The sequence below is a fragment of the Heteronotia binoei genome, chromosome 16 (genome assembly GCF_032191835.1).
Source record: "Heteronotia binoei isolate CCM8104 ecotype False Entrance Well chromosome 16, APGP_CSIRO_Hbin_v1, whole genome shotgun sequence".
Taxonomy (NCBI): domain Eukaryota; kingdom Metazoa; phylum Chordata; class Lepidosauria; order Squamata; family Gekkonidae; genus Heteronotia; species Heteronotia binoei.
In genome coordinates, this window is record NC_083238.1 from 53,741,623 (window position 1) to 53,885,405 (window position 143,783).

At 46.6% G+C, this 143,783-nt stretch overlaps 2 protein-coding genes across 2 annotated transcripts; both read left to right on the forward strand.

The window, feature by feature from the left end:
- Positions 1–10,130: 10,130 nt before the first annotated feature.
- On the forward strand, positions 10,131–35,809 carry LOC132585249 (uncharacterized). The gene is made up of 4 exons (XM_060257052.1): positions 10,131–10,476; positions 10,858–10,971; positions 11,334–11,408; positions 35,514–35,809. Exons 1-4 carry the CDS (start codon positions 10,131–10,133, stop codon positions 35,807–35,809), a joined length of 831 nt encoding a protein of 276 aa, XP_060113035.1.
- A 3,216-nt stretch (positions 35,810–39,025) lies between these two features.
- On the forward strand, positions 39,026–82,569 carry WDR75 (WD repeat domain 75). Its single transcript, XM_060257244.1, has 21 exons — positions 39,026–39,164; positions 41,661–41,790; positions 43,375–43,440; positions 45,078–45,177; positions 47,415–47,539; positions 48,291–48,361; positions 51,309–51,425; positions 54,358–54,446; positions 56,257–56,415; positions 58,788–58,847; positions 58,953–59,068; positions 61,969–62,144; positions 64,266–64,429; positions 65,577–65,757; positions 70,553–70,647; positions 72,096–72,191; positions 73,230–73,399; positions 75,156–75,215; positions 75,789–75,929; positions 77,882–77,973; positions 82,196–82,569. Exons 1-21 carry the CDS (start codon positions 39,079–39,081, stop codon positions 82,407–82,409), a joined length of 2,508 nt encoding a protein of 835 aa, XP_060113227.1. The 5' UTR covers positions 39,026–39,078; the 3' UTR covers positions 82,410–82,569.
- Positions 82,570–143,783: the final 61,214 nt, after the last annotated feature.

A 143,783-nucleotide genomic window follows, 5' to 3' on the forward strand; every position in this document is an offset into this window, starting at 1 on the left:
TAAGAATGTATCCGGGGATTACTTATGAAGCCAAAAAAGTCATATGCTTAAAGGCTAACAATGTGTGTTCAATCATTTATAGTAATTCCTGTAATCTCTATGTGTGAACGTTCAGTTACTGCCTGGGGCTCTTTGGCAAGAGCAAAAAGTAAAAGAGACATCAGCCATCCTTGTCTAGTTGCCCTATGCTGACGAATAATTTCAATTAAAAAACAAAAACTTGAGTGTGGGATCAATATACGTACCTAACTTTTATAGCATTCTGGGATACTGTCAAAGGCTTTTTATAAATCTACTGTTAGTAAATGGATTCCAATTTCTTTTTTTTCAAAAAAGAATTGTTTTGCACACTTATTTCAGTGTAAAATGTGCACAGGCAGCACACTAAATATATACATACATTTTCTAGGTACTGTGTGCAGCATTTATATCAATCCACAAACAAGAGGGATCAGAGTGTGTTCTGTGGCATGGCGGACTGCATTTTAACAGTATAATTCATAAAATTAAAACCCATTTAGGTCCTAGGACAATTTCAAGTAAAAATACAGGTAGGGAAGACCAACATTACGAATATTGGTGATCCTTCAAAGTTCAACTTACAGCTGCATTCAACAATATATTTTCTCATTCCATAAATATCTACTTCCTTCATCACAGGTCCTTATAAATGCAATGTTTGTAAAAAAAAAATCCACTATAATCCCCACAATGCTCATTTTTGGCTTGACACCGTATGTGCTTATTAAATCCACCGTACTCTTCTTTCTGGCATTTCCTACATTTTGTTTTACTGTCAAGAGTTGTGGCATCAAGTTTCACAAGGCAGAGTGAGATTTAAATATTCTGCTTAGGAGTTCTGTCAGAGGCAGAGGGAAGACTCCTGGTTATAAGAAAGATCACAAAACACACTCTCGTGAGAGGGACAAAAGGTTCTTGTGCCTGTGTGAAGATCACAGAAGACAGAGATCCTAGCATTGCATTGCAAGGGGACTTGACACGTGTATGAGGTGTCAGCATGAAGGGCCCTCAAGGACATCAGAGTACAGGGTATAGCTCTTCGGAGAAAAGGATATCTAGACTGCTAAGGGGTCTGTGGTGGGGAGTTGTCACAAGTTCAGTCATTCCTCTCAGGGAGTGAGATACTGCATGGAGATATTTTAAAAAGCAAAATACATCTCTAAAAGACCTATATGCTCTTAGTGTTATCCAGTTGAGAGAAACATTGTTTGTTTTTATGTAATAATATCAGCCTGCCACTATAAGGTGTTCTTGTGTTCTACTAAGTTGATTTTCTGCCTGCCAACAATTTCAATATACAAACCTCAGATATTATTTCCTCTCTTCGCAGCCTTTCTGTACATAATAAACCTTATTGTTTTGAATCTTAAAAACACTATCTGAGCCATCATGTATTTCTGAAAGTTAATTTTGGTTCTCCTGAGGTACTGGGTAAAAAGAAGTGACAGGATTCAAAATGGTCCCCTTTTGCCCACTGATACTGGCTCCCTTGCACCTCTCCACCTGTCAAACTGATAACCGTGCAGCACCATCGAGTCCCTTGGCCACACAGAGAATGGGGAGACATGAGTCCTTCATGTCTGGTTACCTAGGAGGAACCTAACACTCACACGGGTCTCTATCCTCCCTATGTTGAGCTGACCACTGTGCAGTACCTCCAAACCCACTCAGTAACACATAATATGGGGAGACAGGGGTCCTTCCCAACTGGTGGAACCAGACTCCAAATCATGTGGGTCTCCTCTCCTCCCCATGTCAAGTTGACCACTGTTCTGTCCCACTATACCCCCTCAGTAACACTGAAAACTGAGGCGCTATGCGTCCTTTACATCTGGTAACCTGGCCAGAACCAGATTCTCTCCTCCCCGCGTCAAGCTGATCACTATGCAGTGCCGCTGACCTGCCTCAGTCTGTTGAGCAGATAGGTACAGCTGCACCTAACCCTTTCAGTAACATGAAAACTGGTAAAAAAATGGGTCTATGGAGTTAGCTGGGTGGAACCTTACTCCCACCCAATTGTGCCTCGCACCCGTGTTAAAAAATAACAACCGTGCCAACTCCCTCTCTCTCTAAAACACATTCCAACAGCACCAACATGGCCTTGCACCTTTCTCCATGGCTTCATTTTGCGCTTGGGATCTGTCGCCCTTTGGTCTACTGCTAGCATACTCAGAGAGATGAGCTCACTGGATTGTTATGGGAAATGCTTATGTCTCCTTTATAATGGGGAAATTAGCAAATATGGAGACTAGGTAGAGCGAATTAGGAGCAAAGGATCTTTTCTTCAATGAAAAGGAGGGCGAGTTTTCCAGATGACGAACACAGATAATTTGGTGCCACTGCTCTACAGAAAGGGGCAAGTTAGTAACCCAACTCCTTGTCCAACGATTTTTGCAGAGACTTAGGTCTCTGGGCTTGGCCTCCAAGCCACCCATTGCTGATAAAAAAAAAAAAAAATTGAAACGAGGGAGAACGGGAGACTTCTGGCCTACTGCATGGTTAAAGCGGGAACGGATTATATAAATGGGGCTTGCATAGCAACAACATATACACGGAGAAGAGATATTCTAATAGGACAAAGGACATAACTTATGCAAAATACACTAAAAGCACCATGGGTATCTTAGACAAATATGCACAGATAGGTACACCAAAGCTTGCTCATTAAAAAAAACCATTCTTGATTTTTAACAAAATTCATTACATTCATAGGGCTCCTAAAGAGACCACCAACATGATGTATATTTTTATGATCCAAATGGGCTTTAGAAGTGTAAGGCCAAAGCTGGCTGCGCAGGCCTTCACTTACACATTTTGAGTCGACCGGACCTCGCGTGGGTCTCAGCTATCACGTTGCGTCATCACTCCTGGCTTCGTGCCACCGCCCTCCAGTTTGACACCAGATCCTGGGTTGAGGATCTCCCCTTTGAAGGCAAGTGTCTTTTTAGCTCCACTACGGACACAGTCCTACAAGAACTGGACAAGAGCATTAAGACTTCACGTAACCTGGGAGTACCTGCATCCTCCTCTCGCACTGGCAGGCCTTGTCCAAGCAATGACCTAAGCAGCCATACCAGACCAAATCCCCTGAGTGCGTGGAAGTCGCATACAGGACAGCAAGAGGCCAAGAGTTCCTTCCCTCCAGGGGGAAAGGCCAAGTTTTCTTCCTTCTCCTCCCATTCGGGGAAGTCCAAGACTAACAGGAACCCTAAGCAGGGTTTTTGACTTTGGCACCCTCCCTTCCCCCCCTCCCTCTGGGCCCACCCGCCTCCACAAATTTCTGCAAGCATGGTAGCGGATTACCACCGACAAGTGGGTCTTGTCCATCATACAGGAGGGTTATGTGATAGTATTTGTTCAGCCCCCTTCTCAACCCGGATTGGTGATTACACACCCCACAGTCATTCTACTGGAGGAAGTTCAAAATCTTCTCAGCAAGCAAGCTATAGAACCTGTTCTCAACCATCTTAGGGGCCAGGGGGTTTACCCCAGGTACTTCACAGTTCCCAAGCGGAACGGGGGTCTTCGATTATGGATCTGAGGAGTCTGAACGGATTCACTGCTTATCAGAATGCTGACCCTACAGAGCATCCTTCCACTCATCAACAAAGGGGACTGGATGGCTACCCTGGACTTGAAGAACGCCTATTTTCACATCGGCATCCTCCCCATTCACAGGAGGTTTCTTCGGTTTGCCATTGGTACGAGCCATTTCCAGTACCAGGTGCTCCCTTTTGGACTCTCCACGGCCCCCAGGGTCTTCACGAAGACCATGGTTGTTGTGGTGGCATACCTTCGTCTCCAGAATATCATCCTCTTCCCTTATATAGATGACCGACTGGTGGTTGTTGTGTCTGAGGCTTCTCTAAGAGCTCATCTATGAGTGATTCTCAACCTCTCGAGTGCACTAGGGCTTCTGGTGAACGAAAAGAAGTCTCACCTGATTCCAGCGCAAAGAGTTCAGTTTATAGGAGTGATTCTGGACACTACCCAACTCCTAGCATTTCTTCCAGAGCCCCGAGCGTGGGATATCATCTCCCTGGTTCAACTCCTTCAAACGGTGAGATGCGCTTCTGTTCTGCAGATCCAACGTCTCTTGGGCCTCATAGCAGCTATTACCAACGTCCTGAGGTTCGCGAAACTGCAGATGTGAACCTTTCAAGCTCTGGTTCATAAGACATTACAATCCAGTGAGAGATCTCCTGTCCAAGATCCTACAAATTCCTTCGCTGGTGCTACAGTCACTGGGTTGGTGGAGGATGAAGTCCAATCTTTGTGGAGGAGCTCCATTTCATGTTCCACTTCCCTCGGTCAGGGTGACAACAGATGCCTTGCTGTGGGGATGGGGAGTGCACCTGGGGGATCTTTGCATAGGCGGTCCATGGCCCCCGTCTATGGCTCACCATCACATCAATTTTCTGGAATTCATGGCAATTCACTTGGCCTTGAGGTCATTCCTACCCCTGATCACCGGTCAGACGGTGGCTGTGATATCAGACAACATGACAGCTGTAAGTTATATAAACTATCAAGGGGAAACTGTGTCCAGAAAACTGCACTCGCGATGCAGCTTTGGGAGGCCTCACAGACCTTCCTTGTAGCCACCCACCTGCCGGGAGAACTCAATGTACAAGCAGATTCCCTGAGCAGATGAGCGGTTTCAATCACAAATGGGAGTCAATCACAAATGGGAGGTGAACTGGAGATACCTCAAACCCGTTTCGGGATTGGGGTCATCCCAGAATGTATTTGCCACATCAAGCAATCAAAAATGCAGTCAGTTCTGTTCGAGAGGAGGGACGGACCCAGGGTCCCTAGGGGATGGTCTTCTACTACCGTGGGCGAACAAGTTCCTTTACCAGAGTGCTTCACAAACTGGTCCAAGAGCATCCGGAGTGCATCCCAATTGCTCCATGGTGGCCAAGACAGAACTGGTTTCCTATCCTCATAGCCATGGCGGAGGAGTGTTACATGTTTCCGCCGGAACCGGATCTCCTTTTGGCTCAGGGAGGCTGTCTGTTTCACCATGACATCCCTCATCTCAAGTTAATGGCCTGGAAGGTCAGCTTCCGGAATTCTCTGACAGAGTGAAGCATGTGATGTTGAACAGTAGAAAGCTGTCAACTCGCCGCTCCTATGAGGGAAAGTGGTCTAGGGCCTCAATCACTCCTCGATTCAAGTATATCTGGCTGCTATCTCGGCTCATCATGATCCTGTGGATGACGTATCAGTTTCCACACATCATCATGCCAAACGTTTCTTGATTGCGAGACTTTTTTTTGAAGGGAAAGATTTCCATTGGTTAAAAGGCGGAAGTCTTTTTCCATTTACTTGTTCCCAGGTGATTTAACAGCAAACTAATGGCGTGCTGCACCCCCGGCCAAAGAATGCATGGATTGGGTGATAGTACTTCTAGATTTGCAGGATCTAGGACTATTAGATAGTACTTCTAGATTTGCAGGATCTAGGATGGCCATACCTGGCTCCGATTGGTGCTACCCAATCCGCAAAACCTCGTTTTGATCTTCTGGGTTGACTTTCAAATTAACACATCCCATCCAATTCTCCCAGTCCTTCTTACCAGGTTGAAAATAGGGGGCACAATGTTTAAGACGGAAAGAGGTGTCTAATCCCTGCAAATCAATTTTACTACTTTGGCCCACATTTGTGATCGAATTAGAACTGTTTCTTGCCAACTGCGTTTCAGAACATGAGACCCCACCACTGGGTATGTGAGTGTTTTGAGAGATTCGACTTTATCAATTAATGGATCAAAATTCAAGGTGGTGTAGTTGCTGAGTGCCAAGGAATAATTGCCTTTAATATGAATGGTCTCAATAATAAGAGTGCCCAAGCATTTTGAATTCCGAGTCGCTCGTGGCCAACCTACACACTGAACTGTTTAGATTCGTAATCCAATCAGGCGGTCCCTTGTGCAAGCACATCCTTTCTTTTAACAGCCCAGTCCAACAGGTCCCGTTCTATGGAGGGAAAAAGGGATTCTTCCCTGCTTCAACTTGTCAGTATTATCGGGAATTCGGTGATAAGGGCAAGGGGCTGATCAGTGACAATGGAAATAATGATTTTTAACGGGTCACCAATGTTCCAAACTGCTGCTGAAATAATGGCTACCAATCAGGGGGTCAGGGGTTCCATAGGGGATTCTGTGACTGGAGCATTGGAAGGCTTAGGCATGAGCCGACACACCACTGGAATAACCGGTTCTGTCGTTAGCTTAGGCTGCTGCGCAATGTTCCCTCTAAGCTGCAGAATCTTGTGAGCAAAAATTCTATATTGTAAGCTACCGGTATTAAAGTTGTGAGCTACTGGCACTAAAAGTTGTGAGCTACTGCAATAAATTATTGTGCTCTGGGGTCATCTTTCCTGAGCTAAGACAAAAATTTGTGAGCTGGAGGCTAAAAATCTGTGAGCTGGAGGCTAAAAATCACGTTAACTCAGCTTAGAAGGAACACTGCTGGTGACAAGTGTTCAATCTTTCCAGAAATCTTAAAAATACAATTTACAATTTATTTCAGAGGAGCAGGTTTGTATTACTTTGGTCATTCTTAGGTCAGCATGCCCTTTTAAAAAGCCACCGTTTCCGGACTCTAGGCTAAATAGCAAGTCCTAATGCTAGTGATGCAAAGCAAAATATACTTTCCAATATACTTCAGGTCACACGTACCATTAGTAGCGGCACAGCCATTTCTCACTTTCGGATTATACATGTTAATCCATACGTCTACATCTGGCAATCAGTCGCGACCGGTGGTCATCCCATATTGCCCTGGATCGATGCCACGTTAATTTGAGAGCGCATAAAGTCCGGTCCTTTTCCACTGGTGCGGCATAATATCGGGTTTTCTCTTATCTGGACAGTTAACGCGGGATACGTCCCTTTCATCAGCTTCCCACCCAGCTGAAGCCGTAACGGTCCTGTATTTTAAAATGACCGTGGTTCGAAGGCAGCATTTCAAACAAACAGCATTCATATAGAAAGCTGATTAATGTCTGCACTATGTTAATCAGCTCGTTATTATAGCTTACAATACAATAGCGATGTGGATTGCTGAACAAGCATGATAGCTGAGGTGTTAAGTAGTCCGCAGACGTTACCGCGCGAGCGTCTTCCTGCCGGCACTACTTTAAAAACCGCCAAATTCAAATGACCGTTACCCGTCTTTTGAGGAAGCGACGGCACAGGGTGGCAGTGACGGAGAACATGTCTGGGATGAGAGGCTTATCGTGGCGCAGAGAGGAGACTTTGGATTTGATTTCACTGTGGGGCAAGAGCCAGGTTCAGCAGCTTCTTAAACAGTCCCACAGGAATCTGGATGTCTATGAAGAGGTGGGCAAAGGGGATGGTGGTGAGAGGGCATAGGCGAACGGCGGTCGAGTGCCGAACAAAGATGAAAAGCCTTCGTTCTGAGTATTGAAAGGTGGTTGCAGCAAATGCGAAATCCGGTTCTGATCGGAAGACCTGCCCATATTTCGAGGAATTGGACAAGATTCTACATGGGGATGCGGACATTCGTCCCTGCAGAGTCACGCAGACCACAAAGCGGAGGCGGCCTAACTCTCAGTCCTCGGGTGACCATGGGGATGAGCCCTCCCAGTCTATTGTGCTGTTCTCGGAGGCAGAGACAAGCGAGATTGCATCCCCCTGCCTGGCCCCGCTATTATCAAGCACGCCAGGTCACAGAGGCATGTGTGAGCCTTGTCCAGGTGCATTGATTTCATGGCACTTGACCAGCAACTACATATCTTGCTTGCAAATGTGCGCCTTCAAGGAGGTGGACTTGGGTAGATACTGACAAGACACGACTTCAGAGAATGAGATCATGGGCTCCTCGTTATGCCTGGGCTCGAGGGCAACTCTTCAACCCTAAAAAATGGGGCCCAAAGGCCGTGTGCCTCGATAGACTACGGGGTTCCTGAAATAAGAAGGAATGGCCACCTTCCTCCCTTCCCTTCCCTCCTCCCTTCCTTGAATGCATTTCCCAGAACACAAGGCGGGGGGGATGAGGTTGCCCTGGATTAAGCATAGTGGAGGAAGGTCACCTTGCCAGCCACAGTATATGCTGTGTTGCTCAAATATGCTGAGATGGCCTGCTTGGGGGGTAATTGTGTAGCGATGCGGGACGGGGGATTGCGATTTGACTAGGTGGAAGCTTAGGAGAGTCGTCATGACTTTCGTGATATGTTCCAATCCCACATGCCAGCACGCTTCATTTAACACAATAAAGCCACGGGGATGGCCTGCCCAGACAGCTTCCACACTTCTTGATGGAGATCAAGCAAGGAAGATGTCATAACGGTCTCGCATTGCATCTCATGTGCCACCCTGGCTCAACATTTGTCGCGAGCGTGCTTAGTGTTCCTTGCTTTCATTGCATCAACACATGTGTGTGCGTGTTTGAGAATTGTGTTGCCTTGATGTTATGCGAGGAATGCTTTGGTATTGGTGTGTACCCCCGTGAAGTGGGCTGGTGGGAGAACTTTGTGCTTGTCTTCTGGGGTGACGAGCAATGGCTTTATCACTTCCGGATGACCAGAGTAACCTTCCTGGAGATTTATGCCGCTGTGAAGGACAAACTGGAAAGGCAAACCACACGGATGAGGTCTCCAATCCACCCTGAAAAGCGGCTCGCGGTAGCGCTATGGTACCTTGCATCCGGATGCGCCTATCGGTTACTCAGCACGCAGTTCGGTATCGGTGTTTCCACCATTCATGGGATTGTGATGGAGATCTGCGAAGCCATCAAGACCCGTTTGTTTTCAAAGGTCGTGTGCCTCGGTGACAACATTGGAAAGGTATGGGGTTTTTTTTTCCCTTCCCTAGTTTTGCGTTATAACGCAGTATCGGTATATATGACTATGATGTGATTCCCTATTGCTAATACATTGGGCATTGCATTAACCGTGACCTGATCCACTGTACTCCATTTCTCAACAGATTATGGATGGGTTCGGGAAACTCGGTATGCCGCATACGATCGCTGCTGTGGATGGGTCGCATATCCCGATACGGGCGCCTGGGGGGAGAACTGAGGAGTTCTGCAACCGGAAGAAGTTCTGTTCGGTGATCCTCCAAGGCACGGTTGATCACACCGGACGCTTCGTAAATGCAGAGTTCAGCTTCAGCGGCAGTACCAACAATGCCTTTGTGTTTGCAAACAGCCATCTCTACACCGGCAATGATGCAGGCCTCTTCATTCCAGGGAACCCCAGGGTGACTTTGGGAAATGTAACCATCCCTGCGCTTATATTGGCCGATGGAGCGTACCCCCTTAGGCCGTGGCTAATGACCCCGTTCAGGAAACCGAACGGGGCCGTGCAGAAGCACTTTAACAGGAAGCACGCCATGGCCAGGAACGTCGTGGAGCGTGCTTTCAGGAGACTTAAGGCTCGTTGGCGTGTCCTGCAAACGCGAATGAACGCACAGTACCACAGCGTGTTCTCCATTGTGACCGCATGTGTTACTCTGCACAATATTTGTGAGGAAAAGGGACATGCGGTCACACTGGATATTCCTGATAAGGGGATAACTTTCATCTCAGACCCAGAAGAGGCAGACTATAGGGTTATCAACAGGAGGCAGTTAGAGAGGGGGAGAATTGTGCGGGATGCTGTCGCAGAATATCTTTATCACAGAAGAAGATGATTCTGCAGCTTTCTGTCCACCATGTCTCTCGCTGCCGCCGCCTGTTCCTGAAAGCCGGATTTGTATTTCGCAGTTTCGTTGTTGCGTAGTTACGCTATTTCAGACTGTTCCCTGTATCACTGCCTTTTTAACAGTTATGCCTGCCTGTCTTCAGACTGTTCCCTGTAAAACTGTCTATTTTTTAAAGTTATGCCTGAATTTGTTTAGCGACTGCTTTCCCTTACAGCAAATAATTTTTTTGGAATTACAAATGGCATTGCTTTCATTTAGTTTGGTGGGGGGGGGGGATAATTACTTCGATGCACCAGGGGTTCTTACACGTGCTCCTGCCCTGGCTCTGTTTGTGCCCTGTCGATCAGGATATGCTTTGCCGCCTGATTGGATAAATCAAAACAGAAAGGGGAGGGCTGCCATTTCGCTGAATCAAAACTGCGTTATTTCAGAAATGGCGACCAGGGGACAAAGAGGGACTTTTTGGCAGCGGGAGGAGGTTTTGGCGATGCTGGACATTGCTGAGAGGAGCGGCCATGCGGAGCAGCTAATGTCAAGCACGCACCTCAACACCCGCCAGACCTACGAGGCGATAGCCAGGAGGTTGCAGCGGAGGGGGTTTGACCGGACTGCAGCCCAGTGCCGGTCAAAATTTAAACGCCTCCGCTGCAACTTCATGGCCAGCCTGCAGGCGTGGGGCGGTATCCCCAGGGCGTCAGGAAGGACACTCTACCACGACGCCATGCTGCGTCTGTGGGAGTTGGCGGGGAGACCCCGTTGGGAGGACCGCCACCATGATTGTGAGTATGACCACACACAAACGCCACACACACCCATTCTTTATTACTGCTTCAAAGCAGTACAGTACAAGATTCCCCCCCCCCTCCCTGTTATGTTCTGAAAATTCCTCTTGATCCAAAAAGTTGCCCTGCAGATTTCAGAGCAGTTTTAACTGCACACAGAAGGCACCCTGAATGATCTTATGAGCACAAACAAAAACGCCACACAAAAACCTTTATTATTAGATCCCACCCCTCCCTGTTACGTTCTGATATGCCTTCTTGATTCAATAAGGGGCCCTGCAGATTTCAGAGCAGTTTTCACACATATCGTGTGCTGTCATTCACATTACTTGCATGTATGAGTTTCATTACTTGGTTTTTTTCCATATCATACCACAGTTGACACCCGTCCACAAGGTGCAGGGGAGCAGCCAGGCCCACCCATTGAGGAAGAGGAGCAGGAGGATGATCCCGAGAGGAAGGGTCCTCAACTGGATGTGGAGGAGCAAGAAGGTACATTACCTGACGAAGCAGCCACTTCTGGGTTACTGTACATTAAACGCATTAAGCAGTCATGTGCGCAGGGGGTTCAAGAACATAATATGTGTCTTAGCAAGCAGATGTGGAATTGCTGCAAATGCTGCTTCTCATGCATTCCTTCACTGAGCAAGGGAGGGTTGGTGAGGGGATGAGGAAGGCATTAAGTAATGCATGCAGGAGGGAGGGAGGGAGTGTCAGAAGGGTGGCAGCTACGGAGCTTGCAGGTGGAGGTGGGAAGTTAGCCAGAGAGGATGCTAAGCAGGAATGCATATATCATCATGCAGATGTGTATTGACGTTTCTCCAACAGTTAATGATTATTGTTGCAAATCTTAGGTGGCGGGAGCCCAAAAGTGGCACAGGCTGAGGAAGCTGAGCCTGCAGGAGCAGCAGAGGCCGCAGAGGAAGCAGGTGGGTTCGCCGGAGCACGGATAGGAGCTGCAGATAGAAATCAATAGGCATAGCGTGCAAGGTTTAAATAAAAATGATGTTCAGTACATTGCAACCTTTTAAACCACCGTTAGATGATTACAGGAGTACACTGCCTGCTACAATACTAATGGTCCTCTTGGGGCACTGCGCAATCACGTTGTTACACAATGCATCCATGCCTAAAATTTTCTAATATGCATGGTGTGCTTGCATTTCAGGGCCGTCGGGAGGGGCAGCGGTGGCGGAGCATGTGGGTGTTGTAGCCCAGGAGTCACCGCTGGAAGCCATTGCACGGCTAGAGGCCCTCTGTCAATCAACATGTGAGTGCTCAGTATTTTGCATGATGGATAGTTCTTGTGAGTGACTGTGTGATTGGTATAAAAAATTGGTTTTGGCTTACTCAGTGTAAACTACAGGAGCAATGAATTGGCAATTGAGGCTATTCAACCAATTTTTTTATTTTTTATTTCGAAGTATCGCTATTACGCAAGAAATGAGAAGTTTTTTTAAAAAAAATGGCCGTGCGGGCACTTTTGGGAAGCACCACGAACGGCTGATGATTGGCCAGGCCAGCTGCGTACATGATTTGAATTGCACGCCCCAAGGGGATGGATGGAGTGGGAGGACTGAAAGGCAGAGGGTGCTGCCCACAAAGCAGTCGATGCGGGGTGGGATGAATTTCCCACAACAAACTCCGGTGTGGATCCGCAGGTTTCAGGAAACTCCGCAAACATGCACATCCAGATACTGCGGGGTGAAACTGCTGAAGCCCCGGAGCAAACCGTGACCGCGGAGCAACATGTGCGAAATCGAGCAAAAGATCCGGAGGTAAATGGGATGCCACCCCGGAGTAAACGCTAATGCGAAAACGGCCTCAGTGAATAGGCCTTTGGGAATGCCAGACATTGGGGGGGGGGTTGTTTCTACAGGAGAAGGTGGAATTCGGAGCCCACCAAAAGAAACTGCTGGAGAAAAGGAGTGCAACAGACCAGCTAAAGACCCGTCTCTTCTCTGTAGAACGAGAGTTAGATTTTATGAGGATTAAGTGTGAGTTGACTTTGGTTTGATTACAGATGCAAGAGAGATAGTCCTGCAGCAATGGTTGTATATTTGACAGATAACAGGAAGGATACCAATGTGTAGTGTATGAATGCACATTACTAACCATAAGTTATGTCATTTATTTGACTTAAGGTAATTTAAGGAAAATAAGCCCTGCGAGTACTTATGACGCGTTCCATGCATGTGTCCAGTAAAGTTGTGCAAACATTACGCACCATATGTGTGCACATGAGGATCCTATTTGGCTTCAATATATATGAGAATTCTGCTGCTCTCAGTGTAGTGTTGCAGTCTGTGTTGGAATCAATCATGCATGTGCACATATTTTCTTAAGTGAGGTTTATGAGCTGCACGTCTAGTAATGAGGTGCAACTTGCTGTTTGTCAACAGTTAGACATCAGGAGGAGAGGCTGAACTTTACTCAGAAAATGATACAGCGGCTGAGATGTTAACTGTATTAACTAAGGATGTGAGCAGCTTAGAAATATCTGAACATTTTCCGGCATGTGAGGCGATCATTTCCGATAAGTAGTGCTAACAGAGTAACACATCTGTGAGTGAATCGACACATTTAAAAGCGATGCGTGCATCGCGGTCCTCTAGAACGAGGTCATGGCTGGTGCACGAGGTCTCTCGTGGAGAAGGGAGGAGACGCTGGATCTGCTTGCCATCTGGGGCGAGCAAAGGATACAGAAAGCGTTACGGCAGTCGCACAGGAACATAGATCTTTATGAGAAGATTGCTGCCGGGATGCATTCCCGCGATCACAATAGGACTGCGCAGGAGTGCCGGAACAAGACTAAATCTCTGAGGCAAGAGTACAAGAAAGGGCATCTGGGAGGGCCGCCTGAGTGGTGACTTGTGTGCAGTGAAGGTTGGAAGCGGGAGCGCGAAGAGCGGGAGAGTGAGTGCGGGAAACAGAGGCATCACAGCTTAGAGGCAGCTTGGAGGAAGTTGGGCATTGCAGTCTGTATGTCTCTGTGTGGGCAAAGTTATTGCTGGTATATTGTTTTTGTAGCGCTGTATATATATATATATTGGTATTTTACTAATAGCAATTTAGAATCCCTAGGAAATAATGATGTCAAGAAAAAGAAAAATTGACTCAGAGTGTAGGATATTCAAAGAACAATGGACTTATGATTACTTTTTCATGCAGTACAAGGAAAGAGCTGTATGTCTGATATGCCAGAATATAGTGTCTGTGTTTAAAGAATATAATTTGTGTCGACACTATGAAACTCAACATAAAGATAAATATGATTGTTTGGTTGGAGAAGTGAGAAAAGATAAAATATTTTTTTTTGGTGTCCAAAAACTTTTTTATTGAATTTAATAAACATACAAATAAAGCAATCAATGACTGTATCTGCAATCATTCTTTGTGTATAAGCATAGCATACCAGCAGAAAACAATATATATATATATACACAAAATACAAACAAAACAACACATACATACATTCACACACACATACATAATTGGCAGCTGAATTAAAAAATAAGTACTCTGTCCATATATTAATTACATCAAATTAATAATGTCATAATATCTACCAGGTATACATGTACGCATCTGATCTACAGGACCAAAAGAAAATTTAAGAAATGGAAGCCACTTGTACATCAGAGATTCATTACTTTCTGAATTGTTTATATTGCATAAACTATCTGCTATCTTGTCCATAGCATAGACCTCCCAGATTTTAGCATACCAGGCTTTAACTGGAGGAATATTGGGAGATTTCCAAAATTGGGCTAACACCATTTTAGCAGCAGCTAGTAAAAGGGATATCAGGGATTTATTGAGAGAAGTAATAGAAATAAAAGATAAAATATTAAAACTGAAAAATACATTGACAACTCAGCAAAATATTTTTGTGAAGCAGAAGCAGCTAAATATTTCATCACTGCGAGCAAGTTTTCAAGTTGCCAAGCTAATAGCATGCACTGGCAGACCATTTGTGGAGGGAGAATTTGTTAAAGAATGCCTTCTTTCTGTTGCCAAAAAGATGTGTCCAGAGAAGGCCAATTTATTTACACTGCCTCATCCACCAACAAGCGCTGTGTAGTAAATCACTGATGTAGGACTCTGTTATGAAAATTGTGGTATCTTGTGTTAACTTCATTAGAGCTAATGAACTAAATCACAGACAATTTCAGGAATTTCTGTCTGAGCTAAATGTTGAGTATGAAGATGTTCTATATCACACAGAACTTCGTTGGCTGAGTCGAAGGAGAGTTTTGAAACGTTTCTATGGCTTACTTCCACAGATTACAACTTTTCTGCTTTCAAAAAGCAAAGTACCAGAGCTCAATGATGCAGAATGGAAATGGCACCTTGCCTTTCTGACAGATGTAACAGAGCTACTCAACAATTTCAATATGAAACTTCAAGGAAAGGAGAAGCTCATCTGTGATATGCAATCACATGTCAAAGCATTTGATGTAAAATTAGGCCTCCTCATCAAACAAGTGAAGGAGGAAAACTTCTGCCATCTCCCCACAACTCAAAATCTGTTAGCGGAAAAACCGCTGATTGCATTCCCAAACAAAACATGTGTGGATTCACTGGAAAAATTGCAAAAGGAGTTCCAATTTAGATTTATAGAGCTTCATCTCCATAAACAGGACATACAGCTTTTCCGTAACCCATTTTCTATTGACATTGAAAATGTGGATACAATTTACCAAATGGAACTGGCTGAACTGCAGAATTGTGACTCTCTGAAAGACGCATTCAAGTCAAGCAGCCTTCATAATTTCTATGCATCTCTCCCCTCTGAGACATATCCTCATCTCAGGAACCATGCACTCAAAATGGCAACCATCTTTGGCAGCACTTATGTCTGTGAACAGAGTTTTTCTAGAATGAAACATTTGAAATCTCCAACCAGATCAAGACTAACGGATGCACACTTGCATCACTTGTTACGACTAGCAGTGACAAATATGGAACCAGACATTGACCATCTCATTAGCCAAAAGCAGGCCCATAGTTCTTCACTTCAAAATAAGATATATGCAGCGTGCATAAAAATTTGTTCATAGTTTTTGTTCTTACTATAGTCCGGCCCTCCAACAGTCTGAGGGACAGTGAACTGGCCCCCCATTTAAAAAGTTTGAGGACCCCTGGCGTAGAGGTTAAAAACTTTTAGAGAATGGTAGTAGGTAAAATGGATTATTTACAATAAACATAAATATAGATTTTGAGCTGATGTTGAGAGGTACAATAAGATTGGAGAGAATAGTGTAAACATCAGGTATTGAAAGCAATGGTGCTAGCAGGCAAAGCGGTTATAGCAGCAGGTTGGAAAAATGCGAGTAAATAGACAGAAGGAAATTGGCATAATTACTTATTTGAAATTATCCAATCAGATATAATCTTCACAATCTACCAAGATTCATCGTGGGAAGAAAGGAGAGCGACAGTCAAGGAGAAGTGGTCGTTATACCGGGAATGGGTGGAAGAACAAAGAAGGGACGTTCAGTGGAAGCTCCAAACCTTATGCCCCTGGCTAAGAGAAAAGGACTAAGAAATTGGGACTTGGGGGAGGGGGGGTGGATAGGGGAAGGGTGGTAAAAAGCTGTAAAAATTTAATATCGGAAGCATTATTGTATTACATAATGGAATCAAATAAAGATAACCCAATTTAAAAAAAAGAATGATACCTATGAATGGTATCATATCGTGGATTGAAAACAACAACAATGGATGACCTTCCCTGATAGTGATACTTGGAGATATTTAGATATTGTTTTCACTTTTGCTAGTACTGGGTCTTGGTATAAATAAAGCAAAATCTTTTCCAAGTTCCAAAAAAAAGAGAGAAAGGGGAGGCTCTGCAGTGACCATAAGGGCTGGACTTCTGCAGTAGCCAATAGCAAGTTAATTGGTGGCACCTAATTGGGTGCCTGTGACTGACCAATGAACAGGCTAGATCTGTGGAACCCTGGTGGAACTGCCCAGATGAAATGGTTCCGGGGGTGGCTCCAAAATGACCGTTGGGGAGAATAGGGGGGAAGTCACTGGGTGGCGATGTACTTAATACTACCAAAAGGGTGACAATAGGGATTCAAATTATTGCCTAGGTGACACCCGGTTTACACAAAGGAACTTGGCTCTGGCTACAGAAGTTCTTCCTCTTTTTTAGTCTTCTCCTGGTGTTAGTCTTTGTCTTGAGTTCCATGAGACAAAGAGTGGCGGTTGGACAGTTGTCCTTGCCCAGGGTGAGGTGTACAAAGATAACATTTGGTGAGTACGTGAGTCCTTCGCTTCGTTGTGATGGAGTCTGGTCTGGTGGGAAGATAATTGCAAGTGGTGTTAGCCTTCCATGGTGGATTCCATGATCAGTACTGAAAACCGTTCGCCTGGACAGCTGGCAACTTCTTCCTCTCCATGGCCAAGATGGGCGTCATGCGGGACGATGGGAAAACATCTATTTCAGGAAAGCACCCTTTTACCGGTGTTGAGTGCTTTTCAGTAGCGTTCAAACTGGTGGTGCTCGTCCAAGTCCTTTTTCTGCCTGGTTAGGTATACCCACACTCTCTGGCCAGACAGCTGAGGGTTACTTCTCCAGGGATACTGGCAATCAAGCTGGTGACTACAATGTTCTGTAAGGGGCATTTCCTTACTATTCCCGCCCTCAAGACCTACGTCACCAAATGGGAACAAGGTATTGAACAACAAACAAAGTCCATAGAAGATCCTGTTGACAGGCGGTGCATCCATGGAGAGCCAAGTATTGACTGGGATGTACCACCTATCTACAAAAGTTGGAGCCACTAATCTAAAACTATTCAAAAATTAATTTAGAAAAATACGGTATTCCAATGGGCCAAAGGAACCTTCCTCGAACACTAGGGGTAACATACATTGGCAACATTGTACATCATACAGTATTTCAAAGCATATACCAGTTGCAATTTCATAATCCTTAGTATAAAAGAGTAAAAATCATTGTTGTCACCTACACCAGTTAAGCAACAATATTCAATTGGTAAAAGCACACAATTGATCACAGTATAAAAGCTTACATTCATATAAAAATCCAAGATTACAAGTTAAATTCATATCTTATTCTATATCTACTCTGATGCATTGCTATTCCTTACTACTATCTAATTTTCATTTTGTCTCCCCCCCCCTCAATAAGTTCCTTATGCTGGGGATTGGAGAGGTTCTTCTTCAATGTACCAATTCAGTAAACAAGAGTCCTGATGAAGGTGAAATATTAAAACGTCCGTCGGAGGCCCTTAGTCGTCTGACCCCCCCTTGCAGTGAAGAATATCCGGGTTTGAAGCCAAAATTTCCAGAGAGCCTGCTCAATGCGGAGTTTTCCGTGTCCGATCAGGTCTTTCTGCCGCCCTCAGTCTTGGGCCCACATGTCTTAGTGATGCCCTATTATAAGGGGGCTCCCATACATACATGCAAACTGTTAGGGAAACTGCTCTCAAAATGAGATTGGGGAATTAGACTGAGAGACAGCTAGCCCAATCGGAATCTTTGTTATCTGTGTATACCAGGCTCAACCATTCAGATAGTCAATGCTCAATAAACTGGAGTAAAATCAATTGTAATTTATTTGGAAAAATAGTTCTTTCACACAAGGTACAAAAACAATCACACATTCACACAGGTCTAAAGAAATATAGAGAGATCGATAGGGGAACATAAAAGGATGGACATACAGGGTGATACTACCTCTCGCAGACTCCAAGGAAGACTCCGATGGCGACGAATGAGGGAATGGGGGAATGGGCCCGAAACTGATCAGGAATCGGGGATGGATCTATACAGCGGGTAAGGGGGTTGCTGGATAGAGAGCACACCAGTGGGTAGCTAGTCCACGGGTTATATACGGTCACCTTAGCCCTGAGGGGATGGGAGGTGACTGGGAGTGGTAATGGGAGGTTCCGCTGATGACCAAGAAGGCTGGACATCGGCTGGACCAATGGTGAGTTCATGGCGACACCTGATTGGGTGTATGCTTCAACCAATGAACATCACCTTTATCCTGGGCATCCTGGAAACTTCCAAGTGGCGCCAGGACCTGGGGCGGCTCCATTGATATTAGTATGGAAATGGTTGGGTGATTGGGATGAAAGGGGATTGACTGGGAAGGTGACAATAGGGAATCAAATATGTGCCTAGGTATTCCGGTGTAGACAAAAGGGCTTGGAGGTGTCAGGAGAGGTTCTTCCTCTTTCTCATCATCTCCTGGGTGAGAACTGTTGCTCAGGATATTGCTTAGCAATCAGGATCAATGGTTGAGCCATTAGTCTATTTATAGGCTAGATAGGTTGCTTGCGGGCTAAGAATGACTCACGGTGTGTACGTGAGGTTCCTACTCAGAAGGAATGAAGCCCAGCCAGGCAGGAAGATGGCTACATGTGGAGTTAACGAAACACAGTGGCTTCCATGCTTAGTGCTCAACACCGTTCGCCTGGATAGTTCCGTGGCGGCGTAGCCTCCTCCTCACCATGGCAGACTCCACGCGGTAGTGGGGAAACGTCTGTGTGCGTCTGCAGACACTCTGTGCCTGTCTCAAGCACTGGTATAATTGGTGTTAAGTACACAAGAGTCCTATGTAATTCCTGGATAGTTCTACTCGCATCCACTGGCCAGGCGGGTGCAAGCTCACTTCTCCAGGCGCCCTGGCAACCACGTGTGTGTGACAGAGGAGTCATTTTCTCACAAAACAGTTACAAGCAGAGGGATTCTGGGTAAAATGTACATACTTTCTTGTACATGATTTACCTATTTTCCTCACACACGCATAACAATAAGTACAGTGTCAGAGGTAGTAGGCATGCGCTGAGGAAGCCGGCTGCCTGCTCACCCTCCTCTTCAGTTTGGAATTTTAAAAGCTCACAAAGAATGTAAACAGCCCTTCGGCAAGATTAACTGAAAGAGCTTACTTACGAAGGTCTGGAGAACGTAAGAATTCCTTTCTGCGGTCTCAGAGGGTAAGATAAAAACTTTTATTATCAAATTAAGGAGGCAACGCCCAGCCTAATCACTCAGCAGTTGCGTGTAGCTCCAGAAGAGTGTCAAATCATGGCTAAAAACATTAAGGAGCTCTCAGAGCAACTCTCTTCTTTCCAGGCTTTAATGATGTCGTCCCAGGAGCAGATAAGAACTGAAATTAAGTCAGTGAGAGAGGCAGTTTCAGAACTTGCTGCTGAAATCAAAGATACACGGAGCATAGCTAACTCGGCTAAGGAGCTTGCTTTATCTAATAAGCAGAAGATAGACCTGTTAAATATGCAATTTACAGAGCTGTCTGACTGTAACAGAAGAGCAAATTTGATACTGGGAAGGATTTCAGAGGAGATAAATAACAAACTTCTGGAAGGAACTCTTATAGATTTGTTTGGTGAGCAAGGAGTCACGCTGCAACCGCAGGACATTGAGAGGGCTCATAGATGGAGGTACCCCAAGAGAAGTTATAATCAAATTCACAAGGGAAAAGACACAGCAGGCAGTACTTAAGACCTTGAAAAAAAGGACCTCTCCTTTAGAGGGAGGAAAGTCTGGCTGAGGGAAGACTTCTGCCAGGAAACCATTAGAAAGAGGAGGCAAATGAGACCCTTTGGACAAAAACTTTATGACAAGATCAAATTTTCTTGGGGGTACCCTTCCTCAATAATTATATTTAAAGAGGAAAAAAGGCTGGTTGCACGCAACCCTAAGGAAGCAACAGAACTTCTCACCCACCTCAGCATCGCCATAGACGACCTGAGAGACCAGAGAGAGGAAGTAGTAGTAGTGGACGCCAATGATGACCCGGGGGAAGGAAGCTCAAACAGACAAGAGAAAAGGCCATGTTAGCCAAAATGCCCTCAAAACGAGGTTGGGGAATTAGTTAGGTGGGCACCTGGCTCACTAGGAATCTTTTTACCAATTTATACCAGGCTCAACCATCCAGAGGGTAATTGCTCAATAAAAAGACTCTAATTTGATAAAAGATAGATAGATAAATTGTAATTTATTTAGAATAATAAAATAATAGTTCTTCCACACTAGATAAAAATACAAATAATCAGACATTCACACAGGTCTAAGAAACACAGATAGATTGATAGCGGAACATATAAGGGTATACAGACAGGGTAATATTTACCTCTCGCAGACTTCAAGGAAGGCTCCGGTGGCGACAGTTGAGGGAATGGGGGAGGACCCGAAACTGATCAGGAATTGGGGATGGATCTATGCAGCGGAAGGTGGGTTGCTGAATAGAAGCACACCTGTGGGTAGCTAGTCCACAGGTTATAAGGCCTCACTTATGCCCTTAGGGGATGGGAGGCAACGGGGAGGAGGAATGGGAGGCTCTGTGATGACCATGAGGGCTGGACATCAGCAGAGCCAATGGTGAGTCCTTTGGTGACATCCAATTGGGTGTTTGCTTTGACCAATGAACTTCACCTTCGTCCTGGGCACCCTGGAAACTTCCAGGTAGCGACAGGGCCTGGGGCGGCTCCAAAGGTGTCAGTATGGAAATGGCTAGGTACTTGGGATTAAGTGGGCTTATCTGGGAAGGTGACAATAGGGAATCAAATATTGACCTAGGTATCCCCGGTGGAAACAAAAGGACTTGATTATGACAGGAGAAGTTCTTCCTCTTTTCTCATCGTCTTCTGGGCAAGAGTTATTGTTCAGGGTACTGCTAAGCAATCAGGACTAACAGTTGAGCTATTAATCCATTCATGGAGCAAATGGGTTGCTTGCGGGCTAAGGGTGACTCGGGGTGTGTACATGAGCTTCCCACTATGAAGGAATGAAGTCCAGCCTGGCAGGAAGATGGCTACAAGTGGTGTTAGCGAGACACAGTGGATTCCATGCTCAGCGCTTCAACACCGGTCGCCTGGAAAGCTCCGTGGCGGTGCAGCTTCTTCCCCACCATGGCGGACCCACGCAGTGACGGGGAAACGTCTGTGCACGTTGGCAAGCACTCTATACCGGTTTAGAATGCCTGCACACATGAGTCCCTTTTAGTCCCTGGATGGTTTTGCTCACACCCTCTGGCCAAAGGTGTGCGAGCTCACTTCTCCAGGCGCCCTGGCAACCGTACTGGTGAGTATGATATTGGGGAAAGAGGGGTCATTTCCTCACAGCCAAGGATGGACTACTAAAGGGAAGTATAAAACAATGAGCTAACTTTAGGTAGAAGGAAAAGGGGGAGGGTCAGGGTGCGTACACTCTGGAAGGTGGAAGACGGGATGATTGTCTCATCCAGAAAGTTGTCTGTGCCACAGGGGAAGGGAGCAGGGGGGTGGGTTCTTAGTAAGAAACAAAGTAAAGTACCCACAGCCAGAGGGGCCCAAGATTGCTACAAATAAAGAGAATGGTTAGCTCTTTAAGAATGCTTTCACTCATATATCTGGTTGGTAAGAAACCTGTTTGTTCAGGGTGAATTAAGCTGTTTAAAATCTTTTTTAATATATTAGCCAGAATTAAGGAATATAATTTGTAGTCGACGTTCAATAAGGATATTGGACGATAGTATCTAATATCATCCAGTTGCCCACTCATTTTGGGAATGAGGGTAACATTACTATGTCGCCAAGATTGGGGCAGCTTTGCAGAGTGCCAGACCTCTTCAATTAAACTTTTAAAATGATTTATAAGAATATCTTTAAAGGTGATATAATATTCTGCAGGAATGCCATCAGGACCTGCCGCTTTGTTTTTCTTTAAATTAGACCAAGCTTCTTCTATTTCAAACATAGCAATCGGATCATTTAGTATTTTAATCTTATCTTCCGATAGGTTTATTAAAAGATTGTTAGCTAAATATTCCTCTTGCTTCTCCTTGACAATATCCACCTTTTTATACAAATCTGTATAAAAGTCTTTTATTATTGTCTTTAAATCTTCCATTCGCGATTTATGTCTTCCCTCTTTATCCTTTAATACCTTTATTGTCTTTTTTTCCTTTTCTTTCCTGATTCTGTAAGCTAACCACTTTCCTGGTTTGTTTGCGTTCTCGAAATACTGTTGTTTGGAATACGCAATTTTCCTATCCATTTCCTCTAGCACTACTAAATGAAGATTATGTTGTAATTTCCTGATTTCATCTTTGATATTCTTTTGTAAAGGATTAGCCTTTAACTGAGATTCTTTTTGTTTAATTAGATCTGTCAATTCTGCCAGGGCTTTGGAGTCTTCCCGTCTTTTATTCGCTGTAAAGTTGATAACCAACCCTCTAAAATAGGCCTTACTTGTTTCCCAGACTATCGTATGTGACATCTCATCCTGTGTATTCAATTGAAAAAAAAAGGGCAACTCTTCTTTTATATATTCTACAAACTTCTTATTTTTGATCAAGTCAGGATACATTCTCCAACCAGATTTCCTTCTATTGCTCCCCATCTCACAGAGTATGGGACAATGATCCGCTATTGTCGAAGGAAGGATTTCTACCTCCTGCACTAATTTCACCATACCTACTGATATCCACATCATATCAATCCTTGACCAAGAGTTGTGCCTATTTGAAAAAAACGTGTAGTCTCGTCTATTTGGATTTAAAATACGCCAAATATCTACCAAAACAAGATCATCTACCATTCTGAGGAAAACCTCAGGCAAAATATTACTTCCCGACGCTTTATTCTTCTTTTTATTACTAATCGTAGAACTTCTATCCAATTCTGGGCCACTCACTGCATGGAAGTCACCCGTAATGAGAACAAATATTCGTATTCTTGCAAATGCTATGGAATATTTCGAACTGTGTCGGGATAAGCAAGCGGCTTTCCTTTTTATTGATGCGGAAAAAGCATTTGACAATTTAGATTGGAACTTTTTGTTTGAAATCCTTAAGAAAATGGATTTTGGGAGGGATTTTGTTAAGAACATTCAAGCAATCTATGATAAACAGACAGCCAAGATAGTTGTCAACAGTGATTTAACGGAAGAGATAATACTGGAGAAAGGTACGAGACAGGGCTGCCCGTTATCCCCTTTGTTATTTATTTTATCGTTGGAAGTCTTAAACAACGCAATTCGGAGAAATGTGAAAATTAGAGGAGTTAAAACAAAAGGAGAAGAATATAAAGTCCTGACATATGCGGATGATATGGTTTTAATCCTTCAAGATCCTTTAGAATCAGTGGAAGAGGTCCTTAAGGAGTTAAGTGAATACGGTGAGGTAGCTGGTTTAAAGGTGAACAAACAAAAATCGAAAATTTTAACGAAAAATATGACACTCTTAGAATCTCGAGAGATTGAGAAAAAGACGGACTTTAAACTGGAAAAAAAAATTAAATATTTAGGTATAACTATGACCAATAGATGTAGTACTATATACAAAAATAATTATACTCCGCTCCTCAAAGAGACGGAGTCATTGCTAAAAAAATGGAGTAATTTAGGATTATCTTTTATGGGGAGGGCTGCCCTGATTAAGATGAGTATCCTTCCAAAGGTTCTATTCTTGCTACAAATGGTCAACTTTGCAGTTAGAAAGCCTTTTTTTGTTCAAATCAATCAACAGTTTAGAACATTTATCTGGCAGGGTAAGAAACCTAGAGTTAGGTGGAAAATTCTAACTGATACGAAACAAAATGGAGGTCTGGCTCTCCCAGACTTAGAAGTCTATCACTTAGCCTGTACGACTTTATGGTTAAAAGACTGGGTAGTTTTAGATAACAAGCGCATTTTAGCGTTAGAAGGATTCGACCTACAGGCCGGTTGGCATGCTAATCTTTGGTATTTAGAAAAACCTCAGAGATATTTTAAAAATCACCTGATTCGGAAATCTCTTTATGAAGGTTGGAGTAAGATTAAAAGCAAAACATATGAGGAAAAAAAACCCTAGATGGATTTCACCTGAAGAAGCTTCCGTACAACCTCAGCTGTGGAGGTCATCAATTCCGATTAGATATATAGACCTTCTTGACGATAAGGATAAACTGAAAAGGAAAGAGGAGTTAGAGACTTTGGGATTGAAGATAGATTGGTGGGTAATGGTTCAGATAACTACTAAATATAATAGAGACAAAATCTCAGGATTCACCAAGCACAATTTTGACTTTGACAAATTATTACTGTCGGGACCAAGTAAAGTAATTAAGAGGGTATACAATTATATATTACAAATGAAGTTAGAGGATGAAGCAGTCAAAGAAGTTATGATAAGATGGGCTAAAAATTTGGAGGAAAACATTACTTTAGATCAATGGGCCCTTCTTTGGAAAAATAACTACAAAATAATTAAACCGGTTAATTTTAGAGAAAATTTTTTTAAACTTTTTCATAGGTGGCACATTACGCCGGTTCAATTGAGTAAAATTAACTCTTCTTTGTCACCGAAATGTTGGAAATGTGGGGAACGGACAGGCTCATTTTTTCATCTGTGGTGGTCTTGTGAATTAACGAAAAAGTATTGGGTTATGGTGCATAGACTATTAAGAGAGATATTAAAGGTGAATATACAGCTTAAGTCAGAGATAATGTTACTTTCGTCTGTCCGGAACGAAATCCCACGTGAAGATGAGCACATTACAATTTATATTTTGACGGCGGCTAGAATTCTGTTTGCTAAAGTCTGGAGACAGAAAGGTATCCCACAACAGGATGAATTAATTCAAAAAATATTAAATGTCGCCGAAATGGATATTCTGTCTAATATGGTAAGAGGAATGTCGAAATCCGATGCCATTAAGAAATGGGAAAAATTTTATGTTTGGCTTGAAAAAAAGTGACTTAGAGGGAAGAATATATAAAACCATGTAATGTTCATTGAAGTAGTTATAGGTAATATAAGATGGTAGATGATATTTGATTTGTTGTATACCACAATCAACCTCTATTAGTTTATTTTGTTTCTGTAAGTATATTTTGGAGTAAATAAAATTAAAAAATATATATATATAAAAAGAATGCTTTCACTGAATGTAAATGGTCTAACATCAAATCTCAAAAAATTTAGAGTAATTAAAATGGCTAGAGAACAAAGAATTGACTTGATGTGCCTACAGGAAACCCATAAAAAAATAAATGACAAAACCACTGATAAAAGACTTGAGGTGGCAAGTTTTGGCAGAGGCAAGAGGGTCTTCCAAGGCCAGAGGGGTAGCAACATTGATTCATAGGGATATTAAAGTGGAGGACACTGAAAAATTAATAGATAAGGAGGGTAGATACCTGTTAGTCAAGTTTAAACTGGAAGGCGTTAAAATCACTATAGTAAATGTTTATGCACCAAATAAAAGGCAAAGGAAATTTTTAAACTTGGTCTTTAAGAAGGTTCAACAGTTTTCAGAGGGCGAACTAATTGTGGTGGGTGATTTAAATATGGACATAACCAGGAATAATAGTAGTATTAAGCTAAGAGAATGGGGCTTGAAGGACGCTCATGAGTTTACCGGTATGAGACCCAGCCCGGCACACAAATCTAGTAGGCATAAAACAGCATCCTGCATAGATTATATAATCCTGGAAAAAAATAATATGGCTGTAAAAGAGATCAAGACCCATCCAATTTTGATATCTAATCATGCCCCTTTAAGTACAGAACTAGAACTGAAACTATCCTCAACAACCAGACCCTGGAGATATAACAATCTGGTAATGGCAAAAGAAGAGGACAGGGAATACTTATCGACACAGTTAAAACTATACTTTAAGGAAAATAGAGGCACGGTGCCCATTAATATATTATGGGATGCTGCTAAAGCAGTAATAAGGGGCCATTTGAGTAAAAAAGAAAAGGATATAAAAAGAGAATGGTACAAAAAAAGGCAATCGAAACTTAAGGAACTGGGGAAGTTACAAAAAGAAATAATGGGAAGGTATAACCCTAGTTTACAGATTAGAATTAAAGAGATTCAAAATCATTTGGAGGCTCTAGACATGGCAACAATGTGGAAAAGGGAAATAATTGTTAGGAATGACTTCCAGAGGAACAGTATTAAAACAGCAAAAAGGTTAGCTAACTACTTGAAGGTAAAAAAGGCAAAACAAACAATTAGAAGTATAAAAATTAATAATAACACAACACAAAAGTCCAAGGAAATCACTAGGGCATTTGAGGACTTCTATAAAAAGTTATATATGAAAAAGAATATAACGGAGGTATGGGAAGCACCTAAGCTAAACTTAGAGGAGGAAGCGAATGCTTTACTGGGGGCCGAGATCACACTTCAGAAAATAAAGGAATAAGGTCTCAAAAAAGGTAAATCTCCAGGGCTGGACGGCTTTACTTCTGACTTTTATAAAGAAATGGTAGAAATTATAGCACCCAAACTGCAGGTAGTTTTTAATGAAGTCTTAGAAGGGAAGAAAGCCCCGGACACATGGAAGGAAACAGAAATAATTTTGATATTAAAACCCCAGAAAGACCCGGAAGAAGTAGGTTCGTATAGACCCATTAGTTTATTAAACCAAGATTATAAGATCTTTGCCAAGATACTAGCAAACAGACTTAAGAGTGTTATCCCGTCAATTATAAAAGGGGACCAATACGGCTTTATTGAGGGTAGATCTATTGCTCATCCCATTAGAAATATCTTAAACGTATTATACCATGGTCAACAGAAAAAAATAGGTTTGTTAAAGTTGGATGTTTACAAAGCTTTTGATACTCTCTCACACGAATACTTGTGGCAAATATTAAAGAAGATAGGTCTAGAGGAACGGTTTTTACAGGCCATACAGGAGATATACAAAGGAGGCAACGCAAAAAGGGTCAACAGTGAACATTCACACGCGTTTCCAATACAAGGGGGGGTAAGACAAGGCTGTCCACTATCCCCACTCATATTTATAATAGCTATAGAACAATTAGCAGAACGTATTAGGAACGCGGGGAGAATAGAGGGGTATAAGTCGGGTAAGGAAGAAATGAAAATTAATTTATTCATGGACGATATCATTGTAATTATGTCAAACCCTAAAGACGGTGTTAAAGAGATCAAGATTATTTTAGAAGACTTTCAAAAGTGTTCAGGACTAGGAGTGAATACGGCAAAATCAGAAATTCTATACCTTAATGTTAATAGAGAGGAAAGACAGGAAATAAATAGGATTACGAATATAGGAATGGGGGCTAAGAGACTTAAATACCTAGGAATAGTTTTGCAAAAAGATATTGATAAAATGATAAAGGAATGGTAAAGTATGGAAGAAAATAGAGACATGAATAAATGGAACCATAAAATATTAGGGATATCAACTAGAATAAGATCCCTCAAAATGTTCTGGTTACCAAAGTTAATTTATCTATTCCAAACATTGCCCCTAGGTTTGAGGAAAAAAATTGAGCAATGGAATAAAGCATTTAAAGTGTGGATTTTTAATAATAAAAATTGTAGGTTTCATAAGAGAACCTTATATAACCTTAAATCAGAATTAGGTTGGGGAATCCCAGACTTAAATAAATACTATGCCTTTCAATTAAGACCGTTACTAGAACTGAGTGAGGAAAAGGTACAGAAGTGGGCTAATTTTGAGAATGCAGTCAATAGAGGTATTGGAAGATTTGGTATCTTTTCTATAGTATCGACAAAAGATCTAAAAGTAGTAATAGGGCCCAGAAGAGTATCTTTAGAAACCTGGATGAAATGGTACCCCCAGTGATTAGGAAAGGTCTCAAGATGGGCACCCCTAGAAGCTATTGTTAAGGATGTGCAAGATATAAAATGGGGGGAAAGGTTAAAAAATAAAGGCTATTATAGAGTGGGTGATATGTTTAGGGCCGGTAAACTAAAACCTTTACAGGAAATTACAGAAGAGATAGGTAAACAATACTGGTTAAAAATAGCAGGTTTACACAAGGCAGTCAAAAAGATCAGTGAAAAGGGACAGCTCTGGTTAGATGCACCAATGGAAGAGATATACAAAGTATTGGACAAACAAAGGAAGGGTCTAGTGGGGTTATTATATAGAAAAATGATATCAAATAAAGATAAAACAATAGAATATTTACAAAAGAATTGGAGTCGTGAAGGCCAGATAACAGAGAGGTTGGCTGGGAAAACCCTGGAAGGTCTAGAAGGGATTAAAGTAATCAAATTTAAAGAACTGGAATATAAATTCCTTACAAAATGGTATAGGACACCCGCACAATTAGCCAATATATTCCCAGGAATTAGTTCCAAGTGCTGGCATTGCAAACAAACTAAGGGTTGGTTCGCACATATGTTGGTTCGCACTACAAGCACTCAAGACATGACGAAGTATTTGGGGGTACAGCTTAAAAACAGAAAACCATGATGGATTACAAATTAATATCTTGGGATGTAAATGGACAATTTACCACAAAAAGGGCAACTTTTCATTGGTTTGGTTAGCAAAAATGTAATATAATTTGCCTACAAGAAGTACACATCAAACAAATGGATTATAATTTTTTATGGAACTTGGTGTGGAACTTTGTTCATTGGCTAAGGAGAAAAAAGGGGTGTGTTTTTTTTATGTGAAGCGAAAATTAGACCCAAAATTGATTTTTAAAGATGGTAGATTTATTGCGGTGGAAGTGATGATGAATCATAAAAGAACTTTGTTATTGGGACTGTATGCCCCAAATAGAGCAAAAGACTCTTTCTTTAAGGGTATTATGCAACAATTAGAACTGACATATGAGAAAATTATGTTAATGGGAGATTTTAATGGAACGGTTAAAAATATTTTGGACAGATCTGGAAAAAAAATAATGAAGGAAAACTACCAAAGTCATTTTTTGAACTAGTTAAACAAGAAAGTCTGGAAGACATATGGAGAGAATTTAATCCCAAAGAACGTGTGACTACACTTTCTTTTCAGCAAGACATAATTCTTTCTCAAGAATTGTATGTTATGGATTACAAAAAATTTGGGACTTATAACGAAAAAAACAGATTATTCCTAAAATAGGGGCAGACCATAATCCATTAATGTGGTCTGCAAAACCCATAAAAAAGACTTAAAATGGCGGATAAATGAAGATTTGCTGCAGAAAAAGGTAGTAGCAGAGTCTCTGGAAAAAGAGACTAAATTTTTCTTTCAAATAAATGAAAATGAGGACATTCAATTTCAAACGGCATGGGATACATATAAAGCGGTAATGAGGGGCATCCTAATTACATTGAACAATAAAGATAAAAAAGTCAAAGATAAACAAATGATAGACCTACAAAAAGAGATTGGAAAGAAAGAGGAGCTTAAAAAGGCCTAGGAAGAAAAAAATTATAAGGGAAATTACAATATTACAAAGTCAACTGAGACATTTCCTAAATAAAGAAGTGGAATGGAATTTAAAAAGACTTCAACAGAAATCTTTTGAAGGAGTGAATAAGCCTGGAAAATACTTGGCCTGGCAAATTATTTCAGGAAGCAAGGAAATTGTTGACCAGGAAGGAATCAAAAGAGAATTCTATAAATATCATGCCAAGTTGTTTAAACGTCAAATGGTGGATAAAGAAAAGATTGATGCGTACTTTCAGAAAATCAATGTAAATCCCAAAACTGAAAATGTGAAGGTATTAAATGAACCAATTGGAAAAGAAGAAATAGAGGTGGCAATTAATTCAATGAAATTGGGAAAGGCAACCGGTCCAGATGGTTTTACAGCAAAATTTTATAAAGTCCTTATGGAGGCCCTACTACCAAAACTTCAGAAGTTGATGAATATTATTAGAATAGATGGGGAAATACCTAACACTTGGAAAGAAGCAGTAATTTCGTTGATACCGAAAGAAGATAGAGATGCCACAAATGTAAAAAATTACAGACCAACTTCATTACTTAACAATGACTACAAAATATATGCCAGAATATTAGCAGAATGCCTTAAACAGCACTTGAATAATTTTGTTAAAGAAGAGCAAGCAGGATTTCTTCCCAGGAGGCAAATTAGAGATAACATCAGAACAGTTATAGACATTATTGAATATTATGGAGAGCCAGTTTGGTGTAGTGGTTAAGTGTGCGGACTCTTATCTGGGAGAACCGGGTTTGATTCCCCACTCCTCCACTTGCACCTGCTGGAATGGCCTTGGGTCAGCCATAGTTATCACAGAGGTTGTCCTTGAAAGGGCAGCTGCTGTGAGAGCCCTCTCCAGCCCCACCCACCTCACAGGGTGTTTGTTGTGGGGGAGGAAGGTAAAGGAGATTGTGAGGCGCTCTGAGACTCTTCGGAGTGGAGGGCAGGATATAAATCCAATATCTTCTTCTTTTTCTTCTTCTTACGAAAAATATCCTGAAAAAGTAGCATTATTTTTTGCGGATGCAGAGAAAGCATTTGATAATCCACGTTGGGACTTTTATGTTTGTGTCAAGCATGGAGTTTCAAAAAAACCAAGCGATGATTTGGATACAAAGGCTTAGTTTATTGACAATCCATTGCGCTCATGGAAGGAACAGGTTGAAAGTGATAGAGTATAACACATAGCAGCTGGCTTTAAGGGATACATCGAAGAGATACTAGAGATTGCTAGTAATTCTAACATAGGCATGTGAAAAGCTACAATTATGGGTTCAGCTATCTTTTGCGGTTAGTAACATCCTGGGTCCCAGGCTCAGGCCTGGGAATTGTCCCAGGAAGGCACTATCTTCAAAGCTGGCATTCCTGCATTTGTTACAAGAGGTGTGGACTAGAGAATGGGTTACATAGCTTTGATATGCACCAGCAGAGTAAGAGAGTAAACAATACAGCTTTATATTAGGAATAACATATATGCTTGACAGTTTGCAGTGATGGAGAAACTGAGATTGGGAGATTTTGTAAGAATGGTGAAGGTAATATATACTGAACAACAAGCAAGACTGTATAAATGCAGATTTGACAGAAAAAAATGACAGGAACAAGACAAGGTTGCCCTCTATATCTATTGATATTTTTTAACCACTTTAGAAGTATTGCTTATGCAAATCCAAGAAGATAAAAGAGATAGGGACTGAAATTGAAAGGTCTTTCCTATAAATACAGAGCATTTGAGGATGATGTAATGTTTATAAATGAAAATCCAACTCAAGTTACAACGTTGTTGCTTCGTAAGATACAAGAATATGGAGAATTGGCAGACTTCTATATAAAGAGAAGTCAAAAATTTGTGTAAAAATGTCAAAGAATAAACAGAAATTACTACAGAATTTAACAGAGTGTGAAGTGACCTACAAAGTAAAATATTTAGGTGTAGAAATTAGAACAAAAAACATTGACTTGTATAAAAACGAGATAATTTGGCGGAAAATTGATGGAGACTTATTTAAATGGAATAAGTTGAACCTGTCTATACTGGGCAGAATTTCTGCAATTAAAATGAATGTTTTACCAAGAATTATGTTCTTGTTTCAAACAATTCCAATAGTGAAGGACAATAAACAATTTAATAAATGGCAAAGGAAACTTTCAGAATTTGTATGGGCTGGCAAGAAACCAAGAATGAAAATGAAATGAAAATTTTGACTGACGCAAAAGAAAGGGGAGGCTTCCAATTGCCGGATTTAAAGTTGTACCATGATAGTTTGATGTGGATCAAGGAATGGATGACGTTACTAAATAGAAAATTATTAGCATTAGAAGGCCATTGAAATGTTTTTGGTTGGCATGCATATCTGTGTTATGAGACAAGTAAGATGGATGGCTTCTTCTTACATCGTTATATAGTAAGTAATTTGTTAAAAACTTAGTTGAAATACAAAAGATATGGAGACGAGAGAAAACTACTTTGGATAGTGCCAACAGAAGTAATAAAGTTATATTCAGATATTAATGAAGAGAAATGGTTATCATATAAACAACTGTTAATATTACATGGCGGTAAGGTGGAATTTAAATCGGCGGAAGAATTAGAATATAAGTATAATTGGTTTCAGTTGCAACAAATTAAGAGTTTGCTTGAACAGAATATTAAAAATGATGGAGTAAGACAAGAACAAACAGAACTGGAGAGACTGTTTGGCGATAATGAAAAACTGATTTCAAAAGTTTATAAATTACTATTGAAATGGTCTACAGAAAATGAAGTAGTTAAATCTCAAATGATAAAATGGGCGATAAATATAAAGAAATACAGATGGAGCAATGGGAGTACTTATGAAAGAACACTATGAAGATATCGACATGTAATAATATTAAAAAAAACTGCTTTAAAATGCTTTATAGGTGGTATATGACACCTAAGAAACTGTCGAAAATGAACAATCAGGTGTCGGATAGTTGGAAATGTAAAAAACATGAAAGATCTTTCTACCATATGTGGTGGACTTGTGAAATGGCAAAGCAATTTTGGCAAATGATTCAGCAGGAGATCTCAAAAATTCTGGGTTATAATATTAAGACACCAGAATCTTTTTGTTGGGATTACAATTGGAAAAATTTCTGAAACAAGATAGAACGATGTGGTACATGCTTTCAGCTGCACGGACATTATACGCACAGATGTGGAAGCAAGACAAAATACCAGAAAAGTGGGACTGGATTATGAAAGTTATGTATTGGAGTGAAATGGACAAACTCACAAGTATCACAAGAATATGATGTAGAGAAGTTTAAAGATGAGTGGGGAAAATTTCAGAAATATGTCAAAAAAAATGGAAGGTAAAGGACATTTGGGGATTTTTGATAACAGTTGAACGCTAGAGAAATAGTAAATGGATTACAGTTAAAAAATGAGACTATGGGATCATACCCTTTATCTTTTTCCTCAACTTATTATTTTGACAAGGATTATAGTTAAAATTGAGACTATGGATATGTTTTCAATTTTATTTTTAAGGTAAGGACTAAGAACTAAAGGACTATAATAAAGATGGACGATAATGATAGTAAATGGTTTTTTTCCTTATTTTTATTATATTGTAGTTATAAGACTTTTTATGAAGATTCTTAAAATGTTAAAATAACATTTCTTTTTAGTATCTTAATTAAAATGCACTGGAGGTCACAAAAAGGGGGGAGGGAGGCGGAAAATGTATTGGTACTAATTTTTTAATAATAATGAGTATTAATATATTGAAGAATAATAAAAATTGTTTTCACACAAAAACAACTAAAATAGTTATTTAAAGGACTATTTTAAAACAGCAATTAAATCTATTTCCCAGATATTTGTTGTGAACGAATGCATTTTTTAACGTAAATGAGGAAATGGCATTGAGATCAATGAAACACTGTAGGAATTCATGGTAAACAATGGCTCTATTATCTTCATTAGCCTCATATCTCTCATTTAAATAAAAAACAATTAAAATGCTCCAATGGTGGCATCTTTTCCCTCAGAATCATAAAACTGCCTAAAAAAGCCTTGTGGAAATTATTGGTTTTGGGAGCCTCCCAATGGAACCCTTTGGCTTAGGCAGTGGCTATGTAAAAAAGCAAAAATGGGTTGGGAAAAGGTAGTTTCAGTAATGTCATCTGGTCTGAGAACTGATGTTCCAGAAATAATGCTTTTGAGCTACAAAGCAAGTATGCAGATTTCAATCTGATTACTGCAGCAAGGTTAACATGTTAAGACATGTAAACAAAAAAGTACTCCCTTAACATTTCAAGACTGGATCAATAAATATAAAAATCCATTTTACCAACTTCAGTAGGATGGAAGGCTGAGGTCAACCTTGAGCCAGCTAATAAATATAACTGGCACATTAATCAAACTTAAACGTATGTAACAAGCCAATACGAATGTACAGAATGCTGTACCAGGTGTTGGAAAAAGCGAATTGCATTGCATCAAGGGAAGAAAATATGTTTGTGTTCATAAGATGTCTTGCTTTTAAGACTCACATGAGGTATTTGTATTTGATCAATGTAATTTTTAAAAAAATGAGTGAATTCATTTAACTCCCATAAACTTGTTGCACACATGTAGTAAAGAATATGCAATAATTCTGTTCATGAAAGCATACTTTGTCTTAATTCAAAAACTGTCGTAACTGTTAAGCGTGTAGGACTATTTCAGCCTTCCTGCATGAACATGAAACAATTTCTAAACCCACAATCAATGCCCAAGGCGACTAGACACCCGCCCCCTTACTCCCAAATTATTTAAAACATGATATGTAACAATGATGAAACACAAGATAGCTGCAAAGCAGACTAGCAATGAATTCTGAAATTCAAAATGTTTGAAATGTCTTAAAAATTATAATGGAGTTGGGGAGAATTATTTGAAGCTTATGATACCTTGTATAATGTACCATTTTGTATTCAGTCTATTACTATACAAATCCTGCTTCCTTTTGTACCCCTTATATAGCATTACACTTTTTTATATTTAATACGAAAAATAAATCCTAACAAAGTAAATTTTTTCAAAATTAAGTAAAAAGGGTAAAATATTTAAAACAGAAAACAAAATTGTTTAAAACAGGTGTAACAATGATCAAATAAGATAGCAGCAAAGCAGACTATAACAAATCCACAATTCAAAAACTCCGAGATGTTAATAGCTGAGAATTATTTTCTGCTTAAAAACCCTATGTATTATTCTGTATATTGCTATATGAACTGTATTTTCTTTTTTACTCCTTATATCTTACAATAAAATAATTTTCTGCTTAACATACCCCATGTAATGCATCATTTTGTATATTACTATATAAACCCCATTTTCTTTTTTTACCCCTTATCATTCATTATCTTAATAAATTTGAAAAAGAAATTCTGCCACAGTAGATTAAAAAAAAATTACTAAGCAAAAACAGTAGAATTAAAACAGATGTAGTGATGAAGTAATATAGCAGCAAAACAGACTATGAAATCTGGAGTCCAAAACATTTGAAATGTCTTAAAAATTATAATGGACCTGGAAAGATTTTGTGTTTAGTATACCCAATGTGTATCGTCCTGTACTATGCCCATTACTATTATGAACCCTTTTTGCACCCCTTATACAGCATTGCCCTACTCTATAATAAAAAAAAATAAAATTGATTAAAGAAATTCTGCCAGAGCTGTGTTGGGAATCACATGCCTACGTTTACTAACCCCACCACCGAATCGTTTTTGCACCCTTTTTTGCATTTCTACTCTAGGCCTTGCCCCACCCAAACTTAGAGCAATTGCACAACTCCCACCCTCCATGTTTCCCCAGCCGCAAATGCCAGCCACGCGGCCGCAGCCTCGCTTTATAAAGACTCCCTTCAAGCTCCGCCCACGACGCTTGTCACGCGCTCCTCTCTCGCGTGCGCCGAGCTCCGCTCTATAGAGATAGGCAAAGGCTCTTTTCAGAGTCGCCACTTCCGGAGTCCATTTGACGCTAGGGACCTGCAGGTGAAGCGCAGAAGGCAAGAGAGGGAGGGAAGAGGGATCTCCAGCGTCGATTTGGATGTCTTTGGGGCACAAATGCAGACGGAGGAGCCCGGGGACATAGAAAGAAGCCCGCAATGAGCTTTAGAGCCAAAGCTTCCAGCAGAAAGACGTGGGATAGGAGTCATATTATAACACAATTGGCTTTTACCACGTTGTGTGTGTTTTGATGGGCTCAGAGTCCCCACTTTTAGGACGGATCTCCGGATAGAACTTTGCCTTGGGAATCGTCGGTGGCCGCGTTGCTCTTCAGCAAAAAAAAAAAAAGTGTGAGTCCAGCCCAGGGGCACCTTTAAGACCAACGAAGTTTTAATTCTGGGTATAAGTTTTCGCCTGCATGCACACTTCCTCAGTGAACAGGTATCTGAAGAAGCGTGCATGCACAGGAAAGTTTATGTAGGATTAAACTTTCCCGGTCCTCGAAGCACCGCTGGACTCACAACTTTGTCCTAACACTAACAAACACAGATCCCTATTTGTGATTCTTTTAATCTGCTAAAAACATTCCCATGATTCTACACTGCCCGCTTATGTAAAGAATTGCTGCTTCCATTTCCATTTTGTCTGATGCAGTCTGCGTAAGAGCATACGAAAACTTACATTCTGAATAAAACTTAGTTGGTCTTAAAGGTACACTTGTTCACAACGTCTGTTTGCCTTGGGAAGGCAGTTCGGTTGGGAACCGGAAGTGTTAAAGACTCCGAGCCCCTTGCCCCCTGATCTCTATGGCATAGAGGGATTTTCAACGACAGAGGCGGGAAGCGGCTTTTAGAGTTGGAGAGAACTGGTGGCCGGATCTGCACTTCCAGCTGCTAGATGTGGCGCAGGAGCAGCTGCCCGTGATCCCAGGAGGGAAAGTGAGTGGCGGAAAGAGAAACCTGTATAAGGGTCAAGAAGCAACAGTCAGAACGGGATATGCACAACTGATTGGTTTAGAATAGGAAAAGGAGTTTGACAAGGATGTATATTGTTACCCTGCTTATTTAATTTATATGCAAGTACATCAAGCGGAATGCTGGCCTGGATGAAGCACAAACCGGAATTAAGATTGCCGGAAAAACATCAACCTCAGATATGCAGATGATACATCTCTAATGGCAGAAAGTGAGGAGGACCCAAAGAACCTCTTGTTGAGGGTAAAAGAGGAGAGCACAAAAGTAGGCTTGAAACTCAACATCAAAAAAACATCATGGCATCCGGCCCCATCACACCTTGGCAAATAGAAGAGGAAGACATGGAAGTAGTGACAGACTTCACATTTCTGGGATCCAAGATCACTGCAGATGGTGACTGTAGCCCTGAAATTAAAAGACGTTTGCTCCTTGGGAGGACAGCTATGGTGAACCTGGGCAGTATAATAAAAAGTAGAGACATCACCCCGCCAACAAAAGTCCATATAGTTAAGGCAATGGTATTCCCAGTAGTAATGTATGGCTGTGAGAGCTGGACCATAAGGAAGGCTGAGCGCAGAAGAATAGATGCTTTTGAGGTGGTGCTGGAGAAGAATCTTGAGAGTCCCTTGGACTGCAAGAATATCCAATCAGTCAGTCCTAAGGGAAATCGACCCAGACTGTTCCCTGGAAGGTCAGAGGCTGAAGCTGAAGCTCAAATATTCTGGCCCCAAATGAGAAGGGAGCACTCCCTGGAGAAGACCCTGTTGCTGGGAAAGACAGAAGGCAAAAGAAGAAGGGGACGGCAAAAGAGGAGATGGCTGGACAGCGTTACTGATGTAACTAACACGAATTTGAGCAGACTTCGGAGGATGGTGGAAGACAGGAGGGCCTGGCGTGGCTTTGCCATGGGATCGCAAAGAATCGGACTCAGCTGTGCGACTGAACAACGACAAAGTTGTTGATGGACTCAGAACCCTCACTTTTATAGCAAACCATTGCCTGCTATAACTTTGCATTGGGATTAAATCCAGGCAGGTGGCTCTGAAGCAGCAGGATAAAATCTGAATATAGTGGCCCGTTTTAAGAGCAAGGACGTTTCATTCTGGATATAAGCTCCATGTGCATGCACGCTTCTTCCAAAACAGGCATCTACGGTTGCCAATCCCCAGGTGAGGGCAGGGGATCCCCTGGTTTGGAGGCCCTCCCTCTGCCTCAGGGTCATCAGAAAAGGGGGGGGGGACATGTCTTCTGGGCACTCCATTGTACCCTATAGAGACCGATTCCCATAAAGTATAATGGGGAATTGATCCAGGGGCATCTGGGGCTCTGGGGGAGCTGTTTTTTGAAGTAGAAGAACCAAATCTTCAGCATAGCATCCAGTGCCTCTTCCCTAAATACCTTCCAAGTTTCAAAACGATGGGACCAGGGCGTCCAGTTCTGTGAGCCTCAAAAGAAGATGCCCCTGTCCTTCATTATTTCCAATGGGGGGAAAGGCATTTTAAAAGGTGTGCGGTCCCTTTAAATGTGATGGCCAGAACTCCCTTTGGAGTTCAATTATGCTTGTCGCAACCTTGCTCTTGGCTCCACCCCCAAAGTCTCCTGGCTCCACCCCCAAAGTCCCCAGATATTTCTTGGATTGGGCTTGGCAACCCTACAGGTATCTGAGGAGCTGTGCAGGCCCAGGAAACCTTATAACGTGAATAAAACTTTGTTAGATTTAAAGGTACCCCTGGACTCCAACGACGTTTTGCATTGGAAAGGCAGTTCTGTGCACAGGAAAACTGATAGCTTGTATAGAACTTTTTCTTAAAGGTACCCCATGTAGATAGATCCAAGTGGGCAGCCGTGTTGGTCTGAAGCAGAAGAACAAAGTAGGAGTCCAGTAGCACCTTTAAGACCAACCAAGTTTTAATCAGAATGTCAGCTTTCGCGTGTGTGCTCTAAGCACACTTCATCAGACGAGGGGACAGTGGATATTAACATGCTTATATGGAGAACAAAGTCAGAGTCCAGTTGCACTTTTAAGACCAGCAACGTTTTATTCAAGATTTTATTTGCGTGCACGAGACTGTGTCTGAAGAAGTGCCCATGCACACAAAAGCTTATACCTAGAATTAAACTCTGTTGGTCTTAAAGGTACAACTTGACTCTCGCCCCTCGTCTGAAGAAGCGCGCGTGCACACGGAAGCTTGCATTCTGGATAAAATTTCGTTGGCCTTAAATGTGCCCACGGTACCCCTACTTTGTTCTTAAAGGTACCCGGGACTCACAACTTCGTTTTGCCTTGGGAAAGCCGTTCGGTGTTAAACCGGAAGTGTTCAGAACTCCGAGCTCTTTTCTCCCTGACCTCTAGGGGGTCGAGGGGGGCGGTTTGAGGCGGGAGACCGGAAGGGGCCCTTGGAGTGGGCGGAAGTGGGTGGCTAGAGCGGCTGCGGGAAGCCGGGGCGGCGAGGGAAGATGGTGGCGGAGGAGCAGCTGCGGGTGGTCCGCTGGGGGGGCAGCGCCCTCGCCCTGAGCCGCGCCGTCTTCTCCGCCGACGGGAAGTGAGTGGCGGGAAGAGCCGGGGGGGGGGGAGGGGGAGAGAAGGACGAGACACGTGTCCGCAGTTCAGCCTCTGGACCAGGACACGTGTTTGGGTTGTCATTTGCATTTCTGAACACATGTCTGATTTTGCTTTTTTAACCCACACTCTGGACACGTGTCAGGATTTACATCTTTTGGACCAGGCTCTGGACGCCTGTCTGGGTTTGCTTTTCTGAGCCAGGCTCTGGGCATGTGTCAAGGTTTGCTATTTTACCCCAGGCTCTTGGACACGTGTTTGGATTTGCTTATCTTAGCCAAGCTCCGGTTTGGGTACACGTGTCTGGACTTCCTCCCCGCCCCCAATCCTGGCTCAATATAACCAGTATCACTCCAAAGGTTGCCAACTCCAGGAAGGGAAATTCCTGGAGATTTGGAGGTGGAGCAGGGTTTGTGATCCTCTGGTTAGAAGATGCATCCCATCCTTCAGGTTATACATCGGTGAAATTGGGCTTTACTGTAAAGTAATGATCTCAGCCCCCGGATAGGGACTAGTGTGGTTATTTGCAGAAAATGAAAACAAAAGAAGGCATTTGTGGGTTTTGATTTCCATGCGTGTACATTGGGGGTGGTGGGAAGTGCCTTCAAGTAACAGGTGATTTATGGTACCCCATGGAGTTTTCAAGGCAAGAGGCAAATGGAGGTGGTTTGCCATTACCGGCCTCTATGTAACAACACTGGCCTCTCTAGGTGGTCACCCATCCAAATACTAACCAGCTTCTGAGATTTGAGAAGATCAAGCTAACGTAGGCCATCTAGATCAGGAAGGCACATAATTAGCAGAAACAGAAGTACAAATAACTATTGGGCCAACCCTGCCTGGAGTGACATGCACGACCTCACACACTGCCACCTGAGTTTAAATGTGGTTCTGAAAAGATGGAAAAACCACTGCTCTAAGGTGCAGTAAGGATAAGCACTTTTTCTGCAGGATGACTGCTTTTGGAGGAAAAAATAAACCCATTGGGAAAGGACCTGTCTTTGCTTTCAGTGTGTGAGGACTGGCAAAAGGGTGCCAGATTAACTTTTGGGATTAGCCACATCACATATCAGCATAGAGTGGGGTTAGGCGCGTTAACATATCAGCCTTGAGTACAGATTCAATGGGGTAGCAGAACGAGGCTTGAGTCCGGTGGCACCTTTGAGACCATCAGACATATGGATAAACATCTGGAGTAGAGGTCCATCAGTGGCTGTTAGTCACAGGGTATTGTTGGAAGGAACTCTCTGTCTGGGGCAGTGATGCTCTGTATTCTTGGTGCTTGGGGGGGCACAGTGGGAGGGCTTCTAGTGTCCTGGCCCTACTGATGGACCTCCTGATGGCTCCTGGGTTTTATTGGCCACTGTGGGACACAGAGTGTTGGACTGGATGGGCCATTTACCTAGATTTGCAGAAACACCAACTGGGAGGAAACTTTATTACCTTTTATGGCTATCCAGACCAATGGCCAAGCCACACAGTTTTACCATGTGATCACAGTCATTTTGCGCTCTTAAAACAACAAACTGCATGTATTTCAGCCCACAATACCTGATCCCCTCGTCTGATGAAGCGTGCTTAGAGAGCATATGAAAGCTTACGTTCTGAATAAAACTTGGTTGGTCTCAAAGGTGCGACTTGACTCCTGCTTTGTTCAACTGCTTCAGACCAACATGGCTGCCCACTTGGATCTATTAGCCACAGTGTATTGTTGGAACTTTCTGTCTGGAGCAAGTGATGCTCTGTATGTTTTGTGCTGGGGGGGAACAATGGGAGGACTTCTAGTGTCCTGGCCCCACTGATGGACCTCCTGATGGCACCTGGTTTTTTTGGCTGCTGTGTGACACAGAGTGTTGGACTGGAGGGGCCATTGGCCTGATCCAACATGGCTTCTCTTATGTTCTTCTGTCTGGGGCAGTGATGTTCTGTATTCTTGGAGCTTGGGAGGGCTTCTAGTGTCCTAGCTCCACTGATGGACCTCCTGATGGCACCTGGGTTTTTTGGCCACTGTGTGACACAGAGTGTTGGACTGGAAGGGCCATTGGCCTGATCCAACATGGCTTCTCTTATGTTCTTCTGTCTGGGGCAGTGATGTTCTGTATTCTTGGAGCTTGGGAGGGCTCCTAGTGTCCTGGCCCCACTGATGGACCTCCTGATGGCACCTGGGTCTTTTGGCCACTGTGTGACACAGAGTGTTGGACTGGAAGGGCCATTGGCCTGATGCAACATGGCTTCTCTTATGTTCTTAACGTTTTATTCAAGGTTGCAGCTTTCGTGTGCCTGCCCGTTTCTTCAGACCAGATAACGCACAAGTGTCTAAAGAAGTGTGCACGCACATGAAATCTTAAACCCAAAATGAAATATTGTCGGTCTTAAAGATGCCACTGGACTCAAACTTTGTTCAGCGTAGAGTACTACTAAAAGTGTGTGTGTGTTTTTAATTAATTGCAATTAATGCCTTTTTAAAATTGTTGCACAGATACCTTTTGTGTGCTTCCGGGGACTACGTAAAAGTCTACAGCACTGCTACAGAAGAGTGCCTGCATGTCCTACAGGGTCACAGCAACCTCGTGACGGGAGTCCAGCTGAATCCTCAAAATCATCTCCAGGTTAATTATAGTTTTTATAAGGGTTGTTTTCTGCTACTGTCCACCTGATCCTTTACTCTGGTTTTTTTAAAAAAAAAATCTTGACTGTAACATGGCAGCGCAGTGCCCAGAATACTGTTAAGGACTAATTTTTGTTTCAAAGTGAGCTGGTAATGGGAGTAATTATTATCCGTTTCAGGAGCTATGAAGTGTTTTATTATTTATTCAAAATAATGTGTTGGCCGCCTTTCTTCCATATAGCGCACAAGGCCGCTTACAGTATTAATCAGATACATCAATCGTATTAAAAACCGTAAAACCAAAATTTAAAATGGCCGTTTAGGACTGGTTTGATGATAGACGCAGTCTTCGATAAAACAGTTTTCAGATGCCTGCCGAAGGCCAAAATGACGAGGCTGGGCACCCCAACCTGGGGAGGTTATTCGGTAATCGTGGGGCTGCCACTGAAAAGGCCCTCTCTCACGTACCCAGTAAATGAGCTACTCCGATCGATGGGGTAGCCAGAACTCCAGAAGCCCTCCCATTTTTGCCCCCCCCGCAGCACCAAAGAATGCAGAGCATCCCTGCCCCAGACAGAGTGTTCCATCTATTTGTTGTTGTTCAGTCGCACAGTCGAGTTCGACTGTTTGCAACCCCCTGGACCGAGTCACGCCAGGCCCTCCTGCCTTCCACCATCTTCCGAAGTCTGATCAAATTCGTGTTTGTTACATCAGTAACACTGTCCAGCCATCTCCTCTTTTGCCGTCCCCTTCTTCTTTTGCCTTCTGTCTTTCCCAGCATCAGGGTCTTCTCCAGGGAGTGCTCCCTTCTCATTTGGTGGCCAAAGTATTTGAGCTTCAGCGTCAGCATCTGACCTTCCAGGGAACAGTCTGGGTTGATTTCCCTTAGGACTGATTTGATCTTCTTGCAGTCCAAGGGACTCTCAAGAATCTTCTCCAGCACCACAGCTCAAAAGCATCTCTTCTGCACTGTCGGGGTGGAATTCTAGCAGGAGCTCCATCTATACTTTGTGGCTAGTAGCCACTGATGGGACCTCTGCTCCTTATGTTTATCCAGTCCCCTCTCGAAGCTTTCTATGCTTATCAGATCAGGTGGTGTCACTGTGATGGTGAAATATTTGGGGATTTATTTTACACTTCTTGAATTTTGTTTTGCTGATCTTAATTGTAATAGACTTTCAAACAGTTAAACACCTCTGTAGCATCTTATCGTTGGCAGATGGTACAGTCAGTTTATAGTATTGTAAGAAAGAGACACCTATGTTATCGGAGGTGTAGAATGTGTATTTCTTACTATCAGGGGTGGAATTCTAGCCGGAGCTCCTTTGCATATTAGGCCACACACCCCTGATGTAGCCAGTCCTCCTGGAGCTTACAAAAAAAGAGCCTCGTAAGCTCTTAGAGGACTGGCTACATCAGGAGGGTGTGGCCTAATATGCAAAGGAGCTCCGGCTAGAATTCCACCCCTGCTTACTATAGTTTTGTCAGGGTACAATTGCAGTCATCAGTATTGAGAGTCAGTATGCTTTCTGCAACACGAAGTATGATGTTATGCATCACTTAAATTTTTTCCCCCCCTCCACAGCTCTACTCTTGGTCTTTAGATGGCACCATTAAGCTGTGGGATTTCCTGGACGGAATTCTCATTAAGGTTAGTGAAGGCACTCGTCACAATTCAGATCTTCCACTTTGGGGGTGTGGGGGGGAGCTCTGATGCAAGATGTGGAAAGGGTGGCCGAAGTGTCGCTCTTTCACAAATATTGTCTGGCTCTCAAAGATCTGCCCTCCCGCCCCATTGGCCAACTTGGAGAAAGCATTTTGTCTTTTTAAATCACTTCTCCAAGCCGAGCCAGACGGCATCTTGGAGAATGCGTTTAAAGTTAAAGTTGCTTTCTTTCCACCTCTCCTTCCCTCCTCCCTCCCCCACCTATTTGCCTTCCTCCCTCCCTTCCTTGCTTCCTCGTCTTGCAGCTCTCAAACATCTGATGTTTATTCTGTGTGGCTCTTACACTAAGCAAGTTTGGCCACCCCCGGTATAAAATGCCCATGTTCTGCAGGTAAATCTTCTGCTTTTGCTGTTGCCTGAGCAAGCTGCAGAGATATCGTTGAGTGCATGCAGCATGGGCCCAGAAGGTACAGCTGACACGTTGCCTGGTATGACACGTTGCCTGGTACAGCTGACACGTTGCCTGGTACAGCTGGCACGTGCCGTCCTTCCATTGCACTTGGATCTGCACATTTTAAAATATCTTTTTATTTGTTTTTTTTTCAAAAAAAAAAAGAATAACAGGGAAGGAAGAAAACCCAAAATCCAGACACTATTTTTTAAAGGGGAAAAAATACACATGAAGTAGAAACAAAAATAAAACAACAATGACAGCAAATCTGCACGTAAGTTTCCGCAAAAGATTTGCAAGTATCTATAACTTAGGCCATACGCAGATGTCATCTTTATGCCATGCGTTCAAACCGTTGATCCAAGTCGTTAGGCCTTCGATCTGTAGATTTACAGGAGGTGGGTATTTATCTCTCTGGTACTGTAATAACAAGGCTTTTAGCTGTAATAAGAGTCCATTTTCATTGACCTATTGGTTAGCCTCCGAGGGACAGGAAAATGGTTAAAAGTACATCAGCATTCTCAAAAATCAGTGAACGACACATGAGTAATAACGGCCTCCCAGAAAAGCCGAATGGTTAGACCAGGGGAAGCCAGCGGTAGCTCTCCAGATGTTTTTGCCTGCAACTCCCATCAGCCCCAGCCATTGGCCATGCTGGCTGGGGCTGATGGGAGTTGTAGGCAAAAAAACGTCTGGAGCGTCACTGTTCCCCACCCCTGGGTTAGACGCACCCAAAGCATATGTTTAAGGGATGTAAGTTACAGTGCCAGCAATTAGACACTTTACTTAAATCGTTCACTAAAGAGTCGCTATGGCATCCAGTATATTTCTAGACAATCTTTTGCGGAATAAGTCACAAGATCCATGGAAAGAAGGGGTATAAACTTTAAGATTGTAGCCAAATACTAGCCAAGACTGACCCTTCTTAGCTCCTGAGATCTCACCAGAATGGGCTAGACGAAACTATCCAAGTTAGGATCCTTGAGGTTACCTGCCCGTTATTATGTCATCAGTAATAGTGCTCGATAAAACCCTAATTCCTCAGGTGCTGATTCTCTGTTAGATTTTTATTTTATCCCCACCGGATTGTTTCTATTGCTAGCCACGTTGGCCTAGAGCTTGATTTTGAGTTGATTCTTAACCAGCATTACACGTGCGTGTTCTCTTTCAGACATTTGTGGTTGGGCAAAAACTCTTTGCGTTCTACGCAGTTCCGCGTTTTGAGGGCTCAGCGTTCGTTATTATTCCAAAGGACAACGATGAAAGACTTGGTATGGCATAATTCTTTTTTGTGTGTCTTACACTTTTTCAAAAAGTTATCTGGGGATGCTTAGAAGAAGGAGATGAAGGGGATCACGCAATAGCGGAAACGGTTAGCGTAGTTTGCGTAACCTATTTTAACACAAGACAGTCTGCTGCTGGTGGGAAGTTGAAAGCCCGTGTTGTGTAGTGCTTGAGGCCCAGTTTGGTGTAGTGGTGAAGTGCGCAGACCCTTATCTGGGAGAATCAGGTTTGATTCCCCCACTCCTCCGCTTGCACCCGCTTATGTGACCTTGGATCAGCCACAAGTTCTCGCAGAAGTAATCCAGTAGCACAGGTACCGGTGTATTAAGGACAGTATGTCATTCAAAACCTCACCGGTTGAATTATCACTCTCACACACAAAGTGTGTCCACACAGCAAAATGATAGCACGAACAACTTCACAGTCCTCCGCCAGCAATTCAAAAAACCTTCTATAACCCCTGTCAAAATTTTAGAGTTTAATTTTTTATTAAGTTTAAGTATAAAAAGGATAAGAAATGTGGGGTTACAGGAGCAAAAATGAGGGGGGGGGGTACAAGATAGAAAAACATAGAAAGAAAACAAAGAAAAACAAAGAGAAGCCGTATATATACCTGTTAAATTTTACCTCAAGGCATAATACCAAATACTTTCTACCGGCAAGCCTTAAAATTTTACCCATTATAACCATTAAATTCTACAGTCTTATTTTATTATATACTTTTTTATTATTCTGTAGTTTAAAATATGAGTCTAAACCAGGGGTGGCCAACGGTAGCTCTCCATATGTTTTTTTTTTTTTGCCTACAACTCCCATCAGCACCAGCCATTGGCTATGCTGGCTGGGGCTGATGGGAGTTGTAGGCAAAAAAAAAACATATGGAGAGCTACCGTTGGCCACCCCTGGTCTAAACTATTCATCTTCAATACATACAAGTGAGAAAAGTAGAACAATCATGAAACAGAACTAACTGGTAAAATTTAGCAATATTAGGGGGAATATTAGGGGGGGAAATTGGTTTAACAGTGTTAACAGTTTACATAAGCATAAAAGATAAATTATAGGTTCCTTTATGCTTAATACTAATTTATTTGTTTTTAGCAGAGAGAGAAAAAGAAAAGCAAAAAAACACAATATTCTATTTCATTATAAACAGTTTCTCTTGTCTGAAATATTGGGAGCAGATCCGTAAGATTGCAAAATATTTGTGTTGCCTGTCTTATTACAAATTTACCCAAATTAACTTTTAATCTACTTTGAACATTTAAAATTCTTTAAAGATTTTTGGAGACTGTTAAGTCCTATTTTCAAATTTTAAATTAGAACCTGGAAAATACTGTAAAATGCTGAGAAATCATTGTTGAAAACATACGTGCCTGAAGTTTCGTGAATAAGAGAGATAATATCTAAGAGTAGAAATAATATCTAAGAGAGACCTAAATGCTTTTAACATTGTGTAACAAATACATGTATTTTTGGTTATGACTTTACTTTAGATACTGCATTTAATTTTTGGCCTTTACTGTATATTGTATATTACTGTATAGTAACTTTTCAGGCTCTTAATTCCAGGTTTTGGGTTAAGCTTTTTTCCCCCCCTCCTCTTTGTTTTTCTTTTCTCATGCTGCCCATCGGCTTTGATTCCCCACTCCTCCACTTGCACCTGCTACAATGGCCTTGGGTCAGCCGTAGCTCTCACAGAGTCATCCTTGAAAGGGCAGCTGCTGTGAGAACCCTCTCAGCCCCACCCACCTCACAGGATATCTGTTGTGGGGGAGGAAGTGAAAGGAGATTGTAGGCCGCTCTGAGACTCTGTCCTTGAAAGGGCAAGTTCTGGGAGAGCTTTCTCAGCTCCACCCGCCTCAGGTGTTTGTTGTAGGGGTAGAAGATATAGAGATGGGTGGGGTATAAATCTACAGTCTTCTTCATTGGATGCCCTTGAGTTCTAGCCCTGATGGTTGTTACAACTGAAGCACAGTGTTCCAGAGCTTACACAGAATATCTTCAAGCGACAAAGGCAGTGGGTGGAGGAGAGGGGGTAAGCAATCAGAGCGCGGGCGATGAGAGTTTTACCCGGAATTTTCTGCTTAGATGACTTTTCTCTTGACATCGTGTTCTTAGGATACAACCAATTGCTGCTTGTCTCTGTTTGTATCATGTTTATGTGGATAAAATGCACATCAGCATTTTTTTTTAAATTAACAAGGCATCCTTCTTTCATCAGCATCATTTCAGCTAGTTTCAGTGAAACTGCCGAAGACACCCGGCCAGGAAATAAGCGCTGACAAGTGGGAATTGGTTTTGGAGGGCGTCAGCCAGTCTCCCAAGTGCACTGCGTTTGGAAGAGAAGTATGCTTTTCTTCTGCATTTCAACACACTATAATACTAATATTACATAGACTAGGGGTGTCGAACTCTTTTGTTAGGAGGGCCGGATCTTACTTGAATGAGACCTTGTCAGGCCGGGCCATGTGGGTCATAAAATATAATGCCAGGTAGCAGAGATACAAACTTTATAAAGGACACAGACAAACACAATTAAAGATTTAAAAACTTAAAACATGCTTAAAACATGAGCCCTTGTTGGTCTTACAGGTGCTTTCTTTGTATCTCCCATGCAATCCTGGGAACTGGGCCAAGGAAGCTCTGGCTCTTTTCTTCCTTCCCCAGGGGACCAGGAGGAGGAGGAGCCTCAGCCAATAGAAGGAAGAGAGGCTTGGCTCAGTGGCTCTGCTGTGCAATTGAAAGATCCTGGCAAAGTGAGCTATTCTTCTCTTCCTCCCCAAGGGAGGAGCCTCAGCCAATGGAGAAAATAGAGGTTTTGCTCTGTAGTTCCTGTGCGATTGAGCAAGCCTTGTAAAGCAAGCTGTGAGGCAGAAGGAAGCAAGAGAGAGGAAGAAGGAAGCAGGGAAGAGCCAGTCGTTCAGGGGCTTGATTTGGCCTCCGGGACACGTTTCACACCCCTGTATGACGTAAAACACGCTGTTCTCTGATCTGCAAGGCAGTCCTCTCTCCGTCTTCATTATCCCGACACCTTTTGAGACGGGTTCGGTCAAACAGACCATGCGCTAGACATTAAGCCCTGCCTTGGTTCTCACAGGGTGAATACGTGGCGTGCGTCTGGGGACTCCACCTCTTCGTTTATTTTTTCAAGAAGAACAGGGTCCACAGGTAAGGAAAGCTGCGCTCATGAAATCACAGAGTTGGAAGGGTCCCCTAGAGGCTATCTAGTCCAACCCCCTGTTCAATGCAGGATCAGCCTAGAGCAACTCTGACATGTAAGGCTGCCAAGCCCCCGTTCCGGACAGGGATTCCCCCATCCGGGAGGTTCCCAACCCACCAGCCCACATTGGGCCGGCGGGGGGGAGCCTCCCCCGATATTGGCACGATGATGTCACCGAGAAGTGACGGTCAGTGCACCGGCGACATCGCTCGGCAGCCACTCTAGGCATTTCTGGAAAACTATGGTTTCCCCGGACACTCTAGCAATTTGGGAGGGAAACTCTATGGTACAATAGGTACCATTGGAAAGTCCCCTGCCAGAGAACACTGGGGACTTGGCAACCCTACTGACAAGGGTGTGTCCAGCTGCTGCTTAAAGACAGCCAGTAAGGGAGAGCTCCCCACTGCCCTCGGTAGCTGATTTCTCTGTTGAACAGCTCTCACTGTCAAAGTTTTCCCCAGTAGCCAGCTGGTACTTTGCTGCCCTTAACTGAGACCCTTTATTGTGAGTCCTCTCCTCTGCTGCCAACAGCAAGAGCTCCCTGCCCTCCTCTAAGTGACCAGAAAACACCAGCTATCTCCTTTGTATAATAAAAGCAATCTACTAATATCTCCAGAAGAGCCCTGTGGCGCAGAGTGGTAAAGCTGCAATACTGCAGTCCTAAGCTCTGCTCACGACCTGAGTTCGATCCCCGGTGGCAGCTGGTTCAGGTAGCTGGCTCAAGGTTGACTCAGCCTTCCATCCTTCCGAGATTGGTAAAATGAGGACCCAGCTTGCTGGGGGGAAAGTGTAGATGACTGGGGAAGGCAATGGCAAACCACCCCGTAAAAAGTCTGCCCTGAAAACGTTGTGAAAGCAACGTCACCCCAGAGTCAGAAACGGCTGGTGCTTGCACAGGGGACTACCTTTACCTTTAAGAGGCCCGTGGCACAGAGTGGTAAAGCTGCAGTGCTGCAGTCCTAAGCTCTGCTCATGATCTGAGTTCGATCCCTGGTGGAAGCTGGGTTCAGGTAGCTGGCTCCAGGTTGACTCAGCCTTCCATCCTTCTGAGGTCGGTAAAATGAGAAAGTGTAGATGACTGGGGAAGGCAATGGCAAACCGCCCTGTAAAAAGTCTGCCATGAAAACGTGAAAAGCAACATCACCCCAGAGTCGTAAACGACTAGTGCTTGCACAGGAGACCTTTCCTTTACCTTTTTAAATATCTCCAGCACATAAATAATACACAAAACACTAGTATTACTTATGAGAAAAATTCAAAATGTTGTCACACACACACACACTGTTGCCAATAATCACATAAACCAAACCACCAAGTCCCATTACAGTCCCAGGCTTCCAACGTAATACGTAAAGACTTGTACAACACTCAAAGGTGATATAAATGCATTCTCCAACTGCGTAAAATACGTTCCCGACGGAATTTCGATTGTTATATTTCCCGATTCAATTAGCATCTTTGTCAAGAGATGCATGTAAGGATAACTTAAGTCTTTACTCTGAGGCTCTCTAAATCTTATGTCAGCTTCAAAAATATTTATTTTAATAGTTCTTATCTCTGGAGCCTTACGGCCTTTGTTATAGTCACAACTCAGTGGTACATACTTTCTGCCGGGCCAGTAGTTCTCACATATTCCGTGGAAGCCTGGGACTGTAATGGAACTTGGTGGTTTGGTTTATGTCATTCTGGATATTGTATTTATTGGCAACAGCATGTGTGAGTTACAACATTTTGGATTTTTATTATAAGTAATACTAGTGTTTTGTGTATTATTTATGTGCTGGAGATATTAATACATTGTTTTTATTATACAAGGGAGATAACTGGTGTTTTCTGGTTGTTTTGTCTTTCTCCTCTTAAGTGACAGCCCTTCAGATATTTCAAGAGAGCCATCCTGTCCCCCTCCCTCAATGTCCTCTTCTCCAGACTGAACATTCCCAAGACCCTCAACCTTTCCTCCTAGGGCAGGGGTGGCCAACAGTAGCTCTCCAGATGTTTTTTTGCCTACAACTCCCATCAGCCTCAGCCAGCATGGCCAGTGGCTGGGGCTGATGGGAGTTATAGGCAAAAAACATCTGGAGAACTACCGTTGGCCACCCCTGTCCTAGGGCTTGGTCTCCAGGCCCCCGATCATCCTCGTCGCTCTCCTCTGCACCTGCTCCATTCTGCAGAGTGAGGCTACATTGCCTGCCTAGGCAATTGCCAGGAGGTTTGGTTTTTACAGAAATATTAGCCGCCTCTACTAATTCTTGGGTTTCACTACGATTCCACACTCCTCCACGTGAAGCCAGCTGGATGACCTTGGATCAGTCACAGATCTTTCAGAGTGCCCTCTGTTCAAAAGATGAGTCTAGCTCGCCACCTAGTGGTGCATAAAGCTAAAAGAGTTAGAACTCCAGACTGCCTGACAAACTTAGAATCTCCTTGCTATATTACACGCAATGCCATACGATATGTTAATGTATTGTTTTTCAAATACAAAATCAGTGAGAAGAGTTCAGGGGCAAAAGATGTCCTATAGCATTTCAAGAACCCTGGGCCTTCTAAACTGCAAGCACATGATAGGAAGTCAGATCTTGTCACAATCAGGTGACAGGAAGGGGGGGGAGCCAGAATTATCTAGGCCAGGATCCTATGCACTGTCCAAACCAAAAGAGATGTAAACAGGAAACCCAAAAGTTCAAGAGTGATGCAAACTGAGATGAATGAACTTCCATCAGCCTTATGGAATATGTGTTTGAAGTACATGTTGGGCGTCTTCAACCACTTTTTGCTTTAGTCGCCTGCAGTTCCTGGCGTTAGAAACGGGCACCACGGTTCAGGCGTGGGTTAGCTTTCGACACCGACGGAGAGCAAAAGCTTTCTTTTTCATCCACTTTCGTTCTTTTCTTGCAGCTTTCCTCTGAGTGCGAAATGCACCAAAGGAGCCAACAACTTCTTCACCTGCGTGGCCTGCCACCCGAAGGAAGACTGCATCGCCAGCGGCCACAAGGACGGCAAGATTCGCTTGTGGTAAGGCAACCCTTTCAGCATGGCACGGGCGCTGAAGTCTGTCGCCCAGCATCTGCACAGCTGTAATCAAAAGATGCTGTCGTATAGGGGTGCGCCGTTGACACGTGCGCTGCTGAAGCATCTCGCAAAATATTGAGAGCCAGTTTGGTGTAGTAGTTAAATGTGCGGACTCTTATCTGGGAAAACTGGGTTTGATTCCCCACTCCTCCACTTGCAGCTGCTGGAATGGCCTTGGGTCAGCCACAATTTCTCTCAACGATAAAGACAACTGGAACCAGTGTAAATAGAAAACTATATAAACAACCACCGGAAGCAATGAAACTTTCACATCAGTCGTGTATAAACACGTTCTTTTAGTACAAACTAAGAAAAAACGATTTAATACTTGAAAACCCCCACAAAATCTCTACATCAGCTTTTTAAGGACAACTGCCTCTTCAAAGTCAGCGTAGTGTAGATGTGGGTGGAGTCTTTAGGACTCTCAATGTTCCACTCAGGAAGTCATGGAGAGAACAAGGAACCGCTTTTGAAAGGAATCCTCACGGTTTCGCTTATGAGTTCTTCTTCAGCCTTTTTCTCCCAATGTTACACGGAGCCACAGGTCTATTTTTTACATCATGGATCAACGCATGCTCTCATCTGCTGCTATCGGCTCTCCCCACTTCCCCACGTACACCTCCTGATGTGACCTTGGGTCAGCCACAAGTTCTCTCGAGGCTGTTTTGTACAAGAGCAGTTCTGGGAGGGCTCTTCGTACAAGGCCTGCTGGAAGCTCCTGGAGGATTGGCTACCTCAGGGGGTGTGTGGCCTAATATGCAAAGGAGCTCCTGCTATAGAAAAAGCCCTGCATACAGGGCTGACCCTGCTTAGCTTCTGAGGTCTGATGAGATTAGGCTACCCCGGACTATCCAGTTCAAGGCGGTTAAGTCGATGTCATATATAGTTGAATACAGGGCTTTTTTTTTGTAGAAAAAGCCCAGCAGGAACTCATTTGCCTGTTAGGCCACACACCCCTGATGTTACCATTGTTTCATGCAGGGCTTTTTTTGTGGGAAAAGCCCAGCGGGAACTCCTTTGCATATTAGGCCACGCCCCCTTTGCATATTAGGCCACGCCCCCTGACGCCAGCCAGAACTGCGTTCCTGCTCAAAAAAAAGCCCTGGTTCAATACGTGTATAGTTTATTTCGTCCGTCTTGCCTCGACCAAGGCCAGGGCCTTTTCAGCCCTGGCCCCATCCTGGTGGAATCAGCTCCCTGCGGAGATATGGACCCTGCCGGATTTGTTACCTTTCCGTAGGGCCTGTAAGACGGAGCTGTTTCACCAGGCATTTGGTTGAGGCAGGCGGACAACTTTTGCTCTGTTGCCTACACCATCGGCTGTCCTCCCCCACAGTGCTCTGAGCTATTGTATCTGGGCCACTGAGTATACTCCAACCTGCACCGTGAGCCCATCCGCCTTCGTCATGACGTACTGTGTTATGTTGCTGCTTTAACTGTATTTTATTGGTTTTATTGTATTGCATTTGCTTGGTTTATCTGCATGTGATCCGCCCTGAGCCCGTTTGGGAGAGGGCGGGATATAAATGAACCAAATAAATGATTTTTAAAAAACGCAGAGCAGGAGCCCAGCAGCGACTTAAAGACAACCACGATTTGTGGCAGGGGAGGAGCTTTTGTGAGTCACTGCTCACTTCTTCAGATGTGACTGCCCAGGGCTTTTGTTTTGTAGCAGGAGCGCCTTTACCTATTAGACCGCGTACCCCTGATGTAGCCAGTCATCCTGGAGCTTACGGTAGGCCCTGTACGAAGAGCCCTGTACGCCCTTGATGATGATGATTTTGGATTTATATCCTGCCCTATACTCAGAGTCTCAGAGCGGCTCACAATCCCCTTTATCTTCCTCCCCCACAACAGACACCCTGTGAGGTGGGTGGGGCTGAGAGAGCTCTCACAGCAGCTGCCCTTTCAAGGACGACTCCTGCCAGAGCTCTGGCTGACCCAAGGCCATTCCAGCAGCTGCAAGTGAAGGAGTGGGGAATCAAAGCCGGTTCTCCCAGACAAGAGTCCGCGCACTTAAGCACTACACCAAACTGGCTATCTCTGTGAGGCTCTCTCTGTGAGGTAGGTGGGGCTGAGAGAGCTCTCCCAGAAGTTTCCCTCTCAAGGACAGCTCTGCCAGAGCTCTGGCTGACCCAAGACCATTCCAGCAGGTGCAAGTGGAGGAGTGGGGAATCAAACCCGGTTCTCCCAGACAAGAGTCTGTGCACTTCACCACTAAACCAAACTGGCTATCTCTGTGAGGCCCTCTCTGTGAGGTAGGTGGGGCTGAGAGAGCTCTCCCAGAAGCTTCTCTCTCAAGGAAAGCTCTGCGAGAGCTCTGGCTGACCCAAGGCCATTCCAGCAGCTGCAAGCGGAGGAGTGGGGAATCAAACCCAGTTCTCCCAGATAAGAGTCCACGCACTTAACCACAACACCAAACTGGCTCTCTTGGGGGATTGGCTACATCAGGGGGTGTGGCCTAAAAGGCAAAGGAGCTCCAGCTACAAGAAAAGCCCCGTCGCCATGAGTCAGTTGACTCTGCTTAGCTGGATCAGGGTGCTTGCGTCTCTTAGATTTTTAGAACAAACATTACTCTTTAATGCACAGAAGAGGCTCATCGCCTGAGCGCTGCTACGGCTAGAGTTTCCTGACGGAGCTGCCGTAACCGTTTCTGTACAGAGTTCGAGATCCAGAGGAGTCAGCCGTGTTAAATCTGTTGCTGCAAAATAGTAAAGAGTCCAGTAGCGCCTTTGAGGGAAATTTTATTGTAGCGTAAGCTTTTGAGAAGCACAGCTCTCTTCGTCAGGCGCAAGGTTCGGCTCTGAATCTTAGAAAGCTTCGTCCTTAAGCGACTCTTCTTCTTTTTTCTTTTTCTTTTTTTTTGCCGCGACAGGAGAAACTTCCATCATAAGAGAGAGTACACGTTCACCACGCTGCACTGGCATCACGACGAAGTGATGGATCTCGCTTTCTCCGTGGAAGGTAAGATTCGAATCGGCCCTCAGCCGACATCGTTAGACAAGTCGCTGCCCCTTAGATTCCTGAGGGCTATTTCTGTGTGTAAATTGCCATCAAACCACAGTTGAATCTCGTAACCCCGGGCCTGGATAGCCCAGGTTAGCCCATCAGATCTCAGAAGCTAAGAAGTGTCAGCCCTAGTAAGGCAGAAAACAATATCACGTGAGGAAGAAGTACTTTTCTCCCTTTCTCACAAAAACTCATGAGTACTCAATGAAATTCATGAGCAGTAGGCTTAGAACAGATCGAAGGAAGTACTTCTTCACCCAAAGAGTCATTCACAGGTGGAATTCACTGCTGCAGGAAGCGGTGGCAGCTACAAGCGTAAAAAAAAAAAAAGGTAAAGGTAGTGCCCTGTGCAAGCACCAGTCGTTTCCAACTCTGGGGTGACGTCGCGTCACGACGTTTTCACGGCAGACTTTTTATGAGGTGGTTTGCCATTGCCTTCCCCAGTCATCTGCACTTCCTCCCCAGCAATCTGGGAACTCATTTTACTGACCTCGGAAGGATGGAAGGCTGAGTCATCCATCCTGAAAACCCAGCTTCTGCTGGGATCAAACTCTGGTCATGAGCAGAGCTTAGTACTGCAGCTTTACCACTCTGCGCCACGGGGCTCCTGCTACAAGCAGAGACAGCTTCAGAAGGGGATTGGATCAACGTATGGAGCAGAGGTCTATTGGTGGCTCTTAGCCACAACTTATAGATGGGGCAGTGGTGCTTTGTATTTTTGATTTTGATTTTTTTATTTGCTTTTGAGTAAACATTTGAGGAACAGTTTTACTTTAATATTTTTATTAGTTTTGATGTAAACAACTAAGTATCAATATAAATATGAACATACAATTACTAAATCTTGAGAGCCAGTTTGGTGTAGTGGTGAAGTGCGCGGACTCTTATCTGGGAGAACCGGGTTTGATTCCCCACTCCTCCACTTGCAGCTGCTGGAATGGCCTTGGGTCAGCCATAGCTCTGGCAGAGGTTGTCCTTGAAAGGGCAGCTGCTGTGAGAGCCCTCTCCAGCCCCGCCCACCTCACAGGGTGTCTGTTGTGGGGGAGGAAGGGAAAGGAGATTGTGAGCCGCTCTGAGTGGAGGGCGGAATATAAATCCAATTTCTTCTTCTTTTCTTTTTCTTCTTCTTATGGAAACAAGTTAATACAGTCACAAATACTTACATATAATAAATATCCCAGAAGAACATAAAAGTTATATAGACGCAACAAGACACGCTGACTAATTTAAAATAATATATCTTTCCATGGAGAGAGGTCAAGAGCTATGCGAAGTTAAAATTAAAGCAATAACTCTTGTATCAAGATACAGCCAATCAAGATAAACATCCATTACTATAAAAGAAACATATGTGTGTGTGTGTGTATTAATAAGGTATTGTTATGGATGTTTATTTAACTATAGGCTATACAGATTATTCCAAATTTACTATTAGGTAATTACGTGTGGACTACGGCTAGCACAGTAAAAGAAAAGATAGATAATGCTCAGTATTCTTGGTGCCTGGGGGGCAACAGCGGGTGGGGTTCTGGCCCTGCTGGTGGACCTCCTGATGGCACCTGAGTTTTGGCCACTGTGTGACCCAGGATGTTGGGTTGGATATAAAATACGTGTAAAAAACATTGCCCTAATTCAACATGACTTCTTTTACGTTCTTTTGAGCAACTTTGTAGAACTGTGTGTGTGTGTGTGTGTGTTGAGGAACACGTAAAACACATTTTTTGTGCATTGAGTTGTTTTAATAACGCATATATTTTGCCGACAGGAACCAGCCTTCTGAGCGGCGGGGTTGAATCGGTGCTGGTCCAGTGGCGAAACGGATCGGACTCAAAGAAGGAGTTCTTGCCGCGCTTGGGATCCACAATCCAGAATATTTCTGCCTCTCCTGATGGAATGTTTTACTGTACCTCACATTCAGATAACAGTAAGGGCTGTTTGTTTTCTACCGGTTCTGAAAATTATCTGCTTACTCGCATGTATGCACTTAGCGGCCTTCACAAAGCTTCGTAACACTTGACCCAACTGGCTTGTAGTATTATTTGTATTTGTATCCAAGCAAACACAGTTACTCTTGGCCAAGAAACTGTAATCAAAGATAGAATTGTTTGGCCCCTAGAGGGACAAAGCCTGCTGAGGGAAAACCAGCATGGCTTCTTCAAACAGATGTCCTGCCTCACAAACCTTTGGAGTTCTTTCACAGTGTGAACATTTTGAAGAAGAAGATATTGGATTTATACCCCGCCCTCCGCTCTGAATCTCAGAGCAGCTTACATTCTCCTTTCCCTTCCTCCCCACAACAGTCACCCTGTGAGGTAGGTGGGGCTGAGAAATCTCTCCCAGAAGCTGCCCTTTCAAGGACAGTTCTGCAAGAGCTACGGCTGACCCAAGGCCATTCCAGCAGCTGCATGTGGAGGAGCGGGGAATCAAACACGGTTCTCCCAGATAAGAGTCCACACAGTTAGCCGCTATGCAAAACTATCTCTTTGGGACAAGATAGAGGTTTATAAAGTTATGCACAGGGTGATGAGAGTTGACAAAGAGAACCTTTTCTTCCTCTCCCAAAAGGCTGGAACTGGAGGGCATCTAATGAAACTGATGGGCAGTAGGACAAAAGGAAATACTACTTGACACAGATTGCGAATGAAATGTGGAATTTGCAGCCAGAGGGTGTTGTGATTGCAACAGGAAGAAACAGCGTTCAAAGGGGGATTAGATAGATTCAGGGAGAAGAAGTCTATCAATGGCTACTATCATATGAACCTATGAAGCTGCCTTCTACTGAATCAGACCCCCCTTGGTCCGCCAAAGTCAGTCTTGTCTACTCAAACTGGCAACAGCTCTCCAGGGACTCCAGCGGAGGTTTTTCACGCCTACTTGCCTGGACCCGTTTGAGTTGGAGTTGCCGGGGATTGAACCTGGGACCTTCTGCTTACCGAGCAGATGCTCTACCACTGAGCCCACCATCCCTCCCCCAAAGTCAGTATTGTCTACTCAGACTGGCAGCGGCTCTCCAGGGTCTCAAGCTGAGGATTTTCACGCCTATTTGCCTGGACCCTTTTTGGAGAAGCCAGGGATTGAACCTGGGACCTCCGGCTTACCAAGCAGATGCTCTACCACTGAGCCACCATCGCTCTGTCACAGACACGAGCACAGATGACATCACAGTATTGATGGGACCACGGAGGAGAAACTAAGCCACAACAAAGAGAAAACTCCATGTAGAACACAATTCTGAGTTGTTGTGAATAATAGGTATCAAAATACAAAGAGTATCAACAGTACACAGCATCTCAGTCACGCACAAAGTTAAAACCTCATAAGTTCCACAATGCTCCTACTGTCCTGATGTGGCTCAAAACCACTATATCAGGGGTGGCCAATGGTAGCTCTCCAGATGTTTTTGCCTACAACTCCCATCAGCCCCAGCCAGCATGACCAATGGCTGGGACTGATGGGAGTTGTAGGCAAAGAACATCTGGAGAGCTACTGTTGGCCACCCCTGCGCTATATTATATTCAGTGCAGTGTTTGAGAAAAAGGTCCAATGGAGAACCGGTCCGCTTTGTAAGCTGTTTTGGATCTCAGATCCTCCTAGGGACCAATCTTGTGAATTATGTACAATTTTCTAGGTCCAGTAGTGCCAAAAATTATTCCAGTCAGCAACCATGTCAGTCCAGAATTCCTAGCTTTCTCTTAATTTTCACGCATAATAGCAGGAACGCCATAGTTAATACATTCCTTGTCAGCAAAGCAGTTGGAGATGCCGGGGATTGAACCTGGGACCTCCTCCTTACCAAGCAGATGCTCTACCACTGAGCCACCGTCCCTCCCTAAAGTCAGTCTTGTCTACTCAGACTGGCAGCAGCTCTCCAGGGTCTCCAGCTGAGGTTTTCCACGCCTACTGGCCTGGACCCTTTTTAGTTGGAGATGCCGGGGATTGAACCTGGGATCTTCTGCTTACCAAGCAGATGCTCTACCACTGAGCCACCGTCACTCCCTAAAGTCAGTCTTGTCTACTCAGACTGGCAGTGGCTCTCCAGGGTCTCAAGCTGAGGTTTTTCACGCCTACTTGCCTTGACCTTTTTTCAGTGGAGATGCCGGGGATTGAACCTGGGACCTCCTGCTTACCAAGCAGCTGCTCTACCACTGAGCCACTGTCCCTATCCAAGGTGATTGATGGCACGAAGCCTCTGAATCCCAGAGCCAGGAGGCAGCACATGGGGAAGGCCGCCAGAGGTTTTCTTTTCCAGAACTCTTCGTTCTTAATTGACCTTTATTGTTATTCTGATTCATGCAGAAATAACCATCATACACAGCAGCTTGACAGTTTCTGCAGTAATTCAAGGATTAATCCAAGGTATGGTTTTAAAAACTGGAAGACGTTTGGCGGGGGGGGGGGGGGGTGTTTCCGCCTTCGACCGAAGAAACCGCGTCCCACCTTGGATCGTCTTTCCCCTTCCAGGCAGCGACGTCAAGACTGGCTTGATGGTGGACCCGCGAACGAATGCTTTGGTTCTGAACGGCAAACCGGGTCACCTGCAGTTCTATTCACTGCAGAACGACAAGCAGCTATACAATGTAAGCGAGGCCGGTGGGACCCGATCGTTGCGGGGGAAGTGGGGGCATATCCAGAGATATGCAGGGAATGGTCACGAGGGCCAAGAATCACAGCGTGACGTTTCAGTAGCCAGAACGGCATTGACTTTGGAGTCATGTGCACACGTGAACAGAAGAGAAGCCATGTTGGATCAGGCCAATGGCCCATCCAGTCCAACACTCTGTCACATAAGAACATAAGAGAAGTCATGTTGGATCAGCCCAATGGTCCATCCAGTCCAACACTCTGTGTCACATAAGAACATAAGAGAAGCCATGTTGGATCAGGCCAATGGCCCCTCCAGTCCAGCACTCTGTGTCACATAAGAACATAAGAGAAGTCATGTTGGATCAGGCCAATGGCCCAGCCAGTCCAGCACTCTGTGTCACATAAGAACATAAGAGAAGTCATGTTGGATCAGGCCAATGGCCCATGCAGTCCAACACTCTGTTTCACATAAGAACATAAGAGAAGCCATGTTGGATCAGGCCAATGGCCCCTCCAGTCCAGCACTCTGTGTCACATAAGAACATAAGAGAAGTCATGTTGGATCAGGCCAATGGCCCCTCCAGTCCAACACTCTGTGTCACATAAGAACATAAGAGAAGTCATGTTGGATCAGGCCAATGGCCCATCCAGTCCAACACTGTGTCACATAAGAACATAAGAGAAGTCATGTTGGATCAGGCCAATGGCCCCTCCAGTCCAGCACTCTGTGTCACATAAGAACATAAGAGAAGTCATGTTGGATCAGGCCAATGGCCCATCCAGTCCAACACTCTGTGTCACCTAAGAACATAAGAGAAGTCATGTTGGATCAGGCCAATGGCCCATCCAGTCCAACACTCTGTGTCACATAAGAACATAAGAGAAGTCATGTTGGATCAGGCCAATGGCCCATCCAGTCCAACACTCTGTGTCACATAAGAACATAAGAGAAGTCATGTTGGATCAGGCCAATGGCCCATCCAGTCCAGCACTCTTTGTCACATAAGAACGTAAGGGAAGCCATGTTGGATCAGGCCAATGGCCCATCCAGTCCAACACTCTGTGTCACATAAGAACATAAGAGAAGTCATGTTGGATCAGGCCAATGGCCCATCCAGTCCAACACTCTGTGTCATACAGTGGCCAAAAAAGCCCAGGTGCCATCAGAAGGTCCACCAGTGGGGCCAGGACACTAGAAGCCCTCCCACTGTGGCCCCTAAAGGCCACAGAGGATCCCTACCCCAGACCCTGTGGCTAATAGCCACTGATGGACCTCTGCTCCCTATGTGCTATTCTGCTCCCCCAAGTTAATAGCTGAGGAAGTATTGGAAGGAAACTGGTAGGATTAAGATTTAAATCTGTGTCCTACCTTATACCAGGGGTGGCCCTAATGTGGCTCGGGAGCCACAGGTGGCTCTTTCACATATTTGGTGTGGTTCTGGAAGCCCCCACTGCCCTGTCAGCCAGCTTGGAAGAAGGCATTTGTCTTTTTAAATCACTTCTCCAAGCCAGCTGGCAGCTTGGGGAATGAATTTAAAGTTGCTTTCTTTCTACCTCTACCTCCCCCATCTATATCCCTCCCTTTCCTCCTTCCTTCCTTCCCTCCCTCTCTCCTTCCTTCCTGTCATGCAGCTCTCAAACATCTGACGTTCTTGTCTTGCAGCTCTCAAACTTCTGACATTTATTCTACATGTCTCTTACATTAAGCAAATTTGCCCCCCTCTGCCTTAGACCCCACCCCCCATCACCACCACCATTGTGACCATGGGTACCATGGCAACCACAGACACCCTCCTGGTGCCTATCAAATGTTTTTAGAAAGTGGGTGGGACCAGGTAGGGCTTTTGCCCGCCAAAGCTTCTGATTGGCCATTGGATGCTTGATTGGCAGCGCGGGTTTTCCCCAAAGTTGGTTTTACAGCAGTTGCCACCACAGCTCGAGAATCTTCGCTGTGTGAGGGAAGGTAAGCTGCGGCAGCCATTTTGTGGCTGGCTCCACCTCTCATGGCAGCCATTTAGCAGTTGTGCCCACCACACTGCGTAAGGGTTCAAAAGTTGCCCGTGGTCCCAAAAAGATTGGGAACCCCTTCTGTAAGGGGTGGGATAGAAATTAAAGCTTTAAGCTTGACACGTGGGCTTTGTGGTATAACTTCTACCTTTGTATCCCCTTAAAAACATGAGGAACTGTGGATCCCCTCCCCCCCCCCGCCCGTGTTTTGTTTAGTTCTCACTGTAACCGTCAGAAGATTTTCCTTTAGTCCAGGGGTGTCAAACTCCTTTGTTATGAGGGCCGGATCTGACATAAATGAGACTTCGTTGGGCTGGGCCATGTGTGTTGTAAAATGTAATGTCAGGCAGTTGGGGTAGAAAGTTTACAAAGGACACAGACAAACACAAAGATTTAAAAACTTAAAACATGCTCAAAACATTAGCACTCATTGGTCTTAAAGGTGCCTTTTTTGTACCTTTCCCGTGCAATCCAGGGAACTGGGCAAAGGAAGCTTTGGCTCTTTCCTTCCTTCCCCAGGGGACCAGGAGGAGGAGGAGCCTCAGCCAATAGAAGGAAGAGAGGCTTGGCTCAGTAGCTCTGCTGTGCAGTTGAAAGAGCTTGGCAAAGCAAGCTGTCCCTCCCCAAGGGAGGAGCCTCAGCCAATGGAGAAAATAGAGGCTTTGCTCTGTAGCTCCTGTGCAGTTGAGCAAGCTTTGCAAAGCCAGCTGTGATGCAGAAAGAAACAAGAGAGGGAGAAGGAAGCAGATGACAGCCAGCTGCTCGGGGGGCTGGTAGGAGCCCTCTGGGGGCCTGATTTGACATGTTTGACACCCCTGCTTTAGTCAGCAAGTTCTTTCCCCTGCCCGAGCTGAGAAGCCTTATTTCTCTTCTTCTAACCCCACAGCTGGATATCGTGCAGCAGGAGTACATCCACCAGCACGGCCTGAACCAGGTGGAGTTGGTGAAGGCAGCGTTTGACTCCAGGGGTGGCTGGCTGGCCACCGTGGAGCAGCGGGAAGAAAAGGGCGGTGAGCTTGAAGCACAGATGAAGCTCTGGGCCTACGAGGAGCAAACGCAAAGGTGCCCATTCCGTTGTTTTGGATTCCACTAAGGCGGTTGGGTTCCGTGTGAGGGCTTCCGCCGACATCGTCTTTCTTCCATCCAAGGCAGACCCTTCCAGCCCCCCAAATAAGTCTAGCTCGCCACCTAGTGGTGGATCACACTAAAAAGAACTAATTTTTCAGGCAGCCAGACGATGAACATATGAAGCTGCCTTCTGCTGAATCAGACCCTTGGTCCATCCAAGTCAGTATTGGCAACAGCTCTCCAGGATCTCAAGCTGAGGTTTTTCACACCTACTTGCCTGGACCCCTTTTTAGTTGGAGATGCCGGGGATTGAACCTGGGACCTTCCACTTACCAAGCAGATGCTCTACCACTGAGCCATGAAGCTGCCTTATACTGAATCAGACCCTCGGTCCATCAGAAGCAGTATTGTCTCCTCAGACTGGCAGTGGCTCGCCAGGGTCCCAAGCTAAGGTTTTTCACACCTCTTTGCCTGGACCCTTTTTAGTTGGAATGCCGGGGATTGAACCTGGGACCTTCTGCTTACCAAGCAGATGCTCTACCACTGAGTCACCGTCCCTCCCCTTAGACATATGAACATATGAAGCTGCCTTCTACTGAATCAGACCCTTGGCCCATCAAAGTCAGTATTGTCTCCTCAGACTGGCAGTGGCTCTCCAGGGTCTCAAGCTGAGGTTTTTCACGCCTCCTTGTCTGGACCCTTTTTAGTAGATGCCGGGAATTGAACCTGGGACCTTCTGCTTCCCAAACAGATGCTCTACCACTGAGCCACCGTCCCTCCCCTGTGAAAGTTTCGCTGACCATGGTGAAGTTTCCCTGTGAAAGTTTCACTGACCATGATGGAGTATACAATCTCCTTTCTTTCATTAGTGTTCCCTTACGCTTGCTGTGTGTCACGTTCTGAGGGTGCAGGCAGGCAAGAGTCCAAAGCCAGTCCGAGGTCAAAGTCCAGGAAGTCAAGCAGGAGCCAAGTCACCAATGCAGAATCACAAACCATTCTGGCTTGGCTTAGAGAAGTGATTTAAAGAGACAAAGGCCTTCTCCAAGCCAGTCAACAGGGCAGTGGGGGCTTTGGGAGCCACACAATATGTGTCGTAAAGAGCCACACGTGGCTCCCTAGCTGCAGTTTGGCCACCCTGCAGTTTGGCAAACCAAATGAAATATATAAAATCTAAAATTACAAACTAAACCGTGAAAACTAAAATGACAAATTCTGCCTCACAAACATGGCCTGTTGTCCAGGTAACGTCAGCGAATGTTTGCATAGATGCCCACGGCCGCAGTCCCACTATTCAGAACTAGCAAATGGTACTATCTCTCGGTCCCATTTACATCCTTCGTTGGGTCTTATAGGAGAACGGGGCTCGGTCGTTAAAGATCAGATTAGTTCCTGATGCTAAACAGTCCAGTAGCAACCACTCAATCTTATGCAAACATTCAGGGTTTCCCCCCCACCTTCCTTTACCATAGCTTTACTCTGATTCGGGGTAGATTTTGAGGGGTAAAAGCTTTGGAGAGTCAAAGCTCTCTTTGTCAGATACGAGTTGGAATGGAGTCCTTAAATCCCAATTGGAGGGAAGGGGTTCTGCAGAGAAGAAACTCAGGGTGCAAAGGTGCAGTGCACGTAGTAATTAGCTTGATTGGAGCAGAGGGGAAAGACTTGAGGGCAGAAAAGAAGCCTCTGTAGTTTGATGAGAATACTAGATCCCCATTTAGTTCTGAACTTGTGAATGAGTGAACTCCAGTTCGGCAGCCTCACACTGTAATCTCCCTTTGAAGCTTCTCTGTTTGACGATTGCTGCTCTTAGATCAGCAATAGAAAGACCTGTGCAGTAGAACATAATGAATCCATACTATTTAGTGGTAATGTTAGACTGTAGTCCCCGTTTGCTAAAGGAATGTTGAGGGCAAAGTGAAAAAAAAAGCGTTCAGTAGTTACACACCCCTAGAGTCCGAGGGGGTCTTACAATCCAACCCCCTGCTCTGTGCAGGAAATTCAGTGGGATGCCCATTTCTGAAATTGTATACTTGGACCACAGTTTGACTACAGAGGCACGTCAACCCCTCAATCTCATCCAAACATTCAGGTGTTTTTCCCTCCCTTCCTTTGCCATAGCTTTACTCTGAACACCCGAATCAACATGCCGCACGAGGATCACATCACAGCGTTGTGTTTCCGTGACACGGGGGAACCCGACAGCGCCCTCCCGACTGTAGTGACGGCCGGCAAAGATGGACGCTTTAAAGTCTGGGTGTTCCTACCAGAGAACGATGAGGAAAGTAAGTGCGGGTGTGTTTCTCCAGGATCTAGTAGCAGAAAAAGGGAACTAAAATGATGAAGGGAATCGAACACCTTCCCTGGGAAGAAAGGTTAAAGGGTTTGGGGCTCTTAAGCTGGGAGAATTGACGACTGAGGGGTGGCGTGATCGAGGTTTACAAGATGATGCATGGGCTAGAAAAGGTAGAGAAAGAAGTCCTTTTCTCCCTTTCTCAAATACAAGAACTTGTGTGCTCTCAAGGAAATTGCTGAGCAGTCGGGTTGGAACTGATAAAAGGAAGGACTTCGTCACCCAAAGAGTGAAGAATTCCTTGCCACAGGAAGTGGTGGCGGCCCATGGCATAGCTTCAAGAGGGGATTGGATAAAATCTGGAGTGGAGGAGGTCCGTCAATAGCTGTTAGCTGCAAGGTATAGATGGACCACTCTGTCTGGGGCAGTGATGTTCTGTTTTCTTGGTGCTTGGGGGGGCAAGAGTGGGGGGCTTCTGGAGTTCTGGCCCCACTGGTGGACCTCCTGATGGCACCTGGGTTTGGCCACCGAGTGACAGAGTGGTATACTGGATGGGCTATTGGCTTAATCCAGCATGACTTCTCTTATATTCTTAAGAGCAGAGGTCCATCTGTGGCTATTAGCCACAAGGTATAGGCAGAACACTGTCTGAGGCAATGATCTCTGTATTCTTGGTGCTTGAGTGGCAACAGCAGGAGGGCTTCTGAAGGTCTGGCCCCATTGTTGGACCTCCTGAGGGCCTCTGGGTTTTGGCCTCTGTGTGACACAGAGTGTTGGACTGGGTGGGCCATTGGCCTAATCCAACATGGCTTCTCTTATGTTCTTACGTCTGGGGCAGTGATGCTCTGTATTCCTGGTGCTTGGGGGGCAACAGTGAGAGAGCTTCTGGAATTTTGGCCCTGCTGGTGGCCTTCCTGAAGGCCCCTGGGTTTTGGCCACTGTGTGACACAAAATGTTGGACTGGGTGGGTGATTGGCAAGACTTCCAGCATTTTATTGGAAGCATTTAGGGAACATGCCAGCTTGTTCTTAATCTGTTGAGGTCTCTTCCTGCGCCATTTTGTGGGGGGGGGTTTTGCCGTATTTGTCCTTCAACACATTCAGGCCGCCGCGACGACGAGTGTTTTTTTGCCTCAACAGGCCAAAGCGCAGGCTGGACCTGCGATTTTGTGGGAAGCTACCACAACTACCCGGCGACCGACTGCTGTTTTTCCGAAGACGGCTCCGTGCTCGCCGTCAGCTTCGAAGCGATCGTCACCGTGTGGGAGTCTGAAACGTGGACACTGAAATGCACTTTCTGCCACCCCCCGGGAACAATACGGTACGTCCCCTAAAGAGGGTTCCCGTTTTGCACATTACTGCTTTGTAGAATTGCCAACTCCAGATAGGGACATACCAAAAGATTTTCATGTGAAGCCCGGGGGGGTAGGGTGGGTGGTAGCATTTGTGGAGGAAAGGGATATTAGCAAGGTATGATTATTCTCAGGGTCAGAGTTGTTGTCGTTCTTATTTATTAAACTTATGAACCTCCTAATCCCGGCCAGTGCCAGGCTCTTGGTGATGTACAACAAAAAGTATACATAAAATCAATAAAGCCAGTAATTTAAAACAGTCACAACCCAAGGATCCTACTTTATAGTGTGCTGTAATTCTGCTTTCCAGAGGGACGGTGGCTCAGTGGTAGAGCATCTGCTTGGCAAGCAGAAGGTCCCAGGTTCAATCCCTGCCATCTCCAAAAAAGGGTCCAGGCAAATAGGTGTGAAAAACCTCAGCTTGAGACCCTGGAGAGCAGGGGAGGGATGCTGGCTCAGTGGCAGAGCATCTGCTTGGTAAGCAGAAGGTCCCAGGTTCAATCCCCGGCATCTCCAACTAAAAAGGGTCCAGGCAAGTAGGCATGAAAAACCTCAGCTTGAGACCCTGGAGAACCAAAGGGAGGGATGGTGACTCAGTGGGTAGAGCATCTGCTTGGTAAGCAGAAGGTCCCAGGTTCAATCCCCAACATCTCCAAAAAAGGGTCCAGGCAAATAGGTGTGAAAACCCTCAGCTGGAGACCCTGGAGAGCCGCTGCCAGCCTGAGGAGACAATACTGACTTTGATGGACCAAGGAGGGTCTGATTCAGTAGAAGGCAGCTTCATATGTCCATTGGGAGCAGTTTCCCTCTTAAGTAGGGTGGGTAGGGGGGTGTCAGCCCGGCAGCCGTGGCTGCCCTCAAGCAAAAACCTGGCGGAACATCTCTGCTTTGCAGGCCCTGTGGAATTGTAAAGATCCCGCAGGGCCTTGGTGTCTTCCGGCAGAGAGTTCCACCAAGTCGGGGCCAGGACTGAAAAAGTCCTGGCCCTCGTTGAGGACAGGCGGGACCTCTTTAGGGCCGGGGATCACCAGTAGGTTTTTGACCAGTAGAGTGTGGTGCTCTTCCAGGGACATAGTGGAGGAGGTGGTCCCGTAGATACGTCAGTCTCAGACCGCTCAAGTTCCTGGTGAGTTAGGCCCCGCCCCTGCCAGACCTGGGAAGGCAAGGGCAGGGTGTTCTCTCCTCTGAGCCTGCCTTCCCTCTTTTAACAAGAGAGGGACGTGGGACGTTTTCTCCATGGCTTTGGAACTTTGACACATGTACACACATGGTTCTATTGAGTCTGCAAGCTGTCTCATGGAATTACGTGGCTCTGATCTTCTAGCAGAGAGATCCAGCTGGGCAGCCGTGCGAGACTGAAGCAGTAGAACCGAGTAGGAGGCCAGTAGCACCTTTTAAGGCTAGCAGAGTTCGATTCAGAATGTCAGCTTTCGTGTGTTAGAAGCTCACTTCATCAGGCAATGAGGCGGGATGCGGTGAGCAGAGTCAAATATAGCTGGTGGGCAACAGTTAAGCATGCAAAATAGTACCGAGTCATAATCTATGCCAAAACAGTATAATTAACAAAGCGGTGCCATATGCGCTTCTGCAGCACGGTACATTTTAAAGAAGTAATTTTGTTGTTGTTTTGTATTCCTCCCTTTCCCGTGAGTGGGCTCGGGGCGGATCACAACAAAAGTGAAAACAATTAAAAACGACAAGCTAAAACCATAGGATACAATGAAACAAACAACATATGATATGATAGGATCACCATCTTCAAGTACTCGAAGGGCTGTCCTATAGAGCAGGGGTGGCCAACGGTAGCTCTCCAGATGTCTTTTTTTGCCTACAACTCCCATCAGCCCCAGCCAGCATGGCCAATGGCTGGGGCTGATGGGAGTTGTAGGCAAAAAAAGACATCTGGAGAGCTACCGTTGGCCACCCCTGCTATAGAGGATGGTGTGGAATTGTTTTCTGTGGCCCCAGAAGGTAGGACCAGAACCAATGGGTTGAAATTGAATCAAAAGAGTTTCTGGCTCAACATTAGGAAGAACTTCCTGACCATTAGAGTGGTTCCAGTGGAACAGGCTTCCTCAGGAGGTGGTGGGCTCTCCTTCCTTGGAGGTTTTTAAGCAGAGGCTAGCTGGCCATCTGGCAGCAATGAGGATTCTGTGAATGTAGGGGGAGGGGTTTGTGAGTTTAGAGCGGTTCCTCAGTGGAACAGGCTTCCTCCTTGGGAGGTGGTGGGCTCTCCTTCCTTGGAGGTTTTTAAACAGCTAGATGGCCCTCTGGCAGGAATGAGGATCCTGTGAATTTAGGGGGAGAGATTTGTGAGTTTTCTGCATTGTGCAGGGGGTTGGACTAGATGACCCTGGAGGTCCCTTCCAACTCCGTGATTCTAGGATTCTATATGTGTCGCAGGCAGCAGTTTCCAATTGGGCACATTCTATATATCAATACGGCAGTTGGCCCAGAGAAGGAATAATAGGTTAAGTTAAGATAGCATCACAACAGGTAAGGGAGGCCAAGCAGATGGAAAGAAGGACGTCTGCTGCCTCAACCAAAGGCCCGGCGGGATAGCTCCGTCTTGCAGGTCCTACAGAATGGCATTAATTCAGGTAGGGCCTGGATCTCCACAGGGAGCTGATTCCACCAGGCCGGGGCCAAGACCTAAAAGGCCCTGGCCCATGTCGAGGCAAGTCAAACGTCCTTCGGGCCAGGGACGGTCAGGAGATGCTGCGAAGCGGAACGCAGTGATCTCTGGGACACATGTGAGGAGAGGCAGTCCTGCAGGTATGTCAGTCCCAGGTCCGATTTAATCGTCTTCCATGAGAAAAGGCATGTCCTCTTCTTCCTGGTGGCAACCAGTTGCCGCTAGTTTCTTTACCTGTCTGGGAAGGTGACGAACTCCCGGAAGGGGTGGGAATTCTTCATCGCCCTTTAGCACCTGCACCCGCCAGAGTTCCCGTCAGCAGATTACGCCGGAACAATTTGGCAGGAAGCGATCGCAGTTCAGTTTGTCTCTGAGACGTCTCTCTTGACCCCAGTTAAGCCTGTACTTATAGAACAAACATTTGCCTGAGATTGGGCGGGGTGGGGGGGAGTTATTCAGTCAGAGAACACCACGGTCATAAAACGAAACCTGCCCCCAAAGTCCCCTGTGCTATTGCTTGTGAGAGCGATAGCAGAAGAAAGGCAGAGGTTTCATGGTGGGAGAAGGAAGTGTCGCCCCATCCTCACTTTGAGCTAGTTTGGTGCAGTGGTGAAGTGCGCGGACTCTTATCTGGGAGAACCGGGTTTGATTCCCCACTCCTCCGCTTGCAGCTGCTGGAATGGCCTTGGGTCAGCCAGAGCTCTCGCAGGGTTGTCCTTGAAAGGGCAGCTGCTGTGAGGGTCCTCTCAGCCCCACCCACCTCACAGAGTGTCTGTTGTGGGGGGAGAAGATAAAGGAGGTTGTGAGCCGCTCTGAGTCTCTGATTCAGAGAGAAGGAAAAGGAAAGGTCCCCTGTGCAAGCACCAGTCATTTCCAACTCCAGGGTGACATCGCATCATGACATTTTCACGGCAGACTTTTTTACAGGGTGATTTGCCATCGCCTTCCCCAGTCATCTACGCTTTCCCCCCAGCAAGCTGGGGACTCATTTGACCGACCTCGGAAGGATAGAAGGCTGAGTCAACCTCAAGCCGGCTACCTGAAAACCCAGTTTCCGCCAGGGATCGAACTCAGGTCGTGAGCAGAGCTTAGGACTGCAGTACTGCAGCTTTACCACTCTGCGCCACGGGGCTCTGTCAGAGAGAAGGGCGGGGTATAAATCTGCAGTCTTCTTCTTCTCCTCACTCTTGAATTTCCGTTTTTTCTGGATGGGCCAGGCTAGCCCAGTCTTGCCAGACCTCAGAAGCTAAGCAGTTAGTGCTTGGATGGGAGACCTCCAAGGAAGTCCAGGGTTGCTACGCAGAGGCAGGCAGTGGGGAAACATGCAGGAGGCGATTGGATAAGCATCTGGAGCAGAGGTCCATCAGTGGCCATTAGCCACAGCGTATTGTTGGAACTCCCTGTCTGGGGCTCTGTATTCTTGGTGCTTGCGAGGGGCAACAGTAGGAGGGCTTCTAATGTCCTGGCCCCACTGATGGACCTCTTGATGGCACCTGGGTTTTTTGGACTGGATGGGCCATTGGCCTGATCCAACAGGGCTTCTCTTATGTTCTTATATGGAGCAGAGGTCCATCAGTGACTATCAGCCACAGTGTTTTGATGGAACTCTCTGTCTGGGGCAGGGATGCTGTGTATTCTTGGTGCTTGGGGGGCAACAGTGGGAGGGCTTCTGGAGTTCTGGCCCCACTGGTGGACCTCCTGATGGCACCTGGGTTTTTTGGCCGTTGTGTGACACAGAATGTTGGACTGGATAGGCCATTGGCCTGATCCAACAGGGCTTCTCTTATGTTCTTATATGGAGCAGAGGTGACTATTAGCCACAGAGAGCCGGTTTGGTGTAGTGGTTAAGTGTGCGGACTCTTATCTGGGAGAACCAGGTTTGATTCCCCACTCCTCCACTTGCACCTGCTAGCATGGCCTTGGGTCAGCCATAGCTCTGGCAGAGGTTGTCCTTGAAAGGGCAGCTGCTGTGAGAGCCCTCTCCAGCCCCACCCACCTCACAGGGTGTCTGTTGTGGGGGAGGAAGGGAAAGGAGATTGTGAGCCGCTCTGAGACTCTTCGGAGTGGAGGGCGGGATATAAATCCAATATCATCATCTTCTTCTTCTTTGCCATTTTTTTTTCCTCCAGAAACCTCTGCTTTGGGCGGCTGAGCTGCTCCAAATATCTTCTCGGCACCACCAGTAACGGATTCCTGTGCTGTTGGAACCTGCTGAGCTGCATGTGTGAGACTCTTTAGCTTTCTTTTTTTTCCTTTCTTAAAAAGCTGGTCATGTTTCAGCATAAAATTGGAGAGCCAGTTTGATGTAGTAGTTAAGTGCGCGGACTTTTCATCTGGGAGAACCGGGTTTGATTCCCCACTCCTCCCCTTGCACCTGCTGGAATGGCCTTGGGTCAGCCATAACTCTTGCAGAGCTGTCCTTTAAAGGGCAGCTTCTGTCAGAGCTCTCTCAGCGCCACCTATCTTACAGGGTGTCTGTTGTGGGGGAGGAAGGTAAAGGGGATTGTGGGCCACTCTGAAACTCTGAAATTTGGAGTGGAGGGTGGGATATGACTCCAATATCATTATCATCATCATCATAACTCCAAATGCATCATTTTTATTATTAACTTTGTCCATTGGAGAGGAGTATTTTTGGTGGTGGTTTAATATGCAAAAGCATACCAAGCATCAGGGCTTTTTTTGTAGCAGGAGCTCCTTTGCATATTAGGCCACACTCCCCTGATGTAGCCAATCATCCTGGAGTTTACTGTAGGCTCCATACTAAGAGCCCTGTAAGCTTTTGGAGGATTGGCTACATCAGAGGGGTGTGGCTTAATACACAAAGGAGTTCCTGCTACAAAAAAAGCCATGGGCCGCACACCTGTGGTGTAGCAAATCCTCCAAGACCATACAGGGCATTTCTTACGGGGCCTACTGTAAGCTCCAGGAGGGTTGGCTACATTAGAAGACAACTGCAGATTTATACAACTGCATGTGGCTTAATATGCACAGGAGTTCCTGCTAAACATCTTTATCATCAGTGATCAAATGTAAGTTCTTGGAATCTAGAATAGGGGTCCCTAAAGTGGTGGCCATGGGCACCACGGTGCCAACTGACATGTTTCCTGGTGCCCACCAAGCATTTTTCGATATTGGATAAAGGCACATGGGCCCAGTAGGATTTCTGATTGGCCGTTAAAGATCTAGTTGGCGGGGCAGGTTAAAATAGCATTGTTTCAACAGCAGCTGCCGCCTCAATTGTTGGTTTTAGTCTCTCCTCTTTCCCAGTGTATTTTTTTTTAAAAAAATTAGCACTCTTTCCACCTGCACATAGACTTCTCTGGCTTCCCCTCCCGCGGCAGCCATGTTGTGATTGGCTCCACCTCCTGTGGCAGCCATTTTGTGGTTACGCCCGGGGCTTCTTTTTTGGTAGAAAAAGCCCAGCAGGAGCTTATTTGCATATCAGGCCTTCATCAGACTTCCAATGGTGCCCATTGACACAAAAAATTGGGGGACTCCAGATCTAGAATATTTTAGCTTATGCTATTTAACTCCACTTTTAAAGTCAGCTTGTCTAATGGCTGGACTTGGACATTCCTGAACAGGTCTCCTGTATTTCACCTTCTTTGAGCGTTTTCTTGAGCGTCTAGCTCTGTGTGTCATATCTGGTTGTTTTCTTTTGCCCTTCAGTGGAATGGAGCGCCCAGTTGAACGTCCTGGTTCTGCAACCCGACCGCCTGTCCGAAAACATTGCTGCGATTTCGTGCCTCTCGGAATATTCGGACTGTGAGTACAAAGGCTCCTTTGATTTTCACCAGAGACGATTGGCCGTGGCCACATCAACCTACAGCCTAGGAAAATATTTTATTTCTTTAGAACAGAATTCCACCTGAAACAGCTCTTTTAAAAATAGAAAATGGAAACTATGCCATCTGAATCAGAGTCCCTAGCCCTCCCCAGCATCGGGCATCCATCCGTAGAACGTTCTGGGTATCGTTTGGAAAAAAAAGATGCACAAAAGCTGCCTTAGATCAATCAGACAGACCAGTGGTCCCTCTAGCTCAGGGGTTCCAGTTTGATTATAGTGGTTAAGTGCGCGGACTCTTATCTGGGAGAACCGGGTTTGATTCCCCACTCCTCCACTTGCACCTGCTGGCATGGCCTTGGGTCAGCCATAGCTCTGGCAGAGGTTGTCCTTGAAAGGGCAGCTTCTGGGAGAGCCCTCTCAGCCCCACCCACCTCACAGGGTGTCTGTTGTGGGGGAAGAAGATAAAGGAAATTGTGACCGCGCCGAGACTCTGAAATTTAGAGTATACGGCAGGATATAAATCCAATATAAATCTTTCACTTCTCAAACGAAGCCCACTGGAGGCTTGGAGAATGCATTTAAAGTTGCTTTCTTTTCCACTCCCCATCTGTTTGCCTGTCTTCCTTCCTCCCTTCCCGTCTTGCAGCTCTCAGATGTCTGACATTTATTCTATGTGGCTCTTACATTAAGCAAGTTTGGCCACCCCTGTAGTAGAGGCTGAGCAGTTTACTGTTGCACTGTAGGTAGAATTGCAAGATGGCTTAGGTGGGGATATTAGCAATTGGATCCAACACCCAGTCCTGTACCCACGGTGTGGGTGGGGAGAGCAGCATGGGAGAATGCCAGACACACCCCCAGTCTGAGAGGAGCCTGTGGTATGGCTGTCCAGTTACAGAGCATTTCTGCACACTGAGCGCAGTCTTCACTCCTGAAATCTGCCCGAGGGAGAAGTTGTAGTGTTGACTTGCCTGGATCTACCGTCTGATTAATTTTCAAAATTCCCCTTCTCTCCTCAGTGTTTGTGTTTAAACCCAGTGAGCCGCGGCCTTTGTGTATCCGGAAGCAGCTCTGCAGGGGTAGGGTTCGGTGGGCCGTCTTCGTGCCCAGAGATGTGCCGGAATGCATCGCCTCAGGAAAATACCAGTGGCTTAACCTGTCGCAGTTCTACTTCCTGACCGAAACGCAAGTGAGTAAAGAACCGGTCAACTGGAATAAGGTTGTAAACGCCAAGCAGGACAGAGAGTCCAACTGAGATGATGTCATCTCTGTAGGCCGTTTCATTGTACCACCATTAACCCCCTTTATCAGAACAACAGCTTCTGTGAAATGGGTTAGGACAAGAAACAGATGTTTGTTCAGACACAGGGGCAGTGGTGCTCTTGTATTCTTCGTGCTCGGAGGGGCAAGAGTGGGAGGGCTTTTAGAGTTCTGGCCCCACTGGTGGACCTCCTGATGGCCCCTGGGTTCTGTGACACAGACTGTTGGACTGAATGAGCCATTGGCCTGATCCAACATGGCTTCTCTTATGTTCTTCTTTCTGGGGCAGGGATGCTGTGTATTCTTGGTGCTTGGAGGGGCAAGAATGGGAGGGCTTCTAAAGTTCTGGCCCCACTGGTGGACCTCCTGATGGCCCCTGGTTCTGGCCACCGTGTGACACAGAGTTGGACTGTGTGACCCATTTGAGTCTCAGAAGCTCATACCCAGAAAATCCTGTGGTTTCTAAAGTGCTCCTGAACTCGAATCTCACTGTAGGCCAACACGGCCAATCTCTGTGTCACATAAGAACAAAACAGAAGCCCTGTTGGATCAGGCCAGTGGCCCATCCGGTCCAACACTCTGTGTCACTTAAGAACAAAAGAGAAGCCCTGTTGGATCAGGCCAATGGCCCATCCAGTCCAACACTCTGTGTCCCATAAAAACAAAACAGAAGCCCTGTTGGATCAGGCCAGTGGCCCATCCAGTCCAGCACTCGGTGTCCCATAAGAACAAAACAGAAGCCCTGTTGGATCAGGCCAGTGGCCCATCCAGTCCAACACTCTGTGTCACTTAAGAACAAAAGAGAAGCCCTGTTGGATCATGCCAGTGGCCCATCCAGTCCAACACTCTGTGTCACTTAAGAACATAAGAGAAGCCATGTTGGATAAGGCCAGTGGCCCATCCAGTCCAACACTCTGTGTCACATAAGAACATAAGAGAAGCCATGTTGGATGAGGCCAATGGCCCATGCAGTTTAACATTCTGTGTCACATAAGAGAAGCCATGTTGGATTAGGCCAGTGGCCCATCCAGTCCAACACTCTGTGTCACATAAGAAGAAGATGATGATATTGGATTTATATCTTGCCTCCACTCCGAAAAGTCTCAGAGCAGTTCACAATCTCCTTTACCTTCCTCCCCCACAACAAACACCCTGTGAGGTGGGTGGGGCTGGAGAGGGCTCTCACAGAAGCTACCCTTTCAAGGACAACCTCTGCCAGAGCTATGGCTGACCCAAGGCCATGCCAGCAGGTGCAAGTGGAGGAGTGGGGAATCAAACCCGGTTCTCCCAGATAAGAGTCCACACACTTAACCACTACACCAAAATGGCTCTCCAACACTCTGTGTCACACAGTGGCCAGAAAAAGCAGGTGCCAACAGAGCCAGTTTGGCGTAGTGGTGAAGTGTGCGGACTCTTATTTGGGAGAACTGGATTTGATTCCCCACTCCTCCACTTGCACCTGCTAGCATGGCCTTGGGTCAGCCATAGTTCTGGCAGAGGTTGTCCTTGAAAGGGCAGCTGCTGTGAGAGCTCTCTCAGCCTCAGAAAATTTAGTTGATTGTAAGCCTCTCTGATTCAGAGAGAAGGGGGGGGTATAAATCTGCAGTCTTCCTTCTTCTTAAAAGATGCCTCTGTAGGGAGGTCTGTTGTGTCGTAACCCTGTCTTATTCATTCCGAATCCCCAGGAGCTGCTGACCTTAAGCACAAGGACCCCAGAGGAGCGGCTGACACCTTCCAGCAGGCAGGTAAGGCTTCGAGAGAAAGCTGGCAGCATGTCCCGAAGGACTGGGAGTCCATTTTGTGAGGGTTAATGGGAGCTGTTCGGGATTTTTAAAACGTTGAAATCTAAAAAAATAATTAAAAGTTGCTGAGGAGTCACGGGGAGTCTCTGTGTCATGCAGTCCAGGGACTTGCAGTGAAGGGAGGGAATCAGAGATGGGTCAGCGGCAGAGCATCTGCTTGGCATGCAGAAGGTCCCAGGTCCAATCCCGGCCATCTCCAGGGGGAAATCAGATGGCAGGCGATGTGAAAGACTTTGGCTCATACTTGAAAATATTGGTCAATATTTGTGTTGCTTCTTAACAAATTTTGAAGATGTTACCAGCCGTGAAAACCTGAAATCTTTAAATTTGGAAGACCTTCCGTTTAAAGTGCCAATTCTGTTTATGTTTAAAATGCCGATTTTGTTCAGGTTTAAAGTGCTGGTTCTGTTTAAAGTGCCGGTTTTGTTTAAAGTGCCGATTCTGTTCAGGTTTAAAGTGCTGGTTCTGTTTAAAGTGCTGATTGTTTGTTCCTGGTGTTTACGCGTCACTTCTCAGCTGGCCACGGAGGAGAGCCTCCCTGTGACTCCATTTTACCTACTCCTGGGGAAGCACCAGCAACAGACGAAAGAGACCGCTGAAGGCGGGAGGGCACCAGCCCCAACGACCATGGCACAAGTCTCCCCAGCCGTCAAAGAAGTAAGAGAGCGAACCTTCTGCTTTTTGCTTGCTGAGTAAACTAGTTCTATCCTGCTGGCCCGAAGCAGAGAACAAAATAATTCAGACCCAACAAAATAACAATCTGTAGAAAGCATAATTGGTTAGATTCATCTAGATAGCTTCATTGAGGATCGGTCTGTCTATGGCTGCTAGCCATGGTAAATGAAGAACCTCCAAGTTCAGAGGCACTCATCCTCTGAATCTCAGAGCCAGGAGGCAACTTCAGTGGACAACCTTGGCCCTTGTGTCCTGTTGTTGGGCCTCCAAAGGAACTGGCTGGCCACTCTATGAGACAGGAGGCTGGTCAAGATGGACCACTGGTCTGATCCAGTTAGCCTTTCTGCTTATGTTCTTATTAGGGGAAGGCCTCAGCTTCTGTATCCTGTTCTTGGCCCTCTAGAGGAACTGGTCAGCAAGTGTGTAAGACAGGATGCTGGACTAGATGGACCATTGGTCTGATCCAGCAGAACTCTTTTGATGTTCTTATGAAGGCCTCAGCCTCTCTGCCCTGTTGCTGGCCCTCCAGAGGAACTGGTTGGCCACTGTGTGAGGCAGGATGCTGGACTAGATGAAACCCTGGTCTGATCCAGCAGGACTCTTCTGATGTTCTTAGGAAGGCCTCAGCCTCTCTGTCCTGCTGTTGGCCCACCAGAGAAACTGGTTGGCCGCTGTGTGAGGCAGGATGCTGGACTAGATGGACTACTGGTCTGATCTAGCTGGGCTCTCCTGATGTTCTTATCCCTCTAAAAAGCCTTGTGATTTTTTTTTTTAAAAAAAACACCTTTTCCTAAGCTGCAAATAGGCTGACCAAAGTGAGATTCCCAGGGATGCAGGAGCCACTGCAGAAGGGTCCCTGTCCCAGATACCTCCATGGCCCTTGAATCCAGAGCTGGGCCACAGAGGAAGAACGGATAAATTCCTACGGCAGAAAAGAGATTCCTCCTATATCATGTGCCCAGACCCTTCAGGGTTAGCAGCAGGGGTGGAATTCTAGCAGGAGCTCCTTTGCCTATTAGGCCTCACACCCCTGATGTAGCCAATCCTCCAAGAGCTTACAAAAAAGAGCCTTGTAAGCTCTTGGAGGATTGGCTGCATCAGGGGTGTGTGGCCTAATAGGCAAAGGAGCTCCTGCTAGAATTCTACCCCTGCATAGAGCCCATCTTTTGAAACAGCTGCACTCTCCAGGACTACCTACGTCTTCTGGAGATCAGTTGTAATGCTGTGAGATCCCCAGGTCCCACCTGGAGGCTGGCAACCCTAGGATATGGCTCAGCAGGAGAGCCTCTGCTTGGCCCACAGAAGGTCCCAGGTTCAATTCCCAGTATCTCCAGGTAAAAGGACCAGGCAGGAGGTGATGGGAAAGGTTCAGCTTGAGTCCTTGAAGAGTGGCCGCCAATCTGTGTAGCAGGGGTGGAATTCTAGCAGGAGCTCCTTGGCATATTAGGCCACACACCCCTGATGTAGCCAATCCTCCAAGAGCTTACAAGGCTCTTTTTTGTAAGCTCTTGGAGGATTGGTTACATCAGGGGTGTGTGGCCTAATATGCAAAGGAGTTCCTGCTAGAATTCCGCCCCTGGTTAGCAGTATTTCTAATAGCTCCTGGAAGCCAGTTGAAAACGTCATTCTGTGTTCCACGCAGCCCAGCCAAGCCCTTTGTTTGGTGCCAGCCCAAGACAGCATCTGCTGCCTTAATGGAATCTGAAGTCACTCAGCCGCCAGTTATTTCAGCCACGCCTTTTCCTTTCCGGCAAAGGGCAGCTGGAGAAACCAGCCTCAGCAGCTGAAAAGCTCTCTTGGCGTCGCAGCCCAGAGACACACGATGGGTGCTGGGGAGGGGAGGGGAGGATAAACGCTGAATGGGATCCCTTGATAAAATTTCCATTTTGCTGAACCTCTTCTTTCTTTTTTTTCTTCCCCTCCCTTCCTTTTAGCTGCTTCGCACTCCAGCCCACGTCCTGCCGTCTGCTTCTTTCCTGTGTCCAATTTTTATTAACTCACTGCTGGTCCCCAAAGCAAATGCCAGGTAAGGAACCAACAGAGCGGTTCTCGAAAGGTTGGGTGCTTTAAAATGGAGGGCTGTTTGGTGTAGAGAGTCAGTTTGGTGTAGCGGTTAAAGTGCGCGGGCTCTTATCTGGAAGAACCAGGTTTGATTCCGCACTCCTCCACTTGCGGCTGCTGGAATGGCCTTGCGTCAGCCACAGCTCTCGCAGGAGTTGTCCTTGAAAGGGCAGCTTCTGGGAGAGCTCTCTCAGCCCCACCCGCCTCACAGGGTGTTTGTTGTGGGGGAAGAAGATAAAGGGGATTGTAGGCCACTCTGAGACTCTGTCCTTGAAAGGGCAGCTTCTGGGAGAGCCCTCTCAGCAACACCCGCCTCACAGGGTGTTTGTTGTGAGGGAAGAAGATAAAGGGGATTATAGGCCGCTCTGAGACTCTGTCCTTGAAAGGGCAGCTGCTGTGAAGGCCCTCTCAGCCCCACCCATCTCAGAGGGTGTTTGTTGTGGGGGAAGAAGATAAAGGGGATTGTAGGCCGCTCTGAGACTCTGTCCTTGAAAGGGCAGCTTCTGGGAGAGCCCTCTCAGTCCCACCACCTCACAGGGTGTTTGTTGTCGGGGAGGAAGGGAAAGGAGATTGTAAGCTTCTCTGCGACTCTGATTCAGAGAGAAGGGCTACGGTCTTCTGCGGTCTTCTTCTGTTTTGTTTGGGATGGGAGGCTGGCAGAGGAATCAGGTGGCGGTCACGGGTCTAGGTTTTGCCCAGCGTTCTGTCTTACGATGTATGTATAGTTTTCATGGGCTCTTAACACTGGCCTGGCAGACTGGAAACAGAAACTGTGCGTTACTTCAGAAAATGTGGGCACCCCCACTTGGATAGTGGCAGCAAACAGCTTTTCTTGGCCGGTTCCAGCCAGATTGGTGGTCTTTCTTCGAGCTAGACTTTGGGAGGTCGAGATGGGAACTGGCAGGGCAGATTTGGGCTGTCATCCTCCAGGGTTCTTTCCCTTTTTGTGCTTAACCATGGAGCTTTCGCCCTGACCTGGATAGCCCTGGCAAGCCTGACCTCATCAGATCTCGGAAGCTAAGCAAGGTCAGGCCTGGTTAGTATTTGGGTGGGAGCAGGCCTCGGATTCGGTGGGAGCTCACAGGAGCACAGCGCCTGAACCTTTCTGAGAGTTCCACCTCCTCCTTCTGAGTTCCTCCTCCTTCTGAGAGTTCCTCCTCCTCCTGAGAGTTCCTCCTCCTCCTTCTGAGAGTTCCACCTCCTCCTTCTGAGCTCCTCCTCCTTCTGAGAGTTCCTCCTTCTCCTTCTGAGAGTTCCACCTCCTTGTCCATTGAATAGTAGGTGCAGCTGCATAACAATCCCTGGATGGGCTCAACCACCCATTTTTCTACAAAGTAACCCCTGGATGTGACTAACACATGGATCACTGTGGCTAGAACTGACTGGCCCAGGAAAGGACGCAGCTGATGCTCTGGCCAGAACTGGGCAAAAGCACTCCAAGCCACTGCAGCCTCCTCCTCCTCCCCACCTTGAATAGTAGGTGCAGCTGCCTCACAATCCCGGGATGAGCTCTGCCACCTATTTCTCCACAAAATGACCCCCGGGTGGGAGACCACCAAGAAATTCTCCAGGGTCACCACAGGGAGGGAGGTTATGGCAAGCCACCTCCAGACGTCCCTTTCCCTGAAAGTCCTACACGTTCGTTCACCATAAGTTGGCTATGACTTGACGGCAAAATCTACAATAAATGGAGTTTTCAGATCGGAAGCGGGTGAGGGTTGGGTTAGGGTTAGGGTTAGTTGGGAGAGGACGAGTGATGGTGGTTGCAAGGGAGAGAAGCTCAAGGGGAAAAGAAACAGGAAGAAGGTTATTGCTGAAAGTTTTTGCTGAGGGGGGCGGGTAGTTTACAAGAACAGCCATGAAAGAAATAACTCCTGAGGACCAAGCTCTGAGCCATTGAAACCAAACAGCTGCTTTCTGCTTGCCACAGAAGGCCACAGGGTCAGTTCATGAACCACCTTCCCAGTTCGTACAGGTTCATGGTTCGGTTTGCAGTTCAACCTCGAACCAAACCGTAGCGATGCGGTTTGCGCCCGCTCCGTGTCATCCGGCCTGTTAAATGTTCCCCAGCATGAAATCTGGCCTGCGTACCTGATGCTAACATGTCAAGGAGAAAATTTTGAGAGCTATCCTTTTCCTTGACCTGCTAATGTACGTATAAGAAATATCTTTTTAGAAGGGGTGTTCGTGAAATTCTCCCCAAGTGTTGTCTGAAGCGCTAAAGCTCAGTCGTGGGTATCTGACAGCGAAGGGTCATTTTGCACAAAAAGAGGTGCTGGAGCTCATTAGCACAGCTCATTTGCATATGCCACACACCCCTGACATCCTCGGAAGGTGGACTACGTTCTGTCAACTAAGCATCTACCTTAAAATGCTTCTTGAATTATAATTGTCATAATCAAACCTTACTGCCATCCTACTTCTAAAATTATTTTCTCCTATGTGGCCACAACGGCGTGACGAAGTTTTCCATCTGCCTGCTTTTTATGTTTTGGTTATTTCCCCATTTTTTTTGCAGGGGAAAATATTAGAAAGTTTGTCAAATCTTAAGAGGTTAGCAAAAATCTCACAGGGGGGGGGGGGGGTTGTACAATAAAGCCCAGAAGCAAGTATTCAGGGTGGGGGGGAGCGCGGGGGTTGAGAAAGAAAGAGCACAATAAAACGTAGAGGTTCTAGAGCTCCTATCCAAAATGAGGTCTGCCTGATAGGAACATCTGTGTTCGCTCAAGAGGCACAAATAAGCACAGGGCTTTTTTTTGTAGCAGGAACTCCTTTGCATATTAGGCCATGCCCCCCTGATGCAGCCAATCCTCCTGGAGCTGACAGTAGGCCCGTAAGAAGAATCCTTTATTTTTCACAAACGTTTTGTATTATGAAAAGAAAGAAAAGGGCACTACAGAAAGCAGTAAACCAATATATACAATGAAGTATAACCTAAACATTAAAATTTACATCTTAGTCGAAACTGACAATAATTACCGTATTTTTCGCTCCATAAGACGCACCTGAGCATAAGACGCACCTAGTTTTTAGAGCTGTTTGTGTGAATTTAGAGGCATTTGTGTGAATTTTTTGCAGTATTCGCTCCTTAAGACGCACACACTTTTCCCTCCACTTTTTTGGGGGGAAAAAGTGAGTCTTATGGTGCAAAAAATACTGTAATACTGATAGATCCAAGCGGGCAGCCGTGTTGGTCTGAAGCAGTTGAACAATGCAGGAGTCAAGTGGCACCTTTAAGACCAACCCATTTTTATTCAGAATGTAAGCTTTTTTTTTTTCATCGTCTGATGAAGTGTGCTTAAGAACACAGGAAAGCTTACGTTCTAAATAAAAATGGGTTGGTCTTAAAGGTGAAACTTGACTCCTGCTTTGTTCAAATAATTAATACTGTGGGGAGGAGAATCAAGTCAAACAGAAACTATACTTCAGGAGAGTAAGATGTTCCTGTATACAGAACGCTTGTTGATTGAATACACGGGGTCATCTTCAAATTTTTTCAAGTACAAGATCCCATTTAGCAAAGAATTTCTGGGCAGCTGTTACTGGGTCGTTACCATCTAAATCAGCAGTGATTTTGTCCATTGTTATGTAACCCCATAGTTTTAGGAGCCAACAATATAGAATCATAGAGTTGGAAGGGACCTCTAGGGTCATCTAGTCCAACCCTCTGTGCAATGCAGGAAACTCACAAACACCTCCCCCTAAATTCACAGGAACTTCACTGCTGCTCAAATGGCCATCTAGCCTCTGTTTTAAAACCTCCAAGGAAGGAGAGCCCACCACCTCCCGAGGAGGAAGCCTGTTCCACTGAGGCATCCTTCTAACGGTCAGGAAGTTCTTCCTGATGTTGAGCCGGAAACTCTTTTAATTTAATTTCAACCCACTGGTTCTGGTCCTACCTTCTGGGGCCACAGAAAACAATTCCACACCATCCTCTAAATGACAGCCCTTCAAGTACTTATATACTCAGATTTTGGGAAGATTTCCAATTTTGAGCAACAATGGATTTAGCTGACGTTACAAGAGCCCTTTAAGCTCTTGGAGGATCGGCTACATCAGGGGGTGTGGCCTAATATGCAAAGGAGTTCCTGCTACAAAAAAAGCCCTCACAATAAGTAATCATACCATGGCTGTCGCTGCGTCTCACCCGTTTTTATTTATTGGTGTTTGATTTCTTTTTTCCTTAGCCGTGCTGAAGAACTTCCTGATGAAGCAGAAATGGAAAGCGACAGCAAAGAGGATGAATCCGAAGAGGAAGGAGGGGTGGTCAGCGACGCTCACGGCCAGGTGCCGGAGGCCACGGAGAGTTTGGGTGACGTCGCACCCAAGTTGACAAAAGCCCAAGAAAAAGAGCTGCGTAAATTGAGGAAACTGGACTACAGCTGGGTATCGGCCCTCTAGGCGGACCGTGTTTCTAGGCACTTTGGACTCTTTATATTTGTGACCAAGAATTGAATCAGATTTAGTTTTTGCTAATAAAACGGTGCTTTCCAGGATGCGGTGGCAACGTTCTGTTGCCAGTTAACCGCGTATTCCTGCAGAGAGTAATCTAAGGCCGTTATTTTGGTGATACTTCAGTATACCTGCGCAGAGGTCGTCTTGTGAGGGAGATGAGGCTTGATTTCAAGACAAGACAACGACTGCAGATTTATACCCTGCCCTTCTCTCTGAAACAGAGACTCAGAGCGGCTTACCATCTCCTATGTCTTCTGCCCCCGCAACAGACACCCTGTGAGGTGGGTGGGGCTGAGAGGGCTCTCACAGCAGCTGCCCTTTCCAGGACAACTCCTGCAATAGCTATGGTTGACCCAGGGTCATTCCAGCAGCTGCAAGTGGAGGAGTTGGAAATCCAGGGCTATTTTTAAGCAGGAACGCAGCTCCGACTGGTTTGGTGTGAAGGGGTGTGGCCTAATGTGCAAATGATTCCTTGCTGGGCTTTTCCCACAAAAAGCCCCATATGAAACAATCAGGGGTGTGGCCTAATATGAAATTGAGGTGTGGCCTAATATGAAATTGAACTGGGGATTCAAACCCAGTTCTCCCAGATAAGAGTCCGCACACTTAACCACTACACCAAACTGGCTCTCTTCTTGAATTGTAATTGTCATAATCAGGTCCTTCTGAATTTAGATTCTGAACGAGGTCCAACTCATCACAAAGCATGAACCTTTTAAGTTGCTTTGGGAGCAGATTTCGTTGTCTTCTAAATCAGTTTAAAACTTTAGCATGAGGGATCGGTACCTGTGATGAAAGGCAATGGGATTTAATGCACTTAACCCATAAATCTGCATTCTTTAGATGTCTAGAAACGCTTGAGGCAGAATTTGAAAGGTGGGCCTCCAAGCTCATCTGCATTGTTGTATTCCAACAGCAGAGGTCAGGTGAGTCGCAAGGCAAGAGGTGGCTTGGGAACAAAGCAATTTGACAGACGTACACGAACATGTCACACCCAACTAATTGCTTCAAACAGCAACACTGCCCTATTACCTCTCCCCCCCTCGCCCTATGGCAAGCCTCTTTTGAAGTCGAGGGGAACGGCAAAAATTGTAATCAGACGTGGAAACTGTTAAAAGAAGAAGAAAAGTTTTTTAAAACTTCCTCCAGGCATTTCTTTAGTTCCCGTGTAAGTTAGCTATATTAGTTAAACTATGTCGGTATACAACTGGTTCACAGGGCCATGAGCCCTGACGAGGAGCTGGAAGGGTTAACAGACCTGGAAGAGTTGCCAGCCAGTTCCTCAGCTGAACAAACAGCAGCTGGCCCATCAATCACTCTCCAGGCACCAGTGTCAGCTGTTGATGATCAATCTCCTCCTCCCATCTCAAGAGTTCGAAGCAGGCTCCGGAAAGAACTTTCAGAGCAAAGACATGAGGCACACAGATGCTTCAGATCTCTCAGCCCTGAATTCAAGCAGAGTCACTGCCACCCAGGGAGCAGGCTGATTGAGACTCCCATATAGCTCCCACCCAGGACCTGGTAACCTTGTGGAAGCAACAAGTCTATTCTCTGGCTTGCATCCACACTCCTTCCTGATCCTGACCTGCTTGATTTCCTTGGCACCCCGACCATTTGGCTTTTGCACATTGACTTCTGATTCTGGTTTGTGATTCTGCATTGGTGACTTGGCTCCTGCTTGACTTCCTGGACTTTGACCTTGGACTGGCTTTGGACTCCTGCCTGCCTGCACCCTGAGAACGTGACACACAGCAAGCATAAGGGAACACTAATTAAAGAAAAGAGATTGTATACTCCATCATGGTCAGTGAAACTTTCACAGGGAAACTTCACCATGGTCAGCGAAACTTTCACAGGGGAGGGACGGTGGCTCAGTGGTAGAGCATCTGTTTGGGAAGCAGAAGGTCCCAGGTTCAATTCCCGGCATCTACTAAAAAGGGTCCAGACAAGTAGGCATGAAAAACCTCAGCTTGAGACCCTGGAGAGCCGCTGCCTGTCTGAGTAGACAATACTGACTTTGAGGACCGAAGGTCTGATTCAGTATAAGGCAGCTTCATATGTTCAACATGGTTGAACCATATGTTTAACATGGTTGGCCACTGTGTGAGACAGGATGCTGGACTAAATGGACCACTGGTATGATCCAGCAAAGCTCTTCTGATGTTCTTAGGAAGGCCTCAGCCTCTGTGCTCTGTTGTTGGCCCTCCAGAGGAACTGGTTCGCCACTGTGAGAGACAGGATGCTGGTCTAGATGGACCACTGGTCTGATCCAGCAGGGCTCTTCTTACATTCTAAGGAAAGCCTCAGCCTCTGTGCTCTGTTGTTGGCCCTTCAGAGGAACTGGTTCGCCACTGTGTGAGACAGGATGCTGGTCTAGATGGACCACTGGTCTGATCCAGCAGGGCTCTTCTTACATTCTAAGGAAAGCCTCAGCCTCTGTGCTCTGTTGTTGGCCCTCCAGAGGAACTGGTTGGCACCTGTGTGAGACAGGATGCTGCACTAGAAGGACCACTGGTCTGATCCAGCTGGGCTCTTCTGAGGTTCAGTCAAAGGTGATTATGGTGTAGGAGGGAACTGGTAGACTGCAGAGTGGCCCATTCACCCTGCACCAGCTCATAATGAGAGGGGGCAGAAAAAAGATCATTGGCAGCCATAGAAGTAGACTGAGCAAGAAGATGGCAGCGAGCTCAGGAGGAGAGCAGGAGACGTTCTATGAGTGACGTTCTTTGGAAAATGCTTTCCAAGCCAAGTGCGACACAGCTGCTTCCCCCACCCTCCTCCGCAGCTTGGAGCTCGGGCTAAGGGATCATCTCCAGCTCCTTTTGAAGTGCTTCCAAAGTTCAGGATGACCTCGGAAAGAAAACGTTGCTCTTCCAGTCCAAAGACTGTGCTAAGAACAATTTGGGGGCTGGTTCCCGAGAGCACCCAAGATCTGTAACCTCTGCCTGCTTTGATGCAGAGCCCCCAGTAGCCCCAGAACGGGACACACAAACAAATGGTTTTGCATGCTCAAAATTGTATTAGTGGTCTGCAAGCATACTACATTCACCTTCCCAGTGCTCTGTTTCCATGAAGGACGAGCAGCCAGCTAGTCAAGGCTGTAGCGACAACGGGGCCTAGGGGGCCCTGCCCCTGACTTCCTGTTGGGTGCCCCAAATCAGGTGCCCCCAACCTCCCCTCCCTCCCCCCACCCCCTGCCATCGCCATGGGGATGAAAGCTGTGAAGCTGGGGACCTCCCCTTCCCTTTCCCCCAATTTAAATTCCACAAGGTGGGGGGACCCAGGAACAGCCGCTGTTCCTTCCGTGATCAGCGGGCCCTTTAAATGGCATGGGAGGGCAGCAGCTGCTCCCAGATATTCCTTTAACGCAATTTAAATCATGGGGGGGAGGGGCAGCCCCGGCTTCTCAGTTTTCACCCCTACAGCCCCTGAAGTGGTGGCAGCAGTGGGGGTGGGAGGACCTAAGTCTCCCGTGATGTTTTTACACACTCCCCAACTTTTAAAATCCTGGCTACGGGCCTACAGCTAGTCCAAGTCCTTGTGCAGTCTCCCGCCGGATGGTGACAAACAGGGCTAATTTTGGTAGAAAAAGCAGGAACTCAATTGCCTATTAGGCCACACCCCCTGACATTGTTTTGTGCGGGGCTTTTCTGGTAGAAGAAGCCCAGCAGGAACTCATTTGCATATTAGGCCACACCCCCTGGCATTGCCATTGTTTTGTGCAGGGCTTTTGGGGGTAGAAAAGGCCCAGCAGGGACTCATTTGCCTATTAGGCCACACCCCCTGACACCAAGGCAGCTGGAACTGTGTTCCTGTGCATTCCTGCTCAAAACAGCCTGTTGTTGTTGTGTATGTTGACTCAAGTGAGGACTGAATTGGGTGTTCCTGCCTGGCTCATTGGAGCCATACGAACGGCGCTTGGGGACTCGGGAACAATGGGCAGCAGGATCCCAATCCCTGCTGCCCTGCACCAATCATGGGCCCCCTGCTGGTTTGAACGATCCAATCACGTGCTTGTGCGGGAACGTGCTTGTATATAGTTGCCCCCGTTTGGCCCAGTTCCCCAGTCTTTGTAGAGCAGCCGCCTACCCATCTGTATCTAATAAAGAGCGGGTTATCACTACCAGCTCGCCTCTTTTATGCGTGGAACCCACTATATTATTATTGTTGTTATTCCCCCGGCTCCTCCCCGGCTCAAAAAATCCTGGGCTCTAGTGCAGTTTCTCTTCCTGGCTGCCTGCCACAGTCGCAATTGCAATAAAGGGAGCAGCACCTTGCCCATGACACTGCAGCGCTGACAGAAATTGCAGCGGGTGGGGTCCCTGGCGTTGGAGATAATTGCAGGATGGCCCTCATTACCTGCCCTTGTTTTTCCAGCACACGCCTGCCTCATTCCCTTCAGTCACTTCGCCGCACCATGGAAGGGTTGGATTGGAAGCCCTTCCCTCCCCCCACCCCAAAATGCAGTTTTTGAAGGGATGCCAGCCAAAATGCAGTTTTTGAAGGGTGGGACCTGCTAGGGTTGCCCATCTCCAGAGGGTGGTAAAGGGAGAGAGGTCATTTGTAGGAGAAAGACGGCACGACCGAAGTTATAATGACCGAATAACTAAGAATGTATTGGGAAAAAATCATACAAGTATGTTCAATGGAAGACTAAACAGCAATAACGGTTCCCCGAAAGCGTCACAATTCCATCCAAGGAATCCCGGTGAACAGGAGGTTGGCTTGATTATTCCTGCTTCAAATCCTCTTTTAGCATAGGGCGCTCCAACCATAGGTCTCAACCAAAAGCAAAAGCTCAGAAAAAAAAAACATCAAAGTGTTTCCGATGCCAATGCCATACCACACCTTTAATGGCATAACAGTTGCAAATAAAAATACACAATATAAAAATTTAAGCATTGGAGATAAAATCAAAATGAAACCGAGCTTGCAGATGCATTCATACGTGGTCAGATTTAAATTTAAGGATGTCAGCCAAAAATTTTGCCACCGCCTCGCTAAGCTCCCCCTTCAGTGAAAAAGAAAGCCTGCAAAATAAATCTTTACGGAGGTTATGATAAAAGGAACAATCGAGCAATATGTGCTGAATTGAGTCGGGAATATTCGCTCCACAGGAACAGTCTGTCACCTAAAGGGACTCGATGATATCTCCCTTGTAAAACTTTGGAGGGAAACGGATTTAGTCTAGCCAACAAAAATGCCCTGCAATGACTTGGAATGGTTAAGTCTGATAGATAACAGGGCATATTGCCGCAGAAAGCATAAAGACCTAAGGAAGCTGGGGAGCAAATATAAGGGTCTGTGGGCCGTAGTTTTGTTTCCTCCAACTCCAACAGTCTCAATTTAATACATCTTAAGATATATGACTCATCAGATGCATCAAGAAGTTGCAAAAAGCTGTAGCACCCACAAGATTCTTTTTCAGTGCGTCCAAAGATTGCACATAGAATTCCCAATGGACAAATGGGACAAAAAGTCTCCAGTAAGATTTGAAAATGGCACTCAACTCCAGAAGAGAGAGCCAGTTTGGTGTAGTGGTTAAGTGTGCAGACTCTTATCTGAGAGAACCGGGTTTGATTCCCCACTCCTCCACTTGCACATGCTGGAATGGCCTTGGGTCAGCCACAGCTCTGGCAGAGGTTGTCCTTGAAAGGGCAGCTGCTGTGAGAGCCCTCTCAGCCCCACCCACCTCACAGGGTGTCTGTTGCGGGGGGGGAGGTAGAGGAGATTGTGACTGCTCTCAGATTCAGAGTATAGGGCAGGATATAAATCCAATATCAATATTATTATCATCATCAATCTCCTTCTTAAGAGAAGCCATGTTGGATCAGGCCAATGGCCCATACAGTCCAACCCTCTGTGTCACACAGTGGCCAAAAAACCCAGGTGCCATCAGGAGGTCCATCAGTGGGGCCAGGACACTAGGGTATCTGTTGTGGGGGAGGAAGATAAAGGAGATTGTGAGCCACTCTGAGATTTGGAGTGGAGGGCGGGCGGTAAATCCAATATCGTTTTTTCATTATGACTCACTTTCTGTCTTCCATTTTAAAAACCAAGAAGGTCTGAGTGCCTGCTCCGGCCGCAACGCCACTGAGGATGTTCTCCGCAGCTGAGAACGAAACATCTGGAAGGAAAACTTTCTCCAGTAGAACACGGCACTTGAGCCCGAAAGACTCTACAAACCCTAATCATTTTAAAAACGTTTCTCCTCTCTAATTTTCATCTTTTCAACCGTGAACTCGAGTGAAGTAAATTCTGTTTTTTCTTATTTTATACGGAATTTCACTTGGCACCATTGTTACTTAAATTCCCTTCTGTCTTTTTTATATTTCCTTCTCTCTGTTTTTAATCTTAATAAATTAAGATTTTCTTTTAGCCCCGCAAAGCTGCTTTATAAATAGTCATCCGAAATGGCTCTCGATATTTCCCTCAAACAAGAATGCCCATCTCCTAGCCAAAGGCAATGGGCAAAGAGATTTAGTAAGGCAGTCTTAGAATATCCCAGTTGGAATTTGTACACCACTAATCCCCTTCAATACTTAACAAAAGCCAAAAGTCATGTTTTAAACTAGATTGTGCTTGATCAATGTATAACTTTGTATGAAGAAAGAACCCCTATAGGCCAATGGGAATCTCAGCGTGAGTACACACAGTAATCTCTAAATACTATGTAATGATATATTTTGTACTAAAAATGTTCTGACTGGAACTCTGAGGAATTTGTAAGCTATTTATCCCCAGAGTTGGTACTAAAGTAACCCTTTGGTGGTAGAGGTAGTGGTGGAAAGTGTTGGGTGCAAAAGACTTTGCGCTGTCTCTTAGCCTCAGAGAAGTGTCACAGGGTGTGTGTGGGGGGGAGGTATTTATGAATTTTCTGCACTGTGCGGGGAGTTAGATGACCCTGGAGGCCCCCTCCAACTCCATCATTCTATAAGAGAGTCAGAGAGAGAGACAAAGATCATCCGTCCCTTCTACTGCTATAATGTTATCCCTTTGAAGTGCAAGGAAACTTCCTTCTCTGCGCACCATGCTAGTCTTCTCCAGAGCCAGTAGAGTCAGTTTGGTGTAGTGGTTAAGTGTGCAGACTCTTATCTGGGAGAACTGAGTTTGATTCCCCACTGGAGAGCCAGTTTGGTGCAGTGGTTAAGTGTGTGGACTCTTATCTGGGAGAACCGGGTTTGATTCCCCACTCCTCCACTTGCACCTGCTAGCATGGCCTTGGGTCAGCCATAGCTCTGGCAGAGGTTGCCCTTGAAAGGGCAGCTGCTGTGAGAGCCCTCTCCAGCCCCACCCACCTCACAGGGTGTCTGTTGTGGGGGAGGAAGGTAAAGGAGATTGTGAGCCGCTCTGAGACTCTTCGGAGTGGAGGGCGGGATATAAATCCAATATCATCATCTTCTTCTTCCACTTGCAACTGCTGGAATGGCCTTGGGTCAGTCATAGCTCTCAAGTTGTCCTTGAAAGGGCAGCTTCGGTGAGAGCTCTCTCAGCACCCCTTCCCCCACCTCACAGGGTGTCTGTTGTGGGGGAGGAAGGTAAAGGAGATTGTAAGCCTCTCTGAGATTCAAAGTGGAGAATAGGGTATAAATCCAATATCTTCTCCTCTTCCTCCTCCTCCTCCTCTTCTCCTTCTTCTCCTCTTTCTCCTCCTTCTTCTCCCTCTTCTCCTCTTCCTCCTCCTCCTCCTTCTTCTCCTCCTTCTCCTTCTCCTCTTCCTCCTCCTCCTTCTCCTCTTCATCCTCCTCCTCCTCCCCCTCCTTCATCTCGGTACTCTGAGGGCAGGACAGGCCTCCTGCATCTCCATCCAACCTAGCTAGTCAGACTAGATTAGGACCCTCTCTCTGTCCTGTCCAGAATGGGAGTCCCTTGCAATAAAGGACTATATTAGCTTTTGCAAAGAGGCTCCATCTGTGACTTTTGTTCCTTGGCAAATGGACTCTGCTGCATTACGTGGCTTGAGCAGTGTTCCCTCTACGCTGAGTTAGTGTGAACTAGCTCGCAGGTGGAGTTTTTAGCCTCCGGCTCACACATTTTTGTCTTAGCTCAAGAAAAATGCCCCCAAAGCAAGCTAACTTGTGCAGTAGCTCACAACTTTTTAATGTCGGAAGCTCACGAAGGAGAATTTTTGCTCACAGGACTCTGCGGTTTAGAGGGATTATGGGCCTTGAGTGCTCTGCTAACCTAGTAATCCTTCAGAAAGTGCCTTCAAGTCACAGCCCAATTTATAGTGAACCCCTAAGGATTTGCCAAGTGAGAGAAATCCAGGTGTGGTTTGCCACTGCCTTCCTCTGCATAGAACACCCCTGATGGTTTCCAAGTCAAGTACTAACCAGAGCTAACCATGCTTAGTTTCTGAGGACTCGCTTGTTCTATCCACATAAGGGCAAAGTAACCCTTTTGTTGTTGTTGTTTGGTCACACAGTCATTTTCAACTCTTTGCAGCCCCCTGGACTGAGTCACGCCAGGCCCTCCTGTCTTCCACCATCCTCCGAAGTCTGCTCAAATTCGCGTTTGTTACATCAGTCACGCTGTCCAGCCATCTCCTCCTTTGCCGCCCTTCTTCTTTTGCCTTCTGTCTTTCCCAGCATCAGGGTCTTCTCCAGTGAGGGCTCTCTTCTCATTGGGTGGCCAAAGGATTTCAGCTTCAGCTTCAGCATCTGACCTTCCAGGGAACAGTCTGGGCTGATTTCCCTTAAGACTGACTGATTGGATCTTGCAGTCCAAGGGACTCTCAAGAGTCTTCTCCAGCATCACAGCTCAAAAGCATCTGTTCTTCTGCGCTCGGCCTTCCTTATGGTCCAGCTCTCACAGCCATACATTGCTACTGGGAATACCATCGCTTTGACTATATGGACTTTTGTTGGCAGGGTGATGTCTCTACTTTTTATTATACCGCCCAGGTTCACCATAGCTGTCCTCCCAAGGAGCAAAAGTCTTAATTTCATGGCTACAGTCACCCCAGAGTCGGAAACGACTGGTGCTTGCACAAGGGACTACCTTTACCTTTTTTACCCTTTACACCTCACTAAAAATTCAAGACTGTGCTTATTTCTGGTTTGTGAGCTGAGCCCAGGATTACCTGTCGTTTGAATATGTTCCAAGTCTTTGGATCAATTTGGAGTCTGTTGTCTTTCTAGTCCATCTAGTTTGACAAGTTTTGCTTCTTTCACATTTTTTTTAAATGTATTTGTGTGTGTTCTTGAATATCCATGAACAGAGTTTTGCTTAAACTTCTCAAGATCTGACCCTTAGTATTTGAATAAAAGGCACCTTGTTTCGTTTCTATTAGAAAGACGTTCAACACATCTTTACGTCGTTCAAAGAGAACATAATGGCTAGAGATGTGTGTTTTTCTCTCAGTAATCTTTTTTTCCTCAGGAATCTTTTAAATACCCAGCTTGGACTTGGGTCCACTTTGTTTGTCAAAATACAATTTCCAAAGTTGTTTGGTGGAGTCTCCCCAACCTTTCACAGTACCCATGGAACGGGGATTATCGGAGACACTTAAGCGTACATCTGCAGTGTCGCCAGGACACGAAGCTTCCTCTCATACCCTTGTAAAGAAAAGTGTGTAGCACAGCCAGTTTGGTGCAGTGGTTAAGTGTGCGGACTCCTATCTGAGAGAACCGGGTTTGATCCCTCACTCCTCCACTGGCAGCTGCTGGAATGGCCTTGAGTCAGCCATAGCTTTCGCAGAGCTGTCCTTGAAAGGGCAGCTGCTGTCAGAACTCTCTCAGCCCCACCTACCTCACAGGGTGTCTGTTGTGGGGGAAAAGATAAAGGAGATTGTGAGCCGCTCTGAGACTCTGATTCAGAGAGAAAGGTGGGGTATAAATCTATGGTCTTCTTCTTAGGGTTGCCCAGTCCAATTCAAGAAATATCTGGGGACTTTGGGGGTGCAGCCAGGAGACAGTGGGGGCGGAGCCAGGAGCAAGGGTGTGACAAGCATAATTGAACTCCAAGGGAGTTCCGGCCATCACATTTAAAGGGATAGCACACCTTTTAAAATGCCTTCCTTCCATAGGAAATAATGAAGAATAGAGGCACCTTCTTTTGGGGCTCATAGAATTGTACCCCCTGGTCCAATCGTTTTGAAACTTGGGGGGTATTTTGGAGAGAGGCACTGGATGCTATTCTGAAAATTTGGTGCATATAGCTCCAAAAACAGCCCCCTCAGAGCCCCCGATACCTCCAGATCAATTCCCCATTATACCCTATGAGAATCGATCTCCACCTAGGGAATAATGAAGTGCCCAGCAGACATTTCCCTCCCCCGCCCCTTTCTGGCAACTCTGAAGTGAGGGATTGGTGTCTCTACTCATGAGTTGCTGCCAACTTCTTCAAAGTAACACAGACACCCCATCCCAAGAGGAAGCCTTTCCAAGCGGAGTCTGAAGCCTCCAGAGGTGGAAAGTCACATGGGGGTTGTGGGGGCGGGGCTTCCCCCCAGCCGGCCGGCTGACTGGGGGTGGGAAGGAGCCTGGGAAAACAGGAGAACCCCAGCAGAATTCCCTACAGCTGGAACCTGGGGATTGGCAAGCCTAGGCCTGCTGTGTGACCTTGGCCCAGTCATGGAGGGTCTGGGCTGTTTTCACAGCCATTGGGAGCAGCCTGCTCTCCCCACCCCCCATTCAGCCTTATGGGGGTTGTGGGGGCGGGGCTTCCCCCCAGCCGGCCGGCTGACTGGGGGTGGGAAGGAGCCTGGGAAAACAGGAGAACCCCAGCAGAATTCCCTACAGCTGGAACCTGGGGATTGGCAAGCCTAGGCCTGCTGTGTGACCTTGGCCCAGTCATGGAGGGTCTGGGCTGTTCTCACAGCCATTGGGAGCAGCCACGTTGTTCTTCCTGCTCTCCCCACCCCCCATTCAGCCTTAAAGACACAGACACACCATCCCAAGAGGAAGCCTTTCCAAGTGGAGTCTGAAGCCTCCAGAGGGGGAAAGTCACATGGTTGCTGTGGGGGTGGGGCTTCCCCCTGCCGGCCAGCTGACTGGGGGCGGGAAGGAGCCTGGGAAAGCGGGAGAACCCCTGCTGGGACCTGGGGATTGGCAACCCGATTGTTGAGGGACCTCAGTGGGATATAATGTCATAGCAACCATTTTCTCTCTAGTCCGGAGATCAGTTATAATTCCGGGAGATCTCCAGGCCCCGCCTGGAAGTTGGCAACCCAAACTAGCTGCTGTGTACTCCTGTACATATCCTGGGTTTTAATGCCCTTAGCTGTAGTGGGGGCAATACTCTTTCCAATTATTTAAAAGATGCAGCATGTAAAAGGACAGGGCTTTTAATTTTTTTTTGTAGAAAAAGCACAGCAGGATCTCATTTGAATATTAGGCCACAACCCCGGATGCCATCATTGTTTTGCACAGGGCTTTTTGGGTAGAAAAAGCCCGGCAGGGACTCATCTGCATATTAGGCCACACCCCCAGCGCCAAGCCAGCCGGAACCGCGTTCCTGTGCGTTTCTGCTAAAAAAACCAAACCCTGATTTTGGAAGGTTGCCATAAGTGAGAAGTGACTTAACAGCACTTACACACACACACACAAACACACACAACTCCTATTCTTTTCAAGAGGAATTTCTTCCAGGAAAGTGTGCGTAATGTTGCGAAATCCAATCCTTTTTGACATTCCACCTGACATTACATTTTGGCATGGGTTGAGCAGTTATCTAGTCATAAAGTGCATCCTTGTTTTGACTCGGGACACTCCCAGAAAGCATTCTCTTTGACGTCCTTGTCCTCTTTCATGTTAACCTGGGAGGCATCCTCAACTATACAGACAGGCCCTCTTTGTTCCTCAAGCTGGGTTTCCCCCACATTGGCAACCAGGTGATGAAACAAAACGACTCCCGCAGTAATCCCATTAATCTGCCATTTTGGAAAAGTTCCAGTTTGGCGTTGTGGTTAAGCGTGCGGACTCTTATCTGGGAGAACAGGGTTTGATTCCCCACTCTTCCACTTGCACCTGCGGGAATGGCCTTGGGTCAGCTATAGCTCTTGCAGAGTTGTCCTTGAAGGGCAGCTGCTGTAAGAGCTCTCAGCCCCACCTCCCTCACACAGGGTGTCTGTTGAGGGGGGAGAAGATAAAGGAGATTGTAAGCCACACTGAGACTGATTCAGAAAGAAGAGCAGGGTTTAAATCTACGGTCTTCCTCTTCTTCTTCCTTGCAAAACCAGGGGATTGCAAACAAGAAAGTTCTTGTACTTAAAAAAAGGGGGGGGAGAAGCACGTTAATGATTAGTCAATAATAAGAAAAGTGTTGTTAACTGCATAGAAGAATCATGCCATGTGACAAGGTAAGCTCTCCTTGGGGGTGGGGTGGGGGGGAAGGTGCAGTTCAGCTTGGCAAATTGCGCTTTCCCAAATTTCTCTCTCACCCAGTTTTTAAAAGGAACAAGAACCCAGACATCCTTCCTTCCGGCCAACCTATCTTCACCTCAAAGATGAACGACATTTTAGGTGTGTGATTCAGATGGGTAGCCATGTTGGTCTGCAGGGATGGCCCTAGGGCCCGCAGCACCCCAGGCAGCCCTAAAACCAACCCCCACTGTCACCGCCACCCCCTCTCTCGTTGTGGCGGCAACAGGGGGAAGACAGCAGTGATTCGGGGCAGGGGGGGAGGGGAAGGAGGTGGTGAGAAGCGGCAGCAACGGGGGAAGACAGCAGCAATTTGGGGCAGGGAGGAAGGGGATGGAGGCGGCAAGAAGCAGCGGTAACAGGGGAAGACAGTAGCGATTTGGGGTGGGGAGGTAGGGGAAGGAGACGGTGAAAAGCGGTGGCAAGTGGGGGAAACAGCAGCGATTCAGGGCGGGGAGGGAGGGGAAGAAGGTGGGAAGAGGCGGTGGTAACAGAGAGAAGACAGTGGCAATTCAGAGTGGGGAGGGGAAGGAATTTTTTTAAACAAAAAGGCCAATGCCTAGTTTGCCTAGCCCTGTGGGACTGAAGCAGCAGGGGGGGAAATTGACTCAGACTTTTTTTTCCGCTTTAGATGTGTGTTTATATAAATTTCAGAACCGCTCTCATGGCTGCAATTTAGACAAGGGTCTGTTTCTCCAGGACTCCGATTTAAGGGTGAAACCTTTCTGTAATACTATTTATAAAGTACCGCAGGAGACGTAGCATAAACATATGGAGGGTTAAGAAATTCCACCTGGGGGCCGACATTCCCGCTTTAGAAGTCATGCCAGGTGGGAAACCATAACAGCACCAATGGGGATATGATAGGGTTGCCAATCCCCAGGTGGGGGCAGGGGATCCCCTGGTTGGGAGGCCCCCCCCCACTTCAGGGTCATCAGAAAGTGGGGGGAGGGGGGGAATGTCTGCTGGCCACTCCATTATTCCCTATGGAAAGTTATTCCCATAGGAAATAATGGAGAATCGATCCATGGATATCTGGGGCTTGGGGGGATGCCGCTGTGTTTTGAGGTAGAGTCACCAAATTTCACCAAATTTTCACCAAATTTTGCCTCTCCCCAAAATACCCTCCAAGTTTAAAAAAAGATTGGACCAGGGGGTCCAATTCTATGATCCCCAAAAGAAGGTGCCCCTATCCTTCATTATTTTCAATGGAGGAAAGGCATTTTAAAGGTGTGCGGTCCCTTTCAATGTGATGGCCAGAACTCCCTTGGAGTTCAATTATGCTTGTCACACCCTTGCTCCTGGCTCCACCCCCAAAGTCTCCTGGCTCCACCCCCAAAGTCCCCAGATATTTCTTGAATTGGACTTGGCAACCCTAGGATATGAGCCCATCACGCAAACCATTAAAGCTTGCTGGTTACTCTTTTCCTGCCTTGTTGTCCATCACACTGAAATCCGTGTCTTCTTAAATCAAGACAAGCAACAGCAAAGATAATTTGGGCTCAGGACCGGTGTCAGGCTGGCGTGGTGGGGCAGCCAGCTGCTGTGGCCCATAACTCTTCATTATAGGGTTGCCGAGTCCAATTCAAGAAATATCTGGGTAATTCGGGGGGTGGAGCAATGAGACTTTAGGGGTGGAGCCAGAAGCAAGGTTGTGACGACAAGAATGATTGAACTCCAAAGGGAGTTCTGGCCATCACGTTTCAAGGGACCGTACACCTTTTAAATGCCTTCCTTCCACTGGAAATAATGGATAAGGGAACCTTTTTTCAAAGTTCATAGAATTGGACCCCTGCTTCAATCTTTTTGAAACTTGACAGGTATTTTGGGGAGAGGTGCTGGATGCTATGCTGAAAATTTGGTGTTTCTACCTCAAAAAACAGCCCCCAGAGCCCCAGATACCCATGGATCAATTCTCCATTATACCCTACGGGAATTGGTCTCCATAGGGAATAATGGAGTGGCCAGCAGACATTTCCCTCCCCCCTCCACTTTCTGATGACCCTGAAGTGGGGGGAGGGCCTCCAAACCAGGTGATCTCCTGCCCCCACCTGGGGATTGGCAACCCTACTTCATTAGGAGAACCGCCACTGGCTGGCTGGCCCCTCCTCACTCCTTTGCATGGGCAGCTCCAGGAGAGTTTGCACCGCTGAATCGAGCGCTGTGTGCTGCCTGCCACCGCTGCGTGAGCAAGCAAGTGAATTCCACATGAACAGTGACAGCGGGTGGGATACGGGGCCCGTGGTACACAGGGCAGGGCTCAAGGACGCCCCAAGAACACCCAAGGGGCGGAAGGGAGGGACATATTGACCCAGTCAAGGGGTGGAAGGGAGAGGTGTGTTCCCTCAGGAAATGTATAGAATTCATTTCCACTTCGCCTGTCTCCCCAATGAGAACTCAAAGCAGCTTACCTCTCCTCCACTTTGTCCTCACAATAATTGCCGAGTCTAACCCAGACATAGTTGCCAAGTCTAGCCCTGTGGCACAGAGTGTTAAAGCTGCAGTACTGCAGTTTGAGCTCTCTGCTCATGACCTGAGTTCGATCCCCGGCGGAAGCTGGGTTCAGGTAGCCGGCTCCAGGTTGACTCAGTCTTCCATCCTTCCGAGGTCGGTAAAATGAGTACCCAGCTTGCTAGGGGGGAAATGTAGATGACTGGGGAAGGCAATGGCAAACCACCCCGTAAAAAGTCTGCCGTGAAAACGTTGTGAAAGCAACATCACCCCAGAGTTGGAAATGACTGGTGCTTGCACAGGGGACCTTTTTTTTTCCTTATCTCCTGTAGACAGAGCCCCATAGTGCAGAGTGTTAAAGCTGCTGTACTGCAGTCCTAAGCTCTGCTCACGACCGGAGTTCGATCCCCAGCGAAAGCTGGGTTTTCAGGTAGCCGGCTCGAGGTTGACTCAGCCTTCCATCCTTCCGAGGCCAGTAAAATGAGTCCCCAGCTTGCTGGGGCGAAAGTGTAGATGACTGGGGGAAGGCAATGGCAAACCACCCCGTAAAAAGTCTGCCGTGAAAACGTTGTGAAAACAACATCACCCCAGAGTCAGAAATGACTGGTGCTTGCACAGGGGACCTTTCCTTTCCTTTCCTAACCCAGACAATATCTGAGGGCTTCACGGGTGGGGTCGGGAGACTTTGGGGGTGGAGCCAGGAGACTTCTCCTAAAATAAATAAATAAAAACACAGCCATGCTGTTCCCCTGAATACAGTCTTCATTTCCTCACCCAAGCAGTGGCAAGTCATCTCTCTCTCTTACACACACAGATAGTGGAACAGGCTTCCTTGGGAGTGTGGGGAGGGGTGGGGCTCTCCTTTGGAGGTTTTCAAACAGAGAGAGGTGCAAAAATAAAACGGTTTGCCATCCCACACTTGTGAGGTCACACAGAGGCAATTTACTTACGAGTTGCTGAACTTCCAAGTTCTTCACAAGAACACGGGGAAACCAAAGAACCAACCACAGGGAAACCAAAGGTTCAAATAATATACCTTTACTGTACAAACGACCTCTGAAAAGATTGTACAACCAACAGAGGGTTTGGGCTGCTTTCACAGCCACTGGGAGCAGCCATGTGGTTCTGCCTGCTCACCCCGCCCCCCATTCAGCCTGGGTCCTACATATTTAAAGACACAGGCACGCCATCCAGAAAGGAAGCCTTTCCAAGTGGAGTCTTAAGCTTCCCAAAGTGAGAAGGCGACATGGTGGCTGTGGGGATGGGAAGGAGCCTGGAAAAGCAGGAGAACCCCCGTTGGGACCTGGGGATTGGCAAGCCTACCTCACAACAACCCTGTGAGGTGGGTTAGGCTGAGAGTATGTGACTGGGCCAAGGTCACCCAGCAAGCTTTCTTGGCACAAGCGAGGAGCCGAACTCAGGTCTCCCAGATTCTAGTCCAGCACTCTTAACTCTGTTAAGCGTGCCCAGGAAGGTGCTGTGAAGGACGAGGGAGAGGCAGGTGGTTTAGGGTGAATGAGCTTAGCGTTACCCACCTTCAGGTGGGGCCCAGAGGCTGGGCTCGACAGCATCACAGCTATGCTGCGCTCCCTTCCCCAAACTTGCTCAATCATGAAATCACTCACAAATGAATTGGAGGCTCTGACAGAGCTGGCTCGCTTGGTCGGGGTGACCTCAGCCACTGCCCCTGGGCCTCCCGTTCAGATTTGGGTGGGGAAGAAGAACAAGAATACGCCCCGCTGTTCTCAGGCGAGGCCTAAGGTCCTTCCTGGTCATGTGAGGCTCTCTATTAACTGCCACTAGGGTTGCCAAGTCCAATTCATGAAATATCTGGGGGCTTTGGGGGTGGAGCCAGGAGATTTTGAGGGTGGCGCCAGGAGCAAGGTTGTATCAGGCACCATTGAACTCCAAAGGGAGTGCTGGCCATCACATTTAAAGGGACCGCGTACCTTTTAAATTGCCTTCCCTCCTATCCTTCATCTTCCAATGAAGGACAGGGGCACCTTCTTCGGAGGTGGTCATGGAACTGAACCCCCTGGTCCAATCTTTTTGAACCTTGGAGGGTGTTTTGGGGAGAGGCACTGGATGCTATGCTGAAAATTTGGTGCCTCTACCTCAGAAACCAGCCTCCTCCCCCCCCCCCCCCCGAGCTCCAGATAGCCACGAATCAATTCTTCATTATACCCTGTGGGAATCGGTCTCCCTAGGGAATAACGGAGTGCCCAGCAGACATTTCCTCCCCCCACACACACTTTCTAATGACCCTGAAGTGGGGGGAGGGCCTCCAAACCAGGGGATCTCCTGCCCCCACCTGGGGATTGGCAACCCTAACTGCCACTGAAGGAATCATAACCACCAAAAACCATGCTAGCATATCTTAAGAAGCCTCCTCAAACTTTTGTAACGAACCTGTAATATAATATATATGTATATAAAGTTGAATTTCCACAAAAATAGCTTATTCCCAAAGATTAGGATCAGGCATTGGATCTAATTTTGAATCAGGGTTGGGAAATACCTGGGTTGGGAAAGATCTGGAGATGTCATCTAAACAGAAAGAGAAACTGATGGTCACCACTGTCTCCTCATATTAATAATTGTCTTCCGCAGGGCTTTTTTTTGTAGCAGGAACTCCTTTGCATATGAGGCCACACACCCCTGATGTAGCCAATCCTCCAAGAGCTTCCTGGGCTCTTTTTACAGGGCCTACTGTAAGCTCCAGGAGGATTGGCTACCTCAGGGGTGTGTGGCCCAATATGCAAAGGAGTTCCTGCTTTAAAAAAAAAAAGCCGTGGTCTTCAGCAATATATCTCTTCAGATATGAAGAAGACGACGACGAAGAAGATATTGGATTTATATCCTGCCCTCCACTCCAAATCTCAGAGTCTCAGAGCAGCTCACAATCTCCTTTACCTTCCTCCCCCACAACACCTTGTGAGGTGGGTGGGGCTGAGAGAGCTCTGACAGAAGCTGTGCTTTCAAGGGTGGCTCTGTGAGAGCTATGGCTGACCCAAGGCCATTCCAGCAGGTGCAAGCGGAGGAGTGGGGAATCAAACCCGGTTCTCCCAGATAAGAGTCCGCGCACTTCACCACTACACCAAACTGGCTCTCTATCTTGATAACGGAGGAGGGAGAGGGAACCCTATCACCAGTGAGCAGGGAGGTCCTGGCCAACTCTAAGTAGCCCCCGTACACGTGCGCCGGTGAACAGATCACAGGCTGTTTGTTCCGCCTTTGGGAAATCAGTGGGAGTAGCAATCCAAGCCTGAAATTGAAGTTGGGAACCTTCCAGCTATCCACCGCACAGTCCGTGAATCACATGACCCCCCCAAAAAAGATGCACGCCTCTTAATAAAATGTCAGAGCCGAGTCAATAAGCTGTTCCATAAGCACATGATGCTGAGCAAAGGGAGTGAAGGAGCTGCTGGCTTTCTAGAAACACAGGTGCCTGCGTGGGCATTCACCAACCACAAGACTTGTGACTCGGGTTTCTTCGAAGAGGGTGCAAAATGTGCAACCCAGCAAAACCCCACTGCTGAAACGGCAGAATCGCTTAATTGGCCAAATCTGTTCCCAGGCCTTTAGTCGGCTTGCCAGTCACAATATTTTTAGACAACCGCACCAGGACGTTTCTGTTCATAATTTACTTTTCCTCCAATGTCTAATGAATTCTGTTCATTTCTCCTTTCCTTATGTCAATCGGACACAAATTCTAAATTTCTGGTCCGTTTGGTTCCTTTGGAAAAACAAACTCAGCGATCGCCTGTAATTCTCTTTGAGGGCCATTCCAGTTGTGGTTACCTTTGGGTGGATCCTACGCAGGGGCGGATTTGGACATTAAAACAGCCCAAGTGAAGCAAATTAAGGATGCTGGCATACCATGTGGTTTGCTCAGCAAGGTACAGATGTAGACGGCCAGTGGTTTCTCCCCCTACCTCGGCCACAGCAGCAGCCCACCGAGAGTTTTCCTAGTGAGTTAAAGGAGTTGTCCCAGATCCTAGGAAGAAGAAGATAGAAGATATTGGATTTATATCCCTCCCTCCACTCCGAAGAGTCTCAGAGCAGCTCACAATCTCCTTTACCTTCCTCCCCCACAACAGACACCCTGTGAGGTGGGTGCGGCTGGAGAGGGCTCTCACATCAGCTGCCCTTTCAAGGACAACCTCTGCCAGAGCTATGGCTGACCCAAGGCCATTCCAGCAGGTGCAAGTGGAGGAGTAGGGAATCAAATTCGGTTCTCCCAGATAAGACTCCGTTCACTTAACCACTACACCAAACTGTCTCTCTATGAGGTAGATGGGGCTGAGACACCCTGTGAAGTAGGTAGGGCTGAGAGAGCTCTCACAGAAGCTGCCCTTTCAAGGACAACCTCTGCCAGAGCTATGGCTGACCCAAGGCCATTCCAGCAGGTGCAAATGGAGGAGTGGGGAATCAAATCCGGTTCTCCCAGATAAGAGTCCGCACACTTTACCACTACACCAAACTGGCTCACCAAACTGAAAAAAAACAAGAGTGCTTTCGGTAGGAATCTTTGCCATTTCCTGTTTTGCCTGTAGCCCCTTGACATCCAGGGCCGGCTCTCCCACTAGGCAAACTAGGTGGTTGCCTAGGGCACTGAGAGGCTGGGGCACCGAACTGGGCTCCCCCCCCCCAGTGCCCAAGGCAACCGCCTATTTTGCCTCCCGCTCCCCCGCCACTGCCAGCCTCCTCCGTCCCACCGCCACCACACTCTGCTCACCCCCCACCACCACCGCACTCCGCTTGTCCCCCTGCTTGCCACAACTAAAACAGCCCTACCAGCTTCTTGCAGCCCACGCCTGCACATATGGTTAAACATGCAGGCACGGGCTGCAAGAAACAGGTAGGTGAGCAAGCGGAGTGCCGCGGCAGTGTGTGTGGGGGGGGGGACAGAGCGCGCCGGGGGGGGGGGCGCCTGCCTAGGGCGCTATTGCCCAAGAGCGGGTCCTGTTGACATCTCCTCTATAGGATTGCCAGATCTGACTCAAAAAATATCAGGGAACTTTGGGGGTGGAATCAGAAGCAAGGGTGTGGCAAGCGCAATTGAACTCCAAAGGGAGTTCTGGCCATCACATTTAAAGGGACCGCACGCCGTTTAAATGCCTTCATCTGGAAATAAAGAAGGATAGGGGCACCTTCTTTTGAGGCTCATAGAATTGGACCCCCTGGTCCAATCTTTTTGAAACTTGGGGGATGTTTTGGGGAGAGGCACTGGATGTTATGCTGAAGATACGATGCCTCTACCTCCAAAAACAGTCCCCCCAGAGCCCCAGGTTCCCATGGACCTATTCTCCATTATACCCGATGGGAATCGGACTCCATAGAGTATAATGGAGTGCCCAACAGACATTTCCCCCACCACCACCTGCTTTCTGATAATGCTGAAGTGGGGGGAAGGCCTCCAAACCAGGGGGTCCCCTGCCCCCACCCGGGGATTAAGAAAAAAATACAACCAAATGGCTATAGCGACCAGATAACGAAATAATATTGACAATAACAAGATGATAAGATATGAATGCAATGTAATAACAATGTTTTTTCAACACGGAGTCCCAACGCGCAGGGGGCCGACTTGAAATGCCCTGTTTCGATCAAGCGGCAAACAAGCCATCTAGTTCACAGATTAAAAACAAATGAAGGAGATGCATACAGTTATAGTTATTGCTTTCTAAAAGCTCGAGGGTTTTTCCTTTTTAAAACGCAGCCAAGCATTGCCAACGTTTGTCGTGTAAAATATTCTTCGGTTCCGAATTGTTGGGACTGACTGGTGACAACGACCCCCACACGTTTTCAAGAACCTTTCTTAATTTGCCAGGCGACATTGATTGTTTTCAGTCACAAGAAAATGCTGTCCTCACAGAAGTCAGAGCACCTCACAGCAATACTTCCTCTAAGATGTGGAGTCTTGTGAGCAAAAACTTGCATGGGGATTTCTCTGCCACAGGAAGTGGTGGCAGCTACAAGCATAGACAGCTCCAAGAGGGGACTGGATCAACGTATGGAGCAAAGGTCTCTCAGTGGCTATTCAACAAAAGTTGTAGAGAGAACACAGTCTTCTTGGTGCTGCGGCGGGGAGGCAAGAGTGCTTGGGGGGATTCTGGAGTTCTGGCCCCACGGATGGACCTCCTGCATGACACAGTGTTGGACTGGATGGGCCCAGGGGCAGAATTCCAGCAGGAGCTCCTTTGCATATTAGGCCACACACCCCTGATGTAGCCAATCCTCCGAGAGCTTACAAAAATAAGAGCCTTGTAAGCTCTCGAAGGATTGGCTACATCAGGGGAGGTGTGGCCTAATATGCAAAGGAGCTCCTGCTAGAATTCCACCTCTGCTCCTTGGGAGCGTAAAGTCTCTTTGTGGCTGCTTCTGATATCCCTATTGGCATTTGCACATGTGCCACACCTTTCAGTGGGCCGGGGATTACTGGGGCGGCATCCATCTAGGCAAGGGACTTTGCATATTCTGGGACCTTCGTGCCAGCAGTCGCAGAGGGATAGGGGAAAGGTGGCTGTATTACAAATGGGAAGAGCTCTCAGGGGGTTAGGCAATGGCATTCGTTGGGAGGGATATCAATTCCTGAGAAACCATCTGCATACCACCTCGCCTAAGCTTGTTTTCTCTTTTCCCGGCGGGTTCTTATCCTAGGCGCGGCCTGAGGCATGGCTGTCAGGGCGGGAAGGATCGTGGCAGCATGAGTGTGACAATCACGAAAGAGGTGGGACCCTAAGGGATGCCAGCCTCCAGGTGGGACCTGGGGATCCCCTGGAATTACATCTCATCTCCAGACTACAGAAATCAGTTTCCCTGGAGAAAATGGATGATACGGACAGGGAACTCTATGGCATTGTACGCCGTTGATGTCCCTGCCCTTCCGAGGCTCCAGGGGTCCCCCAAACTGGATCAGGCAACTCTACCCTCCACACCCCATCAGGACCGGCACATGGGAATTAGCAAACTAGGTGACAGCCTAGAGCGCCAGCTTCCACAGGGGTGCGGGCAGGGGTAGGCGCCCCATCCCCACAGGCACCGTCCCTGAGCCTTCCTTGGCTCTGAGGGGTTGGAGGAGCTCCCCCAATCTCTCAAAGCTGAGAAAGAGCGCAGCTTCCCCTGCCCAGCGTGTTCCGAACTCGAAGCACGCTGGGCACGGGAAGGCGCCAGTGTTCTTTCTGGGCTTTCAGAGATCGGGAAATCATCAGAAAGTGGGGGAGGGGGGAATGTCTGCTGGACACTCCATTATTCCCTACGGAAACCGATCCCCATAGGTTATAATGGAGAATTGATCAGTGGGTATCGGGGGCTCTGCTGAGACAGAGACACCAAATCTGCAGCCAGGGCCGGTGCCAGGCTTTCTGGCGCCCCAGGCGAATCACCCACTAGCGCCCCCCCCCATTATTAAAACATATAAGGAAAACGAAGAGCACAAAACTTGAAACTTTTCACATAATTTAATATACTGATTTTTAATTTTTTTTAAAAAAATGTGATACGTTATTTAAAAATTGTGAGAATAAGCGCTTGCCGGCCAAGGCAGGGAGGAGGGTGGCGGGATAGGATGAGGTGGGAGAGGGGCGTGGCTTGGCTTGGTGATGGGAGAAGACAAGGGGACAGTGGGCAGGAGCTAGAGTCATGCGTCTGGGAGGGGAGGGGACACCCGGTGGTGCCCCTAGGCCAGGTGGTGCCCCTAGGCCAGGTGGTGCCCTAGCTGACTGCCTGCTTTGCCTACTCCCATGCACCGGCCCTGGTTGCAGCACAGCTTCTGATGCCTCTCCTCAAAACACCCTCCAAGTTTCAAAAGGATTGGACCAGGGGGTCCAATTCTATGAGCCCCCAAAGAAGGTGCCCCTATCCTTCATGATTTCCAATGGAGGGAAGGCATTTAAAAGGTGTGCGGTGCCTTTAAATGTGACGGCCAGAACTCCCTTTGGAGTTCGATGATGCTTGTCCCAACCTTGCTCCTGGCTCCACCCCCAAAGTCTCCTGGCTTCACTCCCAAAAATCCCCAGATTTTTCTTGAATTGGACTTGGCAGCCCTAATATTAGGCCACACCCCCTGACATCACCATTGTTTCACACAACAGGCACTCATTTGCATACTTCACACATTGTTTCGCACAGCATGAACTCACTTGCATATTTCACACATTGTTTCGTGCAGCAGGAACTCATTCGCATACTTTGCACATTGTTTCCCACAGCAGGAACTCATTTGCATACTTCGCACATTGTTTCGCACAGCAGGAACTCATTTGCATACTTCACACATTGTTTCGCACAGCAGGAACTCATTTGCATACTTCACACATTGTTTCCCACAGCAGGAACTCATTTGCATACTTCACACATTGTTTCGCACAGCAGGAACTCATTTGCATACTTCACACATTGTTTCGCACAGCAGGAACTCATTTGCATATTTCACAGACTGTTTCGCACAGCAGGAACTCATTTGCATATTTCACACATTGTTTCGTGCAGCAGGAACTCATTTGCATACTTCGTACATTGTTTCGCACAGCAGGAACTCATTTGCATACTTCGCACATTGTTTCGCACAGCAGGAACTCATTGGCATATTTCACACATTGTTTCACACAGCAGGAACTCATTTGCATTCTTCGCACATTGTTTCGCACAGTGGGAACTCATTTGCATATTAGGCCGCACCCCCTGACACCAAGCCAGCAAAAACTGCGTTCCTGCCAAAAAAAAAAAAAAAAGCCCCGATTAAATGCACTGTGATGAATTATGGAGACGTCCCGATTAAAGGTCTGGGACTTTTCTGTCTTTAAGGAGAGGCCTTTGTTTCTGTAGAGGAGCACCAGATTATGTAGAATTATGTCTGATCCTGCCCTTTCTGCCGCTGGCTCTTAACCTTTTTATTGGAGAAAAGCCAAGGACTGTTTTGAGAGTCTCTCGTGACCAGCAGAGGAAAGCTTTGCTCAGCAAGAAGCAGCGAGGGGAAAGAGAGAGGCCAAGGAAATATAGGTTTGGCAGCAACTGCATGCCGTTAACAATCTTTGCATTCATATATATATATTTGTTTAACCCAAGCGATGTTTTAAAAAAAATAATTCAAAAGGAGTTCCGTGTCGGCTGTGGTACTCTAATCCTTGTACCAAGGAATGTACGATGGTAGTTAGCTCTTCCTTTTCCAGGAACATTTGAAACTGGGAAATTATCCCAAGCTGCTAAAACATACTCCCGGCCACTCACTCAACCCGCCTGCCAAGCAACCTAGCTGGCTCTGGAAAGAATCCCAAATGACAGGCTTCGTCATTCCAAGGGAATACACAATCCCACGCAAGACCAGATGGAAACCTAATCCTAATTCGGCTCCGCCTCCAAACAACAGCCAACTAACTTCCTTCTTATCTGAATGAAGTTTCACTATGTTGGCCCACATCCAAGCCTTCATCCTTAAATGGCGTTTAAAGGTTTCGCACGCCTGCTTGGAATTTGATGGGGAGGAGAGATAAAGCCTGGTATGTCATCAGCCCGTTGAAGACTCGGTGTTCCGGGTTCTCTAGATCGCATCTCCCAGCAGTTTCGTGGAGATGTGGAATAACATGGGAAACAAGATGGACCCTTGCTGAACTTCTCAAACTTCTCAAGTATCATAGTGCCCCTGTATAAATCGATGGTGCAGTCTCATTTGGAATACTGTGTACAATTCTGGTCACCGCACCTCAAAAAGGATATTATAGCATTGGGGAAAGTCCAGAAAATGGCAACTAGAATGATTAAAAGTTTGGAACACTTTCCCTATGAAGAAGGTTAAAACGCTTGGGGCTCTTTAGCTTGGAGAAACGTCGACTGCGGGGTGACATGATAGAGGTTTACCAGATTATGCATGGGATGGAGAGGGTAGAGAGAGAAGTACTTTTCTCCCTTAACCACAGCATATTATTGAAGCTGTCTGGGGCAGTGATGCTCTGAATTTTTGGTGCTTGGGGGGCAAAGTGGAAGGGCTTCTAGCCCCACTTGTGAACCTCCTTTATTTTTTGGCCACTGCATGACACGGAGTGTTGGACTGGATGGGCCATTGGCCTGATCCAACATGGCTTCTCTTATGTTCTTAAGCACTGAGTCATTACCAACCCATGGGCTGACGTCACATCATGACATTTTCTTGGCAGACTTTTTGCTGCAGGGTGGTTTGCCATTGCCTTCCCCAGTCATCTGCAGCTTACCCCCAGCAAGCTGAGTACTCCTTTTACCGACCTCAGAAGGAAAGAAGATAGAGTTAACCTTGAGCCGGCTACCTGAACCCAGCTTCCACCAGGCTCGAACCAAGGTTGTGAGCAGAGAGTTTAGGACTGCACTACTGCAGCTTTCCCACTCTGCTCCACGGGGCTCCCTGTAAGCGCCCATAAGAATGTCCAATAGTTCTTTTGGATATCTCAGTGGCTTTCAAGGCCATTGAACATCTAGGGATGCCAGCCTCCAGGTGGGGCCTGGGGATCCTCTGGAATTACAGCTCATCTCCAGACTACAGTTCCTCTGGAGAAAATGGATGCTATGGAGGGTGGACTCTGCGGCATCGTACCCCACAGCGGTCTCTGTCCTTCCCAGGCTCCATCCCCAAATCCCCAGGAGTTTTTCAGCCTGGATCAGGCAACTCTTCACCCCCATCACCTGCTGGTGGCCTGGGGGAGGGGCTGGCAAACCTGTCCTTGTGGACTGTCTGGATGGGAGGAGATCATGAGGACAATCAACTTGAGTATTCAGGGAACAGGAGGACAACCGAAGTGGGTATTCAGGTTGGAAGCCAGACTGAAAAGGGGCCTGATCCTCTGTGTGATTCAGAAGCTGAGTTCCTATCATGCATTCAAAACACAATTGCTTGAAAAAGGCTGCCCTGCTTTTGTTTTCCTGTTAGTCTGAAGAACTTGGTTGAAACACAGCAGATGGTTACATTCGGTAGCTCCTGTGAGTAAATTGCCCAGTGAAATCACAAAAAGTGTGGCCTCGCAAACTTTGACTGCTTTGTGAGTGTGTGTGTAAGAGTTCACGTTCATTTAGCGGAAGTGCAGCTGCTGGGGGGGAAAGGAAATGAAGGCTGTTTTTAGGGGAACTGCATTGCAGTATTTCTGTTTATTTTGGGGGGTGGGAATGGGAAAGTCTCCCAGCTCCACCCCCAAACTCCCCAGATATTTCCTGAGTTGAACCTGGCAACCCTAGGGGGAGGCAGATGGAATTTTTGTCTTTGGGCGGCCAACAGAGACTCCCAGCTTTGCACAATGAAGAGCAAATACCGATATGGTTTAGGGAAGTAATGAACAATGTGATCTGCCATGCTAAACCACAGAAGAGGAAATAAATAACCCAGAATTATGCAATGTCCAATATCCTTTTGTCTTCTTCGTGTAGCATGAAAAACACATAGGTTCTCTCAATTTCTACTGTGCTACAACGCTGTGAAAGCAATGTCACCCCAGAGTCGAAAACGACTGGTGCTTGCACGGGGGACTACCTTGACTTTTTACCTTTTTTTAAAAAAAGCTAATGACATTGACAAGGGGCTGCCAACCTCCAGGTGGGAAGAGACACAGCGGAGAGAATCATGGAAAGACCGACTGAAAAACCATCAGGCTCTTCTTATGTCCTTCTGATCATGGCCTGTTTTGTTTTTCAACCTCCAGGTGGGGCCAGGAGGCCTCCTGCTTGTCCAGCTGATCTCCAGACTACAAAAATGAGTTTCCCGGAGAAAATCGCTGTTTTGGAGAATGGGGTCTATGGCAGGGGTGGCCAACGGTAGCTCTCCAGATGTTTTTTGCCTACAACTCCCACCAGCCCCATGCTGGCTGGGGCTGATGGGAGTTGGAGGCAAAAAACATCTGGAGAGCTACCGTTGGCCACCCCTGGTCTATGGCATTGTATCCTGCTGCATTTCCCAGAAAAAAATGGCTGGTTTAGGGGATAGAGTCTATGGCAGAGTATCCTGCTGAGGTCCTGCCCCTTCCCAAGTCCCACCTTCTCCAGGCTCCACCCCCAAAAAATCTCCAGGTATTCGCCAACTCAGAAGTGGCAACCCTAAACACTGACAAGTAACCATCCAATAGATGGATTATATACTCTGCAAGGTATAATGCCAACGCAGTCATGTTCTCCAGGGGTAGTGATTTTGGTTGTCTGGAAATCAATTGTAATAGCAGGAGATCTCCAGGTGGCACCTGGAGGTTGGCAGCCCTGCCAGCTCTCCCTCATTTGCTTGCATGCTCAGAATAAACTATTTGAAACTGCACCCATGCAAGGCAAATTTTTGTGAGCCCCCCTGCACGAACGCTTATGCCCATGCATGTCGAATAGGGTGGAATCCACTCACGTACTGTAAATTTTATCGGGATGAATGGTCTCCATTTGTATCACCACTTTTGCCCAAATTTAACCCTCTGCAATCATATCTGAAATTTAGGCCACAAATCCTGCATCATTTATTTGTTTTAGTTAGTTTTCTATCCCGCCCGCTCCGCAAGTGAACTCAGGGCAATTAAAAAAAAAACAATTTAAGGTTACAATTTAAAGCAATGAAATAACAATTAAAATTTCCTTCCAGAAGAAGATTCTCAGACCTCTGTATCTTATTCTGGGGCTAGCTTTTGTCGCTTAGTGATCAGAAAACATAAACTCCTTGAAACCGAAAATATAATGTAACTTGTTTTTATTTACACTGGATTTTGTTCTTTTTATACCTCTGTGTTACCACTAGCTCATTGGCTATTGTTGTGAGCAATGCTCCCTCTAAGCTGTCAGTGTGAGCTAGCTCACAGTTTTTTAGCCTCCGGCTCACACGTTTTTGTCTTAGCTCAGAAAAAAAATGGCCCCAGAGCAAACCAATTTATGCAATAACGCACAACTTTAATGCCAGTAGCTCACAAAGTAGAATTTTTGCTCACAAGACTCCGCAGCTTTGAGGGAACATTGGTTGTGAATGGACAATATTGCTGGCGTTTGCCATAATAAATTGATTGACTGAAACTGCGCTTTCAGTTTTTACTGTACCATCTCCTCCCCAGGAGCCTGCCACTCAGTTCTCTCCACAGGAAAGAGGACCATGGAGAAATCCAGGACTGGCCTTGAGTAGTCCAGCCTATAACCAATGAGTAGTCCAGCCTATAACCAATGTTCTCTCTAAGTCAGGGGTGTCGAACATGCAGTTTGGGGGCTGAATCAGGCCCCTGGAGGGCTTCTATCAGGCCCGCAAGCAACTGGCTATCATCTGCTTCCTTCTTCCGCTCTCTTGCTTCCTTCTCCATCACAGCTTGCTTTGCAAGACTTGCTCAGTTACACAGCAGAGCAACAGAGCAAAACTTCTGTTTTCCTCATTGCTTGAGAATCTTCCCTCAGGGAGGAATAGGGCTGTCTTCATATGGAATAAAGAAGGATAGGGGCACCTTCTTTTGGGGCTCATAGAACTGGACCTCCCAGTCCAATCTTTTTGAAACTTGGGGGATGTTTCGAGGAGAGGCGCTGGATGCTATGTTGCAAATTTGGTGCCTCTACCTCAAAAAACAGCCTCCCCATGGGAATCGGTCTCCATAGGGAATAATGGGGTGCCCAGCAGATATTTCCCTCCCCTGTCCCCCCCCCCGCTTTCTGATGACCCTGAAGTGAGGGGGGCCTCCAAACCAGGGGATCCCCTGCCCCCACCTGGGGATTTCACAATGTAAACGGGACCATGGAGGAGAGACTAAGCCACAACAAAAAACTCTCCGTGCAAAATGCAATTTTAACTTGTTGTGAATAATAAGTATCAAAATACAAAACGAATAATATCAGTCCATGTCACCAAGTTAAAACCTCATACATTACTCAATGCTCCTACTGTCCTTATGTGGCTGAAGGCCACTAAATAACATTCAGTCCAGTGTTAAAAGTAGGTGGTCCAACGGAGAACCGGTCTGCTTTTCAAGGGTTTCAGATCTCAGATCCTTCTTCCAGGGACCATTCTTAAAGGAAAGGAAAGGAAAGGAAAGGAAAGGAAAGGAAAGGAAAGGAAAGGAAAGGAAAGGAAAGGAAAGGAAAGGAAAGGAAAGGAAAGGAAAGGCCCCCTGTGCAAGCACCAGACGTTTCCGACTCTGAGGTGACATTGCTCTCACAACGTTTTCACGGCAGACTTTTTACGGGGTGGTTTGCCATTGCCTTCCCCAGTTCTCTCCACTTTCCCGTCCCCTAGCAAGCTGGGGACTCATTTTACCAACCTCAGATGGATGGAAGGCTGAGTCAACCTCGAGCCGGGTACCTGAAAACCCAGCTTCCGCCAGGGATCGAACTCAGGTCGTGAGCAGAGCTTAGGACTGCAGTCCTGCAGCTTTAACACTGCGTCACTTGGCTCTTTCACCATTCTTATAAGTGTTGTACAATTTCCCAGGTCCAGTAGTGCCAAAAGAATTCCTAGCTTTCTCTAATTAGCACGCGTAATAGCGGGAATGCCATAGTAAGTGCTATCCTTATCAGCAATGCAGGCGTCCCAGATATTTCTTGAGTCAAACTTTACGGTGTCTACAAAATAGCCAAACCCATAAAGAGCGCCGGACACAGTGACCACCCTACCAAGCGGCAGGGTTTAAGGAGCTTGTCCTTCAGCCGTAAACCCTTTTTATTTGGGCTGGATTTTGGAGACTGGACATAAATACTAGCTCAGGAGTTTGGGTACAGCTCCCAAGCCCTGACCTAGATAGCTCAGGCTAGCCTGATCCCGTGGGATCTCCGAAGCTAAGCGGGGTCAGCCCTGGTTAGGATTTGGACGGGAGGCCACCAAGGAAGGCCAGGGTTGCTGTGCAGAGGCAGGAAACGGCGAACCACCTCTGGACATCCCTTGCCTTGACCTGGAGAGCTCAGGCTAGCCCGATCTCATCAGATCTCAGAAGCTAAGCAGGACACGGCTGGCGCGTGGGAGTAGGCAACCGGTCCTAGGCAATTGCCTAGGGCGCCAGCTCCCAACGGGTGGAGGGTGGGCGCCCCATCCCCGCTTGCGCCATCCCTCAGCCTCTGACTGGACACTGAGGGGTCAGAGGAACTCCCCCCGTCTCCTCAGTGCCCAGAAACAACGGCGCTTTCAGGCCTCGGCACTCTCCGAACTCAGAGAGTGCCGAGGCTTGAAAGCACCGCACGTTGTTTCTGGTCGGGGAGTTCCTCCGATCCCTCAGCACCCAGCGACAACAGCGCTTCAGCGACCGACATGATGACGTCACCTCTGGGTGACGTCATCACGCCCCGCGCACAAAAACTTTTCACTGGGTGGAGGGGGTGGGCATGCAGCCAGCAGAACCTGAAGCAGGATCAGTCCTGGTTAGTACTTGCATGGGAGACCCCCGAGGAAGTCCAGGGTCGCTGTGCAGAAGTACGCAACAGCAAACTACTTCTGAACATCTCTTGCCCTGAAAACTGTACAGCTCCCAAATGCTGCCCTACATACGGCCAGAGTGGGAGGCTCCAGATTATAGCAGGGTTCCCAGGTCCTACCTGGCTGCCGGTGGGGGAGTTCCCTCAAGTGCACTTTGCACACACAGTGTGATTATGTCACCCGGAAGTGACATCATCACACCGGGCATGTCACATGGGGACCCTCTAGCATTTTGGTATAAAACTCTATGGTGCCATAGTGTGTCATGCCAAAACGCTAGAGTGTCCCAATGTGATGTGGTGGCACATTAGAAGTGACATAATCATGCCAGGCACATCACACGGGGATTAGGTATAAAACTCTATGATGCCATAGATTATTTTATGCCAAAATGCTAGACCGGCCCCATGTGACATGGTGGTGAGATTATATCACCTGGAAGTGACATAATCTAGCATTTTGGACACTAGCATTTTGGTATGAAACACTATGGTGCCACAGAGTTTTATGCCAAAATGCTAGAGCATCCCCACGTGACGTGCCAGTGTGATTGCGTCTCTTCCGGGTGATGTAATCACATTAGGTGCTGTTGGAGCTCTTCGGGGGTGGGGCTACCCAGCCAGCCAATCCTGTCCTGGCAGGTACAAGGCCCCGAGATTGGAGAAAACCTACCCTCAGTGGGAGGTCAGAGACCCTGAGATATAGGGATTGCTGTAGTTCCCATCATAAGTCCAATGGCACCTGAAGAAACCAGCAATTTTTTCCAGGAATGAGCTTTGACTCCCAAAAATCTTGCTGGTCTTTAAGATGTTCCTGGACTCCAGACTACCTGCTCCCTCCTAAGAATGTATGCTTTGCTGGACCATTTATTGCCTTGACCTGCATCACTTTTTAAAGCCTTTATTAGTTAAGTCCATAACCCTTAAAACATCAGTTGCATTGAGGTGTTACTCAGAAGCAAATTGTATTGCTTCGCTCTTCCTAGTCGAAACTGTGCTTGGAAGATGACGTCCCGACCTTTTTTATTTTTGGAATCAAGTCTCAGCGAACTCCTGCGTTTTAACAATTTATTGATAACATATGGTTACAAATCTTAATTTTAAATTTTCAATGCTAACCCATATGTCACTACAATCCCCCCTCCCTCCAATGTTGACTTCCCCGGAGTTATAGATTCAAGTTCAATATTAAAGGTACTTCTAACTGATCAAAGTTCAATACATATTCCCCCCCCCCCATTAATGCTAAAAAATTGTCCAATGTCTTTTTACGTTCCATTCTTTCTCGATATATCCTTTAAATTTCTTCCACTCCTTTTTGAATATCTCTAAATCATAGTCTCTTAGCGTTCTAGTTAGTTTGTCCATTTCACTCCACGATAAAACTTTCATAATCCAGTCCCATTTCTCTGGTATTTTTTTCTTGTTTCCATAGCTGCGCATACAATGTCCTAGCAGCTGATAGCAAGTACCAAATTAGAGTCCTGTCTTCCTTTGGAAATTTTTCTAATTGTAATCCAAGCAAGAAAGTCTCTGCAATTTTCTTAAAGTTGTAACCCAAAATTTTGGAGATTTCTTGTTGTATCATCTTCCAGTACTCTTTCGCTTTTTCACGTCCACCACAAAGAAAGAAAGAAAGAAAGAAAGAAAGAAAGAAAGAAAGAAAGAAAGAAAGAAAGAAAGAAAGAAAGAAAGAAAGAAAGAAAGAAAGAAAGAAAGAAAGAAATTGTATTGCTTCACTCTTCCTAGTCGAAACTGTGCTTGGAAGATGATGTCCCGATCTTTTTTATTTTTGGAATCAAGTCTCAGCGAACTCCTGACAACCCTGTGGATTTTTCCAGTCAAGTTCAGAGATGGTTTGGCATTGCCTGTCTCTGCATAGTGGCCCTGTAGTGACAGCCACAGGAATCAACAGTTTTGAAAGGTAGATTTGTGGAGGATAAGTCTACCAATGGCTACTAGCTATGCTGGTTGAAGGGAACCTCCACATTCTGAGGCACTGAACCTCTGAATCCCAGAGCCAGGAGGCAACATCAGGGGGAAGGCCTCAGCCTTTATGCCTTGTTGTTGGCCCTCCAGAGGAACTGGTTGGCCACTCCGTGAGACAGGATGCTGAACTAGATGAACCCTCACTGGTCTGATCCAGCAGGGCTTTTCTGAAGTTCTTAGGAAGGCCTCGGCCTCTCTGCCCTGTTGCTGGCCCTCCAGAGGAACTGGTTGGCCACTGTGTGAGACAGGATGCTGGACTAGATGGAACCCTGGTCTAATCCAGCAGAGCTCTTCTGATGTTCTTAGGCACTGTTCTTAGGCCTCGGCCTCTATGCTCTGTTGTTGGCCCCCCAGAAGTTGGCCACTGTGTAGGGTTGCCAAGTCCAATTCAAAAAATATCTGGGGACTTTGGGGGTGGAGCCAGGAGACTTTGGGGGTGGGGCCAGGAGACATTGGGGCGGAGCCAGGAGCAAGGGTGTGACAAGCATAATTGAACTCTGAAGGGAGTTCTGGCCATCACGTTGAAAGGGACAGCACACCTTTTTAAATGCCTTCCTTCCATAGGAAATAATGAAGGATAGGGGCACCTTATTTGGGGGCTCATAGAATTGGACCCCCTAGTTCAATTGTTTTGAAACTTGGAGGGTATTTTGGGGAGAGGGACTAGATGCTATACTGAAAATTTGGTGCCTCTACCTCAAAACACAGCCCCCCTAGAGCCCCCGATATCCGTGGATCAATTCTCCATTATTCCCTGAAACTGCTGGAGATCTAGAGCTGTGGGGGTGGGGCTTCCCCCACTGGCTAGCTGGCTGGGGGTGGGGGGAAACCTGTAAAACCTGGAGATCCCCCGCTGGGACCTGGGGATTGGGAAACCTACCTAAATGCCAGAGCATCATCCAGAAGTTGCTTGCATGATGATGCCACTTCCTGTGTGAAAAATGGTTTTATTATATCAGATTATTATTTCTGAACATGCCAATTTGCTCTTTATGCTCCTAGGGCTTTTCTCCAACAGATCCAAACAGACACAAACGCAGAAATGTATTGGTAAGGTAGGTCAGAATTATTGGGCTGGATCCTGCAAGTCCATTTCGCTAGTGGGAATGCTTTCCTCCGGCGCATAAAGTCTTTCCCTAATGAAGGGGTCTCCAACTTGGTGCCTTTGAGAGCCCTGGCACCCACCAGCACTTTTTCTGGAGCCCACCAAGTGGGTGAGGTCACTAAAGCACTGTCACCCAACTTTTCATTGCAGCCTATTGAAAAGGGACCCTGGACCAACCCCATGGAGGCCTCTGATAACGATTCCCCCGGGAAGGGTGTAGTTTGGAGAGGGGTGAGAGGGAGATCAGCAGAGATGTAATGCCAGCGTAGTTCCCTTTAAAGGAATGAGTATTTTCTGCAGGAGAGCTGATCTCTTACCAATTCCTAACTAGACAACAGAAATCAATTCATCACTAGCGTTGCTCTACCCCCAGGATTCTGTCCCCCCACCCCCACCCCCGTTGCAAGTGATTGATTTCCCACCAGTTGCTCCGTGGGCACATTTTGAAGTGCGTTACAAGACAGTGTTACAAAGTTGTGAGGGGAACCAGAGGGAAGTGAACCTCAAAATGCGCCCACAGAGCAACTAGTGGGAAATCGATTGCATGTGCCAGGGAAAACAGAAGCCTGGGAGCGGAGCAATGCTAGAGAGAAATTGGTCTCTGTTGTTTAGAGATCACTTTCAACTCCAGGAGATCCCAAAGCCCTACCTAGAGGTTGACAAGCCTAATATTCAGTTAGAAGAGGGGCTACACATGCCCATTTCCATACCGTCCCTGTGAAAATTTCCATACCGTCCCTGTGGAGGAATGCACTCCACTGGAAGGTTCACCCTATATTTGGACGTTTGGGAAGCAAAGTATTTTTTCAGAGTTTTCCTGTCCACAAACAGCAGGCAGAATGGAGTCATTTGCTTACCCATCTAGTCAATTCCTTCCAATTTACAGGTACTTCATGTTTAGTCCCGCAAAAGTTTTAGGCGAGTAAAGAACAATGCAGTGCTGCCGCTGCTGCCGCCGCGGGTTGGGGTTGGTGGGCCTCGGCCGGCGGCCTCTTCCTTTGCTGGGGCGGGGCCTGGTGGGACGGCGGCCTCTTCCTTTGCTGGGGCGGGGCCTGGTGTAGCTCAGGCCGCGGCGGCGGTGGGCGGCAGCTGTGCCTGGGCCAGCGACGCTGGTTTTGCTGCGGCGGCGGCAGGCAGGCGGCAGCTGCGCCTGGGCAGGTGGCGCTGGTGTTGGTGCGGTGGCGTCGGGCGGCAGCTGCGCCTGGGCCGGCGGCGCTGGTGTTGGGGCGGCGGCGGGCGGCAGCTGCGCCTGGGCCGGCGGCGCTGGTGTTGGGGCGGCGGCGGGCGGCAGCTGCGCCTGGGCCGGCGGCGCTGGTGTTGGGGCGGCGGCGGGCGGCAGCTGCGCCTGGGCCGGCGGCGCTGGTGTTGGGGCGGCGGTGGGCGGCAGCTGCGCCTGGGCCGGCGGCGCTGGTGTTGGGGCGGCGGCGGGCGGCAGTTGCGCCTGGGCAGGCGGCGCTGGTGTTGGGGCGGCGGCGGGCGGCAGTTGCGCCTGGGCAGGCGGCGTTGGTGTTGGGGCGGCGGCGGGCGGCAGCTGCGCCTGGGCAGGCGGCGCTGGTGTTGCTGAGGCGGCGGGCGGCAGTTGCACCTGCTCCTGGGCCGGCGGCGCTGCTGTTGCTGCGGCAGCGGCGGGGCACCAAAATTGGCGCCGTTTCCTCCCTCCCGCTATCGGATTTTTTGAGAGCGGGGGAGGAAGCGGCAAATCCGGGGGTCCCCCGCCAGGGCGGGGGAGTTGGGAAGCCTACCACTGTGTGAGGCAACTGGACTGGATGGACCACTGGTTTGATCCAGCAGGACTCTTAGGAAGGCCTCAGCCTCTCTGCGCTGTTGTTGGCCCTTCAGAGGAACTGGTTGGCTAATGTGTGACACAGGATGCTGGATTAGATGGACCACTGGTCTGATCTTACAGGGCTCTTCTGATGTTTTTAGGAAGGCCTCAGCCTCACTGCCCTGTTTTTGGCCCTCCAGAGTAGGGTTGCCAATCCCCAGGTGGGGGCAGGGGATCCTCCGGTTTGGAGGCCCTCCCCCCGCTTCAGGGTCATCAGAAAGCGGGGGGAGGGGAGGGAAATGTCTGCTGGGATCTCTATTATTCCCTATGGAGATTTATTCCCATAGAAAATCATGGAGAATTGATCCACGGGTATCTGGGGCTCTGGGGGGGCTGTGTTTTGGGGTAGAGGCACCACATTTTCAGTATAGCGTCTAGTGCCTCTCCCCAAAATACCCCCCAAGTTTCAAAAAGATTGGACCAGGGGGCCCAAGTCTATGAGCCCCAAAAGAAGGTGCCCCTATCCTTCCATTTCCTTTGGAAGGAAGGAATTGAAAAGGTGTGCCGTCCCTTTAAATGTGATGGCCAGAACTCCCTTTCGAGTTCAATTATGCTTGTCACAGCCTTGCTCTTGGCTCCACCCCTAATGTCTCCTGGCTCCACCCCCAAAGTCTCCTGGCTCCACCCCCAAAGTCCCCAGATATTTCTTAAATTGGACTTGGCAACCCTACTCCAGAGGAACTGGTTGGCCACTGTGTGAGGCAGGATGCTGAACTAGATGGACCATCGGTCTGCTCCAGCAGGGCTCTTTTTATCCCATGGTGGTTTCAAATACTAGCCAGGGCTAGCCCTGCTTAGCTTCCAAGCTCTGATGAGATTGGGTTAGTCCGGGGCCTGGCCTATTCAGTCCGAGGCGCCCAGGAATGTGGCGATCCTGAAAATGACTCACCTTCCAAGCACATGGATCGGCGGCGCTAGGCATCCGCATCCGAATATGTTGTGCACTGCTATTAAACCATGCTCCACACCCTCTCTCTGTGTAACTCAAAACTATACTCCCTTGATTTTTATTCATATTCTTTTCAGAGCGTTAATTACAGCCTCCAGCACCGAGTCACAGGGTGAGGCCCTTCTCTCCAGCAGCCGAGGACAGGATGACCTGGCCTCCTCGTGAACTGTCACCTTTGGATGTCAGAGACGACTCCATGAAACGACGGGGGTTTTTGGGTTTGTTTCATATTTCCTAGATGGGTGAGCCACTGCAGGAAGGACTCGTTCCTTTGTTTTTATTCCCCTCCCCACCTCAGTTTCTACACAGGGCAGAGTACACCTCTTGAGTCCTTAATAATACATAAATAACCATCATCCTACTGCTTATTTGCATGGGGAAATAATAACCCTGCCCGTATGATTATTGTTGGACGCATAACTTTTGGCACATGGGCTCTGACCTTACGCCTACCTTGATCAATCCTTGACCGTGCGTTGAGGCATACAATGAGACATTGGATGCAATAGGTATGCCCTTGATTAGGACATAAGGCTGTAGAACAGGGGTGGCCAAACTGTGGCTCGGGAGCCACATGTGGCTCTTTCACACGTATTGTGTGGCTCTCAAAGCCATCACCCGGCCATCAGCCAGCTTGGAGAAGCCACTTGCCTCTTTAAATCACTTCCCCAAACCAAGTCAGCTGACAGCTTGGAGAATGCATTAAAAGTTAAAGCTGCTTGCTTTCCACCTCTCTTCCTTCCTTCCTTCCTGCTCTCAAACACCTGACATTCATGTCTTGCAGCTCTCAAACACCTGATGTGTATTCTGCGTGGCTCTTGCATTAAGCAAGTTTGGCCACCCCTGCTGTAGAATAAGAGGCTTCATTTGGTGTAGTGGTTAAGTGCACGGACTCTTATCTGGGAGAACCAGGTTTGATTCCCCACTCCTCCACTTGCAGCTGCTGGAATGGCCTTGGGTCAGCCATAGCTCTGGCAGAGGTTGTCCTTGAAAGGGCAGCTGCTATGAGAGTCCTCTCAGCCCCACCCACCTCACAGGGTGTCTGTTGTGGGGGAGGAAGATAAAGGAGATTGTGAGCCGCTCTGAGACTCTTCGGAGTGGAGAGCGGGATATAAATCCAATATCTTCTTCATCTTCTTCTTCTTCAAGAATGTCTTTAAGCCTTTGTCACTTCATTACATTTTCTGGTGGTTCAGCATTGTTCTGCGGTTCTATTGTAGTCTGCATTATGAGCCAATATGTGTACTTACTTTTCTGACCTCTGAAGAAGACCAGTCTAGGTCGAAATGTGTCAGGTCAAGTTAAGTTCAGTGGGTTTCCATTGTGCTTTTATGACTCTGCAAAGGATAGAGGCTAATGATGGGCCCCTAAATGGTGGTTTAAAAAAAGGTAGTCCCCTGTGCAAGCACCAGTCATTTCTGACTCTGGGGTGACGGCAGACTTTTTTAATGAGGTGGTTTGCCATTGCCTTCCCCAGTCCTCTACACTTCCCCCCCACCCCCAGCAAGCTGGGTCCTCATTTTACCAACCTTGGAAGGATGGAAGGCTGAGTCAACCTTGAGCCGGCTATGTGAACCAGCTTCTGCCGGGATCGAACTCAGGTCGTGAGCAGAGAGTTCCGACTGCAGTACTGCAGCTTTACCACTCTGCGCCACGGGGCTCTTATTAAAATGGTTTTAGCTTTCTATAATAAATACATGTATGTTTGCTTATGATTTATTATGCGGTTTGCTTTTAATGCTTGGCCCTTTCATTGCATATTAACCTTTTAGGTTCCTTGCTCCAGTTTTTGGGTTAAGTTTTTTTCCCCTCTTTGTTTTCTCTTGAGATGGAGACCAGAGCATTGAAAATCATGCATGCAACATGCAAGGAACAGAATTCGCACAAGGATCCCTTCCTCGAGGGAAGTAATGCTGTCGGTTATGATGGAAAATAAGACATTAAAAACTAAAAAAAAAAGTATATTGTAGCCAAAGCTTTGGGGGTCCCATGCTCACTCAATCTGGCTAGAATTGTCAGGTCCAATTCAAGAAATATCTGGAGATTTGGGGGGTGGAGCCAGGAGACTTTGGGGGTGGAGCCAGACTTTGGGGGTAGAGCCAGGAGCAAGGGTGTGACAAGCATCATTGGACTCCAAAGGGAGATCTGGCCATCACATTTAAAGGAATCGCACTTATTTTAAATGCCTTCCCTCCACAGGAAATAATGAAGAATAGGGGCACCTTATTTGAGGCTCATAGAATTGGACTCCCTGGTCCAATCCTTTTGAAATTTGGAGGTTGTTTTGAGGAGAGCTACCAGATGCTATGCTGAAAATTTGGTGCCTCTAGCTCAAAAAACAGTCCCTCAGAGCCCCAGATACCCACTGATCAATTCACCATTATACCCTATGTGAATCGATCTCCATAGGGAATAATGGAGTGCCCAGCAGACATTTCCCTACCCCCCCACACTTTCTGATGACCCTGAAGCGGGGGGAGGGCCTCCAAACCGGGGGATCCCCTCCCCTCACCTGGAGATTGGGAACCCTAGATGTCACTTCTGGCACACACAAGAAGTGATGTCATCGCTTTGCTGGCAATGCAGGGCACTCTGGTATTTGAGGGGGGAGACTCTATGATAAAAATGACTTTTCCAATGAATTTTTGCCCAAATACCAGGGCATACCTGTGTTGCCTGGCCTAGTCAGGTCCCTCACCTTCTCCGTGCCAGTTGCTAGGGGGTACCTGGCAACCCTAAGCGGTAAGATGGCTGGTGCAGAATTCATTAACCCTCTCCTGATCAAAGTCATTCTCTTCTGCTCTATCCCAACAACTCTTCCCTGTCAGCTCTTGGCTTCTCTCTTAGTATCATAGAGTTGGAAGGGACCTCCAGAGTCATCTAGTTCAACCCCCTGCACAATGCAGGAAACTCACAAATACCTCCCCCTAAATTCACAGGATCTTCATTACTATCAGATGGCCATCTAGCCTCTGTTTAAAAACCTCCAAGGAAGGAGAGCCCACCACCTCCTGAGGAAGCCTGTTCCACTGAGGAACCGCTCTAAACTCACAAACACCTCCCCCTAAATTCACATGATCTTCATTACTATCAGATGGCCATCTAGCCTCTGTTTAAAAACCTCCAAGGAAGGAGAGCCCACCACCTCCTGAGGAAGTTCTTTCTTTCGGTCAGGAAGTTCTTTCTAATGTTGAGCCAGAAACTCTTTTGATTTAATTTCAACCCTTGGTTCTGGTCCTACCTTCTGGGGCCATAGAAAACAATTCTTTCAAGTCCTTGAAGATGGGTGATCCTATCACCTCTCAGCTGCCTCCTCTCCAGGCTAAACATGCCCACCTCCTTTAACCTTTCCTCACAGGACTTGGTCTCCAGACCCCTCACCATCTTCGTCGCCCTCCTCTTGCTTGTTTTTCTCCCCTTTAGTGTCCCCAGTCACACGTGAGAACGTTGGACAGAAGCTCGTAGTAAAGTTTATATTATTTATTTATTGATTGATTTGATTTATATCCCGCTTTCCCCGCCAAGGCAGGCTCAGGGCGGCTCAGAATATATAAAATCACAATGACAATTAAAACAATACATATTATGAAATTACAGATTCTACAGTTTAAAACAGTGAAAAATTGGTTGGTGCTAATCTCACTAGATGTTAAATATTTTCAATGGCGGCGGCATTTCTCCAGTTTCCTACAATGTAGGCTCTGCATCAGTTAAAAGCCAGTTGGAAGAGAGCATCTGAGCAAGGTTCCGCAAGGCCCTCACTTCCTCTGGCAGTTGGTTCCACCAGTGGGGGGCTGCAACCGAGAAGACCCTCTCTCTGGTGGCCTTTAATTTGGCCTCCTTCGGCCTGGGGATTACCAATAGATTTTGCGATCCAGATCGAAGTACCCTCTGGAGAACGTGTGGGGAGAGACGGTCCCTAAGGTAGGCAGGTCCTAGGCCATATAGGACTTTAAAAGTAATAACCAGCACCTTGTAACGAATCTGGTACACTATTGGCAGCCAGTGCAGTTCCCACAGCCCCGGCTGGATGTGCTCCCACCTGGGAAGCCCCAATAACAGCCTGGCCGCCACATTCTGCACTAGCTGTAGTTTCCAGGTTTGGCACAGAGGCAGCCCCAAGTAGAGGGCTTTACAGTAGACCAACCTCGAGGTGACCGTAGCATGGATCACTGTTGCCAGGTCGTCGCGTTCCTGGAAGGGGACAAACTGCCTCACTCACCTTATTATGTGGACTTGAGTCCTCTGTTTGCTGTAGAATAGTTGCCGTAAGAGCAGGTGAAGCCATGGGAAAGCAGCTGGAGCAGAAAAATGAACGCTGAATTTCATCTTGCGTGCTATCTTGTTTTAATTATTAATTGCAATTATGGAATTATCATTACCTGTTTTTAAAAATGTTCCTCATATGCTCTTAGTTCCTTTTTCAGCTCCAGTAAACACAGCCATCTTCCAGAACTTCCACTCTTGCGTTTGGTGAACTCTGCAAATAGTATTTTAATATGAGTTCCCAGCTCTTATAATTCGTAATGGCTCTTTCAAGTTCTTTCCGTTTCTGTTCTGATTCTGGTAAATAAATTGTCATTAAGTATTTGGCCACATCGGTTTCTGTAACACAAACTCTTCCTTGTTCCCAGGATGCCCAGACTAGACCATCAACTATAGTTAACTGGGTCACTTGTCCATCAATTTGTAGTCAATATTGTTGCAGAGATAGCAGCCATTTTTGGTTTGTTGGAAGCATATTTCAACAACTGTCAAACACCTGATCTTGTCGAAATGTTATTTAGGCTTGCCAGCCTCCAGGTGGAGAGTTTTCTCCAGGGCTAATGGTAGAAGAAGCATTTCGTGATGTTGTGATGAGTGGGATACGTTTCTTTGACAAAGGTATTTTCTGAAACAGTACTATAGGCGGCTTTACTGTTGGAGGCTGTTGGCTATCCACTGCATATAAAGCTTGCACAAAATATGAAGTCTTTAGTGCAGCATCTCTGAAAATGAAAGAAATAGTCTTGAAAAACCAGAACTGACTGCGTGCGAAATACTTTTGGCACTGGCACTTCAATTTGGCAGCGGAGTCGGGCGAATGGTCTGCAAGCGCTTTAAGTCGGAAATTGACACAATGAGCGGAAAATAACTGTGGGACTTCATTCCTTGCACATTGGATTTTGAGGAGGGACGGTGGCTCAGTGGTAAGCAGAAGGTCCCAGGTTCAATCCCCAGCATCTCCAAAAAAGGGTCCAGGCAAATAGGTGCGAAAAACCTCAGCTTGAGACCCTGGAGAGCCGCTGCCAGTCTGAGTAGACAATACTGACTTTGATGGACCAAGGGTCTGATTCATATGAATTGTTGTATATTGTGAAGTGATATGGATTTTTTGAAATGTATTTTTGAATAATCAATTTACATTTATAAATCAACTGTCAATATTTATTCATTAATTATCCACAGTTTTGTTGGTCTTTAGAATCATAGAGTCGGAAAGGACCTCCAGGGTCATCTAGTCCAACCCCCTGCACAATGCAGGAAACCCACAAATACCTACCCCCAAATTCACAGAATCTTCATTACTGTGTCAGATGGCCTGCCATCTAGCCTCTGTTGAAAAACCTCCAAATAAGGAGAGCCCACCACCTCCCTAGGAAGCCTGTTCCACTGAGGAATCGCTCTAACGATCAGTAAGTTCTTCCTAATGTTGAACCGGAAACTCTTTTGATTTGACTCTTTTGATTTATATAATCTGCTTTGTACTGTGGAACTCTACGTTCTACTACGAGCCTCCAAGTGGGGCCTGGACTGGAGATCTCCCGGAATTAGAACTGATCCCCAGATGACAGAGATCAGTCCTCCTGAATAAAATGACTGCTTTGGATGGCGAACCCTATGGAAACATCCCTGCTGAGATCCCCCCCTTCCCCAAACCCAGGCTCCAGCCCCAAAATGTCCAGGTGTTTTCCAGCCCACCTAAAGCAGAGGCCTGACCTTAGGATCTTTTACAGAACACCTGGCCATAGCAGCTGACATTGAAATCAGATGCAGAATGTATAGGTAGCTAACTAGCTATCCGCCACCATCATGGCTTTTCTGTAGCAGGAACTCCTTTGCATATTAGGCCACACACCCGATGTAGCTAATCCTCCAGGAGCTTACAGGGCTCTTCGTACAGGACCTACGGTAAGCTCCAAGAGGACTGGCTACATCAGAAGGGTGTGGCCTAATGTGCAAAGGAGTTCCGGCTACAAAAAAAGACCTGACCATCGTATACTACCATTGTAAGACTGTTAAAGCACCATAAATATTTTAATGTTTTAAATGTATTTCATCTGTGTCTGTTTTAAATTGGTTCTAATGTGACTTTATTGTTATGTAAGCCACTCTGTGCCTGCTTTGGCAGGGAGAGTGGGATATAAGTAAAATAAATAAAGCTATTCCTCTCCCCTTCTTCCCCAAAGGAGGCGCCTCAGCCAACAGAGAAAATAGGGGCTTTGCTCTGTAGCTCCTGTGCAATTGAGCAAATCAGACAAAGCAAGCTGTGATGCAGAAGGAAGCGAGAGAGAGGGAGAAGGAAGCAGATGACAGCCAGTTGCTCGGGGGGCTGATAAAAACCCTCCGAGGGGGGGCCTGATTTGGCCCCCGGGCTGCATGTTTGACACCCCTGCATTACACTGAAGGAAATTTATACTAAGTAATCACAGCACAGCGTTTTTTTCTTGTACCACCTGGCGGTTAGCAACATTGAATACTTTCAGATCGGGACCCTTCTCCTTTCGCTTTGTGTGGTGCACTCGAGTAACATGTTGCGCACCCTCTCTCTAAATTAGCCGCTCTGGCTTCCCTCTCTGGCTTCCCCTTTTCACACGCAGTGAGAAAACAAAAACAGCGTTAGGGGAAGAGAAAAAAATCACACACACCCCACCAAAAGAGGGATTTTGTTTCATTTTCCGTATGCTGGTAGCAGCTTGAGATTCTGTATGAGAGGCTAATGATGATTAGAGATGTTTTAAAAAAGAAACGAATCCATCTGTGGAATTTGGCAACAATCGCCAGGCCAAGCTGAAGAAACTGTGGCGACTGAGGTGAAAAGTCCAAGCTGACACAAGAGCCCGGGGTGCGAAAAACTAATATCATAATAATGAAACAGCAGATTATCCGTTGCCCTTGAGTGGCTCCCAGTTTCGAGTCATCTGAGGCGATTGCCTGGTGACTGGAATTGGGCCAGACCTCAGGAGCAAACAGTCTTGTGAAAATCACAATAGTTTCTTCTTCTTCTTCTTCTTCTTCTTCTTCTTCTTCTTCTTCTTCTTCTTCTTCTTCTTCTTCTTCTTCTTCTTCTTCTTCTTCTTCTTCTTCTTCTTCTTCTTCTTCTCTTCAGCACCACTTCCAACATAATAGCCGTTCTAGACAGCAATGGTTGTTTCATAGGGTTAACAACCAACAGGTGGGAGCCTGCAGATCTCCTGGAATTTTGGCTAGAAATAGGGTCGCCGAATTCCAGGGGAAACCTAGAGAGCTCCTGGAATTACAACATATCTCCAGACTACAGAAATCAGTTACATACGAACAGAAGAGAAGCCATGTTGAATCAGGCCAATGGCCCATCCAGTCCAACCCTCTGTGTCACACAGTGGTCAAATCTGAGGTGTCATCATGAGGTCCACCAGTGGGGTCAGAACTCCAGACATCCTCCCACTGTTGCCCCTCAAGCACCAAGAATACACAGCATCACTGCCCCAGACATAAAAACACAAGAGAAGCCATGTTGGATCAGGCCAATGGCCCATCCAGTCCAACACTCTGGTCGTTTTCGCACTCACCTCCAGCCGGCGCGACCCCCCTCTTCACCGCGCAGGATCTGCGCGGATTTCGCACTAAATGCCATGGAGCAGCCTTTTGTGCCGGAAACTCCCGTCGCAAAAGCCGCTCAAATGTAAATCGCCAAAAAGCAGTTTGGCGTTTGCGCGGCTTTTGCGATGGGAGTTTCCGGCGCAAAAGGCTGCTCCGCGGCATTTAGTGCGAAATCCGCCGCGCAGATCCTGCGCGGTGAAGAGGGGGGTCGCGCCGGCTGGAGGTGAGTGCGAAAACGACCTCTGTGTCACACAGTGGTCACAACCCAGGTTCTATTAGGAGGTCCACCATTGGGGCCAGAACTCCAGAAGCCCTCCTACTGTTGCCCCCCAGGCACCAAGAATACAGCATCACTGCCCCAGACATAAAAACATAAGAGAAGCCATGTTGGATCAAGCCAATGGCCCATCCAGCCCAACCCTCTGTGTCACACAGTGGCCAAAACTCAGTGGCCATCAGGAGGTCCACCAGCAGGGACCAAAAGCCCATCTCTCAAATCTCCAGAAATTTCCCAACCTAGAGTGGAGAATCTTATCTACAGAGATGAGTTCCCCTGGAGAATAAGGTTGCTTTGGAGGGTGGACTTTATTTAAAGCATTATATCATGCTCAGATCTCTTCCCAGGCTTCATCCCCAAATCTCCAGGAGTTTCCCTCAGAGGAGGAAATCATGGCCTTTTCAGTTGTTCATTAAAGCTTTTCTCTTAGTATTGTACTTGCTCTGATATTGTACCAGTTTCTATCAAGATATTATACGAATGAAATAACTGGGGGTGGGGGAAGGTGTCACCTGCTTATTGGTGGGCTGTAAACCAACCCTGAAAGTTAGCAAACCTAGATCTGGTAATTTCCTAAAATTACAGCTCATCTCCAGACAATAGAGATGGCTGGAGAAAATGGCTGATTTGGAGGGCAGACTCTATGGAGGAGGAGGAGGAGGAGGAGGAGGAGGAGGAGGAGGAGGAGGAGAGAGAAGAAGAAGAAGAAGAAGAAGAAGAAGAAGAAGAAGAAGAAGAAGAAGAAGAAGAAGAAGAAGAAGAAGAAGAAGAAGAAGAAGAAGAAGAAGAAGAAGAAGAAATTGGATTTATATCCCACCCTCCACTCTGAATCCCAGAGTCTCAGCGATTCAGATCTCCTTTACCTACCTCCCCCACAACAAACACCCTGTGAGGTAGGTGGGGCTGAGAGAGCTCTCCCAACAGTTGCCCTTTCAAGGACAACTCCTACGAAAGCTATGGCTAACCCAAGGCCATTCCAGCAGCTGCAAGTGGAGGAGTGGGGAATCAAACCCGGTTCTCCCAGATAAGAGTCCGCGCACTTAACCACTACACCAAACTGGTTCTTCCCCGCCCCAGGCTTCCCCAAATCTCCCAGAATGTTTCCAACCCAGAGTTTGCACTCTTCCTTATAAAACAGCATGGGAGGCAAGAGAAATTAGGGATGCAACCTAATAATCAGAGTTATACTCAGCATGGCAGAGGCTAGAAGGACCTTGCAAGTTATTGATCAGGCCTGGAGAGGTGTCAAAAAGGACCAGTAGAACAAAGTTTGAGTCTAGTGGCAACTTTAGGACCAACAAAGCTTAATTCTGGGTATTTGTTGGTCTTAGAGATGCCACTGGACTTAAACTGTGTTGTTTCTTTAGACCAGGCGTGGGGAACCTTTTTTCTGCCAAGAGCCATATGGATATTTATAACATCATTCGTCGGCCATACAAAATTATCAACTTAAAAAACAGTGCTCCACCGAGGGAGAACGATTCAGACTGGCAAAATTAATGTAAATAATTGTTTTTTCTATTTGAAGTGACGTCATCATGTTGGCGAGTCGCTTGCAGCCGCTCTAGGTGTTTCCGGGAAAACTCTATGTTTTCCCGGACGCAGTAGCCATTTGGGAGGGGAAACTCTATGGTGCAATAGGTACCATAGAGTTTTCCCCTCCCAAATGGCTACAGCGTCCAGGAAAACCAAAGTTTCCCCGGAAACGCCTAGAGCAGCCGTGCGCAACATTGCCAGCGTGATGATGTCACCCGCAAGTGATGTCATCGCACCAGCAACGTCAGGGGAGGTTCCCCCCACCAGCCCAATGTGGGCCGGTGGGTTGGAAACCTCCAGAGCAGGAGGACCCATGCGCAGCCTGGGGTCTTGGCAGGGAGGCTGTCCCAGGAAAGCTGCCATGTGGCTTGGCTCAGCCCAGCAATCCCTGAGGGCCAGACCAAGTGATCTCAAGGGCCGTAAATGGTCCTTGGGCTAGACGTTCCCCACCCCTTCAGACCAACACAGGCCCCCACCTGAAACTATTCATAAGGACTAATGCTTCACATTCTTTGCATGATTTCACACTGATGACATAAAGCAAATGACATAAGAACATAAGAGAAGCCATGTTGGATCAGGCCAACGGCCCATCAAGTCCAACACTCTGTGTCACACAGTGGCAAAAAATTTTATATACACACATACACTGTGGCTAATAGCCACTGATGGACCTGTGCTCCAGATTTTTATCCAACCCCCTCTTGAAGCTGACTATGCTTGTAGCTGCCACCACTTCCTGTGGCAATGAAATCCACATGTTTATCACCCTTTGGGTGAAGAAGGACTTCCTTATATCCGTTCTAACCCGACTGCTCAGCAATTTCATTGAATGCCCACGACTTCTTGTATTGTGAGAAAGGGAGAAAAGTACTTCTTTCTCTACTTTCTCCGTCCCATGCATAATCTTGTAAACCTCTATCATGTCACCCCGCAGTCGACGTTTCTCCAAGCGAAAGAGTCCCAAGCGTTTCAACCTTTCTTCATAGGGAAAGTGCTCCAGCCCTTTAATCATTCTAGTTGCCCTTCTCTGGACTTTCTCCAATGCTATAATATCCTTTTTGAGGTGCGGCGACCAGAACTGCACACAGTACTCCAAATGAGACCACACCATCGATTTATACAGGGGCATTATGATACTGGCTGATTTGTTTTCAATTCCCTTCCTAATAATTCCCAGCATGGCGTTGGCCTTTTTTATTGCAAACGCACACTGTCTTGACATTTTCAGTGAGTTATCTACCACGACCCCAAGATCTCTCTCTTGGTCAGTCTCTGCCAGTTCACACCCCATCAACTTGTATTTGTAGCTGGGATTCTTGGCCCCAATGTGCATTACTTTGCACTTGGCCACATTGAACCGCATCTGCCACGTTGACGCCCACTCACCCAGCCTCAACAGATCCCTTTGGAGTTCCTCACAATCCTCTCTGGTTCTCACCACCCTGAACAATTTAGTGTCATCCGCAAACTTGGCCACTTCACTGCTCACTCCCAACTCTAAATCATTTATGAACAAGTTAAAGAGCATGGGACCCAGTACCGAGCCCTGCGGCACCCCACTGCTTACCGTCCTCCACTGCGAAGACTGCCCATTTATACTCACTCTCTGCTTCCTATTACTCAGCCAGTTTTTGATCCACAAGAGGACCTGTCCTTTTACTCCATGACTCTCAAGGTTTCTAAGGAGCCTTTGATGAGGAACTTTTATCAAAAGCTTTCTGGAAGTCAAGGTAAACAACATCTATTGGGTCTCCTTTGTCCACATGTTTGTTCACCCCCTCAAAGAAATGTAACAGGTTAGTGAGGCAAGATCTTCCCTTGCAGAACCCATGCTGAGTCTTCCTCAATAACCCGTGTTCATCAATGTGCCTACTCATTCTGTCCTTGATAATGGTTTCTACCAACTTTCCCGGTATTGAAGTCAGACTGACTGGCCTGTAATTTCCCGGGTCTCCTCTGGAACCTTTTTTAAAGATGGGGGTGACATTTGCTACCTTCCAGTCCTCAGGAACGGAGGCAGATTTCAATGAAAGATTACAGATTTTTGTTAGAAGATCCACAAGTTCAACTTTGAGTTCTTTCAGAACTCTCGGATGTATGCCATCCGGACCCGGTGACTTATTAGTTTTTAATTTGTCTATCAGTTGTAGGACCTCCTCTTTTGTCACCTCAATCTGACTCAGGTCTTTCAATACCCCTTCCAAAATTAGTGGTTCTGGGGCGGGCAAAAAGTTCTCATCTTCCACAGTGAAGACGGAGGCAAAAAATTCATTTAGCTTCTCAGCCATTTCCCTTCTGGCTTCAGTGAAAACCTGTAAAACTGAACGATTTTGTTTTGTTTCCACCTGGCTCACACACGCGGAAACTTTCCTTAATTGCTACCTTTCACTGCCAGTTGGTCAGCAAAGCCTGTTAAGAAAGATATTGAAAGGTGTGGCCCTCATGGTCCAAATATAGAACATCTAGTGCACACCCGAAAAAAAAAGGTTTGTGATGCTTTTGTCGGGCATAAAGCTGGCTTCGTAATAATTGTGTTGAGCCTTCAATTTTTAAAAAAATAATTGACTTCGACCAGTTTGTCTGCATGTTAAAATGACTGTTAACATCTTATTTATGAGGGAAGGCCGGGTTTCACCTAATCTCCATAGACACAATTGTAGCTTAACAAGGTTTGGATCCAGTGGCACCTTTAAGACCAGGGGTGGCCACACTGCAGCTCAGGAGGCACATGAGGCTCTTTCACACATGTTGTGTGGCTCTCGAAGCCCCCTCCACCCCTACAACCAGCTTGGATAAGGCATTTGTCTCTTTAAATCACTTCTCCAAGCCAAGTCAGCTGGGGCTTGGAAAATGCATTTAAGAAGAATGCATTTAAGAAAAAATGTATTTAAAGTTAAAGTTCCTTTCTTTCCACCTCTCCCCCATCTATTTGCCTTCCTTCCTTTCTCATTCCTTCCTTCCTTCTTTGGGCTTTCTTACATCTAACATTCATGTCTTGTGGCTCTCAGACATCTGATGTTTATCCTATGTGGCTCTTACATTAACCAAGTTTGGCCACCACTGTTTAAGACCAACAAAATTTTATTCCTGGTATAAGTTTTAGTGTACATTCAAACTTCTTCAAACAGCTTGTCCTTAGCACTGGACCAAGGGTGTCAAATCAGGCCCCCTGAGGGCTCCTATCAGGCCCCCGAGCAGCTGACTGTCATCTGCTTCCTTCTCCCTCTCTCTTGTTTCCTTCTGCATCGCAGCTTGTTTTGCAAGGCTTGCTCATTGCTCAGTCACAGGAGCTACAGAGCAAAGCCTCTACTTTCTCCATTGGCTGAGGCTCCTCCCTTGGGGAGGAAGGGGTGGGGAGGCAGAGTTTGTTTTGCCAGGCTCTCTCAATCACACAGCAGAGCTACTGAGCCAAGCCTCTCTTCCTTCTATTGGCTGAGGCTCCTCCCCATCCTGGTCCCCTGGGGAAGGAAGGAAAGAGCCAGAGCTTCCTTTGCCCCAGTTCCCTGGATCCCATCACGGAAGAGATACAAAGAAAGCACCTTTAAGACCAATGAGTGCTAATGTTTTAAGCATGTTTTAAGTTTTTTTCTTTAAAAAATCTTTGTGTTTTTCTGTGTCTTTTAAAAAGTTTATATCTCTGCTACCTGATCTTAAATATGTACACACAGGGCTTTTTTTTTATAGGAATGCACAGGAATTCAGTTCTGGCTGGCTAGACATCAGGGGGTGTGGCCTAATATGCAAATGAATTCCTGCTGGGCTTTTCTACAAAAAAGCCCTATGGTGTAGCCAATCCTCCTAGAGCTTGCAGAAAAGAGCCTTGTCAGCTCTTGAAGGACTGGCTACATCAGAAGAAGAAGAAGATATTGGATTTATATCCCACCCTCCACTCCGAATCTCAGAGCGGCTCACAGTCTCCTTTATCTTCCTCCCTGTGAGGTGGGTGGGGCTGAGAGGGCTCTCACAGCAGCTGCCCTTTCAAGAACAACCTCTGTCATAGCTATGGCTAACCCAAGGCCATTCCAGCAGGTGCAAGTGGAGGAGTGGGGAATCAAACCCGGTTCTCCCAGATAAGAGTCCACACACTTCACCACGACACCAAACTGGCTCTCAGGAGGGTGTGGCTTAATATGCAAAGGAGCTCCTGCTAGAATTCCACCCCTAGCCAGAATAATCCACCCTCCGACAGATTCGTCTGCATCTTTTGCACCATTGTGTGTGTGTGGGGGGGGGCAGATCTGATTTGGGAAGGACAGATATATTTTCCTTTCAGAGACTGTTCCTTTTCAAATGCAAAACAGCTATTTAGAACATCTCTGCTATTTCTCCACAAATAATCCACCAAAAATTCAATACTCTGGCTCAAAAAAAATAAAGCTCCTTTTAAAATACTAAAGATTTTGCTGGATTTCCACCCCCACCCCTTTAAGGAGAAATGCTTACAAAGCATTTCCAGATTTAAAATTAAAAATTCCCCATCAGCTTTACGAAGGCTGAAAGGAGAGCCGCTGAAATAACAAGGCTTGACAGAATGCCACTTGCGGTCAATTAAAGCCTGGAAAGTCTGCCAAGAAGAAGAGTGGGGAACTTTGCCCTACATTTTGGCTGAAAATGCCAGAACTCCAGAATGTTTTCCTGCCTTGTGGAAAAAGATGTTTGTTCAGATTTATTCTGCCATGTTCCAAAATCAAACACAGGGGTGGAATTCTAGCTAGAGCTCCTTGGCATATTAGGCCACACACCCTGATGTAGCCAATCCTCCAAGAGCTTAAAAAAAAGAGCCTTGTAAGCTCTTGGAGGATTGGCTGCATCGGGGGGGGGGGGGTGGCCTAATATGCAAAGGAGCTCCTGCTAGAATTCCACCCCTGATCAAATATATAGCTGCCTTCATTCTAGGGTTGGGATATTTGTGGAGATTTGAAGGTGGAACCTGAGGTAGGCAGGTTTGGGAAGGGGAGGGAACTTAGTAGCATTGTGATGCCATAGATCCCGCCTTCCAAACCAGCCATTTTCTCCAAGGGAACTGATCTCTGTTGCCTGAAGATCGGCTGTAATCTCAGATCTCCAACCACCACATGGAAGTTGGCAACACTTGCTGCTGGGTAATGAGAACACTCAGCTAAGAGAGTTTGGAAACTGGAGTAATTACTAGGGTTGCCAAGTCCAATTCAAGAAATATCTGGGGGACTTTGGGGGTGGATCCAGAAGTAAGATTATGACAAGCATAATTGAATTCCAAAGGGAGTTCTGACCACCAGATTTATAGGGACTGCACACCTTTTGAAGGTGCCTTCCCTCCACTGGAAATAATGAAGAATAGAGGCACCTTCTTTAGGGGCTCATAGAATTGGACCCCTCATCATAAGAACATAAGAGAAGCCATGTTGGATCAGGCCAATGACACATCCAGTCCAACACTCTGTGTCACATAAGAACACAAGAGAAGCCATGTTGGATCAGGCCAATGGCCCCTCCAGTCCAACACTCTGTGTCACACAGTGGCCAAAAAACTCCCAAGTGCCATCAGGAGGTCCACCAGTGAGGCCAGGACACTAGAAGTCCAGCCACTGTCTGTTCCTTTTGGTACATTTCAGAGAAGGAACGGGTTAAAAACATAAGAGAAGCCATGTTGGATCAGGCCAATGGCCCATCCAGTCCAACACTCTGTGTCACACAGTGGCCAACCCCCCCCCCCCCAAAAAAAACCAAGTGCCATCAGGAGGTTCACAAGTGGGGCTAGAAGCCCTCCCACTGTTTCCCCCCACCCAAGCATCAAGAATACAGAGCATCACTGCCCCAGACAGTTCCCATAATATGCTGTGGCTAATAGCCACTGATGGACCTCTGCTCCATATTTTTATCCAATCCCCTCTTGAAGCTGGCTATGCTTGTAGCCGCCACCACTTCCTGTGGCAATGAAATCTACATGTTTATCACCCTTTGGGTGAAGAAGGACTTCCTTATATCCGTTCTAACCCGACTGCTCAGCACTTTCGTTGAATGCCCACGACTTCTTGTATTGTGAGAAAGAGAGAAAAGTACTTCTTTCTCTACTTTCTCCGTCCCATGCATAATCTTGTAAACCTCTATCATGTCACCCCGCAGTCGGCGTTTCTCCAAGCTAAAGAGCCCCAAGGGTTTTAACCTTTCTTCATAGGGAAAGTGTTCCAACCCCTTTAATCATTCTAGTTGCCCTTTTCTGGACTTTTTCCAATGCTATAATGTCCTTTTTGAGGTGCGGTGACCAGCATTGTACACAGTATTCCATATGAGACTGCACCATCGATTTATAAGGGGCATTATGATACTGGCTGATTTGTTTTCAATTCCCTTCTTAAAAATTCCCAGCATGGCATTGGCCTTTTTAATGGCAATCTTTTTTGAATTTTTGAAACTTGGAGGATTTTTGAGGAGAGGCACCAGATGCTATGTTGAAAATTTGATGCCTCTATCTCAAAATATAGCTTCCTCCCCAGAGCTCCAGATAACCGCAGATCAATTCTTCATTATACCCTATCGGAATCAATCTCCATAAGGAATAATGGAGTGTCCAGCAGACATTTCCCTCTAAACTGGGGGATTCCCTGCCCCCACCCGGGGATTGAATACAAAACCAAAAACCGTGATAAAATTAACGAAACCAACATACCATTCATTCAAAAAACTTAAATATGAATTTTCAAAAAAGTGGTTATCACAATCCATTGTAGCAATTATTATACAAGGGTGAGTCTATATTCCTTTTAGACAAAATGCATCTATGCAGCAATATCCATACATTGATTTGCTAAGGTGCTTAGTGCCATAAAGTGCTTGTAAACTAAAGAGTCTGAGCAATTTTTAGCAAAAGAGTTCTTTTACAGCATTATTGATCACAGAGACCGTTTCTTTCTTTTTTTAAAAAAAAAAATCTTTAATTTTAACAGCCATTTATATTTTGGTTAAGTGATTAAGATGGGTAGCCGTGTTCGTTTATCTGCAGTAGTAGGTTGCCCCATGGCGCAGAGGGGTGAAGCTGCAGGACTGCAGTCGGAGCCCTCTGCTCACGACTTGAGTTCGATCCTGGCGGAAGCTGGGTTCAGGTAGCCGGCTCCAGGTTAACTCAGCCTTCCATCCTTCCGAGGTCAGTAAAATGAGTCCTCAGCTTGCTGAGGGGAAAGTGTAGATAACTCGGGAAGGCCATGGCAAACCACCCCGTAAAAAGTCTGTCGTGAAAACATCCGTGGTGTGACGTCATCCCAGAGTCAGAAACAACTGGTGCTTGCATAGTGGACTACCTTTACCTTTTTAGCAGTAGAAAAGAGCCACGAGTCCAGGAACACCTTAAGGCTGAACACTTGGAACTTGGCCTCTGTTCTCACTGAAATGTCTCTGGCAAACATCTCTCTGCATAGCTCCAGAGGTCATTTTCCATGTCATGTCCCACAGCTGAAGAGCAGCTATTGAATGACTTGGAAATGTTCCCACTTGAGAACCACTGTGGTGCAGGAAATAGCACTTCCCTTGTTGTTTCCTCTCCTGCCTCGTCTTTCATTGCTGTTGATGAATCTCTCCAGTCCATTAAAATGGATCCTTCTTTTATTGACCAAGATCTAGCATGGGATTTGGTTCAGTTTTGTCTTGCATATTCTACTCGCAGGGGTGGAATTCTAGCAGGAGCTCCTTTGCATATTAGGCCACACACCCCTGATGTAGCCAATCCTCCAAGAGCTTACAAGGCTCTTTTTTGTAAGGTCTTGGAGGTTTGGCTACATCAGGGGGTGTGGCCTAATATGCAGAGGAGCTCCTGTTAGAATTCCACCCATGTCTACTCGCATGATTTCCTGTGGCTGGCAACTGGCAGGAGTTCCATGTGGGAACATGGGGGGCACCATAGAAACAGTGTGATGCCACTTGGGGCCAAACCATAGAGTTTCTGGCAATTCCTAGAGTGGTGTGACATCACTTCCCGGTGACAGGAAGAAAGTTGATTTATTTGAAATGTGGTGTTGGAGGAGAGTTTTATGAATGTTGTGGACCGACAGTATGTCAGCTAAGTGGGTTCTAGATCAAATCAAGCCTGAAGTCTTCCTAGAAGCTAAAATGACTAAACTAGGGCTATTGTATTTTGGCCGCATTATGAGAAGACAAGATTAACTGGAAAGGCAATAATGCCAGGAAAAGTTGATGGCAGTAGGAAAAGAGAAAGACCCAATGTGAAATGGAAGGTAAAGCCCTCAGCTCCTTAGACCTGAGCTAGTCTGTTGACTATAGGATGATTTGAAGGTCTTTAATTCATAAAAAGGTACAGGTAGTCCTCTGTGCAAGTGCCAAGTCATTGAATCATAGACTCATAGAGTTGGAAGGGATCTCCAGGGTCATCTACTCAGTTCAACCCCCTGCACAATGCAGGAAACTCACAAATACCTCCCCCTAAATTCACAGGATCCCCATTGCTGTCAGATGGCCATCTAGCCTCTGCTTAAAAACCTCCAAGGAAGGAGAGCCCACCACCTCCCAAGGAAGCCTGTTCCATTGAGGAACTGCTCTAACAGTCAGGAAGTTCTTCCTAATGTTTTGCTGGAGACTCTTTTGATTTAATTTCAACCCATTGGTTCTGGTCCTACCTTCTGGGGCCACAGAAAACAATTCCACACCATCCTCTATAGGACAGCCCTTCGAGTCCTTGAAGATGGTGATCATATCACCTCTCAGCCACCTCCTCTCCAGGCTAAACATCCCCAGCTCCTTCAACCTTTCTTCATAGGACTTGGTCTCCAGACCCCTCATCATCTTCGTCGCCCTCCTCTGGATCCATTCCAGCTTGTCTATATCATTCTTAAAATGTGGTGCCCAAAACTGATCACAATATTCCAGGTGAGGTCTTACCAGAGCAGAGTAAAGCGATACCATCACTTCACGTGATCTGGACACTATACTTCTGTTGATACGGCCCAAAATTGCATTTGCCTTTTTAGCCACCATATCACACTGTTGACTCTTGTTCAGCATAGGGTCCACTAAGACCCCTAGATCCTTTTCGTACATACTACTGCTAAGACGAGTCTCTCCCATCCTATAACCCATTGGGTGATGTCACATCACAATGTTTTCTTGGCAGACTGTTTACAGGGTGGTTTGCCATTGCCTTCCCCAGTCATCTACACTTTCCCCCCAGCAAGCTGGGGACTCATTTTACTGACCTCGGAAGGACAGAAGGCTGAGTCAACCTTGAGCCAGCTTCCGCCGGGATCAAACTCAGGCCATGAGCAGAGTTTGGACTGCCGTACTGCAGCTTTACCACTCTGCACCACAGGGCTCTTTCTTTAATTCATAGAGTCACCATAAATAAGAAGCAACTTGACAGAACCTCACACACACGCACAGAATAAAGCTACAGTCCAGTGGCACCTTTAAGACCAACAAAGTTTTATTCAAGGTATGAGCTTTCGTGTGCATGCACACTTCTTTATTCATGCACACAAAAGCTCATGCCTTGAATAAACTTTGCTGGTCTTAAAAGCTGCCACTGGACTCTTAACTTTATTCTGTTGCATCAGATCAACACAACTACCCACTGGGATCTACAAACAAACATAATCTAATCTATACACATTCCTTCCCTCGCTCTCTTTAATTACTTTGTTTATTTCTGTTATTTATCATCCACCTGTCTCATTGAAACACACACCCAATTACAAAGTGCAAATCGATGCAGTCAGTAGGGTGTGTCGTCCAAGAAGCAATGGATTAGGGATTAGGATTGCGGGCATTACATTTTTAATTAGCAGGGCTTTTTTTGTAGCAGGAACTCCTTTGCATATTAGGCCACACACCCCTGATGTAGCCTATCCTCCAAGAGCTTACATTAGGCTCTATTAGAAAAGCCCTGTAAACTGTTGGAGGATTGGCTACATCAAGGGGGTGGGGCCTAATATGCAAAGGAATTCCTGCTACAAAAAAGCCCTGTTAATTAGAATCCCTGTGGTTCGCAGATGTGCTTGAAATGTATTTAGTACATTTTTTTACTCACTCATTCTCCGTGAACTCAAGGCAATACGTGTGGTTCTTCCCTCCTCTGTTTTATCTTAACTACAACCAATGCTGCCTCTAAGGCTTAAAATGTGAAGTCTTGTGAGCGAAAATTCTACTTCATGAGCTACTGGCATTAAAGCTGTGAGCTACTGCATGAATCAGTTTGCCTCTGGGGCCATTTTCCCTGAGCTAAGACAAAAATGTGTGAGCCAGAGGCTAAAACACTGTGAGCTAGCTCACACTAACTTAGCTTGGAGGGAACACTGACTACAGCCCTGTGAGGTATTTTGGCTGGGAGGGATTGATTGGCCCAAAATCACCCAGCAAATTTCATGCGTAGCAGGGATTTGGGTCTCCACAGGCCAAGTCCAGGGCTCAGACTCAGAAGGGCCTGGCTCCCACTTTGGGTAGGGGTTGCCCCGCATCCACAGAACCCTTCCTGACCTAGCTCAGTTGTGGGGCAGGAGAGAAACGAGGGAGCAATGGGAGGGGGGAAACAGGCAGTATCCCGGTGCACTGACCTCACTTCCTGTATGACCAGAAGTGACATCAGCACATCACCAGCAACAAGGCTCCCCCCACTTCTTGGGTCTCCCGCTGGTTACCGGCTTTGTGCTGGTAGCCCTACAGTCTAACCAATATGCCACATTTCCAGGAAGTTATAAAGCGAGAGTGCATATTTATGATCTGTCTGGTGTTAAGGCTTAATCCAAGGCTCAAGGATTTTGGGTGGGCTTCATAGCCTGCCGTCCCTTTCTACTTTTCTCCCTTTCTCTCAATACGAGAACTTGTGGACATTCAATGAAATTGATGAGCAGTCGGGTTAGAATTGATAAAAGGAAGTACTTCTTCACCCAGAGGGTGATTAACACGTGGAATTCACTGCCACAGGAGGTGGTGGCAGCTACAAGCATAGCCAGCTTCAAGGGGGGATTGGATAAGCATATGGAGCAGAGGTCCATCAGTGGCTATTAGCCACAGCATATTGATGGAACTCTTTGTCTGGGGCAAGTGATGCTCTGTATTCTTGGTGCTTGGGGGGGGGGCATAGTGGGGCTTCTAGTGTCCTGGACCCCAAAGGTGGACCTCCTGCTGGTGCCTGGTTTTTTGGCTGCTGTGTGAGAGTGTTAGACTGGATGGGCCATTGCCCTGATCCAACATAGGGTTGCCAAGTCCAATTCAAGAAATATCTGTGGACTTTGGGGGTGGAGCCAGGAACAAGGGTATGACAAGCATAACTGAACTCCAAGGGAGTTCTGGCCATCATATTTAAAGGGACAGCACACCTTTTAAATGCCCTCCTTCCATAGGAAATAATGAAGGATAGGGGCTCATAAAATTGGGCCCCCTGGTCCAATCATTTCAAAACTTGGGGGGTATTTTGGGGAGAGGCACTAGATGCTATACTGAAAAAGTGATGCCTCTACCTCAAAAAACAGTCCCCCCAGAGCCCCCGATACCCATGGATCAATTCCCTACTATTCCCTATGGGAATCATTCTCCATAGGGAATAATAGATGAGGGCGGGACTTCCCCACCTGCCCGCCAGCTGGCTGGGGGCAGAGGGGGGAAGCCTGTAAAACCGGGGGATCCTCTGCTGGGACCTGGGGATTGGGAAGCCTAAAATATGACTTCTCTTATGTTCTTACTAGCCAGCTGCTTATGTCTCTCCAACTATCATGTTACCTCTAACGATAAGATAAATCCTAAACTAATCAGACCTTATTACTTGTTGGAGTAAGCAACTCATCATGCCTAGACATTTGGGGGAGCACGACATCACTCTTGTAGAGGTGTCCTTGAACGGGGTGCCTCTCTTCATCTTAACCTGGGAGCTGCCCTCCCTCCTCTCTCAGTCACTTTGTCCTCCCCCCGCTGCACATGGCCTTCCACGGTTGGCCATTTGCGAAAGGGAAAGTACTCTATAGAGTTGGTTTCTTTCTCTGCTCTTGACTGCAAGCTGAATGAGAATGGAATCTTTTTGAATAAATGTGTTTTCCTTTTCTGGCCATATACCCCTTGGGAGGAGGTCGTTTTGTAGAAAAATAGGTGGCGGAGCTCATTAGCATATGCCACTCCCCCCCACCAGCCAAAAGCAACCCGACGCAAGAATGAAGAGCCCTGGGTGAGTGAGGCCTGCTTGGGCTGGCTAGAGATCTCTCCTTGGCCACCCCCCACTCTCCTTGCCCCCCCCCCCACACAGTCAAAAGACCAGCAAGCCACCTGCCACCCAAAATCACAGAAGAAGTGGAGAAAGGGTGGTGTGGGCTTCTCCAGGGGTTAATGAGGGCTACTGGGGTGTGGCAAAGTCTCTGGTGCCTGGCTGGCTGTCCACTCTCCTAATCCAGGGATTGTTATGCAACTGCACCTGCTATTCAATGGACAAGGTAGGTGGGGAGAAGGAGGAGAGGGAAACCTCTGGAAGGTTCAGGAGCTGTGTTCTTGTGAGCTCCTGCTGAATTCAAGGCCTGCCCGTGAGAGATTTATTTACTGCACTCAGTTCCACACTTCTATATAGGGTTGCCAAGTCCAATTTAAGAAATATCTGGGGACTTTGGGGGTGGAGCCAGGAGACATTGGGGGCGGAGCCAAGAGCAAGGGTGTGACAAGCATCATTGAACTCCAAGGGAGTTCTGGCCATCACATTTAAAGGGACTGCACAAATTTTTAAATGCCTTCCTTCCATAGGAAATAATGAAGGATAGGGGCACCTTCTTTTGGGGCTAATAGAGTTGGACCCCCTGGTCCAATCTTTTTGAAACTTGGGAGGTATTTTGGGGAGAGGCATTAGATGCTATACTGAAAATTTGGTGCCTCTATCTCAAAAAACAGTCCCCCCGAGCCCCTGATACCCACGGATCAATTCCCCATCATTCCCTATGGGAATCGTTCTTGGAGGTGCATGATGGTTCTGGGGGTGGGGCTTCCCCCGCCGGCCAGCTGACTGGGGGAGGAGGGAAGCCTGTAAAACCGGGGGATCCCCCTCTGGGATCTGGGGATTGGGAAGCCTACTTCTATATGACCAGAGTATATTAACCAGATATCCCAATAATGATACTAAATAAAATCAAAACAATCCTTTAAACAGTTTTGAGTCAGCTTTTTTTTTTTTTGTAAAGAAGGAACAGGATGTCGGTCTTTATTATAAACATTTGCATGCAGAGGTGTTTCTCCTTCCAAAAAGGGAACCGGAACATTTCAAGACAACAGCAACCATTTCTTTCCCGAGCAAAGACAGAGAACTTCGGACCACAGGAGGGAAAAAACAGCAGATGCCTTTCTAAAAAGCGTGTGGTACCTAATTGTAAGCTACCTGAGTTTATTATAAAAATGCCACATTTGTTGATCGGGTAAAGTCACCACATTTTGAGTGAATAGAAAACAATCAGTAACAACTGTGATATCTTTATGGAAGACTATATAAAATTTTCAGAAGTGTTTGATAAACAGTAATACTGAATTTCTTCCTACTGGCACAGTGAAGCTCTTTGATATGGACAGGGGTGGAATTCTAGCAGGAGCTCCTTTGCATATTAGGCCACGCCCCTGATGTAGCCAATCCTCCAAGAGCTTACAAAAAAGAGCCCTGTAAGCTCTTGGAGGAGTGGCTACATCAGGGGTGTGGCCTAATATGCAAAGGAGCTCCTGCTAGAATCCCACCCCTGGATTCGGAGATAGCCAGATATCAGCCATTGTAGTGACGGATGGCTGAATGACTGTTAGATCAGAACGCCAAACAAAGTATTTCCTTTTCCTTATCAAATATTTTTCATGCTCCTTGATATATTTCCTGCAAGTGCAGCTGGAAAGAGTACGCCGTTTGTGTCAGACGGATAAAGCAAATGTTTTTTGGTATCTCGGTGACTGTAAACAAACCGTTAAACTGAAAGACTTGTTTTCCAGACACGGAAGTCACTCCCAGATTTGCCACAACAGAAATCTGAGATGAATATGAACAAGCCAGGTCAGATGGAATGTTTGTACAGTAGTTTGTTTGTTTGTTTCTTTAAAGCTGTAAGATCAGCTAATTCTCTGGTGACAATCTTAAAAACTCTTCCTTGACAGTCTGTCCCACTGAATACCAGGGGACATCTTAGTAGACCTGTATAGGGTTGCTTCAGTGGGTAGGGCATGGTTTTCTCTTAGGGCTGCCAAGCCCCCAGTCTGGGTGGGGGGAACATTCCCCTGCATCGCTGGTGCGATGACGTCACCCGGAAGTGACATCATCAAAATGGCGGTGTCCGTGTGGGGCCGCTCTAGGCGTTTCTGGGAAAACTCTATGGTTTTCCTGGATGCTCTAACCATTTGAGAAGTAAAACTCTATGATGCATGTGAATGTCGTCCCCCCTGCCAGGGGAGGAAGAGGACTTGGCAACCCTATTTTCTGTCTGCAAGAGAAAAAGAAGATGGAGAGAGAGAGAGAGAGGGCAAAGGAAAGAAATTTCAATAAGAATATCAAAATTCCTCAGGAGTTGTCATACATCCTTTTTTTTTCTGTTGCAGATTTCTTTTAAAGGCAATAAAATCTAGTGCCCAGGTCAACCCAAAGTGGATTCTAATGTTCTATCACTGGAATGATACACCCTATCCCAGGGGTGTCAAACTCATTTGTTATGAGGCCGGATCTGACATAAATGAGACCTGGTTGGGCCGGGTCATGACGGGTTGGGTTGAGCCATGTTGGGCCGGGCCAGGTGTGTACCTATTTAAGATTACGTAGCAGAGATATAATTTTTATAAAGAACACAGACAAGCTCTGGCTCTTTCCTTCCTTCTCCAGGGGACTAGCAGGGGAAGTAGCCTCAGCCAATGGAGAACATAGAGGCTTTGCTCTGTAGCGCCTGTGCGATTGAGCAAGCCTTGCAAAGCAAGCTGTGATGCAGAAGGAAGCAAGAGAGGGAGAAGGAAGCAGATGACAGACAGTTGCTCGGGGGCCTGAAACGAACCCTCCAGGGACCTGATTCGACCCCCGGGCCGCATGTTTGAGACACTCCTGCCCTATACTATGTCCTGTTGATTATGTTGAAGTTTATTTCTTCCAGATCTCTCTGGTATGACATAAGCCAAGCACAACATTAGCTGGAACTGAAGCAAAACTTTTCTGTTGTTGCTAATCACTATTTTAATAATTCAATACAACCAGGAATGAAAATATGTTTTCGCCAGGGTTTTAGAGGAGAGCACCTCCAGCCACCGGTTGAACAGGTAGTTGCTCAAAGATCTAGGTGATAGATAGCACCCAGATCGGGGGTGGCCTAACTGTGGCTTGGGAGCCACCTGTGGCTCTTTCACACATATTGTGTGGCTCTCAAAGCCCCCAACACCCTATCAGATGGTTTGGAGAAGGCATTTGTCTCTTTAAATCACTTCTCCAAGCCAAGCCAGCCAACACTTGGAGAACGTATCTAAAGTTGCTTTCTTTCCAATTCTCTTCTCACTTCCCATCTATTTTCCTTCCTTCCTTCCTTCCTTCCTTCCTTCCTTCCTTCCTTCCTTCCTTCCTTCCTTCCTTCCTTCCTTCCTTCCTTCCTTTGGAGTTCAATTGGAGAGCCAGTTTGGTGTTGTGGTTAAGTCTTATCTGGGAGAACCAGGTTTGATTCCCCA

Bases quoted from the DNA above. Each gene is read 5' to 3' on its own strand.
- LOC132585249 (XM_060257052.1), top strand. From the start codon at position 10,131: ATGGCGACCAGGGGACAAAGAGGGACTTTTTGGCAGCGGGAGGAGGTT. The intron at 10,972-11,333 runs GTACATTACCTG...TGCAAATCTTAG, and splicing joins GGATGTGGAGGAGCAAGAAG to GTGGCGGGAGCCCAAAAGTG. The intron at 11,409-35,513 runs GTGGGTTCGCCG...ATGTTTCCCCAG, and splicing joins AGAGGCCGCAGAGGAAGCAG to CCGCAAATGCCAGCCACGCG.
- WDR75 (XM_060257244.1), top strand. From the start codon at position 39,079: ATGGTGGCGGAGGAGCAGCTGCGGGTGGTCCGCTGGGGGGGCAGCGCC. The intron at 72,192-73,229 runs GTGAGTACAAAG...TTCTCTCCTCAG, and splicing joins CCTCTCGGAATATTCGGACT to TGTTTGTGTTTAAACCCAGT. The intron at 77,974-82,195 runs GTAAGGAACCAA...TTTTTTCCTTAG, and splicing joins GTCCCCAAAGCAAATGCCAG to CCGTGCTGAAGAACTTCCTG.